The sequence below is a fragment of the Pelobates fuscus genome, chromosome 5 (assembly GCF_036172605.1).
Source record: "Pelobates fuscus isolate aPelFus1 chromosome 5, aPelFus1.pri, whole genome shotgun sequence".
NCBI lineage: Eukaryota > Metazoa > Chordata > Amphibia > Anura > Pelobatidae > Pelobates > Pelobates fuscus.
In genome coordinates, this window is record NC_086321.1 from 175,582,109 (window position 1) to 175,726,287 (window position 144,179).

General features: G+C 43.0%; 1 protein-coding gene across 4 annotated transcripts; it reads left to right on the forward strand.

Annotated features, from left to right (window-relative positions):
• Positions 1-64,806: 64,806 nt before the first annotated feature.
• Positions 64,807-121,342, forward strand: CABP7 (calcium binding protein 7). 4 transcript variants are annotated; one of them, XM_063454756.1, is made up of 5 exons: positions 64,807-65,940; positions 98,600-98,743; positions 105,863-105,975; positions 115,100-115,220; positions 119,250-121,342. In XM_063454756.1, exons 1-5 carry the CDS (start codon positions 65,832-65,834, stop codon positions 119,375-119,377), a joined length of 615 nt encoding a protein of 204 aa, XP_063310826.1. In that variant the 5' UTR covers positions 64,807-65,831; the 3' UTR covers positions 119,378-121,342. The 4 variants fall into 4 exon arrangements, with proteins under 4 accessions (XP_063310826.1, XP_063310828.1, XP_063310825.1 ...); XM_063454758.1 differs by having other exon boundaries at positions 64,808-65,940; positions 115,100-115,266; positions 119,250-119,303; XM_063454755.1 differs by having other exon boundaries at positions 64,810-65,940; positions 115,100-115,253.
• The last annotated feature ends 22,837 nt before the right edge of the window (positions 121,343-144,179 follow it).

Here is a 144,179-nt window from a genome sequence, read left to right on the forward strand (position 1 = left end):
GGGGTCCCTAAATACCAGTAGGGGGGGACCTATTGTCCTTCCCCCTGGCCCCCACCCCTGAGTGGCGGGTGAGGGCCCTAAAAATTTTTTAACCCTCCTCCCAGGTGACTAGGGTTCCCCAAACCCCTAGTCACCCCCTCCCCCCCCAAAAAAATTAACCCCCTACCTACCCCCCTCACCCTAAAAATAATGAGGGAGGGCCTTTAACTAAGTCCTATGACCCAGGACATACTTGAAAACGAGAGAAATCTCAATGTATCTTTCCTGGTAAAATATTTTATAAATAAATAAATAATAAATAAATAAGTACCAGTAAAAAAAATAAAACTTACCATTTGATGTTTTCTTTCTTCTAAAATCTTCTTTTTTCAGCCCCAAAAAAGGGCAAAAAAAAAACCCATCTTCACCCGTCGAGGGCTCCGCGCAGATTGAGCTCTGCAGGGCAGGGGAAGGTCTAGAAAGCCTTGCCCTGCCATGCAATTAGGCTCAGAGCACTCTGGGTTTAAGCCATCCAATCAGAGTGCTCTGACAGGTAAATGAAGAGACTGACAGGTAAGTCTCTACATTTACCTGTCACAGCACTCTGATTGGTTGGTTTGAAATCCACCAATCAGAGTGCTCTTTGTCATTTTACACAGCGTGGGAAAGCTCTTTGGAATTTTCCCATGCTGTGTAATTTGACTCATAACTCTCTGATTGGTGGATTAAGTAAGGGGGGGACTATGGGTTTGGGGACCCCTAGTCACCTGGGGAGGGGGGGGCAGTTTTTTTAGGGCCCCCACCTGCCGCTCAGGGGTGGGGGCCAAGTGGGAGGACCTTAGGTCCCCCCTGTTATTAGTATTTAGGGCCCCCACCCGCTGCTGAGGGGTGGGGGCCAGGGGGGAGGACACTAGGTCCCCCCCCTTATTCCAATTTAGGGCCCCCAACCGCCGCTCAGCGGTGGGGGCCAGGGGGGAGGACATTAGGCCCCCCTTATTAGTATTTAGGGCCCCCACCTGCCGCTCAGGGGTGGGGGCCGGGGGGAGGACATTAGGTCCCCCCCATTATTCTTGTTTAGGGCCCCCACCCACCGCTCAGGGGTGGGGGCCAGGGGGGAGGACATTAGGTCCCCCCCTTATTCTAATTTAGGGCCCTCACCCGCTGCTCAGGGGGAGGACATTAGGTCCCCCCCCCTTTATTCCAATTTAGGGCCCCTACCCGCAGCTCAGGGGTGGGGGCCAGAGGGGAGGACAATAGGTCCCCCCCATCATTTTACTTTAGGCCCCCCACCCACCGCTCAGGGGTGGGGGCCAGGGGGGGCAATAGTTTTTTTTAAAACAGTGAGCAGCCACAGGCTGCTCACTGTTTAATAGACATGCCCCTACTTGCGGTATAGCGAGTAGGGGCAAAATTTACTAATACTAAGTAATTTTGACTTAGTATTAGTAAATTTGGCTGAAAGACCAATTTAGGTCTTCCGTTCCGAAAGTGCCGAAGTTGCCGAATTTCCGAAGTGCCGAAGTTGCTGAATTTCCGAAGTGTCGAAGTTGCCGAAGTTCCGAAGTCTTGAAGTGCCGAATTGCGAAAATTCTGAATTTCGGAATGCTGAACCGAACCGAACATTTTCCCCATGCACATGCCTAAAACATAGCAGTTTCTCTGAAACTGCTATGTTTACATCAGGCAAGGTTAACCCTAGAGGGACCGTGCACCCAGACCACTTCATTGAGCTGAAGTGGTCTGGGTGACTATAGTGTACCTTTAATTGGCATGCTACGGACTACAAATCTGTATTAATTCAGCATGCCTTCAACTATATTTTTCCCTCAATTTGGCTTTTTGACCTTAAATTTGAATCTCAATTTAGTGCATAAACCTGATAAGTGTTCCCAAGGAGTATATGTCCCAATTCTGTGTGAACATCTGATTTGTGATTATCTGCCAGCAATGCCAATCGCTGGTTCCTGTTTTTTTTTTTTTTAAAGTGACACTCTAAGCACAAAAATAACATTAGCTTTCAAGGAAGCAGTTTTGATGTATAGATCATGCCTCTTAAGTTCCACTGCTCAATCCACTTCAATTTAAGAGTTAACTCAGTTTATTCATGCAGCCTTAGTCACACCTCCCCTGGCTGTGACTCAAACATCATACCTGCACACTTCCTGAAAAAGAAGTCTATTTTTAAGCTTCCTTTATTGAACAAAATGTTTAATTTATAGGTTCTTATCTCCTGCTCTGTTAATTGCCTGCTAGAGCCTGCAACAATATCCTGTCTGTGATTAAAGCTCAACTAACAGAGCAGGAGATAAACAGATAAACGGATATACACATTCCGCTATAAAATCTTTTCAAATACTTTTATTAATAGATGTTTTCAATAATAATAATACAGAAAATAAAATAAAGAACTATAACAAAAACGGGGGAATACAATGAATAAACATCATCCATTAATACATTGTAAATGTCTATTAAATCAGTGCTGTAATACTAGAATATGATAGTAGTGACAGTTAAAATGCCATATGTGTCTTAAAGGACCACTATAGTGCCAGGAAAACAAACTTGTGTTCCTGGCACTATAGTATTAATAGGTCCCCCCACCCTCATGGCCTCCCTCCCGCCAGGCTGGAGGGGGAGGAAGGGGTTAATATCTCACCTTTCTCCAGCGCCGGGCTCCCTCAGCGCTGGGGACTCTCCTCCCTCTTCCGCTGAATGTGCATGCGCGGCAAGAGCCGTGCGCACATTTAGTCAGTCCATAGGAAAACATTCTCAATGCTTTGCTATGGATGCTGGCGTCTTCTCACTTTGAAAATCACAGTGAGAAGCGCGGAAGCGCCTCTAGTGGCTGTCAATGAGACAGCCACTAGAGGCTGTATTAACCCCTTAAGGACCGCTGACGGTTCAGGACCGTCAGCGGTAAAACGTGCGTTTGGACCGCTGACGGTCCTGAACCGTCATAACGGTTTTGGGCAACTTACCGTGGGACCGACGGCGATCAGCTCTCCTCCCGGTCCAGGGGGACTGCCTGTCTGCCCGGGCAGTCCCCCCTCGGCAGATCAGGACCCCACGGCCATGTGATCACTCGATCACATGACCGCAATAGGGGTCTTTGTATCTGCCTGCAGGGGGACTGTCTGTGCTGACAGGCAGTCTCCCTGCAAGTAAAAAATCATAAAATAAAGTGTAAAAAAAAAGAAATCAGTGTAAAAAAAAATAAATATGTGTATATATATATATGATATATATACATGTATTATATCTATATATACCTATATATAATATATGTATATATATAATATATATAATGTCACACTAAGTGTATTTTTATATTTATATATACGTATATTAATATAAAAATACACTTATATTTAAATTACACACTAATATATACAATATATATAATAACTATATATATGGTATATATATATTATTATAAAATACAAATAATATGTTAATAAAAATAAATAACAAAAAAATAAAAATAATTTTTAATAATTAAAAAAAATTATATATATATTCAATTTTATTCTAACAGTATTTTGATATTGATATATATATATTTATATCAAAATACACTTAGAATGTAATGATATATATATCTATGTATAAATAAATAAATAAAAATAATACGAAATATACATATGTCCACATACAAAATTACATTAATAATTTCATAAATATACATGTAGACGTCAAATATATAAATATGTATATATATTAAAATTCTACGTGCATATTTATGTAATATTTTTACCTAATTAAGTAATTTTAATGATTGCAATTTGAGGGACCTGCCTGCCAACCCAGGCCAAAAGTCCAGATAATTTAATTTGCTAGCACTGTGCTTAACCCTGTAACTTTCTATGACACCCTAAATCCTGTACATGGGGGTACTGTTTTACTCGGGAGACTTCGCTGAACACAAATATTAGTGTTTCAAAACAGTAAAACATATCACAGCGATGATATTGTCAGTGAAAGTGAAGTTTTTTGCATTTTTCACACACAAACAGCTCTTTCACTGAGGATATTATTGCTGTGATATATTTTACTGTTCTGATACACTAATATTTGTGTTCAGCGAAGTCTCCTGAGTATAACAGTACCCCACATGTAGAGGTTTTATAGTGTTTGTGAAAGTTACAGGGTCAAATATAAGGCTTGATTTTACTTTTTTTTTTTTTTATTGAAATTTGTCAGATTGGTTAGGTTGCCTTTGAGAGCGTATGGTAGCCAAGGAATGAGAATTAGCCCCATGATGGCATACCATTTGCAAAAGAAGACAACCCAAGGTATTGCAAATGGGGTATGTTCAGCCTTTTTTAGTAGCCACTTAGTCACAAACACCGGCCAAAGTTAGCGTTTTTTGCATTTTTAACACACAAAGAAATATAAATGCTAACTTTGGCCAGTGTTTGTGACTAGGTGGCTACTAAAAAAGACTGGACATACCCCATTTTAAATACCCTGGGTTGTCTACTTTAAAAAATATGTACATGTTAGGTGTGTTTCGGGGATTTATGACAGATAACGGTGTAACAATGTCACTATTGATACATTTAAAATATATATATATTGAAACAGCAATTTCCTACTTGTATTTATAGGCCTATAACTTGCAAAAAAAAGCAATAAAGCATGTAAACACTGGGTGTTTTTAAACTCGGGACAAAATTTTGAATCTATTTAGCCGTTTTTTTCATTAGCTTTTGTAGATAAGTAAAAGATTTTTCAAGTAAAAGTCCAAAAACATGTTTTTTTTTTATTTTTCACCATATTTTATTATTTTTTTTAAATACAATATATGACATAATATAAATACTGGTATGTAAAGAAAGCCCTTCTTGTCGTGAAAAAAACAATATATAACTTGTATGGGAACCGTAAATGAGAGAGCGGAAAATGACAGCTAAACACAAACACCACAAAAGTGTTAAAACTGCTCTGGTCCTTAACGTACAAACATCGCAAAAACAGGCCGGTCCTGAAGGGGTTAACCCAAATGTAAACATAACAGTTTCTTTGAAACTGCTATGTTTACAGCAGGCAGGGTTAACCCTAGATGGACCTGACATCCAGACCACTTCATTGAGCTGAAGTGGTCTGGGTGCCTATAGTGGTCCTTTAAGAAGTTGGGGTGTTTATAAAAGAATAAAATCAAAATAATGATTTCTTACCGTCCGGTCTGGTGCGGATCAAATGAAAAACCCATAGGCCATAATGGCCCCTGACGTCGTCCTCCCAGAGTGTCCATTCATGTCTCAGTAAGTTGATAGCAGCAGAAGGCGTTCTAAATTCTTCTATAAGATCTGTTCCAAAATGTAACTTTTTTTTCTCAAGTATTCACATGCAGGGAGGTGTGACTAGGGCTACGTAAACAAAGTGAATTAACTCTTAAATGGCAGAGAAGTGAGCAGTGAGAAGGCCGGGGCATGATCCATACACCAAAACTGCTTAATTGAAAAGACACTCCACAAACCTTAAGCACTTTAGCGTGCCGAAGTGCTGTACGTGTGAAAAGTGTGTCTTCTTTTTCATTTTACTAAAAGTGAAGATTGTATTAGAAATTGACACTTTTTAAAGTAACCTTGTTACACACCCCACCGCCACCTGGCTGTTAATCAAACAACCTTCTGGTTTGCTTAGCTCAGTGGTGCTAAACTCAAGAGGCAGGCAATTGCAAAGACTTCTCGTTGAGCTGCATTGGGAAGTCTGTGATTGGACAGCCGCAGAAAGTTTTAGTTAGAAAGTTATTTAGTTTTTGGATCTGTACTATAAATAGTACTAATTACGTATCATAGATCAAGTGCCACATCAACTTCGGAATCCAGTGTATAATAAAGTTTTTTGCATCTTTGTCCATGGGTGTCCGCAGGAATTTTTCCGGGGGGAGGGGGCGGGGGGCATAATTGTAATGGCATCCATGCTTGGTCTCTTTTTGACAGTGTCATGAATGGGAAGGGGCATAGTCATTATCACATAAAGCCAGGGTGAATAGCGTTTTCACAGCTATGGTGTCAGGAATACATGTATGTATTGCTGACACTATAGTGTTCCTTTAAGCAAATTAAAGGAACATTCTGGTCCCCATAACAACTTAATCTAAATGAAAACGCTATGATGCCAGGAGGACCCTGTGCGCTCTCTTTTCTTTCAGGGGTTAAACCACCCTCAAATGGTTTAACCCAAAGGCTTCCTCCACCTCCAGATCTCCAGGTCGCTCAGTGGTATTCGGCTTCTGAAACGGAGTGTCAGGAAGTGCAGATTGACGTCAGGCATTGGTTCCGCAGATTGGCTAGAGTGGTCAGCTGACGCGCTAAGCCACCCCTACCCAGCTCTAGCACCCCTACCCAGCAGCACTCTGTGCTTCCTGACACTCAGTAAATAAAAGTGAACACATTATCACTGATCCTCTTTTTTTACCTGGGGAGATGAGTAGGTCCAAAGTTTCCCTGCCAGGCCCAGGTACCAAAGCCTTACGATGTGGTGTCCAGAACAAAGTAGAGGGTTTACTTCACTTGTCCTTCCTGCTCCAATCTCCTTTTCTTCTCCTTCATTTGATACAGTCTTCTTTTTCTTCTGACACTGTCTTCTTAGCTCCTTTAACTTTCTGCTTCTTTTGCGCCCTTCTGCTCCCTTCTCTTTCTGCTCCCTTTCTGCTCCTTGCTTCCCCTTTCTGCTCCTTGCTGTCCCTTTCTGCTCTTTGCTGTCCCTTCCTGTTCCTTTCTGCTCCTTCTCCTACTTTACCTTTGTGCTCCTTCTGCTCCTTTATAGAGAAGGATATAATAGGTGCTCACTCCAATAAACAGTAATAAAATAGGCAGCGGTAGCCAGTACAAGGGTTCCCAACCTTGTGACAAGAAGGATACAAAAAAAGGAAAGGAACCGCGCCCCAGATGGTAATTAATATATAAAATATACGTACATAAAAATTATTAATAATTCTTGTAAATCCTCAGAAATAAAAGCAGAGAGAAAACATCATAGTGTAGTATTATTAAGTAAAAAATGAAATAATGGAGTGAATTAAGGTAATTTACACTCACATTTGGTAGAGCTTTCCAGGAGCTCTACCGTAATTTGCTTGGACGGAACAATCCCCGTCTAAGGATCTATATCTCAGCGGATAACTCCAAATTTCCAATAGTGGTGGTGTTATAAAAGGGATAAAAAAGAGAACTCCAATAGTATAGTATGTACTGATAAAAGTACAGATAGAGAATGTGGTACTCACATTTACTAGAGCAGAAACTTGCTCTAATATAATCAGCTTGGGTGGTATAATCCCCACCGAAGGATATGGTGACCAGGAAGTAAAATAGAAAATAAGTGTATATAGCTTTCAAATGTAATATTTAATAACAAATATATAAAACAAAATGGCTGTATATAAAAGTGGGACTTTTTTCTTTTATATATAGCCATTTTGTTTTATATATTTGTTGTTAAATATTACATTTTAAAGCTATATACACTTATTTTCTATTTTACCTCCTGGTCACGATATCCTTCGGTGGGGATTATACCACCCAAGCTGATTATACTAGAGCAAGTTTCTGCTCTTGTAAATGTGAGTACCACATGCTCTATCTGTACTTTTATTTATTTTATCAGTACATACTATCCTATTGGAGTTCTCTTTTTTATCCCTTTTATAACACCACCACTATTGGAAATTTGGAGTTATCCGCTGAGATATAGATCCTTAGACGGGGATTGTTCCATCCAAGCAAATTACAGTAGAGCTCCTGGAAAGCACTACCAAATGTGAGTGTCAATTACCCTAATTCACTCCATTATTTAATTTTTTACTTAATAATACTACACTATGATGTTTTCTCTCTGTTTTTATTTCTGAGGATTTACAAGAATCGTTAATAATTTTTATGTACGTATATTTTATATATTAATTACCATCTGGGGCACGGTTCCTTTCCTTTTTTTGTATCCTTCTGCTCCTTGCTACCCTTTTCTGCTCCTTCTCCTACTTTACCTTTATGCTCCTTCTGATTCTTTCTGCTCCTTTACCTTCCTGCTCCTTACTGCCCCTTCCTACTCCTTGCTGCCCCTTTCTGCTTTTTGCAGACCCTTCCTTCTCCTTGCAGACCGTTCCTGCTCCTTAATGCCCCTTCCTCCTTCTTGCTGCCCATTCCTGCTTCTTGCTTACCCTTCCTGCTCATTTCTGCTCCTTATCCTACTTTACCATTGTGCTTCTTCTGCCCCTTCCAGCTCATTGCTGACCCTTTCTGCTCCTTGATGTCCCTTCCTGCTCATGTCTGTTCCTTCTCCTTTCTGCTCATTGATGTCCCTTCCTGCTCATTTCTGTTCCTTCTCCTTTCTGCTCCTTTTCCTACTTTACTTTTGTGCTCCTTCTGTCCCTTCCTGCTCCTTGCTGTCCCTTCCGTTTTCTTTCTGCTCTTTCTCCTACTTTACCTTTGTGCTCCTTCTGATTCTTTCTGCTCCTTCACCTTTGTGCTCCTTCTGTCTTTTCCTGCTCCTGCTCCCCCGTTCTGCTCATTGCAGACCCTTTTTGCTTCTTGCTGACTCTTCCTGCTCATTTTTATTCCTTTCTGCTTCTTCTCCTACATTACCTTTGCGCTCCTTGCTGCCCATTTCTACTCCTTCTCCTACTTTACCTTTGTGCTCCTTCTGATTCTTTCTGCTCCTTTACCTTTGTGCTCCTTCTGTCCCTTTCTGTTCCTTGCTGACTCTCTCTGCTTCTTGCAGACCCTTCCATCTCATTGCAGACCCTTCATGCTCCTTGCTGCCCCTTCCTGCTCATTTCTGATCCTTCTCCTACTTTATGTTTGTGCTCCTTCTGCCCCTTCCAGTTAATTTCTGACCCTTTCTGCTCCTTCATGTCCTTTCTTGCTCATTTCTGTTTCTTATCCTTTCTGCTCCTTTTCATTCTTTACCTTTGTGCTTCCTCTGTCCCTTCCTGCTCCTTGCTGCCATTTCCAGCTCCTTGCTGCCCCTTCCTGCTCCTCGCTGCCCCTTCCTGCTCCTCGCTGCCCCTTCCTGCTTCTTGCTGACCCTTTCTGCTCCTTACTGACCTTTCCTTCTCCTTGAGGACCTTTCCTTCTCCTTGCTGACCCTTCCTGCTCCTTGCAGACCCTTCCTGCTTCTTGCTGCCCCTTCCTGTTCATTTCTGTTCCTTTGTGCTCCTTCTCCTACTTTACCTTTGCGCTCCTTGCTGCCCCTTCCAGCTTCTTGCTGCCCCTTTCTGTTCCTTCTCTTTTCTGCTCCTTCTCTTACTTTACCTTCCTGCCCCTTGCTGACCCTTCCTGTAGGCTGTCTCCCCCATCCCTCACTTACCTGATCTGTAGGCTGCCACCCCATCCCTCACTTACCTGATCTATAGGTGGATCCCCCTATCTCTAACTTACCTGATCTGTAGGCTGCCGCCCATCCCTCACTTACCCGATCTGTAGGCTGCCCCCCATCTCTCACTTACCTGATCTGTAGGCTGCCCCCCATCTCTCACTTACCTGATGTGTAGGCTGCCCCCCCATCTCTCACTTACCTAATGTGTAGGATGCCCCCCCAATCTCTCACTTACCTGATCTGTAGGCTGTACCTACCCCCTCCCCCTGGCACAAGCTGAAAAATCCAGGGGGGACAAGCGCCCCCTTCCCCCCTCCCCCCCCCCCCGCAGACGCCCATGTCTTCGTCCCTTCTCCACTCTCACTGACTGAGCTGCATAGATGTACTGAGATACTGCCCAATTAGGAACATATTGCATGAGGAAGGGTTGTGGTTAGAGGGGAAGTGTTATGTTATATAAATTATCTTAATTTTAATAAAACAAAATAAATTTGAACAGTGTGAAATATATAAGATCTATGAATTGATTAATTGTGTTGGTGCTCAGAGTGTCCCTGTAACATTCTTACAATCTGTCCAAAAAAACTGGCATGCTTCAAAAAAAGAAAAAGAAAATCTGGAAAGAAAAACCCTGTAAAAAGCAATTTACAATGGAAAAAAAACCAAAACACATTAATGGTGTTGTACACAGACACAAAATACATTCTTAAAGCAGTAAGTATTTATACCTATACCTTGATTTGCTGTGAAGGTCATTGGGGTTGGATTTTTCGTTCTCACCAATTAAATTCTCTGTGTTAAGCACTAAAACCACTGCACCTTTTGAGAAGCATTTACTTGGTGGAGCTTGGCGATTGTGGAACATGCACCATTGGTCCACACTAAAGATGATGATGTCGCCAGAGGATTAGTCTGCCAGGAGTAGTATTCCCCGACGCTTTTTGCTACTTTTTTTTTTTTTTTAACAAAGTGGTCCTGTATTTTAATTTGAATAAAATAGAGGTTTGTGTTATTCCACAAATCACATCAGCTCATTATCACAATGAGCAACTGTGATTGGCAGATTTACACAAGCTCCTGTTTTCATATAATTTAAATATCCGTGTTTTTATGTTGTAAGAATATTCTGAAGTCAGTCATTGGATTACTGGATGTTCTTTTGTACATTCATGTCAGGTATTGTAAGGGTTTTTTTTTTTTCTGTACACTCATTAGGCCAAAGGGACATTAGGTATTTTGTAATGAAAGTATTTATTAGACTTCATAAAGTAAAGACAACTCAACAACAAATGCAGCAGCAAAAAATACATGTTAGACATTTTAAATTCTAATTACGGTACTCTAAGAGGATGCCAGCACACTCCTGGCACCATAACAACTAAAATGGGCTGTAGTTTTATGGTGCTTGGAGAGTTCCTTAAATGATGCCTATATCTAAGTGATACCGGAGAAATTGACGGAAGCGAAGCACAGAGAGATGGACACAGGTTTCTTCAGGAAGGAAGAGATTCTTTATTGGATCACCGATCGGGACTCAGAGGGACTAATGTCACCAAAATACAACAAGTTCTGAGCCCCGGACAATAGTGCAGGCTCCTTATATAGGCACATAACTCCTCCCATATTAAGCTCCACCCGCACATTCTCTTGACCAATCAATACAAATAAGAATTAACTTCCTGCTTGACCGCATGGCTTGTCCAGCACAATGGAGGAGGGGAATACTATATCCTGTATTCTTGCACATGCTCCGTACACTACTGATCGTATCTTGCCTCGTGCAACCAACTGATCGATACGTCAGCATATGCACGTACACATGCCATGTGGTAATCTCGGCCTACTAAATTTATTTTTACCGAGATTCCACCACATTCCCCCCTTTGATGCCTCTTGATATTTCACAATTACTTGAGGCATCACTTAACCTTAGTTTACATACACCGCAAGTTACCTTGAACCAAACCAGACTTATCTTATGATGTGAATCTTCAACACTCATCTTCATGCATTGGTTCTCCCTGATCTAGAGCCTCATATTTATAAATTGCCATTATCTGTGCAGCAGCCTTCCTCTCTGCTATATTTTCTATCAGGCTTTGCACAGACCTAACTACTAAGGGTATAAGACACGGCAGGAGTAGACACAACATTAAAATCAGCAGGACTCCACCTACCACTGCCTTAAGCCCTCCAAACCACTCATACCAGCTACCAAACCAACTACTTGGATTATACCCTTTCCATACCTGAGTAGGCACATGCGCTAGTTTAACCATATGGCTAGTAAGCTCAGCTATTGCTTGCCCTTCGTCATCTATTTGAAGACAGCAATTGCTCAGGTTAAACTTCCCACATACACCTCCCTCTACTGCCAAAAGGTAGTCCAAGGCTAATCTATTTTGGTATACTGCTGTCCTCATCCTGGTATTATGCTTCGCTAGAAGATTGAGCGCTTGTGATGTCTCGTTAGTAATAATCTCAACCACCGCCTGTAATCTTATAATACGGTTGAGCATATAAATAGGGGTTCTATAACCAAAGGTACCATCTTCTGCCCACGTGGCTGGCCCATAATAATCTATAATACGCTGGGGAGGCCATTAATTATCTTCCCAGGCGCCTATCTCTATGGGTCCCCTTTTCTTCCTATGATTCACATCATACACTTTAACACCTAAAGTCTCACCTGTTTCAATAGGTAACAAGAAGAAGGATGGTTTGAGCATACCCAACACACATGCCCCTTCCCAGTCCTGTGGCAACTCCGAATAGGCTTTCTTACCACAGATCCAGTACAAATTTGCTGGGGCTCTCCAGGTAGATGTGATGGATAGATCAAACCACACATCCTTTAAATTGGCGTATCTAGCAAACGGGTTAGATGGTTCTGAGACATTTGAAGCCGACCACCAAGTTGTATTCTTTGTATCATCATCATAAGCTTTTTGCCCTAGACAAGTTAATTCTCCTACAGAAGTATTATACATTATTCCTTTCCTTGCTATGCAAACATAACCTATGATGGAGGTCTTTAATCTCCACTCAGATTTACCTCTAACACTCACATGATAATCGGCTTGTGTAGATATTAATTGGTCAACTGCCTCAGAACCGGACATTACCTCCTTTGCTTCCCAAGGCCATTGGTCTCCCATGTTAGTACCTCCACACACATAGCAGTTGGTAACATTAAGACTACCGGCAATACTTTCGGCTAAATCAATGAACAGGTTTTTAGCATTATGGGGGATCTTATTATCTATACTCATCTCTTCATAAAAGGAATGGTATACTTGATGAGTTTGGGAGGATACCGTATCAGTCTCTATCCCTATAAACAATACTGTCCCAGGATCTAAATCCGTCCCATATATTTGAAACCCAAATAAATTACCATATTTGTCTAAGAACTTGTCGGGGTTATTTATAAGTATATGGACTGGATTGCATTCCATAGACTTACAATATGGGCTGGTAGGCAACTTAGTCACTATCATGTCTTTGTCTACTGTCTGTCCCCAAGTTGCCCACCCCACACAAGACCAATATGGGCAAAAGTTATAATCTCTATTTGGGCATCTAGGACTCACATATTTATTTTTACTACTGGGACAAATATATTTATCGTTAGACCCATACGTCCTCTCCCATCTAAGATCCCCACATACATTCCACGGCTTTCTACCACCTGATATCGCCTTACACGCATCAAATAGCAAAACACCCGAAGAATATACGGATTCTAATACTGTCTTGTTAATTAGGGTCCCCTGAGGATCTCCATTCCTGAGAGTCAACCAAATTGTACGGGGTTGATACTCTGGACTGAAGCACTTAGGTTCTCCTACTCCTAAATGGCACACACTATATTCTATATTAAGGTATCTACATCTTGATACATCTCCTTTACACTCGTATTGTGAATGCCAAATTAGGGTTTGGGAAATATGGTTACCTGTTCTTGTAGTCTTAATGCATACCTCACAGCTAGGAGTGTCGGTACCTCTACCTTCCTGAATATAAAAATACACATAAATAAACATTATCAAGAACACATCTTTCGCCGTCATCCTCAGTCTTCGTCCGTGCGAAGGCACCTCAGCTTCCAGGATGTAAGGGCTGCAGGGAATGGAGTTCTGCTCGTCTTCACAGGAGTCCCTTCGAGACTTTCCCTGGCTTATACACTATACGTCGGTGGGCGGACAGGCTTTATTATGGCCTTCTCACTCACGCACCAAATCCCTGAAACAATAAAATTTTGTAATCCACACAAGTTCCTCGTTACTCCGACTGAGTCGTGCGTTTTAACCGGATCTTGCAGGGATTCTCTGGATCTGCTGTAACTTGCCAAGAATCGACTGCTGCTGGTTTAACCCTGGAGTGATGTATCCACGGAGTCACTTCGGCTACTTTTATCGCTGTAGGGGTAGACAAAAGAACAACATAAGGACCTCTCCACTTGGGCCCTAACGGTACATTATTCCACTCTTTAATCCACACTTGGTCTCCTGGATGGTAACTATGAACTGGGGGATAAATATTCACAGGTAATCTATCTTGTACCCATTTCTGTACCTCCTCCATAGTCTTACCCAACTCTACAACCTGCTGCCGGGTAATTCCTTCTCCCAACTGACTCAAGTCCCCCCTTAAGTTACCAAGTATGGGAGGTGGTCGCCCATACATGATTTCAAAAGGAGAGAGGCCCATCCTTCTGGTAGGGGTACTGCGGATTCGCAATAAAGCTATGGGTAAGAGAACGTTCCACTTAAGTTGGGTTTCCTGACACATTTTAGCCAACTGATTCTTAATAGTTCTATTCATTCTCTCTACCTTACCAGAACTCTGGGGTCTATATGCTGTATGAAGCCTCCACTTTATACCAAGCATATGAGTCAGTTGTTGTAGGCACTGATGAACAAAAGCTGGACCATTGTCCGATCCTATAGAGCAGGGTAGTCCATATCGGAGTATTATTTCTCGTAGCAGGAATCTCACAACTTCTCCTGCTTTCTCTGTACGAGTAGGACATGCTTCTACCCAGCCTGAATAGGTGCACACAATTACCAGCAGGTAACGATGTCCACCCGATTTAGGCATCACTGTAAAGTCAATTTGTAAATCGGACATGGGGAGTCCCCCCATAAACTGGACTCCTGGTGGCTTTACTGGTCCTTGTCTTGCATTATTTTTAGCACACGTTACACATCTTCGTACAATGGCCTGAGTCAAGTTGGACAATCTTGGTATGTAGAAATGTTTTCTGAGAGATTCTTCTGTGCTGTCTCTCCCAGAATGTGTCCCGTTGTGATAGTTTTGGACAATTTCTACCGCTAGTGATGCTGGAATGACTATTCTTCCATCTTCTAGCTGATACCATTTGTTCTACAAATACTTTCCAGGTTCAGTCTTTAACCACTCCTCTTCTTGAGCTGTATAAACTGGAGTCCATTGAGACAGTGGAGTTGGTATAAGAGCAGCTATATGCCCCACATATTCCTGTCTTCCCGATTCAGCGGCACGCTTAGCTGCACTATCTGCCATCCGATTTCCCTTAGTTACATCACCATCTCCTCTCAGATGCGCTCGACAATGTATGATACCGACTTCCTTCGTCTCCCACACTGCTTCCAACAGTTGTAGGATTTCAGCTGCGTATTTGATTTCTTTGCCTTCTGAATTCAATAGTCCTCTTTCTTTATACAAAGCTCCGTGGGCATGAGTGGTTAAAAACGCGTACTTGGAGTCCGTGTAGATGTTCACTCTTAAACCTTCAGCCAATTGTAACGCTCGTGTCAGTGCTATCAATTCTGCCTTTTGTGCTGATGTTCCTTTCGCCAGTGGCCGAGCTTCTATCACCTTGTCTATTGTTGTTACTGCATATCCTGCATAGCGGATCCCTTCTTTCACATAACTACTGCCGTCGGTGTAATATTGAACATCGGGGTTCTGGATGGGAAAATCACGAAGATCTGGTCTACTTGAAAATACTTCATCCATTACTTCCAAACAATCATGTTGACTTTCAGTAGGTTGTGGCAAAAGGGTAGCTGGATTTAAGGTGTTTACAGTCTCTAAATGCACTCTTGGGTTTTCACACAACATTGCTTGATACTTGGTCATACGGCTGTTACTAAACCAATGATTTCCTTTGTAATCCAACAACGTCTGTACTGCATGTGGGACTCGTACATAAAGTTCTTGACCCAGAGTGAGTTTATCGGCTTCAGCTACTAGCAGGGCGGCTGCAGCTACGGCTCTTAGACAAGGTGGAAGTCCGCTGGCCACTGCATCCAGTTGCTTAGACATATAGGCAACAGGTCTTTGCCATGATCCCAAGTACTGTGTCAATACTCCCACAGCCATTCTTCTTTGCTCATGTACATACAGGTAGAATGGTCGTGTGTGATCAGGTAGACCTAATGCTGGGGCACTCATCAAAGCCTTCTTCACATCTTCAAATGCCGTTTGCTGTTCTTGAGTCCATAAGAAGGGGTCGTGCTCTGTACCTTTGATAGCTGCATACAGAGGTTTTGCCAGTATCGCGTAGCTGGGAATCCATATCCTACAGAAGCCTGCTGCCCCCAAGAATTCTCGCACTTGTCTTCTATTCTTGGGTATCGGTATTTGGCACACAGCTTCTTTTCTCTCTGGCCCCATAATTCTTTGACCTTCAGAGATATGGAATCCCAGATATTTGACAGTTGGCAAACACAACTGAGCCTTCTTTCTAGACACCTTGTATCCTGCCTTCCAGAGAATGTGTAGTAGATCGTGCGTTGCTTGCTGACAGATTTCCTTTGTAACTGCTGCTATCAACAAGTCATCTACATACTGTAACAATACACACTCTCCTGGGATGGACTCGAAATCCAGTAGATCTTGACTTAGAGCTGAACCAAATAGGGTAGGTGAATTTTTAAACCCTTGGGGCAGTCTTGTCCAGGTCATTTGGCGTTTTGAGCCCGTTACAGCGTTCTCCCATTGGAAAGCGAAAATACATTGACTTTCTGCGGCAATTCGGAGGCAAAAGAAGGCATCTTTGAGGTCTAAGACTGTAAAGTAAGTAGCCCCGCCCGGAATTAAAGCTAGCAGGTTATATGGATTGGGTACAACTGGATGTATACTAACAACCGCATCATTGACTGCTCTCAAGTCCTGCACAGGTCGATACTCATCTGTACCGGGCTTTTGAACAGGCAGCAATGGGGTGTTCCAGGGGGAAGTACAGAATTTTAGGATACCATACCGTATGAACTTATCCAGATAAGATTGGATGTTCTTCTTAGCCTTCTGCGGGATGTGATATTGTCTTAGGCTCACTGGATAAACCCCAAGTTTTAGTTCAATTTTAATAGGTGGAATATTGCGGGCCAGTCCTGGTGGGTTGTTCTCTGCCCAAACTCCTGGTATGTTGAATAAGGACTCATCACTCCTAGGGTTTTGGCTAGTCAACGCTGTATAAAGTCGCCACTCTTCTTCCTTTGGTACGGATAATGTCATAATACCTGAAGGTCCATTAAACTTTAAGGATGTTGTTCCATTTGGTAGGAACGTAATCTGCGCTTGTAACTTAGATAGCATATCACGTCCCAGCAATTGGACTGGACATTCAGGCATATAAAGGAATTGGCGTTTTACTACGTGGCCTCCCAATGTACAGAGTCGACTTTTAAGAACCGGTTTTTCAGCACTTCTTCCAGTTGCTCCTATTACAGTAATAGTCCTTCCAGATGGAGGAGCAACTAGATTAGTCACCACTGAATGTTCAGCACCAGTGTCGATCATGAACGCACTCCTTTTTCCCCCTATTGATACATCGACCATAGGCTCCGCTCGACCAAGGGGGATGGAGCCCGGTCGGTATCAATAGTCCTCCATGACCGTGTCAGCCAATCCTACAAAGTCCCTGCCTTCTCTATCGCGGGACCTTTGCGCTGCTGGGAAATACCTATCTTCCCTAACACTTCCTCTGTTCCCATTGCTCCCTCTATTACCATTACTCCCTCCGGGGCCTCCTCTACCTCTCGCTCTGCCTCTAAAGTTTCCGTAACCTGTCCTAGGTCTGTCTCTCTCACACTGTTCTCTTCGAGGACACTCATTTCTCCAATGCCCTTCTTCCCTACAGTATGCGCACTGATTTCTACTTAGAGGTTCCTCATTCCACTTACTATCGCCTCTATCTGGGCCCCGTCTATCTACGCCTGCGATCGCTACCGCTAGCATGTCTGCCTTTCTACGCATCTTGCGCTCTTCCTCTTTCTTACTTTCTGTTTCCCTGTTCATATACACCTTATTCGCTACCTCCATTAGTTGGGTGATAGACATACCTGCAAACCCTTCTAACTTCTGTAGCTTGCGCTTAATATCTCCGTAAGCTTGGCTGACAAAGGCGGAGTTCACCATTCGGGAATTATCTGCGTCTTCCGGATTAAAGGGGGTATACAAGCGGTATGCCTCCAATAATCGGTCATAAAAGACACTGGGCGCTTCATCACTTTTCTGAATCACCTCAACTGTCTTCGACATATTAATGGCTTTCTTTCCTCCGGCTTTCATGCCAGCAATTATAGCGTCTCTATAGGCTCTGAGTTGAACCATATCAGCACCATTTACATTCCAGTCGGGATCGGTGTTAGGATAATGTGTTGCGGCCCATGCTGATGGATTGGCTTGATTCAAAGTACGGGCTTTATCCTCTAGCGCTTTAATGGCCGCTTGATTTATTCTTGTCCTTTCCTCATTGTTAAACAAAGTCATTAATAACTGCTGGCAATCAGCCCATGTCGGGTTATGTGTCTGTACTATTGAGGTGAACAGATCAGTCATAGCTTGTGGTTTCTCAGTATACGAGGAATTGTGGGTCTTCCAATTCAAGAGATCGGTTGTCGTGAACGGGACATATACGAAGACTGGGTCAGCATGTGCCATTTGACCTGCGGCATCGATATAAGCTGACCCGGGATTCAGACGAAGAGGCATCTGATAATGTTTTAATTGTTGGGTACCAGTCAGTTGTCGGGTTAGTATGGGGCTACGTGGAGGGGCGTCAGTTAGAGGTTCCGGTCGGGGGGTAATAAAACATGAGGATGTGGGAGCTTGGTTTTGGGAAAAGGTAGTAAATAAAACACTTCGAGCCGAGCTAGAAGAAGCTTGACCGGAAGTCTGAAGTGGCGCCAAATCAGGATATTCAGATCTAATGGGGGTTGGCTCTGGTTCCGGAAGGGGAGATTTAGTACGAGAGGGGGTGGATTCTGTACTGGAGTAGGAAGCGGAAGTAGATGAGGGCAATGAGGGAAGGGGTGCAGGACTTCCTGCATTTGCGTCACTTCCTCTTAACGGAAAGTAAGGGGGCGGCAAAGGGATCTCGGACTCAGGGGGCGTGTCCAAAATGGGCCTAACACCAGTCCTAGTGGACAAACAAGTCCTAGCCACCATGAGGCGACATTGCTCCTCGTGGCATGTCTGAATCCATTTTGGCGAGTCATTCACGGCCTGTCTCCAACAATCAATATAAGGAAACTGCCCGTAAAGTTCAGGCCTACCTGATACAGCCACGTGTAAGCGCTGTACCAGAGTTGGATCCAAACTGCCACGTGGCGGCCATGCCGCAACCAAAGTAGGCCACTCCCTAGTACACAAAGTGACCAAACGTACAGGAGACATTTTAACCCCAAAATCACAAGTTTTGAATCCCTTTTTAAAATTCTTCACCATACAACCTAAGGGATCCGGAATCGTTGACTGCGACGCGCCCATACTTATCAATGGAACGTCGTTGACAACGAATACTATGCACGCGTACTATTCAACAGTCACACCCGTTTCCTCTGGCAACAGCACCACGTGGTACAGTTACCAAGTGAAGCGTACACAATAACACAATAAACACTCAGGGAATTCCCGTACACACACAGCTGTTGCACCAGTCACTAGATAATCAATATTATGCCCTTTGGCGAAACTATACAGTCACCCACGCTATAATTCTCTATATACGAATTACCCGTCTATAACACACCCCAGTAACATCGTCTTTTACAAATAGCGGTTACAGTACGGTTAGCATAGGTCAAAGCACAATTTAAGGTCACAATACAATTATTAGTGGTTATGGTGTTAAACATGCAATGGACGACAATGATTAGTACTTATATACAGTGTCAGTAAATATACAGGGTTATGGTACCGTGCACTATAATACAGCAACACACTATTAACACTCTCGCTAGACGGCTGAGCTCGCGCTATCTAACAAGATATACACTTTACTAAACAATCTTTATCACATTTACAATTCCCAACTAAACTATTGGCCAGTACCTTGAATGGACTACCAAAAACTATCTACATACGTTTTGGTTAGCCACACTGCCCAAGCACCACATATAGCGAGCTAGAGGACCGAATTTACACAGACGCCTCTTAGTCGATTACTATCAAAAATCTAGTGGGTTCCAAATTTACACGCCTTCCCACTTAGCCAAGATAGGTTGAGAGCTAGCGAACCGAATTTACACAGACGCCGCTTAGTCTCCCGGTCCCTCCGACCTAGCGAACAAAATATACACCCTAGAACGCTAGTCTAGACAAGACACCGGTGTCCGGCTAGGGCTATTTACACCAGAGCCCCGCCTGACTAACAAAATCAAACGGTCTGACTAAAGAGCGTTCGATCGAGCGGTGCGCCTTCGCTCCTTCCCTCCGACAGAGGGGGCAGATTCCATACACAATTCAAACCCCTGATGGGCCTACCGCACAATCGGTATACCCCTAGTGGGTCTGCCGTCTAAAACAGCAGTTGTCTTACCTCCTCGTTCCTGAACCTGAGTTCACACTCATCGACGGGGACACCCCAGCACTTCTTACGTAGAGGCCGATGACCTCCTGGACAACAGACCAGTGGCGCCGAGACGAAGGGAGGTCCACGCAGAAGTTCAGGGGTGCAGCCGTAGAGAACGTGGGCAAAGATAGACCGTCTCACGCCTCTGCCTCTCAGCTACCGTTGAACGATGAGCTTCCCGGCCAATGCACCAAATGATACCGGAGAAACTGACGGAAGCGAAGCACAGAGAGATGGACACAGGTTTCTTCAGGAAGGAAGAGATTCTTTATTGGATCACTGATCGGGACTCAGAGGGACTAATGTCACCAAAATACAACAAGTTCTGAGCCCCGGACAATAGTGCAGGCTCCTTATATAGGCACATAACTCCTCCCATATTAAGCTCCACCCGCACATTCTCTTGACCAATCAATACAAATAAGAATTAACTTCCTGCTTGACCGCATGGCTTGTCCAGCACAATGGAGGAGGGGAATACTATATCCTGTATTCTTGCACATGCTCCGTACACTACTGATCGTATCTTGCCTCGTGCAACCAACTGATCGATACGTCAGCATATGCACGTACACATGCCACGTGGTAATCTCGGCCTACTAAATTTATTTTTACCGAGATTCCACCACATAATGACAGAAAATAAGGGCACCATGACACAAATAGTATTCGAATCAGGCAGTAAAACAAATATAATATATATATATATATATATACACACACACACATTAAAAAAAAAAAATTTAAACAGACATGGCTTATTTGGAATGCCCTTTAGTGCCAAGGATACACTAATTGGAGGGCAACACACATCACTGGGGACTGGACTCCACTAGAATTGTACCACATTAACCCCTCACACTTCGTACATGGTTAAAAGGGAAACACTGGATAGGTCCTGTTTAACTATTATTTATCCTTTATCCCACAGCCCAAGTGATGAAAGTGGATGCGAGTGGCAGAATGACCCCCCACCCTCTCCATTTTTTAAAGGGGCCTAAGTACAGCAGCTTTTTGCAGTAGTTATGGTTCCAAGAGTCTTTCTCATATGTAAGTATGCAAGTTTGAAGGACATCATGTTTTGAGCATGTTTGTATAAGGATGAGGGTGTGTATGTATGGATGCAAAATATGTCTCTGTGTGAGTGTGTGGGAGTAGCTGTCAGAATGCGTGTGTAGGTGTCACACTGTGTAAGAACAGTGAAAGACAGGAGGGAGCCCGCAATTGAAGACACAGCCAATTTAGAGGCAGGGCACACTAGCAAACTTGCAAGTTTATGAAAGCTGACATCTATATTGATACAAAGCTATCTTACAACATGTAGGGCTGCATTTAAAGGTCATTTTTTACATTTTCAATCTCAGTCTCTCCATAGAATATGCAAATAATCACCTGTATAGCAAACAAAATGAAATATAGCAGCTCGATGCTAGCAAAATGAATAGCTCTAATCTAAAGAAAATACAAAGATATAACACACTTACTACTGACATTGCTATTGATGATCATCAGTCCTTTCACCAGTCATATATAGTAATATGTAGCAAACAAAAAGTACACATACATGAATACCGCCATATCACACAATGAATTAGGTAATAAATCAACAGAGCTAACCTTCATTCTCACAGATAACCTTCTTCCAAGCTATTACCCTTTTTGTATAAGTAACAGTACGTAAAAAAACAAAAAAAAAAAAACATGATCACCTCTTGGAAAATGTTTCTGGGATTAGAGATAGGAAGGCCTAGAAAAAAATGTCCATAGTCGTTTCCCCCCCAAATATTTAAAAATCTGAGTAAGGAATATGCTCTTACAATGACAAATGATATGTAAAATGATAAATAATATGAGTATGACATAGCATTCATATATTTAAATCTCCAGTGTGTATGCCAGTGTGCATCAGTGAGTGTGTGTCAAGAAGGGCATACATTCCAAATTTGTTCCTTTGAAGTATATATATATATATATATATATATATATAAGTTAACTAGTTGCTACTTAAAAGATGTGATTTCTTGAGAAAATAGTCTTTGGAATCAAAGTGTATGTCTGGGAATCTTACATCTCTACTTGTATGTCCCTAGTCTATTTGTAATTCAAGTGTTCCATGTCCTGGTTGCACTCCACTAACAACATTCTGCTCTGTTTTCACCCTTTCCCCTTACTGCTTCATAAATAGCTACCACCGCCCTTGAAAGTAGGCACCGAAGCCCACCGAACTAGACGCATCGGTATACAAATTCAAGTCCCCATTGGACACTATGGGGCATAACCAGCACGAGTGACTATTATACATACCCAAAAAGGAACTCCATGCCTGTAGATCTGCTTGATGCAGTCGTGTGATACGAATAAAATGAAAAGGCTGCTTAACCCCCCATGTCGACAAGGACAGTCGCCGACAAAACGCTCTGCTCATGGATAAAACCCAACGTGCAAAATTTAAATATTGAACTTTCTTCGCCCCTTTAACCTAGTCCACTATACGAAGCAATTGAACCAGTTTCTCCTCCAGCAGATGAAAAACCATGACCTGAGAATCCACTTCTATCCCCAGATATGACAGAACCCTAACTGGCCCCACCGTCTTCTCCTCTGCCACCGGGACCCCAAAGTCCAACGCGACCCGCAAAAAATACTTCAAGAGCACCTCACAGTCCTCTGACTCCCGCAAACCCACAAATAAAAAATTGTCTAGATAGTGAGTCAGTGACAACAGGCCCGACACCCGAGCAACCACCCATTCAAGAAACAACGCAAACATTTCAATATATGAACATGAAATAGCGCAACCCATTGACAAACACATATCAAGTGGAAGCAGTCAGGGTGGAGCAAACGAAAAGTGGACTCAATGTCCGACTTGGCCAGCTGTGCTCCCATCCCAGCCTTCTGCACCAACTCAAGCGCAGATCAAAGGAGGCATATCGGACCTGAGACACCTCCTTATCAATAGCATCATTCACCGACCCGCCCGAAGGGTAGGACAGGTGATAAATGAGGCAAAACGCCCCCGGATCCTTCTTGGGCACCAACCCAAGGGACGAGACCCGCAAATTGGAAAAGGGCAACGAGTCGAACGGACCAGCCACTCTACCCAACAGAGCTTCTTTCTTAAGTTTATCCCCCAGAATCGATTCCTTGCCAACCACCGAACGCAAATTACCCACCAACGACAAGGAATCCGAATGAACAAACGGTATCCAAAACCCCACGGAAAACCCATCAAGCAAAATCCGCAGCTCCCTACGCTTGGGGTACTGTTCGAGCCACGGACGCATCCTTACTACGCACACCGGCATCCTCCGCTCTAGGAACGTCCTCCCTTGGAAACTTACCTCCTTGCTTGCTGTAACGGCACCCCCAGGCATGAAAAGGGGTTAACAGCCGTTTAGTAGATCTTCCCCTTCCAGATATACAGGCAGCTACTGTAGACACCAATCCACCGAACCGGAGAAGCATATGAATGCCGTAAACAGCTGAACCGGAACCATACAAATGCTGTAAACAGCCGAATAGGAAAAAACAAACGAATAGGTTTACACTCCTAGCAGTCAAACTGGAACAGCATACAATAAATCCCCCCAAGAACTAGACAAGGCTCTGTTTTGAGGGTCAAGCAGGAACAGACAGAGCTGTGGGTTTATTGTTCTTATATACACATTAGTACCACCCACAGGGTTTTGGAAAACAACCAATAAACACGTACAATACACTCAGACACTCCCACACAAAATCCTCCCCTCTGCCTGTGTTACAATTACCTTACACAATGGGTAATGTAATTATCACAGGCAGAGAAATACAGTTTTTCCACATTATTCATAACTTTAAAGTATGCATTACATTCACTTACTTTTTCAGAATTAGCATACTCCAAATACGAACATATGTCAAAATCCTCCACATTGGTCCATTGGTTCAAAAGATAGATCGAAGTCTTTTGTGACCAAAGGAAGCATGGCTTTTCTGCCCAAAACCAGTTCCACAGAGTCTTCTATCCTAGAGATAATTGGGAAGTAATCCAATTATCGACAAGGACAGAGGCAAAACTCCATTTAACACATGGCAGTAAAAAGACAGTAAAATACAATAAAATACACAAGGTTACATTTATCACATAAAATACAGACATGCAACATATCCCCAGATAGCTTAGGTCTGAGCGCACATTATTACTGAATAGCTCTCAGACCACACACATACAGTTCAATTGCCATGGAGCCAAAGTCTTTTATTACACGAATAAGCTCCATGGCATAGCTATCTGGGTTAAATGAGTTAATTCAGTAAATCCGAGAATCAACCGAACGCCAGAGCAGAAATACATGACCTTTCTGCATAGGAAAATAAAGTATTTAAATGCCGGTCCATAGTACAAAAGGCAGCAGGCAGGCAACCAGGCTCCTCCAATGCACAGTGGCGAGATTGGTCTCGTCACACTTGCCTTTTTTAAAACACCGCAATGCAGGGTTGAATCTGTAGAATCCATACCACCTGAAGTGGCTCTCGTTAAAGAGCCAGAAAACCCCTTTTCGATGCCCAGCCAGCAAACGGGACTGTGCCCCGGCTGCTCCTGGAAAGAGGGACGCCCGACTGAGAGTCATTAACAGCAACCATAGGCTCCCATCCTGGATCCCAAAATGCAGGCCTGGACTCACAGCCAGTTTTTGGTGAAATTGCTGGTCGTACTTAAACCAGCATTGACCCCCATATACCTTATACACCCCAAATCAGGTCTAAGTACCTGAACAACGCTGGCGCCTTCTCAGGAAAACTCTGCGTTAAAATGCTTGCAAAAATGAAGAACCCCTGCAGCCAGTTGCCAAAGGTAGGAGCTGCTTACCTTTTTCCCCATACGACAAGTCACCACTTGCGGTCTATCCACTGATTACCTATCCGGGGGAACCAGGGACAGCAAATCCACATACTCACCTTTTAAAATTTTGTCCCTGACGTCCAGCGACACATGCATACCTAAAGGGAACAATTCGCAGCCCGGCAAGCACTGACGCACACCCCCTGGGAGCACACCCTCCATATTCCTATCCTGGCTCAGGAACTGGGCAGACAGAGGGGAAGGAGCAGAAGCAGGGAGAGGACCAAACCCAGGAAGCCTATCTAGTATTGCCCTCAGAAAACTCAGAACCTCCTGACTCTGAAACCCCTCACTACCCAGGGAACTTTCTCCCCCTCCCCTGGCCCCTGCCAGCGCGTCCCAGGCGCTGGCGCAATACTCACGGTTGGCTGCCTAAGGATCCTGACCAGGAACCACCGTGGACTCCTCATCCGAACCTGAGATGGAGCTGTAAGACACAGGAGTGGTGAGTGCGATCCGCAGTCGGCTGCCATGCCCAACCACAATTCGTTCCTGGAGTCCCTCCTTCCGACCTTCCGACCGCCATCAAATCCACCGCTCTTCTGCATGATGCCGCGTGGCTTGCGCGATGACCTCACTTCCTGCTGGACCGGAAGAGAAGCGCACGAGCTGCGTGATCTTCCGGCTGGATCTCCGCCATTGCTCCCCAACGCCATCTTGGGCCTGCTTCTCACCGACCTCTCCAACTCAACTCCGCCGACTCCAGGGCACTGATCGCCACTGCCATCCCGACTCAGCCGCCTCCTCCGATCTCCTTGCCTCACCAGCCTGGGGAATAAGCGCGATGGAGGCCTCGATCTTCTGGTCCTCCGTCCGTCGAGTCCGTTGCTCCGACCGGTCTCTGCATCCACCGCTGGGCTAGCCACAGCCCTCACACCCGAAACCAGGGCATCCAAGGCACTCTGGCCATGCGATTTCAGGTAGGACAGCAGGAGTCTCTGCAGAACAGTCTCTGGGGCTATCCATGCAGTCAGGGAAAGGGAATAAGTCAGTTGGAAAACAGTCAGGGGCCCTCAACTGATCCTGCCAACTGGTAAGTCTCCTCTCTCTCCCTCTCCACAAAACCCTTCACTTTGCCACATTTGATATACTTTTAAGCCAGCCCACCACCCTAGGTAGCAGTCATGCTCCCCATTCCCGAGTTGTCCGGGGGGAAACTCAGTTTCGAAGAGGTTTCCTGACTGCATTTGACCATCTATTTTGTCTATTTTGGGAATGATTGAAGCTCCATCTGGATGTTGAGTCATTGCAAGAACCCAGACATGTATACAGTGTAGGAGGTCTCTACTACTTGTTGTGTAACAGATGGGCCTTTTCTGTTGTTATCCAGGCAGAGGCCACAACCCCTATTATGCCCCAAGAGACGGGCAGCCAGGTAAAGTGGAAATCAACGCAGCTGGGTACATTGTCACTGTTTCCTAAGTCACCATTCACCAGTCATATATCAGGACATATCTGGGCATATGAATTGTCTGTAATGGACGGCATGGTGTTGCTCCTTCCTTTAACACCTGGTTGCTGGTTGATGCTTTATTCTACTTGTACAGTATGGTATCCCAGAGTATGCCCCAGATTCAGGGTACCTGACTAATAATTGGTTAAGGGGCATTGAAACCTAAGCAAGCCGGTTACTAACTCTCATAGCAAGTTTTCTTCCTTATCTTATAAGCATATGCCCATTGGTCAGTACTATTGTGTTATATATTCTTTTTTTCTTTTATAGGCATGCTCTAATTGCTTTATGTCCAGATCAGCATAGTCTTTTCCCTAGGCACTAAATTCTTTCTCTTCCTGACTATAAAAACCCTCATTGTGCATGTTGTGTTTATAAGTGTTGTTATTCGTGTGTTGATTTTTGCATTCTGTGCGCATATATATTCTTCACATATGGATTGAGAAATAAATTAGGAAGAAAAAAAAGATTCCTTGATCCTTCCCCGCTTACCATAGTCAGGGCCGGATTAACATAGGGGCTGATGGAGCTGCAGCTCCAGGCCTAGGCCCATGGAATAGGCCCATTTTAAAAAAAAAAAAATATATTTTTTTTTTTTTACACACTACTCTTAGGTTTGTCACCTGACTGGTATTTTACTGGCACAGCCCGTATTTGAGGCTGCCTGGCCGTGCCGGTATTGCAGTAATACCGGCAATACAAATGCAAGTATTTTTCTCAGAATAAATGGAGATTACTCTGCAATACCAGCACCGGCCAGTAGGGGTCACTGTGTGTGGAGAGAGGCAGGGATAGGAAGTTACAGCATATCCCTCCCTGCCTCTCTCTACTCACTGATCCGCGGGGGAGCAGCTACACAGCACAGAGTCCAGACAGCAGCACCCAGCCTGCAGAGACAGACTACAGCTCAGGTAAGTGAGGGATGGGGGTAAAGGCAGCAGGGACACATGGGGACACTAAGATACTAGGGGACACATGTGGACACTGAGACACTAGGGGATACTGAGACACTAGGGGACATATAGGGACACTGAGACACTTGGGGACACAGACACTAGGGGACACATGGGGACACAGAGACACTAGGACACATGGGGACACAGACACTGGGAGATCTGGAAACACTGAGACACTTGGGGACACTGGAAAACATGGGGACACTGAGACACTAGGGGACACTGAGACACATGGGGATGCTGAGACACATGGGGACGCTGTGAGACATAGGGACATAGGGACATTGGGAGACACCGAGACATTGGGACACGGAGACACTATGTCCCCATTTCTTTCAGTATCCCCATGTCCCCCATCCAGTGTCGCTAGTGTCTCAGTGTCCCCAAGTAAGTGTCTGTGTCCAATGTCTCTCAGTGTGCCTAGTGTCCCTATATGTCCCAATGTCCCCATGTCTATGTCCACAACTGTCCCCATGTCTCCCAGCCAGTGTCCCCTAGTCTCCCAGTGTCCACTAGTCTACCAGTGTCTGTGTTCCCATGTCGTGTCCCTAGTGTCTTAGTGTCCCCAAATGTTTCAGTGTCCCCATTGTAACAGATCCCCCTGTTTTGCATTGGATCTGCAATCTATGTTGTCTCAGCCACCTACCATGTTACCTGGGAACATCTACCCTTTGTTTTATTGCCATCATCCACCTTGCCTTGCACTTAAAGACAAAAACTGTTTCTGTTCCTTTAATTGTGTTGAGCAAAGAATGGGTACGTTTGATATGGCACTTCGGATACAGCCTAAGTGCCGAAGTGGCCGCCATTAGACAATCGAACACGTGGCGGAGGCCATTTGAATGCAGTCGAATGCGGTCAGCTGACCTGTACCTTCCCCTACCCTTCGACACCGCGGCTGGAGACTAAGTCCCGTTCGAAGATTCGAACACCAGTTCGAATGGGACTTTGTCATCTTTTCATGGGAAATATACTGCCACTCGACTAACGACCACCGCAGAAGTTTAACCCCGTTCTACTTCGACACTTTGACACATGTTGAAGTGCGTTCGACTATTCGAACGCCGCCTTCGGATGGGACTTTGTCAATTTTCAAGGCAGAAATAGACCGACCACACAGCCTGAATCTGTGGAACTGTTTTGGGCATGCAAACAGGCGTGCGGTCGATCCAAAGAGACTTTTTCAATATCTCTGGAACCACTGAACCGATTTGTACAAATGTTTTATATGTTTGTCCCCAAGTTGTGTGGTTCATAAAAATATAAGTTGTATTCCTGTGTGATACAAAATCAAAAAGTTGTAAAAATTTATAAGTTTTAGCTTGGAGATAATTTAGGAGATACAGTAAGAAACTCAATTATCTCCCAAGCAGAGGGGAGGGAATATGTGTGATGTAACCGTTATCTGGTTGGTGAATGCCTAATTGCCTGTGGGCGTCTCCCTTGCAGGGGAGCACTGCATAAAAGCAGAGTACCTGCCATTAAACATCAGTTCTACTTCACCCTCAATCTAGAGTCCTGTCTCTTATTGGGGGAAACCGCTATACAGCTATTCACACTAGCTCTTGTAAGAGCTTCTTCACTTGGAATACAACTGGATGCTGAGAATCCTCCTCACTGATCGAGAAAAGAACACCCTCCAGCGGTGGAAACCCCTCTGCTACACGGGGTAACCGCTACACCCATGTCTCCCAGTGTCTATGTTCCTAGTGTCAGAGTGTGCCTAGTGTCCCCATGTGTCCCTATATGTCCCAGTGTCCCTATGTCTATGTCCACAACTGTTCCCATGTCTCCCAGTGTCCCTAAGTGTCTGTATCCCAGCCAGTGTCCCCAGTGTCCCCTAGTCTCCCAGTATCTGTGTTCCCATGTCTCTGTGTCCCTAGTGTCTTAGTGTCCCCAAATGTTTCAGTGTCCCCATGTCTCCCAGTGTCTGTGTCCCTAGTGTCTCAGTGTCCCCATGTCTACCAGTGTCCTCATGTCTCTGTGTCCCCGGGTCTCTCAGTGTCCCCGGTTCTCTCAGTGTCCCCGGGTCTCTCAGTGTCCCCATGTCTCACTGTGTCCCCAGTATCCTAGTGACATGGGGACACACTGAGACATTGGGACACTGGGAGAAATGGGGACACTGGGAGACTAGGGGACTGGGCGACATGGGAACACTGACACTGTGATACATAGGGACACTGAGACACTGGGTGACTTGCGAGACTGAGACACTGGGAGCAATCCATACAGAAAAATCAAACTGTGAGCAGTTTGTTGGTGATTTTACAGAATTTTATCTGATGTCACTCCTTGTAATTATACAAATGATTAAGGCTGGTATTTTTTTCCAAGAAAGGTGGCAACCCTAACTACTCTTCACATACTCTTGCTTAAAGGAGCACTATAGGGTCAGGAACACAATCATGTATTTCTGACCCTATTATGTTAAAACCACCACCCCTTCTTGCCTCCCTAAGTATAGTAAATATAACTTGTATTCAAGCCTGCAGCTGTTGGCTCTGCCTCTGAACTGACTGTCTGCTGACATCATCAGAAGTGGTGGTCTGAGCAAATTACAATACTTCCCCATAGGATTGGCTGAGACTGTCAACTAGGCAGATCAGGGGCAGAGCCAGCACAAGTCCAACATAGCCCTGGTCAATCAGCATCTCCTCATAAAGATAAATTGAATCAATGCATCTCTATGAGGAAAGTTCAGTGTCTGCATGCAGAGGGAGGAGACACTGAATGGCAGTGCTGCTGCACACTAGGCAGTTCTGCCCCAGGAAGCAGCCATCTAAGGAGTGGCCAGTGGAGTTATTTTCTCTGAAAAGACAGTGTTTACTGCAAAAGGCCTGAATGGAATGATTCTACTTACCAGAACAAATACAATAAGCTGTAGCTGTTCTGGTGACTATAGTGTCCCTTTAAGTTTGGAAGCTTAAGCGGGATGTATGGGAACAAAACTTGTGTGGACTGGCTGACAATAAAATTAGTTTAGGTAATGCAGACTTTGGTCTCTCTAACACTGTGGCATGTCCCCTTTCTTTTGCACTTACTACATACACCTTTTCTCTTTCTCAGACTATATACCAGGAACTTCTGCCTGCTAGTAAGAAGGTAAGGAGACTAGTGGACCAGTGAGTGCTAGGGGACAGTCCTTAGAAAGCATGGAGTGAGCACATCCTTAGACGCATTTATGTCAAGCTCAGGGTGCTGCCTGCATAGTATGCCCTTAGTTGGACAGCCTGCAGGATTGGCGGGCAGCCTGACATGAATTCATGCCAGGCTGGCCTTCCAATTCTTTGGACAGACATGCCCCCTTTTTGGGCATGTTCTCCCCTTTTGGCAGGTCTGGTCACGTGTTCTCCCCTTTTGGCAGGCCTGGTCATGTTCTCCCCTTTTGGCAGGTCTGGTCATGTTCTCCCCTTTTGGCAGGTCTGGTCGCACCAGTGGCCCACCCTTTTACCCCGCCCATTGACTTCCTGCTTCACTGGACACTGCTGTTAGGGGGTATGGATTTACTTGAAAGATAAAAGCATAAATTAGGGAGAGATCAGCACAGAGTATGTGTTTTCTCATAGCTGCATCCTATGAGTTTCCCTCCAGCACCATCTCCATCAGATACATGACGCTTGGGAGGTATGACTGTTTTAGTGTTTTTGGTCGATAAGATTCCGTAATTAGGCCCATCATAATTGTCAGCACCAGGCCCAGTGTGCCCTTAATCCGGCCCTGACCATAGTTACATAGTTACATAACTGAAAAGAGACTTGCGTCCATCAAGTTCAGCCTTCCTCACATTTGTTTTTTTGCTGTTGATCCAAAAGAAGGCAAAAAAAACCCCAGTTTAAAGCACTTCCAATTTTGCAACAAGCTAGGAAAAAAATTCCTTCTTGACCCCAGAATGGCAGCCAGATTTATCCTTGGATCAAACAGTTATTACCCTACATTGAAAGATTATATCCTTGAATATGCAGTTTTTGCAAGTATGCATCTAGTCGTTGTTTGAACATCTGTATGGACTCTGATAAAACCACTTCTTCAGGCAGAGAATTCCACATTCTTATTGTTCTTACAGTAAAAAAACCTTTCCTTTGCCTTAGACGAAATCTTTTTTCTTCCAGTCTAAACGCATGACCTCGTGTCCTATGTAAAGCCCGGTTTGTGAATAGATTTCCCCACAATGGTTTGTATTGGCCCTGAATATATATGTAAAATGTTATCATATCCCCTCTCAGGCGACGTTTTTCTAAACTAAATAGGTGTATATTTGTTAACCTTTCTTCATAGCTGATATGTTCCATTCCTTTTATTAATTTTGTAGCCCACCTCTGCACTTTTTCTAGTGCCATAATATCCTTCTTTAAAACAGGTGCCCAAAATTGCACAGCATATTCAATATGTGGTCTTACCAGTGATTTATAAAGAGGCAAAATGATATTCTCATCCCGAGAATGAATGCCCTCTTTCATGCATGACAATACCTTACTGGCCTTAGCCACTGCTGATTTACATTGCACATTGTTGCATAGTTTGTTGTCTATAACAATTCCCAAGTCCTTTTCGTGTGTTGTTATCTCTAATTCGCTTATATTAAGGGTATACGTTGCTTGTGTTTTCTTTACGCCGAAGTGCATAACTTTGCATTTTTCAACATTCAATTTCATCTGCCATTTGAGTGCCCAGTCCCCCAGTCTATCTAAATCCCTATGCGGCAAAGTAATATCTTGCTCACATTGTATTATTTTACAGAGTTTTGTGTCATCTGCAAACACTGAAACATGACTTTCAATGCTTTTTTTAAGATAATTTATAAACATGTTAAATAGAAGGGGTCCCAGAACAATACCCTGAGGGACACCACTTGCCACCTCTGTCCAGCTTAAACATTTACCATCAATGACAACTCTTTGTACTCTATTTTTAAGCCAAGACCAAGCATTTTCATCTAGACCGATTTCCTTGAGTTTGAACACTAATCTATTGTGTGGAACTGTATCAAATGCCTTGGCAAAATCCAAATAGATCACACCCACTGCAACACCCTGATCTATACTTCTTTGTAGAACACAATCAAGTTAGTTTGACATGACCTGTGCTTCATAAAACCATGCTGATTTTTGTTGATAACCATGTTCCTCTCAAGGAATTCTTGAATATTATCCCTTAATAACCTTTCAAATATTTTCCCAGCCACAGAAGTTAAGCTCACAGGTCTATAATTTCCAGGCAAGGATTTTGAACCCTTTTTGAATATAGGAACCACATCTGCCTTCCTCCAATCCTCCGGAGTACTTCCTGAAAGAAAAGAATCTTGAAAGATTAAAAACAGAGGTTCACTTATTTCTACACTTAGTTCCTTAAGTACTCGTGAATGGATACCGTCAGGTCCTGGAGCTTTGTTTATATTAACTTTCGTTAGTTTCTGCAGCACCTTGTCTTGAGTTAACCAATTACAATTATTCTGCAAGTTTTTAGTAGAAATTATTTGCACATCTATTGCCATGGGTTCTTCCTTAATATATATGGAGGAGAAATAGTTATTTAAAATTCCTGCCTTTTCCTGGTCTTCATTAACTAACACCCCCATTTCAGCTTTCACTTTTTGTTTTCTTAGAATTTATGTACTTAAAAAAATGCTTTGGGGTTGGTTTTGCTCTCTTTGGCTATCATTTTGTCATTTTAAAGATTAGCAAATCTAATCACCTTTTTGCACGCATTATTGGCTTTCTTATATCTTTTATAGGATGCATCTGATTTGTCCAATTTAAATGCTTTAAATGCCCTTTTCTTATTTTTAGTCTCTTGTTTTACTTCTCTACTAAGCCACATTGGTTTTAATTTGTTTCTTTTATATTTATTACCCAATGGAACATACCAGTTTTCCAAATTATATTTTTCCTCTCCTATTTACAAGCATTTGGAATGTGTTACACACACACAGCTATATATTTTAACATGCATCCACATCAACCTGTCCTCTCTCACACCTTTCCAAAATTCCTTCTCTGACACTTCATTACTCAATTCCGGTACTATTACCTCTTAGTCCACCAAGTTGGACCATTTGATGTTTCCCACTTGTATAAACATAACCATTACCAATACCCCTAGCTGCAACTTTACCCATTCAGTGCTTCCATTTGAGGAAATTGTTCTATTCTGTTGCTCCGTGTATCCTCAATGATTTACAATACACTCTGTGACTGTCTGGTATGTTAAATTTTATGTCAGTATCAATCTATGGTTGTTAAACCTTTGTTAACCACGTCACAATCTAAACCAAGAAACATTTTGATGTTCATGTATTTTGCAGAATGAAATCTAGTCCATAAAGCCTTATTTACCCTCAATAATACTCTAGTTATGATTGCCAGCCTGTAAAGCATTACATTTATCTGCCAGAAGTCATTAGTCACTGATATAAAGCTTGTAAATTTGCTCAAAATGCAAGCTCACCCCCTCCTACTCCGCTTTCAAACAGCACAGCAGGAAGTTTCAAAGAGTCATATAATTCCTACAGTAAGAGGGGGAGGAGTTAATTGACTATTTAGCATTACTTTAGCATTCTAGAGATTGATTAAGATTGCAACAGCTGTTTTAAATATCTTTATTTTATTTATTTTAAATATATGATTTAACAGTTTTTCTGGAATTGGGTGTTATGCTTAAATGCAGACATTCTTTTTACATTCTGCTGCAATTCTTTAGCAAGCTGTACTGTTAGCAATGTTCTTCAGAGTCCTCACAAATACTTATAAGCAAGGTATTTACAATTTTTTTCTATTTTTGGCACATCTATTGCATGTGAGAAAAGTTGCATTTTTACCATTATACTAACATTTTAGACCTGAGTGAAATGTTGCAAGATAAAGGACACTGTATACTTTCTAAAGCTTTCATTCCCCAAATATTTTTTTAATGGCCGAACGAATAAGTGAAACATTAAGATTGTGAAAATTTTTATTTTGACATTAATCAAGGTATAATATGTAAACACAAATCAGAATGTTGAGATAAATTGGAACACTCACAAATTAAAGAGCCAGTTAGAAGTTGGCTCTAGACTGTCCAGGTATTCCCTCATTGATGAAATGTATGTACAACTTCTAACTGGCTGTTTAATTCTCACCATTCTGATTTGTGTTTACATACTATACCATGATATTTTTATCTTTCGTATTATATAGGTTTTAATTGTGAGCGCAATCACCTTGTTTCCTGTTTGATCTATGTATGCATTAAGGGTGAAAGTGACATTGCACTTGGGTGATTTATTGACTGAACTGGGTTTTAATTACAGGGCCATTGATCCTTAAAAGTTTTTATTTATTGTATATACACAACATTGCTGTGTTATGATATGTTTGTATGCCAACTATGCTTCCATTCCTTTAAATACATGTTCTGCTAATATTTTTGTCAATCAAAAAGTGAATGGGTTAAATGACTGTTAAATATGAGTTTATGAATAAGGTCACCACTCACCCCCTATTTCCTGCGAATGGAGCACTGCTGAAAATGGGATCTATATACAACTAGAGAAGAAATGTTTGGCAAGTAGTCTACTTCTTCCCTCAATCTGTGTAGGGAATAAACAGTTAATATTGCCAGGCAGGGGTTGTGTCGCCTCTTTCCACCATCTTCGAGTGTGGCAGGATGGGGTAATCATGGGCCAAAAGCTCAAGCCCCACTGGCCTCTACAAGGTCTGTGATGGGGTGGAAGGTGAGTAGGCATAGCTATGATAAAATTAGCATTACAAGTCATGGGACAGGAGATCTATGCCACGGGAGAATGGTGACCTAAAGGATATGGCAGCAGACAACAGAGACTGGGTCAGGAGCACTGGACAATACCCGGCAGGGTGTTCATAGATCATACCCAACCTTGACGGCATGCATAGCTCGGGGAAGGGGAAGAAGAATGCATACCCAATTAGACTGCTACTTCCATGCATGCAACCAAATACCAGAACTCCACATAACATGATAGAACCCGTACACTATACGGACTGACTGGCTACTTGGTTTCAGACGATGTTCCGCATATTGGCCGCTGCCCTTCATAATGCACTGGGCATGTTGACCCCTGCATTGACAATGCGACTGAACATTCCGGTGTCACCAGTTCACATCCCTAGATAGCAGCTCCTGTACCCTCTTCCCGAGCTACTAGCTAGAGAATAAAGTCGATGTATTGTGTTACAAGAGCATCAACATAATGTCACACTCTAGATGGATATGTAGTTTCTGTTACAATGCTATCTAATGTGTCAACGTGGTGAAGCTGCGGAGACCTGCAAGTTTACCTGCATCACTTCTTTCTGTACCTTATTCAGAACACAAAATAAAAAACTTTATTTCCTTAAAATTAGCATTATAGTGCACATGGGCACCATGGTCAAAGGACGCCATGCAAAGCAGCCAATCAGGGCAGCCTGTCTGCCGAGGGCAGGGCTGAGCTGAATAACTTTTAAAAATCAGCTTTTTTCTAAATTTTTTAATTTGAATTTCAACTGACTACAATTTAGTTTTAATGAATAAACATCTGTATACATACATTGGAAAAATAAAGACCAAAAACCTAACAGGCAGAAAACAGTACGTAGTAAATGGAAGGTAAAGAAGAAATACTAAAATCGATTAAAGGACCACTATAGTGCCAGGAAAACAAACTCGTTTTCCTGGCACTATAGTGCCCTGAGGTTGTCCCCACCCTCAGGGTCCCATTCCCGCCGGGCTGAAGGGGGAGGAATGCTCAATGCTTTCCTATGGACGCTGGCGTCTTCTCACTGTGAAAATCACAGTGAGAAGCGCGGAAGTGCCTCTAGTGGCTGTCAATGAGACAGCCACTAGAGGCTGGATTAACCCATAAGTTAAGAGAAACGGCTATGTTTACAGCAGGCAGGGATAACCCTAGATGGACCTGGCACCCAGACCACTTCATTGAGCTGAAGTGGTCTGGGTGCCTAAGTTGGTCCTTTAAGGTAATGTGAAAACTATGTATAATATGTGTTTGAGATTTAGATCATGTAGGGGAGTGCAGGTCAAGTAGAGTGGGGGAGGTAAATAAAGATTTTTTTATGATATCTGTAAAACAAGAGGGCTCAATAGTAGATATTTAAATGTGTGTGAGTGGTGGTATGTGTTATCTACCAAAATAGAGTTTGGAGTAGAAGGGGTACCCAGGAGACTGAAGGGAGGCTACTGTATAAGGGGGGGGGGGGGGGGGGAATGTAGAGTTAATAGGACAGGTTGGGGTTGAAGTGTGGGAAGAAAGATGGAGAGAGAGAAAATAAAGAGAAAAAGGGAAGGGGATGGATCTGGTACTCACAGGTGGCACACTGTGAAGGAGCCACACTAGGCTTCTTATGAGTGAGGAACTCAAGTGGTTATTGATGTTGTACATATGGAGTTGGCGGAGTTGTATTTGCCATATAAGGAGGCTGTGATCTCCTCCACATTTCACTGTTTAATGAATAAACCCTTCTTCCTTTGATGTATATTAATTAAAGTGGAAATTAGGGAAATTAGCATATTAGGCTAAAACAGACAAATTAGAAAAGGTTCTCCAACATTTTTCCAGCTTAGTTATTTTGATCTAAACTGGGGTGACATAAGTACCGTTTTTAATTTTCTACAGTGCATTGCAAGCTGAACTCAAGACATAGTAACCAGGGCCGGTGCTAGGATTTTTAGTTACACAGGCGAAGATGCATTTTGGCGCCCCCAACCCTCATTAAAAAAAAAAAAATGCATCTTCACCTGTGTGTCTTTCCTCCCAAGCCACAGGCACACAGGCATCATTTTTCAGTCACACAGTCAAAGTCATACAGGTACACTGTCATACAAAGACAGAAATAATCATACAGAGACATACAGACACATACAGTCAGAGACATACAAGCAGAGATAGACATGCAGGCATATAAAGACATACATGCATACAGAGGCATACCGTCATACAGACACATACATACAGACAGGCATACAGAAACATACATACAAAGACATTCAGGAACATACATACAGACATACAGGCATAAAGAAACATACATACAGAGGCATACCGTCATACAGACACATACAGAGGCATACCGTCATACAGACACATACATACATACAGAAACATGCATACAAAGACATACAGGCATACAGAGACACACACATACGTACATACAGAGACATAAAGGCATACAGTTACATACATGCATACAGAGACATATATACAGACATTCAGAGACAAACATACATCCAGTTACATACATACATGCATACAGAGACATACAGAAACATACGTACAAGACATACAGACACATACATACATACAGAGGCATACCGTCATACAGATACATACATACATACAGACAGGCTTACAGAAAAATACATACTCACACACACACACAAACTCACAGACACATACTCGAACACACACACACACTGACAGACAGACACACACACACACTGACAGACACACACACACACACACACTGACAGACACACACACTCACTGACAGACACACACACTCACTGACAGACACACACACACACACTCACTGACAGACACACACACACACACTGACAGACACACTCACACACACACACAGTAATTAATTATCTAAATTAAAATAAAAAATTCCCACCCAGCCTCCCTACCTGGAGTGCTGGCGTGGGTCTTTCATTGGTGGTCCAGTGGGGCTGCTGGGAGGCGTGCGGCTGCAGTTGATTAGGAGGAGGCGGCGAGGGAGCTCTCTGATCTCTCTGACCGGCTCCCTCGCAGGCTGTTTTCTGATGCCGCGGGAGCCGGAATATGACGTCATATTCCGGCTCCCGCGGCATCAGCAAAAGGCGCGCGAGGGAGCCGGTCAGAGAGATCAGAGAGCTCCCTCGCCGCCTCCTCCTAATCAACTGCAGCCGCACGCCTCCCAGCAGCTCCAGGGATCCAGGAGGTGACCAGGCAGGAGGGAGCACTTCCCTCCTGCCGGTCACTGGAATTTTGCGCCCCCAGAGCCGGTGCGCCCTAAGGCGGCCGCCTGTGCCGCCTTATGGACGCGCCGGCCCTGATAGTAACAATACATCAAGTTTTAAATTGACATTCCACATAAATGTATAATATTAAAAACAGCCCAGCTATCTTCATTGCTGCAAGTTGTCAGATGGATGTTTGCAGCAGTGACCTAGCTATGTCGCTACCTACTAAGAAATCCCCGAGATTAGATATTTTGGGACAGACAAGGGATTTTCTCCACTGCTCTCATTCCTCATTAGCCAGGGTACAAAGTGACGGCTAGATTGGATCAAGGGAACTTTGTCTATTCCTTATTCCTTCAAAGGGATTCAAAAAAGGTGACTAGTGTCAGCCATCTCTTCTACATCTGACACTTTGACAGCTGTGCCGGGAATTCATTGCTATGCTGTTATAAAAAAATAAACACAATGTAAAACTGCTGCAAGCTTTTTGTTTTTTTTCTTAATCTCTTTATTTATTGGTGGGGACCACGGAATTTCCACCGATCTTTTTCCTTATTGGAGAGATAAGGTTAATAGGGTGGAAGAAGGTAAAGAAGTATGAGAATCTGAAAAAGATAGCAAATTAATAAGAGAGAATATAGGCTGTTAAAGTGAAAGTGAGGGACAGAACTGGGGCAAAAGCAACCAGGGAGAGACGCTCTAAAGGTTTCTATGTGAGAAAAGGTACATTACACAACAGTGGGTGTAGGCATGACTGTGTGGGTGTATCACATAAATATGATATTGTGGGAATAGCAGTATGATTGATGATAGGACTTTCTCGTTGGAAGGGCAACTGCATTTAAAACTAAAACAAGGCATTTGTGTCATATAAATCAGTAGTTTAAGCACAGCATGAGTGTGCATAGAAAAGCTATTACAAGGACAGTAAAGTCATAAATAAATAAATAAAATATTGCTTTGTATTTAATGCCCCTACCAATAACATCTGCTCTTTAAATCTGCATTGACGGTAAATATTGAACGTTCAGGCCACAGAGATAAATTTTCCTGCCACTGCTGGATGCCTACATCATTCACAGCACTCAGAGGTTAAATGGCAGACTGGCTAAGTTTGTCTCACTTTAAAAAATGTCTTGACTTTAGAATGTGAAGCATCATAATAGTTATGCAAGAAACGTACAACATTCCCTTGTGAGCAATGGAGATAACTTGGACTTTGAGTCCTATCACCCAGCTCATAATGATGAGCATTAAAGGGACACTATAGGCACCCCTGTAGACCACCATTCTGCAGGAACGGCAATGTTTACATATTTCTAGTGGCTGCTACTCTGACAACCACTAGAGGCACTTCTGGTGAAATAGCCCAGTTAAACTCATAGAGACCATCTGATTGGCACAGCAGAGTGTTTTGCCAAGCATGCATATTAGCTTCCAAGTGCTCTCCTATGGGAACGCATTGGATTGGATAAGTTAAATCGATCTCGATGTCAGCTAAGGAGGCATGCCAACAGCATGGAGACAAGTGCAGCGAGTGAGGAAAGATAAGTAAAACTCACCCTTTGAGCACTCACACAGTGGATGGCATATTGGTACACTTAGATAAAAACTATAGCGTTAGGAATATGTTAGTATTCCTAACGCTATAGTTTTTATCTGTTAGTATTCCTAATGCTATAGTGTTTCTTTCATGTAAATGTGATTTTTATTGTTTTCAAAATAGCAGTTTCACATAACAATTGAGCAATCCAAACAGTGAGGCGCGCAGGCCTCCAAGAACGTTAGGTATTAGTGGTACATATAAATAGCTTGCGTTGGACTCGCAGGTCCGCTTGAGTTAGGCATGACAATTTTGGTTCATATTTCGTGGACCTTTATTAATGATATGTTGTGTCCGTCTGTGTGTGTGTAGCGGTTTTATATGGGATGGAGTGCCCTCATTGAACTATGTGACTCTGATTTGTATCTGCATGTGCAGTTGTCCAACAAATTTTCATGTAGATATGTAGTTTTCCTTGCTTTTTGCTGGTTTTGTGCATGCCAGTATTAGTGTGTAACAATTGAACTTGTAAAACCGCGAGGCTTGCAAGCCTCCAAAAACTACGGAAACATTTAGTCTTTATAAATAGCATGCGTTGGACTCGCTGGTCCCTTTGAGTTAAACCTGCCTTTTCTGATTTTCATTTCGGTATTCTCTGATGATGGTCAGGTTTTGATTTCTGGGTGTGTGGGTAGGTCCAGTTAGGGGGTATGGTGTCTCTAGTAGTATATGTGGATGTGGTTGGTTTCTGTTCGTGTGGTTATCTGTGTTGTTATTAGGGTGTGTGTTCTAGAGTAGGCTCGGTTTTTATATCTGGTTTGTTACGTATGTCGGTTAAGTATTAATATGAATTCAATAATCATTTCAGGTCTCTGTTCGGGTTGGTGTGGTCGGTGTCCTGAGGGTGTTTTGTTAGAATTTGAGGGTCCTCCCAGGTTTGGTTTGTCGTGCTTGGGTTATTTGTATCCCCTTGTGTTGGGACGTTTTGAGGTGGTGAGCGGTGGTAGGCGTGTTTGCGTGGTGTTCTCTTTATGTTGTATGTTCGTGTCAGTTGCTCGGGTGTGTGTTATCTTTCTCAGTTGTCTTTTTCTATGGGTTGTGGTCTTTTGCTTCACGTACTGCGTTGGCCTCTTGAATGAATATGTCTAGTCGTGTTGTAGATTTTGTTGTTGTTTGAGGTATGTGTGTTGGTTCGGTCTCCGAGTTTGGTGAGGTTTTGTCTGTCATGCTGGGTATCTAGTTCGTTGGCTTGGTGAGGTCCTATAGGGTGTGTGGTCATTTCCTGGGGGGGTGATCGTTCCAGTGTTATGTGGGGTGCATTATTAGGCGTGTCAGGCTGATCATGTTTGTGTGGTGATATTCATATGTCTGTATGGGTGTGTGTTTGTGTGTGTGTTGGGTAGGGTGTGTGTTAAGGTATGTTGGTTCTGTGTCATTTGGGTGCTGTGTGATGTTGGTGCTTGTGAGAGTTGGTGTGTGGTGTTGTGTAGCAGGTTGGGTGGGGTGGGGTGGGGAAGGAGTGGATGCACTAGGTGTGGTGCGGGGAGGGTGAGTTGCCATGGTTGCCATTTGTCTACGTGTTTTGAGAGAGTGTCTGTCAGGGTTGCGTGCCTTTCTTCTGCGGCTCTGATATCTTCCACTCTGGTTAGCCATTGTTCCATCGAGGGGACTTGAGTTCGTTTCCAGTGAGTAGGGATGAGTGCCTTGGCTGCGTCTAGGAGGTGGCGTAGGATGGATCTTTTGTATTTCGAGATCGAGTCTTGTGTATGGTGGAGGAGTATATTTTCCATGGTCAGTTGTGTCGCATCTCCTAAGATATCCCTGATGCAGGCTATAATCTGGTCCCAAAATGGTTTGATTTTGGTGCATTCCCACCAGATGTGTTTTACTGTACCGAAATCCATCTCGCATCTCCAGCACGTCGCAGGGGTGTCGGGAAATATTCTGTGTAGGGGGTCCGGGGTTCTGTACCAGAACGTTAGTAATTCATTTCTTGGTATGATGTGCTAATTGAGGATTTGTGATGGAGAATTAGAATTTGGTCCCATTGTGCGTCTGTGAATGTCCTGTCTGTGAGGTGGTCCCATTGTCTCTTATATGGCAGAGCTGTCTTTTGGTTGTTCGTGATCAGGTACTAGTAGAGGGTTGATGTCGGTTATAGTGTTTCTTTTAAACCCACAGTATCTTAATTGTAGGTACCCCTTAAAGGACCACCAAAGTCACCCGGACCACTTCATCTCCATGAAGTGGTCTGGGTGCAGTGGCCCTTACAAAAATTGCTTTGCAAGAGCAAACACACTCTAGTGGCTGTCTCTCAGACAGTCACTAGGTGTGCTTCCTCTACAACGAAAAAGGAAAACTCGGTCACATGAGGTTGCAACAGACAGGAAAGCATTGAATTTCTTAGATCCCGACACCATAAGATCCATGTACCACAAAACATTTCATTAGCTTGTATTCCAAAACATATTGTTTGAATTGTTATAACATTGTTTTTAAATAGTTTTATGGTTTTTTTAAAATGAATAATTTGTTAATAAAAAGTTATTTAAAAAAAAAAAAAAACAACACAAATAGATAATAAAATCTCCTTTAATGAATTTTGGAAGTTAAAAGTTCCTAAAAGTCTCCTATTTCCCCAATCTTGGAAAATACAGCCTAATTTTTTTTACCAATTACCTTTTCAATGCATCGGCAGAGTATATAAACCATATAGTAAACAACCAGATAATGTTCTGTATTTTTATGGTACAAAACCATTAGCTTAAAAATTAAGCACAACTGTATAGCATTGGAATTTTTGCTGTACCTCAGCACTTTAATAAACATGAAAGAAACACATAGCTCCACATTGACAGAACTGTAATTTTCCCAGCTCGTCCTTTTGTATTCCATTTGAATGCTATAAGGCTGGTGCATGCTATACAAACAAATGACAATGATGGATAGTAATAGAATAGAAGGAGCACCACAAGGTCAGACTGTTAAAATAGGTGACAACCTCAGAAGAAGGGAAAAAAAATACTGCGTTTAATAAAGAGTAGTGGATGCCTGGAGTCATGTGACATTCTGTGATAATCTGACAAAGGTGTAAGACACTGATATATTAGGAACATTACCGTGAATATTAAGACTATCTTAGCAAATAAGGGCCCAGGTCAAAGGAGGTATTAGGCATTACAACAGGGAAGAAATTGTGTGAGTAGAGTTTCATACATACAATACATCTCTCTGGGGTTTATTACTTAACTGGGAGTTGTGGGGAATTGATAAATGAAAACCACATTGTAGCACACAATATCCAAGATCGAAAATTCGTGAAGTAGGAGAATTTTTCCACTTTGATTTTTTTGGCCTTGAAGTTACAATTCTCTTGTCAAGCATCCTAAATTCAGTAAATAAACTCTGTTTTCTTTAAGCAAATACACAGTGATACCTACAGGTCTCTCTGATAGTATGCAAACATTGCAATGCTCTGCAGGCCTCTGGCATGTTCTTAAATGGAGGGTCTGTCTGTATCCGTATGGAGTGGGAGTAACTTGGTTCAGACTACAGAACCAGACGATGTCTCCAGCTGGGGACGGAGCTTCTTAATCATATCCCAGCTCCTCCTGCAATATTCCTTCTCGTTTATATATATATATATATATATATATATATATATATATATATATATATATATATATATATATATATATATTTTTTTTTTTTTTCCTACTTCTGTCTTCCAAGTCTATTTTTCATCACTTACTCAATATGAGCATATTTACTATAAACTATCTTGCATTAAAAAAAAAACAACACAAAAAAAACCAGCTATGCTTCCCTTCCTTAAAGGCACAATCCAGACCCCTAAAACACTTTAGCTTGCCGACAATCTATGTGTGAAGAGTGTGTCCCATTTTTTCATTTAGCAAAATAGAAATTGACTCATTTATATATTAACCTGGTCACTTGGAGTACACAGCACAGTACTGTGCTCCTGCCAGTCACTTTATGTAGCAATGTAGCAAGGTCCAGTGGACTGCAATATAATATCACTGAGGACAACAAACATCTTACTTTCAGACCTGGTAGAGGATACAAAAGATCCTCTATTGCAGTCTGCACTGCCACGCTACAAAGAAGTAAGGAGGCACACCAGGAGGGGAAAGGGACCACAAAGAGACTGAGGCGAGTAGAAGAGATATACACAAAAGGGGCTGGGGGGGAAAAAGAGAAGCACAGAGGGGCGGTAGAGAAAGAGACACACAGAGGGGCTGGGTAAGGGAAGCCAGAGAAACAGAGGGACTGGGAAAGGAGACACACAGAGGAAAAGACACACAGATGGGCTGTAGGAAAAGAAACACAAAGAGGGGCTGGGGAGAAGGAGACACACACAGAGGCTAGGGGCAGCGAGAGAAAGAGATACACATGGTGGGGTCTGGGGAAGGTGAACAAGAAGCAGAAGGGCTTGGAAAGAGGACAAAGAGATACATAGATGGGCTGTGGGGAAAGATATATACAGTGGGGTTGGCAGGAACAAGAAGACACAGAGGCTGGAGGGAGACAGAGGCACACACAAAGGTGCAGGGGGGAGAAAGACACACACAAAGGCCTTTTTGAAGAAAGAGAAACACAGATGGGCTGGAGAAGGGGAACAAGAGACATAAGGGGGGCCTGGGAGAAGAAAAGAAACAAAGAGGAGCGTGGGGGTTGAAAGAGACAGGGGGAATAAGACACAAAAAAGGGCTTGAGGTAAAAAATAGAAACACATAGGGGCTGGGAAGTGGAAGATTTCTCAGAGCACCTGCCTTGCAAAAGGGAGTACACAGCACAGCTCCCCTGCCAGTAACATTATGCAGCATGGTCCAGTGGACTGTGATATAGGATCACTGGGAGCATCAAACAACTTCCTATCAGACCGGGTAGAGGAAACTGTCAAGATTACTGTTTGATCCAGCACGTAGAACTGTATGGCATGGATGACAAATAAGTAACGTATTACCGGTCCTTAGAATGGCCGGATTTAACATACATAGAATAGTCAAAATACTAGCCGAGGTCAGGGAACACAGAAAGGGACGCAGCGATGAGGAAAGCCAGGAGTCAGGATACCAGAATATAGAGAAGTCAATAAACAAAGCCAAAGTCAAAGTCAAAAACCAGGTAGAAAACTAATAACAGGAAGGCGCTCTCGGACAACCACAAGGGAAACCACAACAGGGCACTGAGCAGGATGAGAACTGGGCCTAAATACCCCTCCTTTAGTTCTGATAGGCTGTAACCGGCCTTTGACCCCAAAGTTAGTTACCAGGCTTCATTTGCATAATTGCTACTCAGCATTAACCCTTCTGTGGATTAGGTTGCTGCTCGGCACAACTTTTCCTGTGTGGACAGTAAATGTCATTAACCACATTTCTATAAGCGGATGAATACATGACACCAGGTTTCATTTGCACAATTGCTGCTCAGCATTAACCCTTCTGTGGATTAGATTGCTGATCGGCACAACTTTTCCTGTGTGGACAGTAAATGTCATTAACCACATTTCTATAAGCTGATGAATACGTGACAGAAACAAAACATCCTCTATTACGGCACGCGTAGCCATGCTACATGGAGGTAAGGAGGCACACCAGTTGGGAAAAGGGGAAAGAGAGCACAAAGGGACAAAGGGGAGTGAAAGAGACATACACAAAAGGGGCTGCTGGGAAGTGACACACAGAGGGCTGAAGGGCAAGAGAAACACACATAGAGTCTGGAGAGGAAAAGACACACACAGTGGGGCTGAGGAGGAGAAAGAGACACACAGAGGGGCTGGGTAATTGGGAACAAGAGAAACAGGGGGGCTGGGAAGCAGACACACATAAAAGAAAGACACACACACAAAGGCTAGGGGGAGAAAGAGGCACACAGAGGGGCAGCAGGAAAACAAGACACAGAGGAACTGGGGAAGGTGAACAAGAGACAAAGAGATGGGTTAGGAAAGGGGAGAATGATACACGCAGAGGGGCTTCAGGGAAGAAAGGGACACAGAGGGGCTGGGGAGAAAAAGACATACAAAAAGGGCCTTGGGAAGAAAGACACTCAGAGGGGCTTGGGAAGGGGAGAAAAAGACACAGAGGGCTGGGGAGAAGAAAAAACACACAGAGCAGCTAGGGGAAGACAGAGACAAACAGAGAGGTGGGGAATGAGACACAAAAGGGGGCTGAGGGGGAAATAGACACACCGAGGGGCTGGGAAGGGGAAGATTTCTCAGAGCAACTGTCTTGCAAACAGTGCTCATGGGTTGCATTGGAATGTCTGTGACTAGGCAGCCACAGAAAGTCTGGGCAGGGTTACAAGGGAAGATCTTGTAAAGGCTTTAGACAAGAGATCTGCAGTCTTTGCAAGTGGTTTTTAGATAAAGTCCTACTTTTAAAAAAAATACATAATTAAATGCATGCATGTTTTCATTTGGGGTAAACTGATTTCACTGCTGCTACATGTGAATGCTACACAACACTGGAAGCACTTTTCATAAAAAGCACTACATCCTCAAGCAGTAGGTGTGTATAAAACCATAGCACCCTGGAACCGTATCTCCAGGGAAAGATTGACATCTGCTGGCAATCCAGCTGCTTTGTTCTCTAACTGCTATTGTGCCTAGATATAAATAACTATCATCTCTTTTTACTGCGATGAACCCAAGGGCACGTAGCATTTGTACCTTGGTGGTATTCGTGGGCAGCTGGAAAGATGCAGAATTTAATGCCATAGCCAAATATGCATCTCACTGTAACTAATGGAAGAAAATGTGTTACAGAAATGTAACACAAAGTGATCTTCATTATGGCTATTAAATAAATGGGGTCTTCTCTTGACTTAAAGGATCACTATAGTGTCAGGAAAACAAACCTGTTTTCCTGACACTATGTCATCCTTGGGGGACCCTCACCCTCAGGGTCCCCCTCCCGTGACGCTGAAGGGGTTAAAAACCCTTCAGCAGCTTACCTTAATCCAGCACTGGTGACCTCTCCTCCCCCGCCGACGTTAGCTTCCGAGTAGAACAGAATGCGCAGTCCATAGGAACGTTCTGCACGCTGGATGCAAATTTCTCATCCAGCGTCCCAGAAGCGCCTCTAGCAGCTGTCTCTGAAACTGCTATGTTTACAAGTGAAGGGTTAAAACCTGAGGGACCTGGCACCCAGACCACTTCATTGAGCTGAAGTGGTCTGGGTGACTATAGTGTCCCTTTAATTCATCAATGATATTAACACATTCAGTATATGCTTCCATTGGCAGGACTGAATTATTCTATGTTTTTGATCGCTTTCTTAGTAACTAATACATGCAGTTTTGCTAAATTTTATCAGACCAGTTGTTTTTTAAAAAATCCCTGACAACTCCTCTGTCATAACAAATAGAGATGGTCTCTATGCATGATTAATTACAGGGTCCATGACATGGTTGCCTGTACGTTCCAGTAAAATAACTATAAAGAATATTGGGACGTCAAAAGATCTGTATTTTCTGACTAGATTTGGGAAGAAAGGAGAGAAATTGAGCCAGAATACTTTTATTATACATGGCAGGTACACACATTGCAATATACACACAATGACATACACACGACACACAAACTCAGACACAGTATGCATACATTGCTATACACCCTTAGACAAAGTATACACCTGATGATACACTGCTACACACACACAAAGTCAGACACAGTATACACACATTGCTATACACAGCATATCCACGATAACACAATACTACACACAGTTAGGCACAGTATACCCATACTGACACACTGCCATAAACACACACAGTATACACTTTGACACACACTCAAAAAAACAGAATATACACACCGCTACACATACAATGCTACAAATACAATCGAACATCATACACATATTGTAAGTAGTTTTTTTGTTTGAGACAATTTTCTTGATGTCTCTCATGTCATAACAAAATCACTACTGATTAGATCACTACAGCCCATATTTAAGACGAAAACCATATTTTGCCAATTTGCTATGCAGTTGGAGAGAATTTTTTTTAAAAATCAGCTGCGGGTACTAAATTGATTTTCCCAGGAGCTTCACAAGCAGTCTCGGGCAGCTGAAGTGGATACAGTGCTGCTTTGTTAAAAAGCTGTTGCCTTGGCAAATTTGCAATTTTGGTAGCTTGAGGTGCACAGTGTAGCAGGTTCACATTGCCATGGAAACATGCACTTATATTACAGGGGCATACTCCAGTCAAAAATTCACCAGCATGGAAAGAGAAGCCTGTTTTAGTTATAAATATTGTAGATGATGTTTCAGATCTGTTAACCTCACTTCTAGAACGGTTTGCTTTGTTGTGCATATATAACTCGACACTGCAGTGTATGATTCCCTAGTGAAAGTCATAGAATTTTGTAAACACACACGTGAACATGCACCAGGCTCTTCTCATGTGTATATTTGAGAGGAAGAGAATTTGCTGTAAATGTCTGAGTGCATGTCTGAGTGCATGTCTGTGTGTATCTGTACTTCTTTGTATGTGTGTCACTGTGTGTTTGTGTAGAGTGTGTGTAGCTGTACGTCAGTGTGGGTATCAGTGTATGTGATAGTAGCTGCATGTATTAATATAACTAACGATTTAGAAATTAAAGGAGCTGCCCAACTACTTTCTAATCCCAATGGGATTTTCTTAGTTATTTGCTCAATTCCTATTTTTATACACTGTTTAAATATATCAGTACAAGATAATAAATAAGAAAACTTTATTCGGATTGTTTAATTTTTGGCTGATAAGTAGCAGTGTGTGCAGCACTCTAGATAGCAATATGAGTAACAGTGTATGTGTGTGTGCACCTGTCATTTCTGAGTTGTCCATTCTGGCCCCAGTCCTTTCCCAAAGAGGCGGGGCCATGCACAGATCACTGTGTTCAGTCTGAGGGGCGGGGCCATGCACAGATCACTTTGTTCAGTCTGAGGGGGCGGGGCCATGCACAGATCACTGTGTCCAGATCACTGTGTCCAGTTTGAGGGGGCGGGGCTATGCACAGTTCACTGTGTTCAGTCTGAGGGGGCGGGGCCATGCACAGATCATTGTGTTCAGTCTGAGGGGGCGGGGCCATGCACAGATCACTGCGTTCAATCTCGGGGGGCAGGGCCATGCACAGATCACTGTGTTCAGTCTGAGGGGGTGGGGCCATGCACAGATCACTGTGTTCAGTCTGAGGGGTTGGGGCCATGCACAGATCACTGTGTTCAGTCTTAGGGGGCAGGGCCATGCACAGATCAGGTTCCTCGCTGAATAGCAATCACAAAGTCCTGGAGAAGCATACACCGGCAAAAGATAGGTAGGGGGCTTTTATCAGTTTCATTTTCCCAGAATACTCACCTCCATGTTGCCTCCTTTGTCTATAATAACCATCCTCTGTCCTTCTCCAAGTGCAGCACATACAGTTGCCTTTGCCTCTGGGTTCTTGGCATGCACAGTGAGCGTTGGTTCTGTAGAACGGGAGTAAGGGCAAATGAAGGCAAAGACTATGCATCTCTACCAGGATACCAAATATAGTGCCTACTAGTATACAGGTATAGATCACCAGGATCAAGTTATTAAAAATAATACATGCATGCATAAAAACTTTTTTTTAAAAAAAGCCACGGACGGGGGACATTTAGAAGTAAGAGAGTCAAGGGGGGACAGTGAAAAAAAAAAAGTATGAATAGCCCATGACAGAGCCGCTTTAACAGCTGATTGTGTTACAAAGGAGATTCATAGAGGTGACGATTTCTTTTGAGATCACCTTTATAAAATAAGCCAGAATGACATGCATTTAACCCCTCAAACACTTCAGCAAGCTGACATGATGAAGTGTCCCTTGAATATTGATTTATCAAACGTGAATATTCCAAATCATTATCAATTAAAACTTGAATGGCAAAAATTGCTGATTTGGAGAAACATTCTATTTCATCTATAGTCACAAACTGGCTATTTTAGTTTCAGTTTTTTCATTTTCATTATAGTTCCCTAAAATTCAGAGTTTAGTGAACAAACTCCTTGTGTCATGAAAAGTGTCATGATCTGAAAACCGGTGCAAAGTTGCAAAAAATAATCACTAATGGGCTGTGCCTGCTGAATCCACAGGTTTCTATAGTGCTTTGCCTAACTTTTGTAAATTTGCACCACTTTTTAGATCAGAACGTGGGTTAAAGGACCACTATAGGCACCCAGACCACTTCATCTCAATGAAGTGGTCTGGGTGCCAGGTCCATCTAGGATTAACCCTGCCTGCTGTAAACATAGCAGTTTCAGAGAAACTGCTATGTTTACATTAGGGTTAATCCAGCCTCTAGTGGCTGTCTCATTGACAGCCGCTAGAGGTGCTTCCGCGCTTCTCACTGTGATTTTCACAGTGAGAAGACGCAAGCGTCCATAGGAAAGCATTGAGAAATGCTTTCCTATGGACTGATTGAATGCGCGCGTGGCTCTAGCCGCACATGCGCATTCAGCCGATGACGTCGGAAGAGGGAGGAGAGTCCCTAGCGCCAAGGGAGCCCGGCGCTGTAGAAAAGTAAGCGTTTAACCCCTTAAGGACCAAACTTCTGGAATAAAAGGGAATCATGACGTGTCAGACATGTCATGTGTCCTTAAGGGGTTAAACCCTTCCTCCCCCTAGAGCCCGGCGGGAGGGGGGCCATGAGGTGGTCCTGGCACTATAGTGGTCCTTTAAGTATGAAAAGTGTCCTGTTTGTTTTTTTGGACTGTTTTCTGTTGATTTTAATATTTGTGTCTTTATATGCATCACAATATTCATTACTGCTCCTCTTTCATCACTTTATTCGGTTTATGTCGGTTCACAAATGTGTTACTCCAACAAGATTAGAATTCAAAGAGGATTTCAAATTTAAGGCCAAAGTAGCTAAACTTAAATTTAAAATTAATTTTGAATTCCCACTTTAGTGAATAACCATGCTAATGTATGAAAAAGAGGTGAAAGAGTATGCCTTATTTCCCTGAAAGATTTCTGCTACTGTCAGAGTGGTACATTTTCTAAAACAGCTTAATAATATTCTTTTTTGTTTAAGAAGTAATACATTAAAACAATGAAATCGCCTTTTATGTGTTTGCATATGTATTTTAAATGAATGCAGTATACAGATGGAGCAATTTGGTAACTGGGAACGAGCACAGCACCCTGTGTGCAGACCAGTGAAAGGAATTCACAAAAAAATGTGGGCGAGCGCATAAGCTGCAGGCATGTATACACATAATCTACACAACGTGTTGGCGAAACCGTCATCAGGTTTATAGAATAAAAGATATGTTTAGTTGAAATTTGAACGTGCCTCCGGTAAGCAAGATCCTGGATATGGATGTGGCTGGTTGTATGCATAGCTGTCCAACCCTTCTATTAACACACAAAGCTTCCACAAAAGCACACTCATTATTTGGGGGTGACCTGATCCACTGGTTTATGCTTCAAGCAGTTACAATTGTAGTTTGTATGTTTTATATTTTTCTGTTTCTGCAGAGCATGACACTACTGCTACTGGCTACCAAACATAGTTATCTTGTGCATTCACTACAGATTTATTTGCATTTAAAAATGAGTAAAACCTTTTTTTTTTTTATTATTATTTTTGAAGTAGCGTAAAATAGCCAGCATGTAAACTCCGGAATAACCAGCATTTTTGTGCATAGATTGCAGTGCGTGGCGAAAAAAATATTGCAGTGCATACCTAAAAAATAAAATGATATACGTTGTAATTTTCCATTTCTCTTTATTCTATAAATATTGATGAGATAAAAATGATTACAGATTACATTATAAGCATTCTTGCAGTATTTCAGAACCTGTCTGAAATATTAGCATGTAAGTAGAAATACTATTTTGTAACAAAATTTATACAAATAGTAAATTACCCTGCTTAGGTCTTTAGTAAGGTAACTGTTGGCATTTCTTATGGAAAGGCAGGTTTTTAAAATGCCAGTAGAATATAGAATTATGCCAGTATGTAAGCATAATATTCACAATACCTCCAGCACTTGGTATCGTATCAGCAGAGTTTTCAATGTATTAAGTGCCACAAAATATGTGCTATATAGATATGTGATGTAACATTTGTTGCGTACAAATATGTTATACGTAAGTGCCTGTATACAGTAAGTACAGTCACATGGCTAAAATCAGGCTTCTGTCCTATACAGGGCACAGCAGGCTGCTAATATGAATGTATAGATGCACTGTTGTGTGAGTACAACCTTCATTATTATAGAAGCACAGAGGGTGGCACCATTTACAATTTTTATATCGCAGAAGAAAAACAAGAATTTCAGGGGGAAAAAAATATTTATCTGAAAACCAGGGCTAGAGTAAAAGGGAAGGGACGTTTTGCAAAACAGGCTATAGTTTGTTTTACATTTCTATTCAATGTAGAAATAATGTAACCTCATGTATACAGGTGCATGGGAGGTAAGGGGTTAATTAAATGCATATCTACTTTTAAATACATTTATTGAATGCATTAAAATGTTATCAGCTTGCGGGTGAATTAGCCACATTGACATCCAAATATGCCTCATTCAGCTATTTCTTTTTGATGTCATATATTGACATCACATAGAAATATCTGGGCAAAGCTTGTAGCTAGGTGAAGTTTATACTAGAAGGAACAAACACTGTTATCAAGAAAACAAAAAGAGAAAAAGTGCACATGTAAATCCATGAGATAATGGAATTTATACATACAAAAAAATCCAGACAGAAATAGAAAAAACGAATGGTGTATTTGGAAGGATTCTGGTGGCTGTTTGCTAAACACAAGCATGGCATCAGATTCTGGCCAGTTAAGCTGGAATCCTGTAATGTTACTCTGTTATTTGAGAGAGTGCCACTTGGTTTACGTAATAAAACTGCAAAGATTTGTTTGTACCCGTAAATTTCCTAATCGCGGATTTCCTCACCTGAATGCCAACTATATAGAAACAAACTACTCCAGAAGCACAAATGGATATTGCTGGGCCAACTAGTTGAACTGAACTTGAACTTGAACTGAAGCCGTTTGAGTTGAGCAGTTCAAGTTGAACTTGAACTGAAGCCGTTTCAGAAGGTTGTTTGAGAACCGATTTGTTTGAAAACTGAAGCAAAATATTTCATAAGAATTAATGTTGTAGCAGAGCCCTAGTCCTAACAGGGACTTCACTGGGTACTCCAAATTATACTCAGGAACAAGTAAAACACTCCAATGGAACAGCCAGACACAGTAAATTAATCCATGAAATAGACGACACTCAGCTCGGGGGGGCATCACTGATATTTATTCACAGATACACAGCTTCTATGCCATCTCCCATGCAAGGGCTTTCACAGGCAGAAAATGCAAGGGTTTCAATCCTAGGATCCCTTGTGACTGAGAGATAATTGCCTGAGTAAACTCCTCCCTATGTATTTTTAAACAAATGGAGGTTTTTAGTTACCTCCAATAGCCATTAGAGGGTATGCCCACCTGCCACGTCAAGGCAGACCTCTTAGGTGGGTCCTAACTCTAACCATTCACCTTGCTTCCTTGAGCTTCTGGCAAAGATATCTCTAATGAGACAGAAAGGGGTATTTTTTTATATACATCCCTACATGCTTATTAACCCTTAATAGGGAACACATGGGATGGGTACTGTACCTCGGTCATGCCTATATTACATTTGCTAGGCTTAAGGGTTACGCCCACTTCTCAGAACCGATCTAGGACCGCTCCTATATAGGCCAAACGCTCCTGTCAGGTATCGCTAAAGATGGCAATATCATCGAGATATGCGCAGGCATAGTCTTGGAACCGATCCAGGGGTCGGTCCACCATCCTCTGGAATGTAGCCGGGGCGTTTTTCATCCCAAACGGAATTAGCTTAAATTGGTACAGGCCAAATGGGATAACAAACGCTGACTTAGGGATGACTTCGGGAGCTGGGGGGATCTGCCAATAACCCTTACAAAGATCAATTGTAGTGAGGAATTGGCCGCTAGCCATCTGGTCTAAGAGCTCATCTTTCCTAGGCATCAGATAGGCATCTGACACAGTCTTATCGTTCAACCTCCAGTAATCTACACAGAAACAGGTCTACCATCCTGTTTCGGTACAAGGACTACTGGGGAGGCCCAGGGGCTGTCAGAGGGCTCAATCCCCCCCAGTCGGAGCATCTCTTGGATCTCCTTTCGCATACTTTCCCACACCGATTCTGGAATTCGGTACAGGGGTTGGCGCAATGGGAGTTGCCCTGGTGTCTCTACCCAGTGAGTAGCCAAAAGAGTGTACCCAGGTACGTTGGAGAAGGTGGCTTTCTTTTCCTCTAATAGCTGCAGTACCTCGATCCGCTCCTTAGGGTTCAACCGGTCTTCCAATTTGACCTCCTCTATCTCATCTGACTGACTTCCATCCCCTAGAAGGCTGGGCAGGGGAAGGTTGTCGAAGTCATCAGAGGCAGAGGCACAGATTGCTGCCACCTCCTCTCCTCGCTCATAGTAGGGCTTCAGCATGTTCACGTGGAGCATGCGTCGCCCTCCCACTTCAGAGTAAGGGCCGATCACATAAGTGCTGTCGCACTTTTGCTCCACCACTTTGTATGGGCCCTGGCAGACAGCCTGCAGCTTGTCATTCCAGACAGATTTTTAAATTAAAACTTTCTGCCCTACCTGAAAGCTACAGTCCCTGGCACCTCGATCGTACCAGGTGCGCTGGTGGTTCTGCGCCGCCTAGAGGTTCTCTCGGACAGACCTAGTCAACTCCTCCAGACGGTCACGGAACTCCAGCACATATGGAACGATGGAGGTCCCATCCTGGCTAATTTTCCCCTCCCAGTGCCTCTGCTACCGTTTCCGCATGTATGTTGATCTGTGCCACCGCCTCTGGGTACCTGGTTGCGTAGTCCACCACCGTCAAGATATATTTCTTGCCGGAGGGGCTAGGCTTAGCAAAGGGTCCCATCAGGTTTACCGCTATTCGGCTAAACGGTTCCTCAATTATGGGGAGAGAGTGGAAGATGGCCTTGTGGCGGTCTCCCCTCTTACCTGCTCTCTGGCAAGTATTGCACATCTGGCAATTCCGGATGATATCCTGAGAAATCCCAGGCCAAAACAAAACTTTGGGTAAGGCGATATCTGGTTCAGCTCACCCCTTAATACCCGGATAGCGGGATGTCGTGTGCTATCCAGAGCAGCTCCTGCCAGTACCTCTGAGGTACCACTAACTGCATAGTGGGGATCAGCTCCAACCTGGCCACTACCCTCTCAGACTCCCTGTGTCACGGCTTACCTAAGGTGGGAGTCCGGTAGACACGGGGCTGTGCAGGATATTGCTCCAAGTCGCAGTACAGGTAAGGACACAAGCAGGAGAATCGTCGCGGGTAATCCAAAAGTCAGAGGGTGCCAGAAGTCAGGATAAATGAGGACAAACTTGTATAGGTGGTCAGGAACAGGAACAAGAAGCGGTCGACAGTTTACCGGTGTTCGCGCAAGTGCCAAGCCGAAAATAGCTCCAGGCACTCGACGACCAAGTACCGCTGCCCTTGTTCGGGAGACAAGATGGTCACCATTCTCCCAGTCACGTGTTCAGTTATACGAAATGGCGGCCATTCAGGAGAAGCACTCATTAATTGTTTCCCTTGCTGGTGTTAACGTTCTAATGGGGTACATGGGTGGTCCTTGTTCGGGAGACGAATGGATTCCGTTCATATGAAGTCTACTGAACGGGTAAAGAAGAACCACACAAAATAACCAGGCAAAACACACAAAATAACAGGGGGGATATATGAACAGCCAATATAGGGGATAAAAAGTAGCTTGCAAATGTCCATTCCATAATTACAGAATTTTATCACAGATTTTACAGTTTTATAACCCCTTACATGCATAAAACCATACAGGAAACCAATAAACACAATGTAGATCAAATGAATACCGAATTGTTCGGGTAAAGGAACTTTCCAGTTACGAGGTTACACTGTGCATGGGAACCAGTCTATTCTGGCAGCAGTATTACTTATAAAAAAAAATAAAAAAATACAGTTACAATATGTAGCGTGTGGTTCCCTTCACCAGTTAAGGACCAATGATGGAATAATTCCATTTTAACAAATTATCATTTAAAGATTTATGTCTTATTCATTGAAAAGTAGCAATTCAGGATAGCTGTTCATGTAAAATAAGCAGGACTTTCCATACATTCGATAATGGCCTAGGTTCTTCAGGGACCAGACAGTGATAAAAGCATTGAATATTAATAATCTTTAGGGGTTCAATTGGTATTATTGCTAAGTCCTGTAAGAGTGTGTGGAGCCACTAAAAAGGACGTAAATTACCTTCATGGAAAATAGAAATCTGAAGAAAATATCGTTTCTAACCTCTGCACAGTCTCAATCTTCCTCCACTGCAAATGTAAATTCTTAGCATGCACCTATGTTTTTTCTCTCTCTCCAAACAGGGTTATTTTGAATATCTCATAGCTACTCTGTCTTACAAAACCAAACACAATGTATCTACTTTAACATCCCTATTCTATCCTCTACATCAAGAATGTCAAACTCGCAGGCCGCGGACATCTTTGAAGCCTGGCGAGCCGCGAGTTTGCCATGCTTACTAAGGCAGATTAGGCACCTGCTCGTCCCACATTGCAGGTGCCTACTCTGCTTAAATTTACCCGGTACCGGCTGGAGGAGAGGTCCCTGGCGGCAGCGTGCTCCTCACTGCTCCCTGTAACGGCTTACCTCAGTTGAGAGTCCAGTAGGCAGAGATATATGCTCACCCTTGCAATTAAACACAGACCAAGGTGGTCAGGTAAGAATTAACCTGGCCTGTGAGTCTGTGCACGGGGCTGTGCAGGATATTGCTCCAAGTACAGGTAAGGACAAAAGCAGGAGAATCGTCGAGGGTAAGCCAGAAGTCAGAGGGTGCCAGAAGTCAGGATATATGATAGTAAGCCAAAGTCAGAGGATTATAAAGGAGGGTACTCCCTAGAAGAAAAATCCAAAAGGAAGTACAAAAATGGGGTTAAAGGGGTGGCAAAAAGGGCCTAACCCTGCAATGAGCACAAATAGAAAAAAAAAGTGAGGCGGGATCACCCCGTATCCAAACGAGATAACGATACCCCAATAGAAATGTCTAATAACTTAACAAAAAATAATAAATCAACTTTAATGAAAAAATACTAATTGCAATAAAAAGACTAGGAACTCATAATTACATAGGCTCCTGATTTGTTGCAAGAATAGAACTATGGTAGCATGTGTCAATGGCATATAAATGTAAAGTCAGAGGATGCCAGAAGTCAGGATACACGATAAGAATGCCAAGGTCAGAAGCCAACTGGAGAACATTGGATCACGAATACAAACACAGGAACCAGAGTCTGAGGCAGTGTTTTATACCTGGCTGATTAGGCATACTATACAGGTGGACCAGCCCCCAGTGCTGGAGACATGGCAGAGCTAAGTTTCAGGCTCAGTGGCTCAGAGGCAGGAACACAGGCTTAGAACCATAAAGTACCCAGGTTCAAATTCCTTAGAACACTGGCTTAGAACCATAAAGTACCCAGGTTCAAATTCCTTGTTGGGCACTTCTGGGGCGACCTTGTCTGGTCGTCTGGATGTCACGGTGAGAACCGCGACATGCGTGCGCTGTCTGTAGTGATGCCGGGTGCCGGAATATGACGTTATTCTGGCACCCGGCATCACTAAACTACGCGTGTGAGGAAGCAGTGAGGAGCAGGTAGACTGAGCTCCTGAGAGAAGAGGCCCCACACAAGCTCCCAAAGGTAGGGAGCAATAAATCAAATGATGTTGCTGTGTGCAAGAATGTGGAAATGTGTGTGTCTCTGTCAGTTTGTGCCTGTCTGTCAGAGAGTGTGTGTGTGTGTGTGTGTGAGTGTGTGTCTGTCAGAGAGTGTGTGTGTGTTGGTCATTGTTGTGATGGCTGAGGCTGGACAGTGGAGGACCTGGAGGTGCACGGAGGCATGCAATGCCACGTCACATTCCGACGTGACATCAGCGTTCTTTACCTTCACAGGTTTTCAAGGAGTAGTGTGAGGATCTGCTTTGGCACAGGGTGCGGATGGCACCATTGGGGGCTGGACTCCAGAGTCGCATACTGGCAGTGGCAATGTGAGTGGAGTCTGCTTGTTGGCTAATATTGTTTTTTGTTTTTGTTTTTTTAAAACAAGGGCCGGGGTTTAGTAGAGAGGGGTGGTGGGATTAAGTACGAGGGGAAGGGGGAGGGGTGGGGGGGAACTGGGATTTAGTACAGAGGGGGGGACTGGGGTTTAGGGAATGCTGATTTTTTTTTTATACTGTACTTTTCAAAACAAACCTACGTTTCTATGAAAATGTAAAGTTTGTTTGTTTTTTTTTGGCCCACATAAATGTAAACTTTGTTTATGTGGCCTGTTCTAACCTTTGAGTATGACATGCTTGCTCTACATACAACATTGCCCCTCTAAAAGATTAACAGGCCAAGGTCTAGCCTGTTAACCATGCCTCTAAGAATGACATAATAGCAGGGGTCAAGTCCTGGGGAAAAAAGTGTGGGAACTCACCCAAGATTCCGCCTCCCCCCCCCCCTAAAAAAAAAAAATTACACTCCTATGCATATAGTGCAGTGCAGGATGTGTATTATTAATGTAGTGTGTTTGTAGTGAATGCAGAGTATGGATAATGAATGTAGTGTGTTTGTAGTCAGTGCAGTGTGTATAATGAATGTAGTGTGTTTGTAGTGAATGCAGAGTATGGATAATGAATGTAGTGTGTTTGTATTCAGTGCAGTGTGTATAATGAATGTAGTGTGTTTGTAGTGAGTGCAGTGTGTATAATAAATTTAGTGTGTTTGTAGTGAGTGCAGAGTGTGTATAATGAATGTAATGTGTTTGTTGTGAGTGCAGTGTGTGTATAATGAATGTAGTGTGTTTGTAGTAAGTGTAGAGTGTGTATAATGAATGTAGTGTGTTTGTAGTAAGTGTAGAGTGTGTATAATGAATGTAGTGTGTTTGTAGTACGTGTAGAGTGTGTATAATGAATGTAGTGTGTTTGTAGTAAGTGTAGAGTGTGTATAATGAATGTAGTGTGTTTGTAGTGAGTGTAGAGTGTTTTTTTAGTGATTGCAGTGTGAATAATAAATCTAGTGTGTTTGTAGTGAGTGCAGAGTGTGTATAATGAATGTAGTGTGTGTAGTGAATGCAGTGTGTATAATGAATGTAGTGTGTAGTGAGTGCAAAGTGTGTATAGTGAATGTAGTGTGTTTGTAGTGAGTGCAAAGTGTGTATAGTGAATGTAGTGTGTTTGTAGTGAGTGCAGAGTGTGTATAATGAATGTAGTGTGTTTGTAGTGAGTGCAGAGTGTGTATAATGAATGTAGTGTGTTTGTAGTGAGTGCAGTGTGTATAATGAATGTAGTGTGTTTGTAGTGAGTGCAGAGTGTGTATAATGAATGCAGTGTGTTTGTAGTGAGTGCAGAGTGTGTTTAATGAATGCAGTGTGTTTCTAGTGAGTACAGAGTGTGTATAATGAATGCAGTGTGTTTGTAGTGAGTGTAGAGTGTTTTTTTAGTGATTGCAGTGTGAATAATAAATGTAGTGTGTTTGTAGTGAGTGCAGAGTGTGTATAATGAATGCAGTGTATTTGTAGTGAGTGCAAAGTGTGTATAATGAATGCAGTGTGTTTGTAGTGAGTGCAGAGTGCGTATAATGAATGCAGTGTATGTAGTGTGTTTGTAGTGAATGCAGAGTGTGTATAGTGAATGCAGAGTGTGTATAGTGAATGCAGAGTGTGTATAGTGAATGTAGTGTGTAGTGAATGCAGAGTGTGTATAGTGAATGCAGTGTATGTAGTTTGTTTGTAGCGAATGCAGAGTGTGTATAGTGAATGTAGTGTGCAGTGAGTGCAGAGTGTGTATAATGAATGCAGAGTCTATATAATGAATGCAGAGTGTGTATAGTGAATGTAGTGTGTTTGTAGTGAGTGCAGAGTGTGTATAATGAATGCAGTGTGTATAATGAATGCAGTGTATGTAGTGTGTGTGTGGTGAATGCAGAGTGTGTATAATGAATGCAGAGTGTGTATAGTGAATGTAGTGTGTGTAGTGAGTGCAGTGTGTACAGTGAATTTAGTGTGTTTGTAATGAGTGTAGAGTGTGTATAATGAATGTAGTGTGTTTGTAGTAAGTGCAGTGTGTGTGTGTGCTGGATTATGTGTGTGTGTGTGCTGGATTATGTGTGTGTGTGTGTGTGTGCTGGATTATGTGTGTGCTGGATTATGTGTGTGTGTGCTGGATTATGTGTGTGCTGGATTATGTGTGTGTGTGTGCTGGATTATGTGTGTGTGTGTGCTGGATTATGTGTGTGTGTGTGCGTGCTGGATGATGTGTGTGTGTGCTGGATGATGTGTGTGTGTGCTGGATGATGCGTGTGTGTGCTGGATGATGCGTGTGTGTGCTGGATGATGTGTGTGTGTGCTGGATTATGTGTGTGTGTGTGCTGGATTATGTGTGTGTGTGTGTGCTGGATTATGTGTGTGTGTGCTGGATTATGTGTGTGTGTGCTGGATTATGTGTGTGTGTGCTGGATTATGTGTGTGTGTGTGCTGGATTATGTGTGTGTGTGTGTGTGCTGGATTGTGTGTGTGTGTGTGTGCTGGATTGTGTGTGTGTGTGTGTGTGCTGGATTATGTGTGTGTGTGTGTGTGCTGGATTATGTGTGTGTGTGTGCTGGATTGTGTGTGTGTGCTGGATTGTGTGTGTGTGTGTGTGTGCTGGATTATGTGTGTGTGTGTGCTGGATTGTGTGTGTGTGTGTGTGCTGGATTATGTGTGTGTGTGCTGGATTATGTGTGTGTGCTGGATTATGTGTGTGTGTGTGTGTACTGGATTATGTGTGTGTACTGGATTATGTGTGTGTGTGTGTACTGCATTATGTGTGTGTGTGTGTGTGTACTGGATTATGTGTGTGTGTGCTGGATTATGTGTGTGTGTGTGTACTGGATTATGTGTGTGTGTGTGTACTGGATTATGTGTGTGTGTGCTGGATTATGTGTGTGTGTGTGCTGGATTATGTGTGTGTGTGTGTGTGCTGGATTGTGTGTGTGTGTGTGTGTGCTGGATTATGTGTGTGTGTGTGTGTGTGTGTGCTGGATTGTGTGTGTGTGTGCTGGATTGTGTGTGTGTGTGTGTGTGCTGGATTATGTGTGTGTGTGTGCTGGATTGTGTGTGTGTGTGTGTGTGCTGGATTATGTGTGTGTGTGCTGGATTATGTGTGTGTGCTGGATTATGTGTGTGTGTGTGTGTACTGGATTATGTGTGTGTGTACTGGATTATGTGTGTGTGTACTGCATTATGTGTGTGTGTGTGTACTGGATTATGTGTGTGTGTGTGCTGGATTATGTGTGTGTGTGTGTGTACTGGATTATGTGTGTGTGTACTGGATTATGTGTGTGTGTACTGGATTATGTGTGTGTGTGTGTACTGGATTATGTGTGTGTGTGTGCTGGATTATGTGTGTGTGTGTGTGTACTGGATTATGTGTGTGTGTGTGTGTACTGGATTATGTGTGTGTGTGTGTGTGCTGGATTATGTGTGTGTGTGTGCTGGATGATGGGGAGGGGATGCATTTGCTTTTTAACCTTTGTTTTTATGTTTTTTTTACTTTACTCTCCCCCCTCCCTGCTTCTTACCTTGTCAGGGAGGGGGGAGATCGCCTGGTGGTCCGGTGGAGGGTAGCAGCCGCTGCATACAGGGGCCATCACACGCGGCGTTCTTCTCCAGCTCTCTCAGCTTCAACTCTCGCGAGACTCGCCTGTGCGGAGCGTTGCCATGGTAACCCTTGGCAACGCTCTCACAGCCGCGGGTCTCGCGAGAGTTAGAGCTGGAGAAGAACGCCGCGTGTGATGGTCCCTGTGTTCAGTTAGCAGGGCAGCGGGCAGGTCCTGCAGGACTGGGAACGGCGTTCCTGCTTTGGAAAAAGTGCAGGAACGCCGTTCCCATGCGTTCCTGCAGGACTCGAGCCCTGCATAATAGTATACTACTTTATTTAAAAGAAAGGTGATCCATCCCATATTGCTTTAGGGAAATTACAGAACGTGCCATAATACAACACTCCTTTCGTCCACTGATCCATTGGTCCCCAACCAAATTCTAAAGACACTCCAACAGTCCTAATCTAGACACTGCACAGTTCTGTTCCTATGGGTATGGGTATGGGTATACTGGCAATGCCACTACCTCTGTGTGTTTTGAGAACAGGACTGGAGAATATTGCTCTAATCTCTCATCCAGTCCATGATCCTATTAGTATTTACCTTTTCACAACACTTTATTATCTAACCTCTTTCCATTCTAACATGAATGAATCAGCTTGACTCACTTGTTTAACTTGTTATTCATCATCAGGTTCCCTGCTGTAACATTCCCTCCAAATAGTCTCCCAACCACCATATTTGTTCTACCCATGAACAACCTCACGCTTCTACTTATCTTCCCCCCTCATCCTTGTTTTAGTCCAGAATGTTTCCACTGGTGCAAATATCCTCTGTAAACCATTCTTTCAGGATGGCCTTTATACAGTTGGTATGTTTCCTTGAATAGGCTTCTCAAAGATGTGGAGTGTGACTCACACTTCACAGCTTTGCTTTGAGAGGCCTATTCAGAGAAACCTACCACCCAATAATCTACTACGCAAATTCATGTTAAATGCAAGAGTGTGACAGCAAAGAAATGACGTCACAGAGTGGGACACAAAGTTTTCCACCCTATCGAACCTGACCAAGTGACATTTCTTCTCCTAGGAATTCCCTAACTTCCTGTCCATACCACCACTTACCTTCCACTAACCTGCTGAGCTCAGTCATTTTGTACACATATCTGCTCCTCTTTTGTTTGATCTGTTTCCCATACATAAATGTGCTTGTAATCATATTATATTAACCTATTATGGACAGCCCTAACTAATTTTCTAGTGTTCATAAAAAAATTATTTTGTTTTTGTAAATTAAAAAAAAAATTTATATGAAGATTGGAATAGGCGTTTTTACACGGCGTTCAAACGGACACTAACATCTAAAAATTAAACATGATCTATTATATCATGCATAAAATTGCCGCTGTATTTAACATAGCATATGCAAGCTTGTAATAACTGCTAACAAAAGTCATTCAATCTAAAGTGGGTCATCACAAAATAGAACCTTTACCCGTCTCATTTCACTGATCCTCTATTCAACACATTACACTTCATCTCATATTAACACAATAACACAAGGACTGGATTTACAAAGTGATAATATTTGATCTAACAACCACTGAAGTGAATCTCACATATTGCCCGGATGGGTTTTTCTAGAGCTGCCAGTGTCAGGCTAATACCCATCATCTGCTCGGGTGACTATGAAGTCATTTCAGCCAATGGGCATATTCAAGAAACCCAAATAACAGCATAGAAGACTAAATGAATTGTGTGGGTTCACAGATGGGGAGGCCTGTAGTTTTATAACCCTGCAGCAGCTTTCAGTCTGAATAGAAATATTACTCAAAATGGTTAATATACACTTTATTATACACTGTTTTTCTATGCAGCCATTTGAATACAAGTCCTTTTTTCATTTATATTTGTTTATATATTGATGACTGCAGAGTTATTCACTAAACTACAAACTGTGCAGAAATCAAATGCAAAAGCTGTCACTCTGTAGCAGGGTTGGAGAATATAAAAAAAATAAAAATAAAAAACAAATTTGAACCTCAATTTTGCCAATCATATTTTAATTTGCTGCTATTTGGATAGAGTCAAATTAAATGAATCCCCTGGAATTGATTCTAGAATGTTAGATTTATGTATATATTTGTACATAAGGTGTAAATACTATATGTGAATAATTAGGGTTATTCACTAAACAGGGGATTGAGGAGAATTGACCAAGGAATTGCAAATTTTAGGCCAAACTGCCAAAGCGTGGCTATTTTGAAATACATTTTTTATTTTCCTTATCAATTCTCCACAATTTCCTGTTAAGTGTAACACTCCATGTATTTCTCTCTTAGAGATTTTGGTGTATATTTGTGTCATTTTTTTTTTTTTTTTTCCCAGCCTGTTGCTAAATGTCATTCATGCCTGTGTATGATGCAAATAAGAATGAGTTGTTTTGCTAGTATTTTTTTTATTTTTATTTAGAAACAAGTATGTCGATTTTAAATGTGGGTTTTATGGAAAACTAAAATGGTTACTGTCATCTATTTTATTCATCAATATCTGACTCTAGAAAAGAAGCCCTGGTTAAAAAAAAAGGTGCCATATGAATATATTATGTTGAAATGAAACGAATGCACACAATTTGTGGTACTTCCATCACTTGATGCATTTAGATAACAACTAGGGGATTAATTCAGCAACATTTACCCAGATCATCATACATGTTGATTGTGTAGTAAATGATGAGAGAGGGGGTGTGTGTTCACATATTGTAATAGTGCTGTTGTGATAAATGGAATAAATATGTGATGTTAATCTATGATAGGTTGCTATGCCAATTTATCGCCTGCCCTCCCTGTTTTGTAGGATTCCCTCCTTTAACTCGTGTGTGAATGAAGAGTTAGTGAGCCTCAGACAAAGAATAATCAGGCTAGCACGGCTCACGGTGTCTGCAATGAAAAAAATATCAGCAATGTACTAAACTGCAGTCTCCCCTGTGAGCAAGGTGTAACAATGCACAGCCCTTCTCCCAGCCAGCTGGCTATAGGAGGGAGACGGCCAGTGATGGGCTCCATGCAGTGATGCAGGCTGTGACCCGGGGTTATGTGTAGTGTGCATGGAGCACGTTTTGTGTACACCCATGGGTAACAATCCCATACACTTACTGTACTTCATTATTTGTGCGTGTCTCATTCCCTCTGCACTTTTCTCCCCACCTCCTGTTCTTCATCATTTTCTGTCTTTCCCTCCCTCTCTCTGTCTTTCTTCCATTCTTCCCTCTCTCCTGTTGCCTTTCTGTTCTCTTCTTTTCAAAATCTCTCTCCTCCCCTCTCTGCTCCTGTACAAGCGTCTCTTTTTTCCCTCTTTTTTTTTACTGCCAACATTTCTCTTTTCCTTCTGCCAGTTACACTTATCCATCCTTCTTTCCATGCAGCCATCAACTAACACAATCACCTCAATCACCCCGTGTGGATCGATTCACCTCTGTCTCGTTTTACCTGATGCTTCACACCTGCAATCTCTGCTTGTGACAGTTCACAGCAGTCTCTGCTTGTGACAGCCCCCAACACTCTCTATTTGCAGTCTCTGCTTGTGACAGCCCCCAACACTCTCTACTTGCAGTCTCTACTGGTGACTGTCCCCCACACTATCTGCAGTCTCTGCTTGCATTCTATTTTTTGACAGTCTCCAATGCTTTCTACCTGCAGTCTCTTCTTGTCAATGTCCTCATCCCTCTCTACACGCAATTTCTGCTCGTGGCAGTCCCTAACATTCTGTCTGCAGTCTCTAATTGTGGTGGTCTATAATATTATGCTTGCAGCCTCTCATTGCGATAGTCCCTTACACTCTCTGCCTGCAGTCTCTCATTGTGACAGTAATTAGATCTCCCTGGCTGAAATCCCTTTATTTGAGACAATCTCTAGCATTGCCTGATTGCAGTCTAGCACTCTTTTCCTGCTGTCTCTCCATGTGACAGTCCATCTCACTTAGAGCCTGGCAGCCTGCTCTCAGTGACTGACAGTCTCTGCGTGCTGCTGTCCCTATGTGACACTCTGGCCGCATGCAGCTCACCTGTGACACTCTCTCAGTGACCGTCTGGGGGCTGTCGGACGATGAGGCTCTATCGGTAACAGTATCTCGGTGACAGTTGCTCCGCATGCTGCTCCCCCGGTCCGTCTCTCCCTCCGGGTGCACTTTCGCCCGCAGAGATGCCGTTCCACCCGGTAACGGCGGCGTTGATGTACCGGGGGGTTTACACCATCCCCGAACTACTGAGAGATCATGCCCCGACTCAGCTCCCCGAAGACGAGATAGAAGGTAAGTGACCGAGTGTAGTGGGGGTTATATTACTATAGTATTCAGTAAATGTTCTAATGGAATAATGGGTAAATGGGTTTGGGGGTTCTAGAACAGGTGACCTGTAAGAGATTGGTTATAACCATAGATATTATAATCGGTGATCTACAGGAGATTAGTTATAACCCTAGATATTATAACCGGTGACCTACAGGAGACTAGTTATAACCCTACATATAATAACAGGTGACCTATAGGAGATTAGTTATAAACCTACATATTATAACAGGTGACCTGTAACAGATTAGTTGCAACCCTACAATTGTAACAGATGACCTACATGAGATTAGTTGTAACCTTACATATTATACCAGGTGACCTACATGAGATTAGTTGTAACCTTACATATTATATCAGGTGACCTATTGGAGATTAGTTATAACCCTACATATTATATAACAGGTTACCTACATGAGATTAGTTGTAACCCTACATATTATAACAGGTGACCTGGAAGAGATTAATTGTAACCCTACATATTATAACAGGTGACCTATATGAGATTAGTTATAACCCTACATATTATAACAGGTGACCTACATAAGATTAGTTGTAACCCTACATATTATATAACAGGTTACCTCCATGAAATTAGTAGTAACCTTACACATAATAACAGGTGACCTATAGGAGATTAGTTGTAACCCTACATATTATAACAGGTGACCTATAGGAGATTAGTTATAACCCTACATATTATAACAGGTGACCTATAGGAGATTAGTTATAACCCTGTATGTTATAACAGGTGACCTATAGGAGATTAGTTATAACCCTACATATTATAACAGGTGACCTATAGGAGATTAGTTGTAACCCTACATATAACAGGTGACCTATAGGAGATTAGTTATACCCCTACATATTATAACAGGTGACCTATAGGAGATTAGTTGTAACCCTGTATGTTATAACAGGTGACCTATAGGAGATTAGTAATAACCTTACATATTATCTATAGGAGATTAGTTATAACCCTACATATTAAAATAGGTGACATGTAGGAGATTAGCCCCTTTATATTATAACACATGACCTATAGCAGATTAGTTGTATCCCTTTATATTACAACAGGTGACCTATAGGAGATTAGTTAAAAGACTACATACTATAAAATGTGACCTATGTATGTTTAGTTATAACACCACATATTATAATGGGTGACATATAGATGATTAGTTATAACCCAACATATTATAATAAGCGACCTATAGATGGCCAGTAGTAACCCTTCATTTTATAACAGGTGACCTGTGGATGATTAATTATAGCCCTACATATTACAATAGTTTAACATTTGGTGGAAACTCAGTATGTCACTGCATAGGGTAATCTATATGCATGTACAACATGAACGACCATGGTATGGGTGTTATCTAAGTACCATGAATACCAACATGTGAATTGAGTGATGTGCATTGGGACTTCCATACACATTATTTCAGATCGATTTGGATATCTAATAAGGTATGCACTGTGGGTATATGCAGCAGGTGTTCAGTCCAGTTGGTGTGTGCAAAAGTGGCCCAAGGTTCTGGTGGGCTGCCAGTCTCTGGAAGTGATAAGCGTGTAGACAATATTGTATTTGGCATACCATATGTTTCCAATACTTTTTAAGCACTGAAGTTCTCTGTAAAGACATTTTGTGCAGCCTGATTGTTCATATTTTGTTTGTACAGGATGTCACAAAGTGCACTACTGGTGCCAATTGGTGTCACTGTGTGAACTGAGATTGTCAGTTGTCATGCTTGCGTCAAAGGCTGATATATAAATATAGATTCCTTAGCTGCTCTAAAATCGTAGACCACTTTGATCAGTGACCATCTTTCCTTTTATTTCTGAGATAATATTCTCCCTGTCTATAGCAATGTTTCTTCCTGTCCCCAGCAATGTTTAACTCCGTTATAATAATTATAGTATTAACCGTCTCTGCTGGAATTCCTTTGCACTGATTTACAACCTTGTAGTTCATTTGACAATTCATTTGATGCTGTCTCTCTCCAGCTCTGTGTGACCTCTTGAACTGATACCTTTAGAATATAAATATGCTTCCTTATTAATTATATATATATTTCATGTTGAAAAATCTTTGTACAATTCACTTCCATTAGAGCTTTCAGTTCAGCCATGTTTCCTGGTAGCTTTAAGTTCCATATACTGTTGGGAGACTTATGAATAGTGCTGCTGGTCAGTTTGTGTAATTCACCTACTGTCAGTGGGTATCTGTCTTGGAGGAGATGCCATTGAATCAGAATGCACTGGTTTCTTTTTTTGTAACATAGGGATTGTGTACTGTTGGGTATCTCTCATTATGTGCCTCCTGACTTACCTAGAGTTTACAGCTATTGAGAAAACATGGCTACGATTGCATCTGGCAAAATATGCATGTGCAGGGCCTCTATATAAATAATAGTACAGTTTGCATTATCCAGAACATGATACACATTTTGTAAAAGATTCACTGAACCATACATTTAAAAAAAAAACCTACAATAATAGGAGTGGAATGAATTGCTAACTTTGAGAACATTGCCCCCAAATTGGTCTTTATACATATGTGACATTGATTTTCGTCTTTCTCCCTCACACAGAAGCGCTTTTATTCAGTTATTTAACCTTGTAGTGCCTAATGCATACTATAAGAAATTGCCCTGCAAATACATGGGAAATCTCATTCACTTGAATGGGATTTTTCAAGAATTAGCAAAAGAATTTCATAACTCAGGCTAGAATAGCCAATCTGAAAAAAAAGCTGTGTCTCCGAATTTTTGCATTTAAGCTATTTTGTTCTAAAATCATCTCATCAGGTATCAGAATCAAAAAATATAAATAGAAACTACATTGTCATATACAGTTTAAAAAAAAAAAATGTTCCAAGTGTCAAACGAAAGGAATTTCAGCCATAACATTGCCATTCCCCATTGTCACATGAGTGATTGCCTGATGAGAACATGCATATCCTCATGCAACATGCATCAGATGCCTATGGCACACACAAGATCACATATGGAAGATATCCCAATTTTACAAAATTGACATGGCTTCTGGTAGGTGAAGCTGTTAGGAGCCAAACAAGGGGCTGAAGTAGATGAGAAAACAGAATGGAGAGACATAAGATATACATACCATTATGGATGTGGTCGAATGACAAGGGCAATCACGAAAATAACAGCCTGTCACTAAATAGGCCAAACTGAGAGACAGCTGTGCATTATAATCTGTATTATCAATGGAACGGTAACAATATATTCTGAAACTAGCTATAATGGGCAGTGTAGTCTTAAGTTTTTGTCTGGCAGCATGCCATGTGAAAAAAGGTAATACCATTATTGTTGTGTATGCCGCACACTTTTAACAAAGTATCCTATTTATTTGTTTACTCCGGTGCTTGGGCACAGCAAATTAATTATGAAGTACAGTATACTGTGTAGACCAAAACTGCTCAAATAGCAATATTTTCAAACTCAGCTCAATTGAAAAATTGACTATTTCCATTTAAATGTTGAAATTGTGTTCTTAACTCACCACAAGTCACTGCTTAGTGAATAAACCATTAAAAGCAATAGAGGTGTTACTATTCCTCAGGGTTTCCCATAGAGGCATTTTTCCACAGCAGATAAAGCTTCGTAATCCATACAGACTTTTCTCTTTTCTACCTGCTGTAAAACCCTAGCCTCTATTTGATCAGTGTACTTTTCTAACATCTTACACAATCTGGTTTGCAATAAACCTTCAAAGCCGAATACATTTCTAGACAAGATGGGCACATAGGTTATTACAGATACATTAATCACAGATAGAATCTGACTGCCTTTTTGGTTGGAAACTATTAAAGAAAATTATGACTACGTAGACGCAAAATTAAAAACATCTTAAAAGAACTCTCCCCGGGGACCTTTTTCTTCAGAATCTATGCAGGACTACAATGTACTGGATAATATCATTTAAGGATCACATGGTCCACTTATTTTGAAAGTTTTTAGCTATGTTCCTCATGATGACATAACCATTACAGCACACTGCAGTGCGTATTGTGCCAGGTGTGCCCTAATGCCCACCCAGGGTAAGGAGTCAAAACTGTTTACCAAATGTTTGTTTGACAACTTAATCGGGAGCCACTGGGTGCTGGTCACAGCCTTCAGAAAAACTAGAAACTCCTGCGTAGAGCTTCCATTAGATCCCCTGAGCTAGGCCCTTCAGTGCAGGTCCGGCTCATTACCTGACAATGGTTTTAAGTTAATTCTTTTTAGTTCTTTTATTTTACCTAAGTTTTTAAACTATACATAAGAAAAAGTATGGACTATTTTTTTTCTCATGGGGACCCTGATCTTTGGCATTGGACAGAGCTTAAGCAAAGTTCTATTTCATCTAATAGGCTAATTTACCCACAATCCATCAGTCAAAAGAATCCCACAGAAGGGCAAACTGCAGACATCATGGATAGAGGAGAACAAAACGGAGACATCCAGGTATTAAAACCTGGCACAAGGAAGAAAAGATAATAAATATAAATAAAGGCAATTGGCAGGGGATGGAGTATAATCGCTAAGATACAAAGGGCATAAGGAAAGTAGACTGAAAGAAAAAAAACACGACAGAACCGCAGTAGTAATTAACGTGTTATGCTACTCTGTCCCCTCAGTTTATAAGCGTAATTTACAGCATTGACGCATGGAATAGTTTTTTTGGCTGCTTAACCTCTGTATTACATTGACTATCTTAGTTTGCTTGTTTCCCCGGTCAAAAATGCTTCAGGCTTCATGAAGGGAGGAACTAATGAAAGCTTGTCACTACTAATTCCTGTTAGTTCAATAAAAAAGGTGTTAAGAGATACTGCAATACTTCACTAATTTGCACCTACGTTACTGGGCTAACACAGCAACTCAAATATCATGACTGCATAATTTTTGGTAAGGGGCAGTTATTAGAATGTGGTTGCAGGAAAATGTTTTATGGCAGAAACAGGTGTGTAATTTAGATTTGTTGCCGATTGGGTCGAGCATGCTTAAAGGAGCACTATAGGGTCAGGAACACAAACATGTATTCCTGACCCTATAGTGTTAAAACCACTATCTAGCCCCCTCTGCCTCCCTAAAGATAGTAAAATCTCACTTGTATTCAAGTCTGAAGCTGCTGCCTCTGCCTGTGAAATTCATCTGACTTCTGACATTATCGGAAGTGGTGGCCTGATCCAATCACAATGCTTCCCCATAGGATTGGCTGAGACTAACAAGGAGGCAGATCAGGGGCAGAGCCTGCACAATTCAAACACAGCCCTGGCCAATCAGCATCTCCTCATAGAGATGAATTGAATCAATTAATTTCTATGAGGAAAGTTCAGTGTCTGCATGCAGAGGGAGGAGGTAGTGAATGTTTGGATGCATTTTAGGCAGCCATGACCCAGGAAGGATCTCTAACAGTTATCTGAGGAGTGGCCAGTGAAGTTATTACTAGGCTGTAATGTAAACACTGCATTTTCTCTGAAAAGACAGTGTTTACAGCAAAAAGCCTGAAGGTAATGATTCTACTCACCAGAACAAATTCAATAAGCTGTAGTTGTTCTGGTGACTATAGTGTCCCTTCAAGGTAAGTAAAGGGCGGGAAATGGGAGTATTTGAGGAGAAACAAAGAAGAAAGTAACTCTGTCTCAGGTAACCTCGGTAACCTTTGCTGAATTGTTATGAAACTTTATTGGGGTAGAAGTCCTAAGCGGGGCAGAAGTCATCCTCCAAATGAAGTCAAGTTTTAAGTTGATAATGATTTCTAACTTAGGGGTCATTACCATTACAAAATGGCTAAATATTCTCAGATTATGATAGTATTTATTTATCTAAAATAATTGCAACATTCACCCTCTGCAGTAGTCTATAGCTCAACAGCATACACTAACTGCACGGTAAAATAGCGCAGCTCAGGTGCAGCTTCACATACAGCCACTGGTGTATGGGATACTAGCAGGCGGACCACTTCCAGTGGTGGGTGGTTTGCCTGCAGACCCTTTCTCTGACCCTTCTAAGCTACTTGGCCTGTGAGATCCTCCCTCCTTGTTCTGTCACATTCTGCAGCAGTAAGTGTAATGTTGGTGCTCCTCAATCCCACTTCCATTTTCTGCTCAAATTCCTGTTCCATCTTGTTATTATTCCTCTATGAGTGTTGCTTGCTGGTCTTGCTATATCTACCTGCTTCACACACTCCTCCTTTACAACACCCTGTCTGAATATTCCCTACAGTTCGTTATCTCTCAGAATCCCTCATTTCTTATCTGCTGTCCTCTCCAGCATACATCAATCCCATATGCTATCATAGTTACTCTGGGCCACTCAATGTCACAGACAATTCCATTGCATGCACAGACTACATGAAGCATATATAAAAAATGGTAGGTTATAAAAAATATATTTATGTGAATGTGTGTGTATGCAGTGTGTGTTATATGTAATATATTGATAGCATAACAATACAATATCCTCCTTAATGCCATCTCTAAAAGCTCCATAACAACATACGCTCTTATGGTATGGTACAAGGATGTTCCCGATCACCATTTCCCTTCTCCTAGTTGCATAAAACTGTAACTATTTGCAAAACTCATTACAGTTATAAGTCTATATAATACATCACTGGGTAAGCTATGCTGTCCGCAGCTGGTATCATCTGGGTCAGCTTTTATTCATCAATATACTGGAGTAGTTACTATTGGCTAGAACAGGGGTAGTCAACCTGGTCCCTACCGCCCACCAGTGGGCGGTTTGGTATTTCAGGTTGGCGTTGGTTGGTGTGTCTGCAGAAAACGCCCAGTGAGCCTCGATGGCTGGGGGCCAAGGCCAACAGAGGAGATCCTTTCGTCTTCCCTGCTGATCCATGCAGAGCCAGCCTTGCTGTAAGCCCTCTCGGGCTGGTGAGGAGATCAAACCACTCCCTCACCAGCCCGCTGGTACTTAATTCCAGCAGAGGGAGAGAAGGGCCTTGGAAGCTCTGTGTTCCTCCAGCGAGCAGGCTGGTCAGAGCATTGCTGCGTGTTACCATGGCAATGCTCTGATACAGTAATGTGCTCGAAAGAGGACAGGAGAGTCAACCTGCAGCCGCAGGAGCTGCAGGCTAAAGTGGACATGCCACCACTGGACCACCAGGGCTTGCAGCATTATGTCCCCCTTCCCTGGTAAAAGGTAAGAAGAAGGGAGTGGGAGACATTAAGATAGATTTTTACATCTTACCCACCTACACCCAGCATTGACCCTATGCATCCTTAAAGGACCACTCTAGGCACCCAGACGACTTCAGCTTAATGAAGTGGTCTGGGTGCCAGGTACCTCTAGGATTAACCCTTTTTTTATAAACATAGCAGTTTCAGAGAAACTGCTATGTTTATAATGAGGGTTAATCCAGCCTCCAAATCCTCTAGTGGCTGTCTCATTGACAGCCGCTAGAGGCGCTTGCGTGCTTCTCACTGTGAAAATCACAGTGAGAGCACGCAAGCGCCCGTAGGAAAGCATTGTAAATGCTTTCCTATGCGACCGGCTGAATACGAGCGCGGCTCCTGCCGCGCATGCGCATTCAGCCGATGACGTCGCGATCAAGATGGAGAGGAGGAGGAAAGCTCCCCGCCCAGCGCTGGAAAAAGAGGTAAGTTTAACCCCTTCCTCTCTCCAGAGCCCGGCGGGAGGGGGTCCCTGAGGGTGGGGGCACCCTCAGGGTACTCTAGTGCCAGGAAAACGAGTATGTTTTCCTGGCACTAGAGTGGTCCTTTAACACACAAAAACACACTCCCCTCTCACACTCACTGCCCCTTCACACACACCCACTGCCCCCTCACAAACACAGACTACCCTCCTCACACACTACACCCCTCACATTCACACAGACTGCTCCCTCACACACACTACACGCTCACACACACTGCACCCTCACACACACAGACTGTGCTCCTCACACACTACACCCCTCACACACCCACACTGCCCCCTCATACACACAAATCTCCCCCCTGAAACACACTGCCCCCTGACACACACTGCACCCCTCACAAACACTGTACCCATTACACATAGTGCACTCCTCACACACACTGACACCTCACACACTCCACCCCTAACAAACACTGCACTCTTCACACAAACAGCACCTCTCACACACAAATCACCTCTAACACACACACACTGCACCCCTCACACACACACACACACACACACACACACACACACACACACACACACACACACTGCCCTCTCACACACACTGCCACTCTCACACACTGCACCTCAGACACACACAACACTCTTCACACACACACACACATACACTGCACCCTCACACATACTGCCCCCCACACACACAGGTCAGTGACAAAATGTTACCTTCAACAAAGATACAAAAGTGGGCAGTAGGTATTAAAAGGTTGACTACCCCTGGGCTAGAAAGTAATTGTGTAGAAAAAGATCACTACATGAAGATCAAATGTATATTTTCAACATAGGAAATTCACTTTAAATTTTGTAACTTTTGTCATTTTCCATCATCTGACTGTTAAGTGAATAAACCACATAGTGTTTTAGGGACGGTTATGTTATTTCCTCTAGAGAGATGGCTGCACTCTTTGTTATTGCCTCTGACGAAAAGGGGCCTTAATGGTTTTGGTTTGTGGCTGATTAAATATGCAGACATGGCTGCTATGAACTAAATATTTGGAATGTGGAGTCTTGTTCTGTAATATGGATTTTAGAGTTTATCATTTCTAGCCAGACGTGTGGGCCAAGGACTCCCTGAAGTAATTGGTAAATGTCCATATTGGTTGTCCTTTATAGATACAGCATTCCATTTATGCATTATTTTATAAGTGTCATATTTTTTAATCACATCCACCTGTGTTAAGCATGTCCTTTAACTGTTTGGTTTTATTATACACAACACTTCATTCATTAAACTGTATGCAACATTGAAGTAAAAACACTTTGTAAGATGGGAAAATAACAGCTCTGAACATATTGGCAAATGTATTGTAACATCTGAATTGCTCAAACAATGGGCATACCTAAAAACTTTCACAGTATGTGTGACCGTGGCTTTCTGCAATGTCAGGATCTCAAGGATGCATGTCCAGATTTTCAAGGTCGTATATGATACAGTTAATCATTATTATGTATTTGCTAAAATGCTGGGTCTAATGACTTTATTTTTTTTTTAATTAACAAGTCTTAGAGAACATGCCTTCTTGACCCAATCACAAATATTTTAGGTCATTGCTGCTTGGATAAAAATCATTGACATTAAACTACTTATATTCATATATTCAGGAGTCTGAGGGTAGTTTTTTTAAACTGTTTTCATGTATGCAAATTACACTGGATAATTAGACTCCTAATTCATGAAACAATTTGAGCTGAACGACTATTGTTGTGATGGTCAGTGGTGAACAGAGAGCGAGACGATGTTTTCAAACACACCTTTAATGAAATTTTCCATAGTGATGCTTTTTGACAGACTTGGTACTGTGTCCCTGTGCTATTTTCATTGGTTGGAAGAGACACATCATATTAGTCAGGCCCCAGGGAAAGTGGCAAAAATAAACGGATTACTGGAGCAACTGTACCTCTTCCAGCGCAGTAGAGAAAATAGTTTAATGAAGTGCTTTGCAGCATTTACATTAGTATTTATTATTTCACATCTGAATCAATCACACCAAGGCAACAACATGCATAGTTTGCATCAACACCTAAAAAAAAAAAAAAAGATTAAAACATAGGCATTTATCTAACATGTGTACAGCCTTGTCCATCCCAGTGAAGCCATTGCTGTGTGCAGTATCGAGGAATGATTTTCTCTATGATGAACAAGATCTACAGTGTTGGTGATTAATAGTGATTATTTTTAACCTTGAGTTGTACTTTATTAGATTCTTTGATATATTCTGTCCTGGCTTCTGTGGATTTTTTTTTCACTGAGTATATCTTGATTTATCTTTTGAACAGGAAAGAGCATTTTCTCTTAATATTTTCTCTTAATCCATTAATCTCAAACCCATATTGGGCACATTTGAGTTCTAACGCATTTCATGAAGAATGGGGTTGACCATGTGGTGTTGACCATGCAGAACTTCAGAGCCAGAAGAACTGCACTAAATTGTCTGAAACCTACTAACGATCTGCTTGGAGCAAGGGTTTTGTTAAGGGTAGTGCAAGTTGTATTTCTTGTGTAATGCTGGGTTCTAACAGGGGGTTTGTGCATATGCCCAGGTATTATGTCACATTGTATAATAAAGATTGAGTATTTCACAGATTGAGCAAAGGAAAGAGATGTCAAGCAGCTGCCTTCTATGTCAGTAAAAATAGTGTCTGTAAACCCCCAGTCGGCCTTTTTATAAATGAGAGATTCTATAGTAACTACAGTTCAATGTGTAATGATATAGCTATTCTCTCCATATGAATGTTGCCTTCACCCACTTTTTTGCAATGATTTTTGTGTGGTAAAGTTGGAAGTGTGTCTAAGACTCCCTTTCCCTAAGTGTGTCTAAGAATGTAGATACATTAGTGTGAACTGTAAAATATTCCAAATACCCACCACATGGATCACTTTGTTTGATTTTTCAATTGTATGTCTGATTTGTTCTGTTTACATTGCACCAAGAATGCTCATAAATCATTACTATTTTACACACATACAACAAAGTTCAGGGAATACAGAAATATCGTTCCAAAGGGTTTTTTCCAAGTGATGCAAAGCATGTCTTGTGTTAACCATGGATACAAAGGCTTAAAGAAATCCATATGCTAGGTATGTCAAAGATATACTGTACCAGCGTTGTTTCTGATCTCCATCATCTCCATGGCAGTTAAGGCTGCAACAGATGTGTCACTGCACCATATATCACAAGATGTAGCATATGAGACACTGACTTGAATGCAGTTGTTGTTACTCTACGTGGTACCAATACCCCCAGATCATACGCAGCCTCTAAATTTTAGTGTAGTGTGACTAGAAATAAAACCATGGTGACTGGATTTAGAAGAGGTGTCACTGTGTGTAGAATAACTTCACACGCGTTAATTATTGTAGTACACGTCAGTGAATATAAGGCACAAATGACAGGATGTAATGCAGATATTACTGTATGCAGTAATGCATGTCACTGGATATAATGCACATATCTCTATTTAGAATGCAGACAATACAGGCTGTGTTATTAGATGCAATGCAGGTGTTGCTGGAGGCAGTTATTATAAAATGTTATGTAGATACCACTGGAATCACTTTGAATATTATTGGACCTAAATTGTATGTCACTGGATGCAGTGCACATTATTGGATATAATGCAGATATCACTGGTTGGAATACACATAACTGGAGGTAATCCAGATATCACTGGATGCAGTACTCAGGTTACTGGATGTAAAGCAGATATCATTGAATGGAGTACGTATAACTGGAGGTAATGGAAGTATCACTGGACACAGTACAAATTACTAGAGGTAACATAGTAGACATTATTACTAGATGTAATTCAGATGTCACTGAACAAAGTACTCAATATTACCACATTTAATGCCTGTACCACTGGATCTAGAATACCCATTACTGGAGGTAATGCAGGTATCACTGGACGCAGTACACATCTTATTGGAGGCAATGCAGTTATCACTGGACGCAGTACACTTGTCAGTGGAATGGACGCAGTACACATCTTATTGGAGGCAATGCAGTTATCACTGGACGCAGTACACTTGTCAGTGGAATGGACGCAGTACACATATTACTGGAGGTGATACAGGTATCACTGGATGCAGTACACTTGTCAGTGGAATGGACGCAGTACACATATTACTGGAGGTGATGCAGTTATCACTGGATGCAGTACACTTGTCAGTGGAATGGACGCAGTACACATCTTATTGGAGGTGATGCAGTTATCACTGGATTTGCAAAAGGGGGGCGGAGCTAGCGCTCAACAGCAACGGTCGCAATCTCCCGGAGCTCCGACTAACAGGAACAAAAAAACGCCTAAAACCTGCTGAAATACGGGGTGTATACCCCCCAAATAGCATCAGACAATACCGCAAACAATGGGGAGAAAGAACAAAAAAATGCAACCAGATAGACCCAGATTCTGTGCCGATATCGGCGACCTCCTGAGAGGGTTGCATGGAGCAGGTCGACATGGCGGCGGACCTGGAGGATTTCTCTGATGAATCGGAAGACTACTCCCTTCACAATCTGGGAGAGCAGGGAATACAGCTTCCAAAACCTGCCCAGTCAGCAGCCAAAGGGTCAGCACCGCTCACCACAGAAATACTTACCGGCGTCCTGGCGGACCTCCGTCAAAGCCTGTCATCTGAAATCTCACAGGTTAGAGGAGTTCAATGGGCAGTCGAAAACGCAGTCGAAAAGACCACCACAACACATACAGCCCACATCCTCGAGCTACAGACCCAGATTGGCACCCTCACCACAGCTCACAACACTCTGAGCCACCAGCTTGCAGCCATGGAGGATAGAAGGTGGAAACACCTGAAAATCTGGGGTCTCACAGACAATATCACCCAGGCAGAATTACCACACTGCCTGCGCAGGCTCTTCACGGCCCTTCTCTCTCCCAAACAAGCCAGGGGCATTACAATGGATGGGATGTTTCGGCTCCCCAGGTCTCCCTCAGCCACAGCCTCCAACACCAGCGACATATTGGTCAAATATGGCCAGGACAAGGCAGCCGTTATGAGTGCAGTAAGAGGCAAACCCCCGTTCCGGTTCGAGGAGATGGACATCACCTTCTATTCCGATCTCACCCTACAGTGACGAAAAACACTACGTCCCCTCACATCCATATTATCGTCAAAGGGACTCAAATACCGCTGGGGCCTAACACGAGCACTACTCATCCAGCATTAGAACACAGAGATCAGGGTGACTGAGGCATCGGAGATCGAGACAACTCTGACAACTCTGACCACACTGGGTCTGAACGTCGGCACCGACAGCTAACGCTGTCCCGTTCATCCCGGCGAATAGGAGTTTACCCAGCCGGGCAAATACTTGACTCTGGAGACTATTTTCTCTGTTTATTTTCGTTTAAACCTTGCTTTCTCACCTATTACAACATAAGTGCCTCACGGGACCAGCATCTTACAGATGCACAGTTAGTACAGCATAAGTTATCAGTTATTATTGTATTTTCCTTTACTAAGACACCACTTAAATGCCACGCATTATATACAACCAGGGCCGGATTAAGGGCACACTGGGCCTGGTGCTGACAATTATGATGGGCCTAATTACGAAATCTTATCGACCAAAAACACTAAAACAGTCATACCTCCCAAGCGTCATGTATCTGATGGAGATGGTGCTGGAGGGAAACTCATAGGATGCAGCTATGAGAAAACACATACTCTATGCTGATCTGCCAAAAGGGGAGAACACGTGACCAGACCTGCCAAAAGGGGAGAACATGCCCAAAAAGGGGGCATGTCTGTCCAAAGAATTGGAAGGCCAGCCTGGCATGAATTCATGTCAGTCTGCCCGCCAATCCTGCAGGCTGTCCAACTAAGGGCATACTATGCAGGCAGCACCCTGAGCTTGACATAAATGCGTCTAAGGATGTGCTCACTCCATGCTTTCTAAGGACTGTCCCCTAGCACTCACTGGTCCACTAGTCTCCTTACCTTCTTACTAGCAGGCAGAAGTTCCTGGTATATAGTCTGAGAAAGAGAAAAGGTGTATGTAGTAAGTGCAAAAGAAAGGGGACATGCCATAGTGTTAGAGAGACCAAAGTCTGCATTACCTAAACTAATTTTATTGTCAGCCAGTCCACACAAGTTTTGTTCCCATACATCCCGCTTAAGCTTCCAAACTTAAAGGGACACTATAGTCACCAGAACAGCTACAGCTTATTGTATTTGTTCTGGTAAGTAGAATCATTCCATTCAGGCCTTTTGCAGTAAACACTGTCTTTTCAGAGAAAATAACTCCACTGGCCACTCCTTAGATGGCTGCTTCCTGGGGCAGAACTGCCTAGCGTGCAGCAGCACTGCCATTCAGTGTCTCCTCCCTCTGCATGCAGACACTGAACTTTCCTCATAGAGATGCATTGATTCAATTTATCTTTATGAGGAGATGCTGATTGACCAGGGCTATGTTGGACTTGTGCTGGCTCTGCCCCTGATCTGCCTAGTTGACAGTCTCAGCCAATCCTATGGGGAAGTATTGTAATTTGCTCAGACCACCACTTCTGATGATGTCAGCAGACAGTCAGTTCAGAGGCAGAGCCAACAGCTGCAGGCTTGAATACAAGTTATATTTACTATACTTAGGGAGGCAAGAAGGGGTGGTGGTTTTAACATAATAGGGTCAGAAACACATGATTGTGTTCCTGACCCTATAGTGCTCCTTTAAGCAAGAGTATGTGAAGAGTAGTTAGGGTTGCCACCTTTCTTGGAAAAAAATACCAGCCTTAATCATTTGTATAATTACAAGGAGTGACATCAGATAAAATTCTGTAAAATCACCAACAAACTGCTCACAGTTTGATTTTTCTGTATGGATTGCTCCCAGTGTCTCAGTCTCGCAAGTCACCCAGTGTCTCAGTGTCCCTATGTATCACAGTGTCAGTGTTCCCATGTTGCCCAGTCCCCTAGTCTCCCAGTGTCCCCATTTTTCCCAGTGTCCCAATGTCTCAGTGTGTCCCCATGTCACTAGGATACTGGGGACACAGTGAGACATGGGGACACTGAGAGACCCGGGGACACTGAGAGACCCGGGGACACTGAGAGACCCGGGGACACAGAGACATGAGGACACTGGTAGACATGGGGACACTGAGACACTAGGGACACAGACACTGGGAGACATGGGGACACTGAAACATTTGGGGACACTAAGACACTAGGGACACAGAGACATGGGAACACAGATACTGGGAGACTAGGGGACACTGGGGACACTGGCTGGGATACAGACACTTAGGGACACTGGGAGACATGGGAACAGTTGTGGACATAGACATAGGGACACTGGGACATATAGGGACACATGGGGACACTAGGCACACTCTGACACTAGGAACATAGACACTGGGAGACATGGGTGTAGCGGTTACCCCGTGTAGCAGAGGGGTTTCCACCGCTGGAGGGTGTTCTTTTCCCGATCAGTGAGGAGGATTCTCAGCATCCAGTTGTATTCCAAGTGAAGAAGCTCTTACAAGAGCTAGTGTGAATAGCTGTATAGCGGTTTCCCCCAATAAGAGACAGGACTCTAGATTGAGGGTGAAGTAGAACTGATGTTTAATGGCAGGTACTCTGCTTTTATGCAGTGCTCCCCTGCAAGGGAGACGCCCACAGGCAATTAGGCATTCACCAACCAGATAACGGTTACATCACACATATTCCCTCCCCTCTGCTTGGGAGATAATTAAGTTTCTTACTGTATCTCCTAAATTATCTCCAAGCTAAAACTTATACATTTTTACAACTTTTTGATTTTGTATCACACAGGAATACAACTTATATTTTTATGAACCACACAACTTGGGGACAAACATATAAAAAATTTGTACAAATCGGTTCAGTGGTTCCAGAGATATTGAAAAAGTCTCTTTGGATCGACCGCACGCCTGTTTGCATGCCCAACACAGTTCCACAGATTCAGGCTGTGTGGTCGGTCTATTTCTGCCTTGAAAATTGACAAAGTCCCATCCGAAGGCGGCGTTCGAATAGTCGAACGCACTTCAACATGTGTCAAAGTGTCGAAGTAGAACGGGGTTAAACTTCTGCGGTGGTCGTTAGTCGAGTGGCAGTCTATTTCCCATGAAAAGATGACAAAGTCCCATTCGAACTGGTGTTCGAATCTTCGAACGGGACTTAGTCTCCAGCCGCGGTGTCGAAGGGTAGGGGAAGGTACAGGTCAGCTGACCGCATTCGACTGCATTCAAATGGCCTCCGCCACGTGTTCGATTGTCTAATGGCGGCCACTTCGGCACTTAGGCTGTATCCGAAGTGCCATATCAAACGTACCCATTCTTTGCTCAACACAATTAAAGGAACAGAAACAGTTTTTGTCTTTAAGTGCAAGGCAAGGTGGATGATGGCAATAAAACAAAGGGTAGATGTTCCCAGGTAACATGGTAGGTGGCTGATACAACATAGATTGCAGATCCAATGCAAAACAGGGGGATCTGTTACAATGGGGACACTGAAACATTTGGGGACACTAAGACACTAGGGACACGACATGGGAACACAGACACTGGTAGACTAGGGAACACTGGGAGACTAGGGGACACTGGCTGGGAGACATGGGGACAGTTGTGGACATAGACATGGGGACATTGGGACATATAGGGACACTAGGCACACTGAGAGACATTGGACACAGACACTGACTTGGGGACACTGAGACACTTGCGACACTGGATGGGGGACATGGGGATACTGAAAGAAATGGGGACATAGTGTCTCCGTGTCCCAATGTCTCTGTGTCTCCCAATGTCCCTATGTCCCTATGTCTCACAGCGTCCCCATGTGTCTCAGCATCCCCATGTGTCTCAGTGTCCCCTAGTGTCTCAGTGTCCCCATGTTTTCCAGTGTCCCCAAGTGTCTCAGTGTTTCCAGATCTCCCAGTGTCTGTGTCCCCATGTGTCCTAGTGTCTCTGTGTCCCCATGTGTCCCCTAGTGTCTGTGTCCCCTAGTGTCTCAGTGTCCCTATATGTCCCCTAGTGTCTCAGTATCCCCTAGTGTCTCAGTGTCCACATGTGTCCCCTAGTATCTTAGTGTCCCCATGTGTCCCTGCTGCCTTTCCCCCCATCCCTCACTTACCTGAGCTGTAGTCTGTCTCTGCAGGCTGGGTGCTGCTGTCTGGACTCTGTGCTGTGTAGCTGCTCCCCCGCGGATCAGTGAGTAGAGAGAGGCAGGGAGGGATATGCTGTAACTTCCTATCCCTGCCTCTCTCCACACACAGTGACCCCTACTGGCCGGTGCTGGTATTGCAGAGTAATCTCCATTTATTCTGAGAAAAATACTTGCATTTGTATTGCCGGTATTACTGCAATACCGGCACGGCCAGGCAGCCTCAAATACGGGCTGTGCCAGTAAAATACCAGTCAGGTGACAAACCTAAGAGTAGTGTGTAAAAAAAAAAAATGGGCCTATTCCATGGGCCTAGGCCTGGAGCTGCAGCTCCATCAGCCCCTATTTTAATCCGGCCCTGTATACAACGCAAGCAGGGAAGGACCGTAACCATCTTTCCTACCAGCCAAACCTAAGTGAGCCGTGACCGGGATTAACCCGGGAACACAGGCTCCCTAAAGACCGCCTACCCCCCCCAGCTCCACGCTAGTATCCACTATCACCCACTCAATCATGTGGAGCTGCATTCCTATAGCGTCCAGCCCGCTCTAGAGACACACTACTTCTCTCTCATTTTTGCTAATGTACGGCCATACATGCCTTGGACATCTAACCCCACTACCACGACCACTGGAGGCAGGTATACGGCAGTAACACACTACATTACTATAAATAATAAAAACCGCAGGCTACATTGATATCCTACCAACTGCATGTAATGTTATGCTTTATTGAATATGTCATACACAATGTCTATCACAAGCTGACGGCGAAAAAATAAAGAATTTTAAAAAATTAAACAATTAAAATACTTGCAATAGTATAAAAAATTATCTGTTTTCTGCTTTGTTGAGTGTAGAGCGAAGTTAAATATTTTAAACAATTGTAGCATAAGGCTGAAACATATAAAATGTGAAAAACATGAAGGGGTCTGGATACTTTCTGCATGCACTGAATATAGGATATTATATAGGGGTGTCACTGGATGTAGTATAGATATCACTGTGTACCAGGGGCGGACTGACCGGTCGGGCACTTCGGACATGGTCCGAGGGCCCGGCCGGGAGGGGGGCCCGCCATCAGGGGGCCCGGCCGCCCCTTTAAATGCTGCAGCCGCCTGAGCGCTCTCTTAAGAGCGCTCATGCGGCTGCAGCTTCTCACCTCCCCTCCCCGTAGCGTGGCCGAGCTGCTCTGCGTCCGCGGTGCCGGCCGGAGTGATAGGAAGGTGCACACACACACTGAGTGTGCACCTTCCTGTCAGTCCGGCCGGGTACAGGAAACAGAAACTCCTGTTCCGCGCAGAACAGGAGTTTCTGTTTCCTGTACCCGGCCGGACTGACAGGAAGGTGCACACTCAGTGTGTGTGCACCTTCCTATCAATCCGGCCGGCACCGCGGACGCAGAGCAGCTCAGCCACGCTACGGGGAGGGGGTAAAAAGAGAGAGGGAGGGAGGGAGGGAGGGAGGGGAGTTAAAAGAGAGGGGGGGGTTAAAAGAGAGAGGGAGGGGGGGGTTAAAAGAGAGAGGGGGGTTAAAAGAGAGAGGGGGGGGTTAAAAGGGAGGGGGGGTTGTTAAAAGAGATGGGTTAAAAGAGAGAGGGAGGGGGGTTTAAAAGAGGGAGGGGGGTTAAAAGAGAGAGGGAGGGGGGTTAAAAGAGGGAGGGGGGTTAACAGAGAGGGGGGGTTAAAAGAGAGAGGGGGTTGTTAAAAGAGAGAGGGAGGGGAGGTTAAAAGAGAGAGGGAGGGGGGGTAAAAAGAGAGAGGGAGGGGGGTAAAAAGAGAGAGGGAGGGGGGTAAGAGGAGGGAGGGGGGTAAGAGGAGGGGGGGGGTAAGAAGAGAGGGGGGGTAAGAAGAGGGAGGGGGTAAGAAGAGAGAGAGGGGGTAAGAAGAGAGGAGGGGGAGTAAGAAGGGAGGGGGGAGTAAGAAGGGGGTAAGAAGAGGGGGAGGGGGAGTAAAAGCGGAAGGGGGGAGTAAGAAGAGGGGGAGGGGAGAGTAAGAAGAGGGGGGAGGGGGTAAGAAGAGGGGAGAGTAAGAAGAGAGGGGGGGAGTAAAGGGGGTAAGAAGAGGGGAGGGGGGAGTAAAAAGAGGAAGGGGGAGTAAGAAGAGGGGGGAGGGGGGTAAGAAGAGCGGGGAGGGGGTAAGAAGAGGGGGGAGTAAGAAGAGGGAGGAGTAAGAAGAGGTGGGAGTAAGAAGAGGGGGAGGGGGGAGTAAGAAGAGGGGGAGAGTAAGAAGGGGGAGTAAGGTGAGGGGGAGGGGGGAGTAAGAAGGGGGTAAGAAGAGGGGGAGGGGGGGTAAGAAGAGGGGGAGGGGGGAGTAAGAGGAGGGCAATTGCCCCCTCCCCTGTCCGCAGGCACCGTGCGGGCAGCCGGCAGGGGAGGGAGGAAGAGAGGACCCGGGAGCTCAGCCTGCAGCTCCTCTGGGTCCTTCTTGCGCGAGCACAGATCGTTGCCGCGGTTACCACGGCAACGTTACGGCTCTTGCGAGAGTAAACTCTAGCCCTGGAGCTATGGGCTAGAGTTCACTCTCAACACTGTGACCACCAGGTATTCCTGGTGGTCGCAGTGGGGAGAGTGAACTTTAGCCCCATAAACACACTGCCCCCACACACCATACACATTCACACACTGCCCCCCATACACACACACTGCCCCCACACACACCATACACATTTACACACATTGCCTCACACACACACACACACATACACTGCCCACCCATACACACACAGCCCCCCATACTAACATTGCCACACACATACACAGCCCCCTCGTACACACATTGCCCCACACACCCTACACATTCACACACTACACCCCCTCACACACACTGAACCTTTCACACACACTGCACCCCTTACACATTGCACCACTGCTCCTATACCCTACTACAGCCTCATATCCCAGCAGACCCCAGGTAAGTTGTCAAACTGTTCTTAAACGGTTTGACTACTTACTCTGGGAGGGGGGCCCGGCCCTCCTGGCACCATAACGACTACACAGAGTAGTAGTGGTTATTGTGCATGGATTATTTCTTTAAATAATCTTAAATAAGCCAGCCATCCCACAGGCCAGCCAGCCCACAGGCTGGCCAGTAGACAGCCAGCCAGCCTACAGGCCACCAGTTAGGCTTAAAGCCAGCAAACCCACAGCCTGCCAACCGCAGCCAGCAAGCCACAGCCTGCCAGCCAGCAAGCCACAGCCAGCAAGCCACAGCCTGCCAGCCACAGCCAGCAAGCCCACAGCCTGCCAGCAGCAGCCAGCAAGCCCACAGCCTGCCGGCAGTAGCCAGCAAGCCCACAGCCTGCCAGCCGCAGCCAGTAAGCCCACAGCCTTCCAGCAAGCCCACAGCCTGCCAGCCGCAGCCAGCAAGCCCACAGCCTGCCGGCAGTAGCCAGCAAGCCCACAGCCTGCCAGCAAGCCCACAGCCTGCCAGCCGCAGCCAGTAAGCCCACAGCCTTCCAGCAAGCCCACAGCCTGCCAGCCACAGCCAGCAAGCCCACAGCCTGCCGGCAGTAGCCAGCAAGCCCACAGCCTGCCAGCAAGCCCACAGCCTGCCAGCCGCAGCCAGTAAGCCCACAGCCTTCCAGCAAGCCCACAGCCTGCCAGCCACAGCCAGCAAGCCCACAGCCTGCCGGCAGTAGCCAGCAAGCCCACAGCCTGCCAGCAAGCCCACAGCCTGCCAGCCGCAGCCAGTAAGCCCACAGCCTTCCAGCAAGCCCACAGACTGCCAGCCAGCAACAGTAATTAAGGTAAGAGGAGCCAACTTGGCCTAGGTATCAGCTATGTTGTGTTGCTATATTGTGAATAGGAACCAGAGTGTTGGAGAGACCCCCCCTCCAGGCCCCATTAGACTCCATTGTAGTCTCTAATGGGACCTGGAGGAAATTCTTTCTAACACACTCTCTAAAGGACACTGAGATAGCCTCTGCTAGAATGCTCCCCCCTCCATGGCCCATTAGCCCTCAATTGTAGTCTCTACTGGGGCCTGGAGGCGACTGTTTCCAGCAGGGACACTGAGATGGCCTCTGTTAGAAAGACCCCCTTCCAAGCCTATTAGACTCCATTGTAGTCTCTAATAGGGCCTGGAGGGGATTCTTTCTAACACACTCTCTAAAGGACACTGTGATAGCCTCTGCTAGAAAGACCCCCCTCCATGGCCCATTAGCCCTCAATTGTAGTCTCTACTGGGGCCTTGAAGGGATTATTGCACTTTTGTTCCTTGTGTCTAAAGATTGTGTAGGGTGTGGCTGGAGGCGGTGCATGGAGGCGGGACATGGGTGGCGCTTGCTGCGGAGTATGGGTGGGGCCTGTAAGGGGGCCCTTGATTTATTTTGCCCGGGGGCCCTGAGGGTTCTCAGTCCGCCCCTGCTGTGTACATAACATGTGGAGATCAGAGGGTTTACTTGCTAAATGGAGTATTGAAAGTAGAATTATTAAAATGTGCTCAAAAGAGCTGAGTTAAACATTCTCCAATTTATCTGTTTGCAACTTGGCTATTTTTGGCCAGCATTTTACAATTTGGTATACAGATCGGCACAGTTTATCATTTGTTAAACAAACCACTGTGCATATCGCAGCAGCCTCTGTATCGTTTTAGACAGTTTATCAGACTGAGTAGTGTCTTTGAGTGTATACTGTACAGTGCCACAGGCATCCGTAAATATCCTTTAAGTGCTATGATATGAATTGCATTGTTTATCCTTTATTCAAGTGCCAGGGATTATAATTCAGGTTTCTTGGTGGAATTTACCATTTCACTCTGACATGGTGTTACACTATTGTTTTCATTTATAAAGCTGTTTATATATTGCAAGCTTTTTTGTATTTGTTGGGAATTTTCAATATACATGTATCACCTGTGACCGTGTATCAATGCATGTGCAGAAGGTGTCAACATGTGTATTGCAGGTGACCATGCCTCTTACACACATTAAAATTCCTGTCAGGTTTCAATGAAAAATTCAATTTGTTCAAACACGAGGCACAAAGGAGTGAGATGGGGAGACCTGGGGACTGCGGTGTGCGTGTGAATGTATTTGTGTGAACGTTTGTTGCGTGCGTTTGTGGCTGTTTATAGGCAGTGGGTATGCCCTGTGAAGCTTTTAGCTGATAATGTCAGGTACAGAGAAATCCTCTTTAGATGGGCATACAAATAATTTTTGTGTAACTGCAGTTGTGCTGTATGTGTGTGCATGAGAAAGCAGTATGCACATCTGCACTGTGTGATACAAGTGTGCGCAAATATTTTGTATTAAATTTAAGTGCATGCATCTGTATTGCATTTATAACTGCAATGTGTGCATATATATTTTGTAAGATAGCAGTGTATGTGAATCTGCCATAAGACTCTGTGTGACTACAATGTGCGAATCTTAATGTAATTAATTTATTTGTATGAATGTATGGTGTCCACGACTGCAGTGTGTTTATCCATTGTTTTATACATTGTGTGTTTGTGTTATATTTAAGACTGCAGAGTGTGTATGTGTGCTGTGTTTGACTGCAGCAAGTGATTGTGTATGTGCAATGTGACCACAACATGTGTGTCTTTTCTGTAAATGAATGCAGTATGTGCAAATATACTGTTTGTGATTGTTTTGTATCTATGTGTTAACGATGTGACTGCAGTGTGTATATGTAATCAATGTGACTGCGGTATGGTAAATGAAAGTACGGAGTGCACGTGAACTGTGTGTGACTGCAGTGTATGCTTGCTGAATCTGTTTGTCTACAGTGTGTGGATTTATTTTGTAAGTAACTGCAGTGTTTGCTTGGGTACTGTATGTGACTGCAGTATACGAATCTGTTGTGCAAGTGACTGCATAGTGTGACTGTGTAATGTGTGTGACTTTCATAAACTGTTTTGTGGTTGATCGTGCTTGTGAGTTTGTGTATATAAAACAGTGCAGTACCTCTCTGTATATTTTTTTTTATAAATTCTAGACCGCACTGCAAATAATGAAGGGTTATAATCTCAACCCCTTAGTTTATCACATCCCCCATTTTCTCCTCCTCTCTTTGTTCCTCCCTCCTTCACAATCCTTCATACTTTGCTCATTTTTAACAGCTATATTACATAAGCCAGGCAGTTTCAGTTGCCTTTCTCTGCAGAGCCAGATTCAAAGTATGTATCTTCCTCCTTAAATCCACCTTGAAACATACTCTATGGATTACAGATTAAATATTGACCTTTGCATTAACCCATTTTGTTTTGATTTTAACAGCAGTACTGCAGTTCAACAAGTGACTACCATGCAGCACATCCATTCCACATCAGTCCGCATTTGTCTTTTTTCCTTAGATAAGTTACTGTTCCCATGAGTGTCTATAGCATTATAATGTCCTAGTCTTTAGGGGCTTTTGTGACATAGGATGACCTGCTCAATGGATTCAATGACAGCAGATTTCTCTAGAGTTTGCTGATTAAAAAGTAGAATGTTCTTTGTCAGAATATGGTCTTTAAGGACAAGGCTGTTATATAATGTCATAGGTTCTTAAGTAGTTAATATGAATCCCACCTTGTTGGTGAGCGTAAACAATGTATGTTGGGCTCAGTCACTGTTCATATGCTTAACTAATATCTAGAGTATGAAAATGGTCTCATCTGCATTTGAGCTTTCTTTTTTCTGTGCACAGATATAGTAAAGAAACACTGTAGTGTTAGGAATATAACAATGTATTCCTAATACTATAGTGTTCTACTCTTGATTTAGATTGATGGCCCCACCTGAATAATCCCAGAAACGTACTTTTTTCATGTACCGAGACTCGCTCCGTGCAGCCTCCACTCCACTCATCTTCACATTCATTTTCATTGCCTCGCTCATCCAATCAAATGCTTCTCACGTGGAAGCATTCAATCCAATGCTTCCCTATGATCAACATTAAAGGAGGTTCAACATCCCTATGCAATGTGGGAAGATGTTGAACGTCACGTAACCAAGCCTGACTCAGTTATAGCATGAGAATTACCTTCAAGTGGCTGTACTAGAGGTGTGTATGGCCCTGCAATGTAAACATTACCATATCTGCGGCAATATGTCATTTGCTGTGACACAATGTAGATAATACACTAACTTGCTATCAAAATTACTGAGCCAACTAAATTCTCAGTTGCACCAATATTACGCCACCCCAAAATGTTCCCAAGTAGCATTCTTTAGGAAGAGAATATATATTTTGAGTCCAACATCCACCTGTCCTCCTTTTCTATCCTAAAGTTCAATTTTTTGATAAATTCTTTTCGATGTATATGCTACTGTCTACCATTTTTTACTGTAAAAAAGTGTGCCTTTTATGTTCCGTGGGGTTAACCTGTTCAGGCCTCTTTATATATATTGTCATGCCCATAGCCATAACACTCATGTTTAGTGTTAGAAAGATTATATTTATGTATACATATAGCAGAGAGTGCGAGCACAGAGAGTGTTCATATACAACGTATATACATTCCAATAACATGCGAATTCAGAGTGTGCATCCAGGCATTGTGTGTATCCCACTAGCTTGTGCCTCCAAACAATGCGTGTACATTCAGGCAGTGTGTATCTGTGTGTGCATCAGGAACAAGTGTATGCTTGTATGCAGTGTATGTATTCTGAGTATGTGTGCAGAACAGACAGTACCTGTTTGGTATTGTTACCTGGGACATGTTAAAACAGATAATGTTTAAGAGCCACTTGCTTCAGCAGTACACAGTCCCTTTCTATGAGTTTGTATGACCTCTTTCTTTTTCTTTGAATTATTATATTAATGTTTTTACATTTTATAGTTGAGTTGGGCAATTCTTGCAGGGTAGAAAATATAAAAATATGACAAACTGACTTGCAAGGTGCTATTCAAAGACTGTTCTATGTGGAAAGACATTGAGAACTTCAGTACAGGTCATTCTATGGCCATTGTCTACTGATGGAGATCACATGGTGATGTGATTGATTTTATACACCCATTGGCAAAAGGTGACCATCCTTAACTAACCTACTCTATTCATTAAAACAAGGCTCACAATTTCCACTAGCCATTTGCAAGTGAAGATATAGCTGTGTCTGGTGAGTGTGACATAGACCATCCAGGCAGTTACTTTTAAATCCTGGCTTGTAGCAATTCACATTAAAGGGACACTATAGGCATCCAAACCACTTCAGCGAGGGAGGGAGGGCTATAGTACCACGAAAACAACTTAGTTTTCCTAGCACTATAGTTTTCCTTTAAATGTGAAGCCCTCTAGCACAGAAAGTGTTTATCTAGTCAGTAAACTATCTTTAAAAGTGCAAAGAAATAACGAGGTATCATATAGACATAGACAAATAAAATCCAAGCTGTTACTTCCAGATAAGAGGACATTAAGCAAAATAAAATGAAACACTAGCCATACATTCTGAATAATAGGCGAGATGACAAATACAGATTGCTATAATGAAAAGGAGTTATCAAATAGTAGTATATTACAGTCTCTCTGGATCAGTGTTAATTTTGTCGACTAACAATTATTGCAGTTTATAAAAACTGCAATAATTCCATGCTCAGGGTTAAGGGTCATGGCAGTTTGCACCCAGACCACTTCAATGAGCTGAAGTGGTCTGGGAGCCTACAGTGTCCCGTTAACACTGCTCTGTATTCATACATCTGGCTAGTGCTTCTATATATCTGTCTTTCTGACAGTCTGTCTGTCTCTCTGCAAAGTCTCCTCAATGTATCCCCTTACGGAATATTCAGATCTATCTATTTTGCTATGTTCTGTCCTCTGCTATTCCTAAGTCCTCTAGGATTGACACTGTGGACTTTAGAAAAAAATGTTTAACCACTTGTCTTTTGTCCTTCTTGTGTTTATTTTTCTATGCTTCTGGAAGCTGTAAGTGTTCTAGGCATTTGCTCTATAGTGAAACCCACAGGGGCCCTCTAGAAAGTATACAATAAAATATGAATTACTAGCGAAGAGTTGTGCAACCCTAAAGGTCTTTCCATTAGATTTACAAGAAAAGCTGCTATATCAGTGCATGATATGATTCCCAGATTTTACTATTAACATGACGTAAAGTCATGATTTTATTAAAGACACGGAGGCGAGTATTATGCATAACTCTTTCTTTATTTCCTCAGCAGCAAAGATAGAGGAATATGAATATTGTAAAAAATGAAGAAAAAACAGTATAGATACACAGGCAACCAATCACATAACAGAGGAAGTGAGTATATAAGGCCTGTGTTTCCCACAATCCCCCTCTTTCTTGCGAAAACCGAAGATCAGGTAAGAAGAACGAAATCCAACTTGTCCAGAACAGTAAATGGCAACCAACCGATAACATCAAGCTAAAAGAGAGAGAGAGAAATATGGTAATATCCAAACTCCAAACTGTAGACTTACCAAAACAAACTGTAGGCAAATCAATGAGAGAAACTTGAATCAAAACACAATGTCGATATCTCCAATCATAGAAAACTGGGATCTGAAAAACATAATGAAAATCATTAATATAACATATAAGTGACATGCGTAAATCACAACAAAGGCAGACCGAATTGAACTTACCCAAAGAAATCCAATAGCATCTCATCCCAAAAACTCACCTCGGGAGGGTGGGAGGGAATAATACTCGCCTCCGTGTCTTTAATAAAATCATGACTTTACGTCATGTTAATAGTAAAATCTGGGAATTTTATTAAAGACACGGAGGCTCCTATTATGCAAGTTTAAAGCTGTGCTATCACTTGAGATGCGATATGTTCAATAGGTCTGAAATAGAAGTTGCGGAAGGTCGATTCCCTAGACCAGTCCGCTGCACGCATGATGTCCTCCAGTCGACAGCCGACCGCGGACGCCTTTGAGGCCATGGCACCTCGAACGGAGTGAGGCGTAAAAACCGAAGTGTCAATACCCGCTGAAGACAAAAGCCAGCGCACCCAACGCGCCAGGGTCGGAGTTGACACAGGTCGATGAGGCGCTTTAAAAGACACGAATAAAGGATGTAGGTCCAAGGAGCGGATAGATTGGGTAGCATCCAGATATGCCTTCAGGCAATCAACCGGGCAAAGAGCCGGACACTCTGGGAACCTAGGGTACACGAACGATTTGGATGCCGATTTTGTCCTTCTGGATATGTTGAAAGCGACACCTTCTGGGGTAAAAGCAATAGCGTCCCAATCTAGGGCTCTAACATCAGACACTCTTTTACACGATACTAAACAGAGAAGCATCACTAGTTTTGAGGACAATTGTTTGAGGCTCAGCTCATGATTAGGGTACCACGAAGAGAGGAACTGTAACATGATGTTGACGTCCCAGAAGACCGAGAAACGGGCTCTAGGAGGGCGAGCGAGGCGGATACCCTTGAGGAGACGACATACAAAGGGATGCCTGCCGACAGGCGAACCATCTAGGCCACTATGGCCGGCCGAAATCGCCAAGCGGAAAAGGTTGATCGTGCGGTATGCCTTGCCCGCATCAAATAACAACGTGAGGAACTCCAGGATCAGATGGAGAGGGGCAGATACGGGATCCATTGCCCGTTCCATGCACCAATTAGACCATGATTTCCATGAAGCCCGGTAGGCTGATCTTGTACCGGGAGCCCAGGCGTTATCGAGGAGCAGGAGAGTTGACCTCGGAACGTCCGGGACAGTCCAGGTTCCCCTGAAAGGAGCCACGCTACCAGAGGTAGTTGCTGCAGGAGCACCAGACCGTGCGAGTTCCCGTCCGGGTCCAGAAGTAGATCCGGGAAGCTCGGAATCAAGCGGGGGTAGTCTATCGACAACTCCAACAGGCGTGGGAACCAAGGCCGTGACCTCCACAGAGGAGTGACCAGTGCCAGGCAACAATCGTGGCGAGCCAACTTCGATATCGTTCGGGCAATCATGTTGAACGGTGGAAACGCATACAGGCATCCCGATGGCCAGTCTTGGAGAAATGCGTCTGTCGCCACAGCCGCCGGGTCCGCCCTCCAGCTGTAAAACTCCGGCAGTTGAGTGTTCAGACGGGACGCGAACAAGTCCATCCTGAACCGTCCCCACAGCTTGTCTAAGCTTTGGAATACCGAAACGTGCAAGTGCCAGTCTCCCGAGTCTCTCAAATGTCTGGAGTTCCAATCCGCGTCCGAATTGTCTAGACCCGGAATGTCTTCCGCTGTCACTGAGACATTGTTGGAAAGGCAAAAATGCCAAAAATCCTTTGCCAACAGGGCTAACATCCTGGATTTGGTGCCCCCGAGATGGTTTATATAGCGTACCGCCGAAACGTTGTCCATCTTGAGGAGAACGCAGCAGTTCGCTCGTCTTGGGGTAAGACTGCGAATCGCGAATGCCCCTGCCAAGAGTTCCAGGCAATTGATGTGCAGGGATCTCTCTATCTCGGACCATCTGCCTCCGGTGGAAACGCTGCCACAGCGAGCACCCCAGCCGTGTAAGCTGGCATCCGATTCGATCACCACGTCCGGGACAGAACCGAAGATGGCCCTTCCGTTCCATGCCTCCATGTGTGCTAGCCACCACGCCAGCTCGTCCCTGGACTCCTCGTCCAGCCGTACCCGAGATTCGTAGGAATGACCCGACCGGAGGTGTGAACCTTTGAGCCTCTGGAGGGCACGATAATGTAGCGGGCCCGGGAATATTGCTTGTATGGAGGCCGCAAGGAGGCCAATAATCCGTGCCAAATGCCTGATGGACAGGTCTGATACACGAAGAGCCCGTCGCAACTCCTTCCGAATTGCCTTCACTTTCGAGTCCGGTAGGTATAGAAACTGGCGGACGGAGTCCACCTTGAAACCCAAAAATTCCATCGATTGAGCGGGTTCCAGGACTGATTTGTCCCAGTTGACCATGAAACCCAGGTTCTGAAGCAGATCGATCGTCCACCTCAGATGTACCAGGAGATGGTCTCTGGACTGGGACATGATTAGAATGTCGTCCAGGTAAATGATCAACCGCACTCCACGGGTGCGGAGGAACTCCATTACAGGCTTCATGATCTTGGTGAAACACCAAGGAGCCGAGGAGAGGCCAAACGGTAGGCAGGTAAAGCGCCACCGCCTTCCGTGCCAGGTGAAGTGTAAGTAGTCTCTGAAGTCCACCGCTATCGGGACCGTGAAATATGCGTCCTTCAGGTCCAACTTGGCCAGCCAGTCTGACTGTCGAAGGAGGTCCCTGAGGCAGTGGATACCTTCCATCTGAAAATGTTGGTAGCGGAGGAACGCGTTGAGAGGGCGGAGGTTTATCACTGGACGAACTCCGCCCCCTTTTTTCGGTACCAGGAAGAGATTGCTCGTAAAGCCTGGGGCGGCGAACGGCAATTCTTCTATGGCGCCTTTGGACAACATCTCCTCGACCTCCGCGGAGATCATCCTGTCCTGATCTGGGGGAAGAGACAGTTCCCTGGGGACATAAGATTGGACAGGTAGAGAGACAAAATCCAGGTGATAACCTGTCACACATTGTAGGACCCAAGCGTCCGAAGTAATACATGTCCACTCTTGGTGGAACAGAGCCAGCCTCCCCGCTACCCGCCCGTGAGCGATAGGGGAAGAAAGGGTACTCACCATAGGGGCGTCTGCCCGAAGCGGCACCGCGGGGGTATCTGGAGCCCCAAGATCTCCCTCTGGCCGGGAAGAAAGGAGGCGTTTTCGAGTCCTGAAATCCCCGGGACGGGAAAAAGGAACCTCTGGAGGTACGGAATGAGCCTCGGTAACCACGGCCGGGTGGACGGTTCCTGCTACGCCCGGCCCCTCCAAAAACCTTGGGCGCGAACATGCGCTTCATGTTCGCCTGAGCCTTGTCTATGGCCGTAAAGGTTTTAACGTAGGACCCCAGGTCCTTAACGAAAGAATTACCGAACAGGGCCCCTTCTTCGGAAGGGCCCGGCTCCGCTACCGTCATGGCAGCCAATTTCGGGTCAATTTTGAGGAGAATTGCCTTGCGCCTCTCAGAGGACATGGCGGTACTAGCGTTCCCCACCAGGCATATAGCCCTTTGTACCCAATCGATGGCTACATCCATGTCTAAAACCGAATCGCCAGTTCTAGTGGCGTCCAGCAGTTCGTAGAGCTTTGTAAGTGGGCCCAGGGTATCCAATATCTTGTCCTGACAGCCCTTTAGGGAGTAGTCTAGGCCCTTTTTGGATTTCCAGCCTGATTTATTCAGGAACTGGGCAATTTGGGGGTCAATATCGGGAGTCTTGCAGGCCGAGCCCGGGAGGGAAGGCCTGGGGCATTCCGCCCGCAGCTTATTGCGACCTTCCTTAGACAGGGGGGTACGCATGCGTCTGGCCACATACTGGGCTATGTGTTCTGGGGGAACCCATTCAGCCGACCGGGGATGGCGGAGGTCGTCGGGGTCGAACAGGGGGTTACCCTGAGGGTCAAATAGCGTTTTACTATCCCCAGCGGGGTCCTGAACGAGGCCCTTAGTAACGGTAGAGGAACCCGAGGGGGTTACGCCCGTAGGGGGCAAATCCTCTTCCGAGCCATCCTCATCATAGGAGTCATACTCCATAGCGTCAGACTCATTCTCCACACTCCTGTCGGAATCCGACATATCATTGAGGGCTCTAGCCCGTTTCCATAATCTAGCCTTTTTAGCCCGGCCAGGGGCTCTTTTGCGCGTGGTAAGCGCGCTGTCTGTGACCGCGTCAAGCGGGTCCATCATGGCAGGCATAGCCTGCATCGGGGAGTGGGAGCTGACGTGTTTAGCCTTAGCCCTTGCCTTACGGGCCCCAGGCATGGCGGGGGCAGGCGGGGGGGTCCCATCACCCAGGGGGGAGGGAGCCGCCAACGAGGGCAAAAGCATACTCTGCAGAGATTGGGAAAACGATGTGGACACCGCTCCCATGGCAGAGGCAAAGGTCTTTTGCAAGGATGAAGCCATAGTGGCGTCCAAGAGGGCATGGAATTCTTGGGAAGCTATATTACCCTCTGGAGCATCCTGAGAAAAGGTGCCAGTAGGGCCTACTTGCCCTTCATCCTTGTCTTCCATAATGGTAACAATTACTCACAGGTGACGTTGAAAAGGTATGTAGAGCAAACAGGGTTGAGTAACCCAACGAGAACAGAGAAAGATGCTGTTAGGTGTGCCAGGGGACCCAGGGAACGGCAGAGGCGGACAGCAGGCAGACCTCGAGCCGCAGAAAGCAGTGGTGTCGGCCGCGAGTGAGCTCCGCCTCCAAAATGGCCGCCGCACGAGGAGGCCGGCGGATAGCTCTCGCGGTCCGGACCTACTGGGGGAAGGGGCGCGTGCACCCTATCCCCGCGGCACGTGTGCAGAGAGGGCGAGAGACATGCAGCCGCGGTCGGAACAAACAGACCGCGGCAAGCAGCCGCCCGTGGAAAGATAGCGAGCGAGCACCCAGCAGGGAAAAAACAACCGCAGGGGAAGTAAGGCGGAAAATCCCCTCCGCGGAGAAAATTAGTAATAGAGGGATGGGAAACCCACTAGGCACACCAGGAGAGAAAATGTTAAATACACAAACAAACGAGCAAAGTGCAAACAGCAATAAAATTCAATAAAATCAATAATTGCTGAGAACATGTAGAGCAAGGTAAAATACTTAGCTGATCTGAGGAAGCAGCAAAGAAAGAGGGGGATTGTGGGAAACACAGGCCTTATATACTCACTTCCTCTGTTATGTGATTGGTTGCCTGTGTATCTATACTGTTTTTTCTTCATTTTTTACAATATTCATATTCCTCTATCTTTGCTGCTGAGGAAATAAAGAAAGAGTTATGCATAATAGGAGCCTCCGTGTCTTTAATAAAATTGCATGTCAAGTCTCTACGTTATTTATTACGATTTGGTACAACTTTACCAGATGTTCTAAGTTGAAAAATAACAAACCTATGTTTTAAAAGGTTAAAAGTATGGCATTCTTTTTTTTTCTTGTGTTGGATTTAATATGTCTTCATCTAATGTACCTCTGACTGATATATTCCTTCTTTAAATTCTTTTTAACAAGTATGGTTCTCGACCTCTAGGCTTTGGCACAGGACTCTTGTGAGTTTGGATAGGGAACTAGGAAACCGGGAGACTGTCATTTCATTGGAAATTACCCACCATTAAATAAAACATTGAGAAGTCACTTTAATAAATACAATCAAAATAATGATGGAATTTAACCACCACCATATTGCTCAATATCCCCATATGTTTCTGTTTGTTCATATATTCCTATGCACCCTTTGTGCTCTATTTGAGGTGCAAATAGAAGAGCTTATATCAATAACTGACAGGTAGCTAAGAAGGAGCCGCTCATTTCCGGGATAAAAGTAAATTCAGCAATGTCTATTTATACATTTAATTTTATTTTTCAGGCATCAAAACCACATGTTTGATAAATACAGAGAAAAGATAAAATTAAATAAAAAAAATACTAAAGTCAAATTAATAAAACCCTGATATCTAACAGACTCTCTTTAATTATGGTATAAATGGTTTACTTTTATAGAAAATAGACATTCAGAGTATGTGTGTGTGCATTCATAGATTATGTGCACTTAGAGAGCGCTTGGATTTAAGGAGAGAAAGTATGTAATCATTTGCACATCCAAAAGGTGTCCAATGTCCAGTTTATGATAGCATGTGCCACACTGTATACACCCAAGCAGTGTGTGTATCCAGAGAGTGTGTATATATGAGAAATGTGTTGGGTAGCAGAACATGGAGTGTTGTACTTACATAATACATATTAGATACATATTCATATGTGAATCTATGACATGGGTATGCAAAGTCTTTAGTCCTTATGTTAATGGGAAGCACAGACACGCTAGGATCTTACAACAGGGAATTGGTTAATCTAACTTATGTCTCCGCACAGAGATTCGAGAGGCCTTCAAGGTGTTTGACCGTGATGGAAATGGATTCATTTCCAAGCAGGAACTTGGCACTGCAATGAGATCCCTGGGGTACATGCCCAACGAAGTGGAACTTGAGGTCATAATACAAAGACTCGATATGGATGGTAAGGCCCGAGTACACCCCATGATGAACCCCCTGGATGTTGCTGGTAGAGTGTGCATTCCATTTGGACAATTTATGCAGACTCTCTATGTTTCTGGATACTGTAACAGCACTGTATGAGCAATCAGCTTCCCCTACTAGATACTGGCTATATATGCATTTTCTGGACACCTCTAAAAGCACTTGATGCTTTTTGTACACATGTGTTTGATATTAAAAATAGTTATATGTATTATGTGTGCACATTTTCTTCTGCATACAGATTCTAACATGTATCTTTTCAGTTTTTTGGGATTTTTTTTTACCATGTACACTCTATCTATATCCATGTCCAGTGGGTCTATGCCCAAGAACAAGCAAAGATAAGAAAGTATGCATCATTTTGTGACTGCTATAATATATACAGTATCTCACAAAAGTGAGTAAATCCCTCACATTTTTGTAAATATTTTATTATATCTTTTCATGTGACAACACTGAATAAATGACACTCCGCTACAATGTAAAGTAGTAAGTGTACTGCCTGTATAACAGTGTAAATTTGCTGTCCCCTCAAAATAACTGAACACACAGCCATTAATGTCTAAACCAGTGGTAGTCAACCTTTTTCTACCTACCGCCCACTAATGCATCTTTTTGGTTGAAAAAATTTCCTTACCGCCCACCAGTTTTCAAATGCAGAATATTTTTAAGAAAGGGGGGTGTTTTTAAAAAAAATAAATGTACGTACATTTATCTTTTTATTTCTACTTAATGCAGGTTTATAAGGTTTTTAACTTTATAACGTTTAATGAGAAAACAATAAAGTAAATTGAAATTACCTTTACTAGTGATTAATGAGATCCTTGAGGTTGATGCTGCGAGACTAAATATTTGATATCTTTGATATCAAATATTTAGCCCACTTTATATTTGATATCCCACTTACTATAGTCCACTATAACATACAGACACACACACAGGACACACACACAAAGACACAGACAGGCACACATACAAAGACACAGACAGGCACACATACACACACACACGTATGTGTGCCTGTCTATGTCTTTGTATGTGTGTCCTGTGTGTGTGTGTCCTGTGTGTGTGTCTGTCTTGTGTGTGTGTGTGTCTGTGTGTGTCTGTATGTGTGTGTCTGTATGTTATAGTGGACTATAGTAAGTGGGCTACCTAGCTCAGCCTTCCTACTGGGCATTGCTATAAGGATGGTTAAAAAATAGAAAAAAGGGGAAAAAAAGGTGGGGAGGGGAATTGAGGAGGGAGAGGAGATGAGCTGACGCACAAATGAGAAATCATATTATGCGCAAACAGAGAAGTCGTCTGAATATCACTGAAAGAGACCTTCGTTTGTTCCTTACGAAAATCGAACCAGATATCAAATATTTAGTCTCGCAGCATATACATACAAACTAACAGGCACACATACAAACAGACATGCACACACACATAAGACATACATAGACACACACACACATGCAGACACACAAACAATGACACATACATACAAAGACAAGACACACATACATACAGACAGACACATACACACACACACAAGACACATACAGACACACATACGACACACACAAGACATACATACAGACACAGACAGGCACATATACAGACACACAAGACACACATACATACACACACAAAGACACAGACAGGCACACATACACACAAGACACATACATACAAACAGACACACAGACATGCACACACACATGCAGACATACATAGACACACACACATGCAGACACAAGACACACATACAATGACACATACATACAAAGACAAGACACACATACATACAGACACACACAAATATATACACAGACAGACACATACACACACACAAGACATACATACAAAGACACATACAGACACACACACACAAGACATACATACAAAGACAAGACACACATACATACAGAGACACACACACACACACACATATATACACAGACAGACACATACACACACACAAGACATACATACAAAGACACATACAGACACACACACACATATACACAGACAGACACATACACACACAAGACATACATACAAAGACACATACAGACAGACACACACAAGACATACCTACAAAGACACACACACACATTATATTTAAGTCACCCTCCTGTTTCCTACCTTTAAGGTGCAGGAGGGTGACTTTCCCTGGGGTCCAGTGGTGGCTCAGGTGGATGGGAGTCAGAGTTCCCACTCTGACTCCCTGGTGATCCTCCCGCGCGGCTCTCAGTTTTAGCTGGGAGGAGTGACCGGGGAATCACTTCCTCCCAGCTCTGTGATGTCATCACAGGGGGCCCGGTCGCGCTGTTAAAGCGCCCAGCGCTGACCGGGCCCCCTTACAATCCGCATCCATCGGGTGGCCCTGACAGCATGGGCCACCCGATGGACACTTTGGAAGGCGGCCCTGGCGGTTTACCGGGCGGGCCGGAGCCGCAAATGGTCACGGCGGTACCCAGTCGCACGGGTACCGCCGGCTCGCACCCGCCCGCCCGATCAACCTGGAAATCCCTACCGCCCACCTGGAATCCTGAAACGCCCACTAGTGGGCGGTAGGGACCAGGTTGACGAACCATGGTCTAAACCATTGGCAACAAAAGTGAGTACACCCCTAAGTGGAAATGTCCAAATTGGGCCCAAAGTGTCAATATTTTGTGTGGCCACCATTATTTTCCAGCAGTGCCTTGTCCCTCATGGGTATGGAGTTCACCAGAGCTTCACAGGTTGCCACTGGAGTCCTCCTCCACTCCTCCATGACGACATCACGGAGCTGGTGCATTTTAAAGACCTTGCACTCCCCCACCTTCCATTTGAGAATGCCCCACCGATGCCAAATAGGGTTTAGGTCTGGAGACATGCTTGGCCAGTCCATCACCTTTACCTTCACCTTCTTTATCAAGGCAGTGGCCGTCTTGGAGTTGTGTTTGGGGTCGTTATCATGTTGTCACAGCACATGTTGGCATTCATGGTTCCTTCAATGAACTGTAGCTCCCCAGTGCCGGCAGCACTCATGCAGGCCCAGACCATGACACTCCCACCACCATGCTTGACTGTAGGCAAGACACACTTGTGTTTGTACTCCTCACCTGGTTGCCGCCACACACGCTTGACACTATCTAAACCAAATGAGTTTATTTTGGTCTCATCGGACCACAGGACATGGTTCCAGTAATTCATGTCCTTAGTCTACTTGTCTTCAGCAAACTGTTTGCTGGCTTTCTTGTGCAAATTCTTTAGAAGAGGCTTCCTTCTGGGACGACAGCTATGCAGACCAATTTGATGCAGTGTGCGGCATATGGTCTGAACACTGACAGGCTGACCCCCCACCCCTTCAACCTCTGGAGCAATGCTGGCAGCACTCATACGTCTACTTCCCGAAGACAACCTTGGGATATGACGCTGAGCACTGCACTTAACTTCTTTGGTCGACCATGTGACCATGTAAAACCACTGTATGGTCATGCCCACCGTGCTGCAGCTCAGTTTCAGGGCCTTGGCAATCTTCTTATAGTATAGGCCATCTTTATGTAGAGCAACAATTCTTTTTTTCAGATCCTCAGAGTGTTCTTTGCCATGAGGTGCCATGTTGAACTTCTAGTGACCAGTATGAGAGAGTGTGAGAGCGATAACACCAAATTTAACACACCTGCTCCCCATTCACACCTGAGACCTTGTAACACTAACGAGTCACATGACACCGGGGAGGGAAAATGGCTAATTGGGCTCAATTTGGACATTTCCACTTAGGAGTGTACTCACTTTTGTTGCCACTGGTTTAGACATTAATGGCTGTGTGTTGAGTAATTTTGAGGGGACAGCAAATTTACACTGTTATACAGGCTGTACACTTACTACTTTACATTGTAGCAGAGTGTCATTTCTTCAGTGTTGCCACATGAAAATATATAATAAGATATTTACAAAAATTCAACTGCATACTTATTCTATATTTTATGTACAGTATTTTCTTTTTGTTGGCACTGTTCTTGTTGTTTAGGGCACGATTAGAAGCTGTTACTGCATGCATAGAAATAGGACATCCTTCTGCTCTAGATACAGTCTCCGTCTGAATGTAATCAGAATTATCTCAGCATTATTCACTGCACAGGGAGTATATTTACCCCAGACCTTTTGTGCAGCCTGTTATATATGAGCTCAATGTATGTGTCCTCTGCATTTTGTGTGCAGGGTCTGTGCGTGCTCTTGGACTTGTCTCAAGGGAGGTGACTTGTAAGTGCACTCTCAGTGTACACAATTACATTGTGTCTGTATGTGCTAGCAGGGGGGCGGGGGGGGGGGGGGGCGAGGGGAGGGAGGGTGGCCAAAAGGTAGATCCACAGATAATATCATCTCACTGTGAGTGTAATAGGTACAGTGAGTTTAGGTTGGACCCTACAAAAAGCACTATAAATCTGCTGTGTGATCAATGTGATCTAAAAGAACTATATAGTGCATATGAACTAGATTATTATTCATCAACATGCTTTTTTAAAATAGTGTAAATTATTATTATTTTTATAATTTTATTGTATGATTCTGTGATAATTTATATTGATTTTAGCATTGCGTGGCCCATCCCAGTTATTTTACATATATACTGGAATTATAGGGACACATCACAACAGCTGCTTTCTGATCAAAACTCTGAGAAGAAACTCAGGAGTAATATTTTGATTTAAACCATTAATTTATAACTTTGCATCCTCACAAGCATACTTTAAGGCTCATCACATCCCAATTAAGTCACACAGAACATCATCACATTCAGGAATAACAATGCAGTTGATCATTGCTTACAGTGTTACTTTGGATCCTTGTCTGTTTGTTTTTTGGTTATAAATTTTAAGTCTATTGGAATGCCTGAATAAAGCTGATCAGGACCCAAATTAAACATTTTGTTTGGTTGAAAGCACATGCTTTAAGTGCTCTACATGCTCAATGGATCTGATATGCAAGTTAAAGTGAAAATTACATTTAGGCAGCCTTTGAAATTCAGAGGAAATGTATACACTTTAAAACATGCACATTGGTTTCTCTCCCGGCCTGTTTCCCAGTTTCTTAACTAGACTTGCAAACTGGTAACATTTAATTCAGCTGAGATGCAGAAATGAGTTTGGCCTTCTTTCACTACATTTCTTTCCAGATTATAAAAGGGGACCAGGGACTACATGTAATTGAAACAAAAATGTTATAAAATAAACAGTATAATTATTTATAATTTTTCTTGCAATGCAATAGGTAAACGTGCAATAGGTAAACATCACCATCCAAGTCTATGGAGTACTTGCATGCATAATACAACTTTTGCTAGGCTGAAAGTCGTGAGCTGGAAAAGAAAATTAGAAAGAGAAATTGTCCAAACAAAGATGAACAACATGGAGAAGGAGAGATGACATAAATAATATAATAATAATAATGACATGGGGAGTGACAGTTATAGATGACTTGGAAAGAGATGGACTCTAAAGTGATAACAGACAGAGGAAAAAGCACAGTTTACACACAAACTGGATTCACATATATTGCACAAATACAGTCCTTCATTAATATAAACAGTGACTCTCCCACAAATGCACCCAAACATTCACATGCTGTACATAATGGTTCTCCAAATAAATTCACAAGTGCATTCACATTCCACATGCACATAAATACAAAGAGGGCCAATGACGGTGGAAGGTCAGTGCATGCATACAATGGCACTAACACAAATACACACCTACTTTGACACATAATGCTATTTTGCACAAATACAGTCTTGCAGTCACACACAAATGTAAAATGCGCTCAGTAAAAATACATAATTTCACTTACATGCTGCATTCATTCAAAACACATATGTATTCATTCTAACCGACAATGCATTTACCTTAATAACACACATAAAAATGCATTAACAGACTAGTACCGACTCTATACACAAAGCATCCACACACTATATGCACACTTAAATCTGCAGATAATCACAAAAAAGTTATGTAATGTATGTATAGCGGTCTGAAAGGGGTCCAGTACCAAATTTCAACTGCTTTTAGTCTAACATTGTGTAAATATATTTGTCTGTTGGTGCAGACAGTATCCATACATAACACACAGTATTGCTAAATGGTGTGACCCTACACCATAGTTTTACATTGAAAATTATCCATAAAGGATTTCAAACTGTACCTGTTGTATATGCACTCTTTCCATTTTGTGTATTAGTGTCTTATGATCAGTTTGAACAAGTTCTATACAAAACTGGTACGTATACACAGTTTGAGTTTATTTTTTTACATACATTATAGTCAGTGTGTTTATTCCCTTTGCATATTGTGGATACAGTAAAGACTCTATACCTATTATCAATAGGTTGTTCTGGCTCTATACATATAGTTTTCACAGTCTCTTTAAATATTATGGTCCATTTGTGCAGGCTGTGTACATATCAGGTATGGCTAGTTTGTACAGGTATCATACTTTTTAGTAGTCATTTGTGCCTGCTCCATATATATCATGGTCAGTTTGTGCTGAATCAATACATATTATGCTCAGTTTGTTCCAACTATGTACATATTAAGGTCAGTTTTTTTCCAAAGCAGTCTGTTAGTGCAGGCAGTGTACATATTATGGACGGTCCATTTGTTGAGACTTTGTGCATATTATGGATGGCCTGTTTATGCAATCTGTGTATATATTGTTGTTTGTTCAAGCTCTGTACATATTATGTAGGGTTGGTTTGTTCAGGCGGTGTACATATTCTGTATAGCCAGTATGTATGCAGACTATATTTGTCTCTGCCAGTTTGTATATTTTTCTTAGTACATGCTCTATACAAAAACTCTTTTTATCATAGGTTGATAAAATACAATTAATTGATCAGCATTTTTTCCTAATCCATTTTTCCAGTTCTATTTGCCAGTATTTGAGCTCTAGTCCTTTCTCAGTAATGTAAATTCTATCACTAACCTTTTGGTATTTCTTACACTCTGATGCCAATTTATCTATCATTATTGGTTTTATCACTCCCCGATCAAATGTTGTTTTCCCATATCACATCTCTCTTTTTACATGTGTTTCCAATGCATATCTTCTCTTTCTCTCTTTCTCCTAGGAGACGGCCAAGTGGATTTTGAAGAGTTTGTGACACTATTAGGACCAAAGATCACAACTACGGGGATCCCAGATAAATTGCGTGGTGCAGACTTTGACACTGTATTTTGGAAGGTACCATGATTATTCTTAGAAACAAAATGATTTGGTGTCTGTATTGTAGTGTTATTATATTCTTTTGTATAGTTATACACACTTACAAACCTATACTATTCACACAATACAGATGTGACAGTAGTCACCATCACTGGGGGCAGAAGGACACTTTACAATGGTTCCTAAATGACTCCTATGTCTCAGGCACCCTGTGCCCATTTAGAAAAGAAAAAGGGCACAGGGTGCCTGAGACATGGGAGCCATTTAGGAACCATTGTAAAGTGTCCTTCTGCTCCCAGTGATGGTGACTACCATCACAACAGCAATACCACATGGACTTTTAATAACATTTGAGATATTTGTAAAGTCACACATTTTGGAATAAGGAACCCACAAGTCACTTATACATTAAACGGGTTATAGTTAGGGATAACTTTAAATGAAAAAGGACTTGGAAACTATTATAGATCACATACTAAGCGACAGTATGCAATGCCGGTTTGCCATTGGGAAAGCTACTAAGTTGCTTTCGTGCATAAAAAGGGGTATTGATTCAGTTTATCAAAACATATTTTTTTGCCTCTTTATAAATCAATGGATATGCAGTGCAATTGTGGGCACCAGTGTTAAAGAAGGGTATTGCAGAACTATATGCTAACCTGTTCCTTAGCAGGAATATACAACAGACAATATGTCATTAATTGAAACCAGAAAAAAAAGTGTTTTTGCTTACAGCAGAGAAAAGGGTTCGTTAAAGTAGGAACAATAAAGATGTGGCATTTTCTACCTAAAGAGATTGTCTTATCAGAGTCTGTAGAATTATTATTTTTTTGCATTGGAGTAGCTTGCCCCAGTAGCTCGTGCAAGTACAAGATAAACATAGCATAATAGTTGGTCAGCATTTCAAGGGTACTGCACAATTTGTTATTAAATTTAAAAAAAAAAAAATCATGAGGAACACAATTCTATGTAGGTGAAGCAGATAGAGAAATAAATAAACATGTTGAAGCATAGAACTGTAGATAAATTGCAAGACATGTGTAAACCGTGGGGTCTGAGGGGTCATCTATGGTAAATACTCAATTAGAATATAATAACAGAAAATAATAGCTAAAACATTACAGGTTAGTTGCTAAATGTGGCCACGAGTTATTGTCAGGATCGGGACAGGGATCCAACACGCAGAGTACAAAGAGTGGAAAGGTACGTATACCGGGCCTTAGAATGGCCGGACTAACGTACCGAGAGTAAAGAATAGTCAGAGACAAGCCGAGGTCGAGGGAACGAGAAGACAGATAAGCGAGAGACAAGCCGGGTCAAGGGATAACAGAGAAACAGGGTAGTACAACGAGCCGAGTCAAAACCAAAAGAGCAAACTAGAATACCAGAGCACTGAGTGACTAGACAAGCTAGAACCACGACAGGGCAATGAGCTGAAGTGAGAAGTAAGCTTAAATACCCTGGCTCTGGATAGTAATCACGCCTCTGACAAGTACCGATTGGATATCGGACACTTGAGTGACAGGTCGCTCGTGATAGCGTCATGACGTCACGTATTGAGCGTCTTGCTAGAAAAGGACGTGGATTCCTCGCGGCCGGTGTTTAAGTGACTGGATGAACCGCGAGGAACGGAGGAAACAGCTCGCCTGGACGGATAAACCACCAAGTCTCTACCTCCCTTAGAGGTAGAGGCCTCAGGTACCCTGACAGTACCCCCCCTCTCAGATACGCCCACCGGGCGGAATGAACCGGGGCGAGATGGGAAGCGGAGGTGAAATGCTCTGCGAAGGCGAGAAGCATGAACGTCCTCCTGAGGTACCCAACTCCTCTCCTCAGGACCATAACCCCTCCAGTTGACCAGATATTGCAATTTTCCCCTTGAAATTCTGGAGTCAATGATGGAGCTGACCTCGTACTCCTCCCGACCCTCCACCTGAACAGGACGAGGTGAGGAGACCTTAGAGGAGAATTTGTTGCAAATAAGAGGTTTCAACAAGGAGACATGAAAGGAGTTAGGAATGCGTAAGGCAGGTGGCAGAGCAAGGCGATACGCAACCGGATTGATACGAGTGAGAACCCTGTAAGGGCCTATGTAGCGAGGAGCAAATTTCATAGATGGAACTTTTAGGCGAATATTCTTGGTACTCAACCATACCCTATCCCCCGGAACAAAAACAGGAGCCGCTCTTCTATGCTTGTCAGCGTGTTTCTTGAACAGCGAGGAACTATGTAATAGAATTTGCCGAGTCTGATCCCATAATTTCTTCAGGTTGGCGACATGATCATCAACCGACGGTATCCCCTGAGAAGAGGAAACCGAAGGAAAAATCGAAGGATGAAAGCCATAGTTCATGAAGAAAGGGCTAGAGCGAGTTGAATCGCAAACAAGGTTATTGTGTGCGAACTCCGCCCAAGGAATCAGACCGACCCAATCGTCCTGGTGTTCGGAAACAAAGCAACGCAGATACTGTTCGATCTTTTGATTAGTACGTTCAGCAGCTCCGTTAGACTGAGGGTGATAGGCAGAGGAGAAGTTCAATTTGATGCCCATTTGAGAACAAAAGGATCTCCAGAAACGTGAGACAAATTGAGAACCTCTATCAGAAACAATCTCTGAAGGGATCCCATGTAGGCGAAAAACTTCTCTCGCAAAAATCTCCGCCAATTCAGGGGAAGTCGGAAGTTTAGGTAATGGCACGAAATGAGCCATCTTGGTAAATCTATCCACCACCGTGAGAATAACAGTCTGTCTTTTGGAAGCAGGCAAATCAACGATAAAGTCAATGGACAAACAGGACCAAGGTTTCTCAGGAATGTCCAAGGGGTGTAACAGGCCACATGGGGATGCATGAGATAGTTTAGTCTTGGCACAAGTCTCACAAGCTGCGACGAACTCCTCAATATCCTTACGAAGTGAAGGCCACCAGAAATCCTTGGATATCAGAGAGTACGTCTTGCGAATACCAGGATGACCAGCTATTTTACTTTCATGAAAACATTGTAAGAGCTCCAGTTGAAGTTCAGGAGGAACAAAGTTTCTTCCCTCAGGAGTGTTTCCGGGAGCTAGATGTTGTGACTTCAAGATCTGGTCAAGTAGCGGGGAATGAATTTTGAGACTGGTATTAGCAATAATATTGCATTTGGGTACAATGGAAGACAAAAGTGGTTCAACTGAAGCAGAGGGTTCATATTGGCGAGATAGCGCATCGGCTTTAGAATTCTTTGACCCAGGTCTGTAAGTCAGAACGTAATTGAAATGGGTAAGAAACAACGACCAACGAGCCTGCCTGGAGGACAGACGCTTGGCCTCTCCGATATAAGACAAGTTTTTGTGGTCTGTCAGGATGGTAACAGGATGTAATGTACCTTCCAATAAATGTCTCCATTCTTTCAAAGCCTTGATAACCGCTAGTAATTCTCTGTCACCAATGTCATACCTGCTTTCAGTACCGGTCAATTTTTTAGAGAAAAATCCACATGGATGTAATGGTTTATCAACACCCAACCTTTGGGATAGAACAGCACCTAAACCAGTCTCTGATGCGTCTACCTCGAGCAAAAATGGCAGAGAAGTGTCAGGGTGAACTAAAATTGGAGCGGAAGCGAAAAGCTCCTTGAGAGTTTTGAACGCAAGGAGAGCTTCAGTAGTCCAATTCTTAGTGTCAGCCCCCTGTTTGGTCATGTTAGTGATAGGTGCAATAATGGAAGAATAGCCCTTAATAAAGCGCCTATAATAATTGGAAAAACCAATAAATCTCTGTATGGCTTTAAGACCTGTGGGTAAAGGCCACTCTAGAATGGATTGGAGCTTATCCGGATCCATCTTAAACCCCTCCCCAGAGATCACATAGCCGAGAAAGGTTACCTGGGTTTGATCAAAGCTACATTTCTCCAACTTGCAGTACAAGCCATGCTGGAGAAGCTTGTGCAAAACCCTCCTGACTTGTTTGTGATGAATCTCAATGTCACTAGAATGAATGAGTATATCATCTAGGTATACAATGACGCACTCTTGCTGAAATTCCCTAAGAACCTCGTTAATCAGATCTTGGAATACTGCTGGTGCATTGCATAACCCAAAAGGCATGACGGTATATTCATAGTGGCCATATCGAGTATTGAATGCCGTCATCCACTCATGTCCCTGCTGGATTCTCACCAAGTTATATGCCCCTCTGAGGTCTAACTTGGTGAAAATTGTAGAGCCCTTCAAACGATCGAAGAGTTCGGTGATCAAGGGAATCGGGTAGGCATTTTTAATGGTTATCTTATTCAGGCCTCGATAATCAATACAAGGTCTCAAAGAACCATCTTTCTTTTTAACAAAAAAAAATCCAGCCCCGGCAGGGGAGGAGGACCTCCTGATGAATCCCTTGTCTAAATTCTCGTGAATATATTCCTCTAGGACTGAGTTCTCCTTTATAGATAATGGGTATACATGACCTCTGGGAGGCATGGTACCAGGGAGTAGGTTAATTTTGCAATCAAAGGACCTGTGTGGGGGTAAGGTATCGGCTTTCTTTTTGTCAAATACTGCCTTTAAATCTAGATACTGAGACGGAATTTGTGTCTCTGTAGGATTGTCAGAGGTATTCGATGTATTAGTTAACCCAAGAGGTAAGACCTTCCGCAAGCATTTTTCTTGACAATTCTCTCCCCACGAAACTATCTCCCCTGATTCCCAATTAATAATAGGGTTGTGTCTCCTCAGCCAGGAGTACCCCAGAACTATGGGAATAGACGGAGAAGAAATGAGCATCAAGGATATATCCTCTTTATGCAGGATGCCAACAGTCAAGTTAATCGGTATGGTCTCATGAAAAATAACAGGCTCAAGTAACGGTCTACCATCGATGGCCTCAACAGCCAGAGGTGTCTCTTTTAACTGGGATGGAATAGCATGCTTGGCAGCAAAACCCTGATCTATAAAGCTCTCAGCAGCTCCAGAATCGATTAGTGCCATAGCCTTAACTACTCCCCTCTCCCACTTTAAAGAAACGGGTAACACAAGCCTGAGCTCCTTGTAGTTGTGAATAGAGGACAAAGTAGAAACACCCAAGGCCTGTCCTCTAGAGGAACTTAGGTGCGAGCGTTTCCCGAACGATTGGGACAATTTAGGCGTAAATGACCCCTGACTCCACAATACATACATAAACCCTCCCTTCTCCTGTACTGTCTCTCCCTTTCAGTGAGATGAGTACTGCCTATCTGCATAGGTTCAGGAATACGTAAGTCTTCGAACTCAGAGATTTGAAAGGTAGGCGCTAGTTTAAAGGAGGGTCTACGGGTCCTATCTCGAGTGTTCTGCCTCTCTCTTAAGCGTTCATCAATACGAGATATAAAAGAAATTAAATCCTCCAAATTTTCAGGGAGTTCTCTAGTAGCGACCTCGTCAAGAATTACATCTGATAACCCATTCAGAAACACATCTATATAAGCCTGTTCGTTCCACTTAACTTCTGCCGCCAAGGATCTGAACTCTAGTGCATAATCCACAAGTGTTCGATTGTCCTGTTTAAGGCGCAACATTAATCTAGCTGCATTGACCTTTCTGCCAGGAGGGTCAAAAGTTCTTCTAAACGCAGCTACAAAGGCATTATAATTATAGACGAGTGGATTATCATTCTCCCATAAAGGATTGGCCCATCTCAAAGCTTTTTCAATGAGCAGAGTAATAATAAATCCAACTTTTGCTCTATCTGTAGGATAAGAGCGGGGTTGTAGTTCGAAATGGATGCTAATCTGGTTTAGAAAGCCACGACACTTCTCCGGTGACCCGCCATAACGTACTGGTGGGGTAATACGGGAAGAAGCACCTACAGTGGCTACCTCTAGACCTGAGACTGCAGGAGAGATAGAAGGAGTACGTGTCTCCTCAGGTGGATTACTAGCACGGGACAAAAGTGCCTGTAGTGCCAAAGCCATCTGATCCATCCTATGTTCCATGGCGTCAAACCTGGGATCCGAAGAACCAAGCTGACTGTTTGTACCTGCAGGATCCATTGGCCCTGTCGTAATGTCAGGATCGGGACAGGGATCCAACACGCAGAGTACAAAGAGTGGAAAGGTACGTATACCGGGCCTTAGAATGGCCGGACTAACGTACCGAGAGTAAAGAATAGTCAGAGACAAGCCGAGGTCGAGGGAACGAGAAGACAGATAAGCGAGAGACAAGCCGGGTCAAGGGATAACAGAGAAACAGGGTAGTACAACGAGCCGAGTCAAAACCAAAAGAGCAAACTAGAATACCAGAGCACTGAGTGACTAGACAAGCTAGAACCACGACAGGGCAATGAGCTGAAGTGAGAAGTAAGCTTAAATACCCTGGCTCTGGATAGTAATCACGCCTCTGACAAGTACCGATTGGATATCGGACACTTGAGTGACAGGTCGCTCGTGATAGCGTCATGACGTCACGTATTGAGCGTCTTGCTAGAAAAGGACGTGGATTCCTCGCGGCCGGTGTTTAAGTGACTGGATGAACCGCGAGGAACGGAGGAAACAGCTCGCCTGGACGGATAAACCACCAAGTCTCTACCTCCCTTAGAGGTAGAGGCCTCAGGTACCCTGACAGTTATATAGCCAATCTGCTAGGATTTTGGATTAGTCAGCTGATTCCTAATGAGGGAGAGTCTCAGCCGCCGCCACTTTCAGCCACCTTGATGGAGTCCTTCTATTGTGTTCATGTCCACTGACCGCAAATTCCATGTAGCCGGTAACAGGAGTAATGGGCCTCCAAGACAAGTAGATTGCGTTGGGGGCTTGCATGCTCACTGGCCCGGTATCGGGACGAGTTATTGCAAGTGTGTGAGCCAGAGTGATGAGGTGCTGACCACCGCAGCTGCAGCCTTTTGTGCCTACTCCTCTGTAGCACCCCTCTGGAAACATGTGGGAGAGACCCACTCAAGCCACATCGGCCAGCAGGACAGACCTTGTGGGCAGCGGCTTGTCTTGCCAGGGAGGTCTCACAAATGCAGTCAACATTCAAGAGGAGTGAATCTCCGAGCAAGGGTGACTTTGGGAAGGGCTTCTGGCTGTAGGCCCCAGCAGGGCGGCTTTCTTGAGAACCAGGCCTTAACCCTATGGTTCAGCTGTAGGCTTGATGTCTTGTCAATGGGACCCCGCCAAGTTATTATATCCAGGGATGTGCCTGCAAACCACAGGATAGCAGAACACAGACTGTGAGGATCAGCTACAGACAGAAGTTAGCAAATAATCGGTAGGGTACTCCATGGGGTTGTATGGAGTAATCTTGCCAAAATGGAGCAAGTTTAAGATCTTATAAGTTGATTCCCCCGAGGAGCTCCAGCACCATGCCACCGTCCTGGTCATCTGTCAGGCCCCACCTCCTATAGATAATTTTTTAAACAAAATATTCAAGAATACAATTGATATGTAGAGCTTGTTGATCCAATGAGAAATGTGATTGCCATTATGGAGTCAAGAAGAATTGTTTCCCTTTTGTGTGGCATAATTGGAAATGGCTACACTTGCTTTTTTTTGCCATCTTTTGGAACAGCATCTTAAAATACAGGTCTTTAGGGTTGAACTTGATGGTCTCTTTTTTCAACCTAGACAACTATACATTTTCATCATGCCATTCTCTCCCTTCTCAGCTGTAAACATTTAACATGTGAGCATTTAATATATGTGTGAAATGCAATGCAGCAGTGTAATTTGGATCCAGTTACTGTCTGCTGGCAGCATAGTGTCATACTGCATACTGCCCTTATATATTATTAATATAAATTAATAAAAATTAAAGGGACACTATAGTCACCAGAACAACTACAGCTTATTGAATTTGTTCTGGTGTGTAGAATCATTACCTTCAGGCTTTTTGCTGTAAACACTGTCTTTTCAGAGAAAATGCAGTGTTTACATTACAGCCTAGTGATAACTTCACTGGCCACTCCTTAGATGGCTGATAGTGATTCTTCCTGGGTCATGGCTGCCTAAAATGCATCCAAACATTCAGTATCTCCTCCCTCTGCATGCAGACACTGAACTTTCCTCGTAGAGATTCATTGATTCAATTCATCTCTATGAGGAGATGCTGATTGGCCAGGGCTGTGTTCGAATTGTGCTGGCTCTGCCCCTTATCTGCCTCTTTGTCAGTCTCAGCCAATCCTATGGGGAAACAGGGACAAAATATGCAGCTGCAGACATGAATACAAGTAGGTTTTACTACTTACTTTTTAGGGAGGCATGAGGGGACCAGGGGGGCTAGATAGTGAGTTTAACCCTATAGGATCAGGAATACATGTTTGTGTTCCTGACCCTATAGTGCTTCTTTAAACAGATGGTAACGTAAAATATTACTTAAAATTATCCCAATAGTCCTGCACTGTCAAATGTAACCCATAAAACTAATTCCCATATTCCGCACACAGCAATACACAAAAAATTGACTACATCAAAAATAATCCAGGATTCTTCAATCCAGTGTAGAGAAAGAAAATTAAGTCTTCTTTTAAATCCCTGCAGGGCATCTATTTATCCCTTTAGGCTCAAGGAGAGCTGATGTGGACCCTAATAGAATGTGAGAGATGTAGGTAGCGTCCTCTTTTGAGTTTAAAGACAGCCAGAAATTAATTCAGTAAACCTTGTGAAAGTACTGCAGTGTGATTCACTAGACTTACATCAGATCAATCACATTGCAGAGGAGACCACACTAAACACCTACAAGCATTTAGTTTATCTTTACTCACTCCCTCATAGATTTTACTAACCATTTTTAATAATTACATTGCCAGATAGTATTAATAGAGAATTCTCTAAATATGCAGTTAAAATCACAGACAGTCACTAATATCACATTGGAAATAGAAAAAACAATATCATCGGCACATAATATGTCAGACACATGTGCAGTGCTCCACAGTAGGAATAAAACGTAATGGCTATTCTGAAGGCAAACACTGTGTATGCAGAGTACCGAGCAAACTTAAGTACAGTGAACGAGGGGGAATAGATAAAGTTTTACTGCTTACTATTGTTTAAAATGTTTTTATTCTTTCTGCTAGTAGAATTAGTGGGTGAAATGGCACTGAGGCTGACCTTGCCTGTGACCTGCACTTATCCAGTATTTAGCTGTGTAAAGTCCTTTGGGCAGTGACCACAGTCCCTTATATCCCTGCAGTGTGACATGCAGTCACTGTCAGTTGAAGAACTGAAGAGGTTGCTGTATGACACATTCTGCGAGCACCTGTCCATGCGTGACATTGAAAATATCATCCTGACCGAGGAGTCTGGAAACCTGGGTACGAGAGGGGATTGTCCTGTCGATATGGAGAGTGAGTGTTGAGGGTAAACGTCTTATAACCCTTTCAAGCAAATTCATTTCCAATAGAAATAGAAATGTATGTTTGTATCCCTATTTAACTTTTTTTGTCAAGAAAATAACATGTGCCAGATTCACTATTAAAGGATACCAAATCTAACTGCTTATATCTGACCTTTTACATAAAAAAAACACAAATATTTAAGAGCTTATGAGAATGTTACAGTATGGCAGAAAATGAGTTGTGTCTAAACTATGAATAGGCTTCATCTGAATTTTGACATTCTAAAATGAAACTTATAGGGCAAACAATGGTAGGCAGAGTGTTCTGGTTTTCATTGGCTTTGCATGGATCATACTACCTTCTTAAACTTCTTTATAGTAGTAAACCTACATCAACCTCTTTCCTTTCTATACACACAGTCATCCCACTAACAGTGTTACACATCTCTCCATTATACGCAGTCATTTCCCTAGCACAGTGTTACACATCTCTGATTCTATGCACACTGTCATCTCCCTAGCACAGTGTTACACATCTCTCCATTATACGCAGTCATCTCCCTAGCACAGTGTTACACATCTCTGATTCTATGCACACCAGGGCCGGACTGGGAGAAAAATTCGGCCCGGGCATTTTTTTAGCACAGCGGCCCACTAAGGGGGCGGGGCAGAGAGGAAGTGTTTCGTCATCACTCAAAGTGAGCGTTGGGTCAATGCTCTTCCAGGGCAGAGCTCTGCTAAAGAGCTCTAGCATGAGAAAAAAAGCCCTGTATTTGTTCTGCACAGTGCAAGCAAATTTAATAACATGCTTGCACTGTGTTTCCTTGCAACTTGTCTCCGGTGTCTCTATTAATGGATACCAGGAGACAAAAGGGCCAGGAAAGAGTATTGTCCACGTGTTTAGAGCCTGCTTGTGGTATTGCGTGTGTGTAGAGTGAGCTGATTGTGGTGTGGTATTGTGTAATAAGGTCGGTTTTAGTCGTGTTGTGTTTTTGGTGTAATGTAATGCATATGTGGCTAGGGGCTGTAGAGAATGTGTGTATAGGGGAATGTAGCAAGTGTGTGCATACAGGCTATAGTGTGTGTGTGTGTATATAGGTGATGTAGTGTTTGTAGGGGTTGTAGAGAGTGTGTGTTTAGGGGTGTAGTATGTGTTTGTTTACAATTAATCTAGTGTATGTATAAGGGATCCAGAGTGTGTATGTTAGGAATGTAGTGTGTGTGTGTATACAGGAGTCTAGTGTGTGTTTGAAGGACCCAGAATGTGTAGGAGATCTAGTGAGTGTGTGTATATAACGGAATCAGAGTGTATATAGGGATCTAGTGTGTGTATATGATCCAGAGTTGGGTAAGGGATCTAGTGTGTGTCTGGAATGTAATGTGTTTAGGGGTGCAGTATGTGTGTGAGGGGTGCTGTAGTGTGTGTGCGTGTATATATATAAAATAAATATGGTTGGAAGTATTGTGTGTGTGTGTTGGGGTTCTGTGTGTATGTGTGAGGGGTGCAGTGGGTGTCTGTGAGGGGTGTAGTGTGTATGTGAAAGGCGCACTATGTGTGTGTGTGATGGATGCTGTGTTTGAGTGGTGCTGTGTGTGATGTGTGTGAGGGTGCTGTATGTGAGGGTGCTGTGCGTGAGGATGCTGTAGTGTGTGTGCGTGTATATATATAAAATAAATATGGTTGGAAGTATTGTGTGTGTGTGTTGGGGTTCTGTGTGTATGTGTGAGGGGTGCAGTGGGTGTCTGTGAGGGGTGTAGTGTGTATGTGAAAGGCGCACTATGTGTGTGTGTGATGGATGCTGTGTTTGAGTGGTGCTGTGTGTGATGTGTGTGAGGGTGCTGTATGTGAGGGTGCTGTGCGTGAGGATGCTGTGTATGTGTGTGAGGGTGCTGTGTGTGATGTGTTTAAGGGTGCTGGATGTGTGATTTGTGTGTGAGGCTTCTGTGTTTAAGGGTGCAGTGTGTGTGATTTGTGTGTGAGGGTGCTGTGTGTGATTTGTGAGTGTGGGTGCTGAGTGTGATGTGTGATGTGTGTGAGAGTGCTGAGTGTGAGAGTGCTGTGTGTGCTGTGTGTGAGTGCTGTGTGTGCTGTGTGTGAGTGCTGTGTGTGTGATGTGTGTGCTGTGTGTGAGAGTGCTGTGTGTGATGTGTGTGAGAGTGCTGTGTGTGCTGTGTGTGAGAGTGTTGTGTGTGCTGTGTGTGAGAGTGCTGTGTGTTCTGTGTGTGAGAGTGATGTGTGTGCTGTGTGTGAGAGTGCTGTGTGTGAGAGTGCTGTGTGTGAGAGTGCTGTGTGTGCTGTGTGTGAGAGTGCTGTGTGTGCTGTGTGTGAGAGTGATGTGTGTGAGAGTGCTGTGTGTGCTGTGTGTGAGAGTGATGTGTGTGAGAGTGCTGTGTGTGCTGTGTGTGAGAGTGATGTGTGTGAGAGTGATGTGTGTGCTGTGTGTGAGAGTGCTGTGTGTGAGAGTGCTGTGTGTGGGAGTGCTGTGTGTGAGAGTGCTGTGTGTGAGAGTGCTGTGTGTGAGAGTGATGTGTGTGCATGTTAAAAGGGATTTTGTTTTGGGGTGGTAAAAAAAACAACTGATAACTAATTATGTGCCCCCCCCTCCCTTCTTACCTTTACCCTGGGAGAGGGGGGGCCGGCATGGTGGTACCAAGGAGAGGCGGGGGGGACCGGCAGTCGCACATCATCCCTGGTGGTCCAGTGGGTGAGTGAGAACTCTTGCGAGATCCGGTCGTTGCCATGGCAACGCACCGGATCTCGCGAGAGGAACCCGGCGGAACTGCAAGATAGAGCTCCGCCGGGTCCTCTCCCTCCCCAGCCGCATGTGCCGCAGGTCTATTAAAGCGGGCCGGTGAGGGAGATCTTTGATCTCCTCACCGGCCCTTCATGGCAAACAGCGGGGCCGGCGCTCGGATAGTGCCGGCCCTGCATAGACCGGCAGGGGAGATCCTGGGACCTTCCCCTGCCGGCCTCGGCCCATGGCCACCGCGGCCCACCGGGCACTTGCCCGGTTTGCCCGATGGCCAGTCCGGGCCTGATGCACACTGTCATCTCCCTAGCACAGTGTTACACATCTCTCTTTTCTATACACAGTCATCCCACTAGCACAGTGTTACACATCTCTCCGTTCTATGCACACAGTCATTCCACTTGCATAGTGTTACACATCTCTCCATTCTATACACACAGTCATTCCACTAGCACAGTGTTACACATCTCTCCGTTCTATGCACACAGTTATCCCACTAGCACAGTGTTACACATCTCTCTTTTCTAAACACAATCATCCCGCTAGCACAGTGTTACAAATCTCTCATTTCTATACACACAGTCATCCCACTAGCACAGTGTTACACATCTCTCCGTTCTGCTCACACAATCATCCCACTATCAAAGTGTTACATAACTCTCTTTTCTATACACGCAGTCATTCCCTCAGCACAGTGTTACAGATCTCTATTTTCTTTACACAGTCATCTCACTAGCACAGTGTTACACATCTCTCTTTTCTATATACACAGTCATCCCACTAGCACAGTATTACACATCTCTCTTTTCTATACACACAGTCATCCTACTAACACAGTGTTACAAATGTCTCCTTTCTATATACACAGTAATTCCACTAGCACAGTGTTACGAATCTCTCCTTTTTATACACAGTGTCACCCCACTAGCACAGTGTTACACATCTATCCATTCTATACACACAGGCACTGCACAGCAGAAATAACACTTGATTCAGTTTAGAATTAAGCTGGCAAGCAAAGATAATACTAAATAATGTAGGTGCAATCCAGCCCAACAATAAAACTAATTAAAATACTTGTTATTTATATGTTCATGCCATTAAATATGAAAACTGTGGGCGTAATGGAATTCCCTCTGATGTCTATGCTGATTCATCCCTTCTTTCTTGTGCATGCTTCATGTATCACACTGGCAGACTGGAAGTTTGTACTGATGCAACCTTATTGTGTTCCCTCTAAATTACTCATGTTACAGGTTCTTCAAACCAACAGATTCGCCAGACATGCGTACGGAAGAGTCTGATATGCGCCTTTGCAATTGCTTTCATCATCAGCGTAATGCTAATAGCAGCTAATCAGGTCCTGCGCAGTGGCATGAAGTGATGGAGGCAGGCATCCCAATTATGTACTTTTTGGAGCATTTCCCATGTTCTCTCCCACTTCTCTTCCCTGATCTCTGGCCTACTCAAGGACTAATGGACCCAGAGGGACTAAAGCTCTCCACACCATTACACCAATGGGATTCCTTCACCCAGAATGTGCATGGGAAGAATTGCATGGAAAATGCATGGGCATTTAAATTGTCAGGTGACCATCCGTGCTTTTATAACCTATAAAACAAAGGAACTCTCTCTATATAATTTAGATGTATATATGTATACGGATATATAACTCTATATTTATGAGCAATAACACTTTTGGTTGATGAATGGTTAACACTTCGACCACTGGGCACAGGGTCAGAATGGATACTGAGCTCCTGATTTTATATGCTGCCAAGGGAAAGCATCATGAGGGTTAATTAAATGTGTTCCCCTTCCCAATGTCACCTGCCTTAACCCCGGAAATGCTGGAGGGATTCACGTTATATGTAGCTCTTTGCTCTTTTCCTTCCACATGTCTATATGTTTAGGCTTCTGTTTAAAATGTTAGCAACCTGTCCCAAGGTTGCAACATTTGGATTGCTGTGATTGCTCACTCATGTCGTTGCTACAATGCCAGTATCACCTTGCAAAGCATTATGATGCAGGCCAGTCTATCAGAAAAAAAGCTTTGTATTGGCTTTCTTCAAATCAGGTATGCTCCTCATAAATCTGGTTGGTAGAGTCTGTCTGCATACAGAACACCACTCACTTATTCCTTTTATTTCTCCTGCATTGTGACATCTGTTCTTCTAGACCTCTTTGCATCTTTATTATTCCTCAGACCTCCTCTTTTCATACATTACCTCTACAATTGTTTTCATGAATTACTTGTATTTAGTTCTAAGCAGCACTTGTCTTCTGCCCCGAATGTCTCTTTTGGTTATAACTTATGTTTTAATAACTCTGTCATTCTGCATTAACAGTCTGTGTTCTTCTCATATTATTCTCTTCTCTGCATTTACTCTGTTTCTCTCTAACTTATCTTCACGCTATCTCATCCTGCTCTCCCCATTTATTTTGAATTTAATTTCTTGCCCTCTTCATTACTTAAACCATTTGCATTTTCATTATGTTTTTCATGGCGTGATTTTTCCTTTTCTCTGCCCACATCATCCAGTAGCCCATTTCTCTCATGCTCCAGTTACTGCAACTCCGTCTCACTTTGTGATAATTCCTCCTTCTGACTGCCCTGCTCCCATCCCATGTTCCACCTTAATTCCACTGTTACAGCTTCTTGCTGTCCATTGTAAAACCTAAGACTGTAACTGCTTAGAGATTTTCATTTGGGATCTTCTCTAATTCCAACCAAATGTAGAAAAGCAACCATGCATGGAAAACTGCTTGTTAATAGAAATAAATGTTAAAAAAAAAGAAAGAAATCCTCTCCCTGCTCCAATCCGCACAGAAACAGGCAGTCAGTTAGTAACCCTTTGAAGGTGTGCCATGTGCGGAGGACCTTTTTATCCACTATAGACAACAAATCCTTGTTTTTCTCCTTTTGTCTCTTATTAATTTTTTGGCTCTTACTCTCTCCCATATCTCCCTCTCTTTATGTCTGTATATTTTTGTCTTCCATTTTTTGCCCAAGTCTTTTTATTTCTTATGTTTTTTCTTCCCAACGCTCTCCTACTTTTTCCTGTAGTTCTTATTCTTCAATTTGTCAGACTCTTCTTCCTTCCACCAATGCTCTATATTATATTGTTTTAGGTCTCTTTCTTTATTTCATAGAACACAGAAGAAATAAGGTTCTTAACCCTCTTTCTTTTTCATGCTATAGCCTTTTTGCTTCTTCTGGTTTATCAAATTTTTCATATATTTCCCAGTAGTGACTTTCACTTTCCCAATCTATTTCACTGTTTTGTTTTATAATTATTATTTTTTTTCTTTATTTTCTTCTTGCAATAAATTGTATTGTCTGGATTTCTCTCATAGTGGAAGCAAGACTTGTTTATTGACAGTGTGTGAGTCATTCAAAGTGTGCAGTTGACTATTGTTTAGAGTGCAGGTGTGTACAGCCTCTGGTGCCAATCTAGATGCAGCTAGATGTGGACTGCTGCCACCAAAGTGCCAAGACGGTGCCCTTCTCCATTAGAGATGGTGATTTAAGTGTTGTAGCAGGTGGTACTGTATCACAAGCAGTGTTATTTTGCCATGTGCTATGAGTACAATTCCTTTATTAACACCATTTTGATGAAAATACAATATGTGTTTTTATATACGGTAAGTATATATATATATATATGTATATATACACACACACAAAACTAAATTTGTAATGGGGTGATCTTAATGACACTCTAGAAGATGCACATTTTGTCTGGCAGGGATAGTAGACTCTAATTCTCAGGCATATAAAGAGTAATCGTCTCCCTTCACGCTCTCTTCCTACAGGAAGTTATTGTATCATCACAATGAGAATCGGGATAATGAGCTCTAGGAGTGACAGGCTGCAATAATCAGCTAATGCTGCACTCATCCTGCAGTCCTCCCTCACCTCTCCTCTCACCACCTGTCTCCTTCATTCCCACACCTCCTGTCCTTCCCTCTGCCTCCCCCTCTCTTTGTCCTTCTCTTACTCCTGTTCCATCTTAAATATGTTGATAGTCACGACAAATGATGATGTAAATCTCATTTTCAAGTCTGTCCAGAGAAGCGTAGGGAAGAAAGGAGATAATAAACAGATGCACATCTCTGTCTTGTTTTACGCATGCTGTCTCTCTACCTTGCGTTCTCTTTCAACCCCCCATGGCTTTTATTTACGCAAACCTCAATTCATTATTTGCCCCCCTTTTCAAACAGCTTTCCTGATGTCACTTCACCACCTCTTTTCTCCATTCTCTTCTTTCAACATCTTTTTATCTTCCCTCATCTTTTACTCATAAACCCTTACTTCTGTCCAAAGTCTCTCTTGCTTATTGATCTATGTTGCACTCTAAGAGCTAACATTAAATCATATTTTTATCCACACCACGGAAAAAAAGAACACAAAATATATTAATTTTAAAAACGTTATATCTTTATATTTATATATTTTTTTCTGGCAGGTATAACAGTTCTTAACAATATATCACTGTTTGATCCAGCTTTGAAACTCTAACAATCTAGGGAGCAGGAGAGTTGTATCTTAAAATAAGTGTATCACCTCTATATTGGGAGCTGGAGGACACAACTCTTCAGAATTGATTCCTGTGTCGATGACTTCCATCCTAACATTATCAATCTTCTACATGCCATACGAATTTGCTGTTACAGAAGGATGTGCTACTGGGTTTGAAGAGGATGAGTGATAGAGGAATCGTAGTGTGCATAATAAACAGATATACTGCAAGTGTTTGATGTGTGTGTTTATATGTATATACATATAAATATATACATACATACATATACACAAACAAACACATAAATGCTGTCACACAATGCAATATACATGTTTGGGACCGAGCATCTACACCAGTTCAATTAATTTTTAGTGACATATTAAACTACAGGATTTGGTCTTGAATGTTAAAAAGGAACAAATCAATTTTTCTCTACCAGACTTTTGTTTTGTAGATGAATTATTTATTGTTCAGTTCATTTTTATTTGCTTGTGAAAGCAATGTAACCATTAAACTAACATGCTGGGTGGGATTGCTTTTGAGATAGCTCAATAGTTAAGGTTCTGGGTGCAGTACATCAGAATCACGTTTTTTATTCTTGACAAGGTCAGCTTGACCTTTCATCCTTCTCAGGAGTCAGTAAATGAGCATATTAAATGACGGAAATATTCCGTCATGATTCCCTTTTATTTCAGAAGTTGTGTCCTTAAGGGGTTAAGTTGGGTAATAATAACATGAGATCCGGGGTATGCGTAAAAACAAGCAAAAGCTAAACATACCCTTCCTAGTTATATGCTTTGATTTCATTACAACACCCCAGAATTATACTTACAAAGGATTTTATTCACTAAACTTGGACTTGTGAAAAATTAACAAAGGAATGACAGTTTGGGTCAAGCCAGATAAATTTAAAATAATTCTTAAAATTACCTACTTTTTCAGCTTTGGATCTCAACCTACTGCAGTAAAAATTTGAGTTTGGTCATTTAAAAAGCACTGTCATCAATACAGGCATTCAATGTTTCTATGTACAAAACAGTTTTACAAAGTTATTCACCAACTCCAAAGTTTAGAGAATGAAAATCCGAAAGGCAAAATGTTGCACTCCCCACACTATTGTAACCGTAACTATTGTATTGAAGAAATTTTGCCTTTCAAAGTACGGTTCGCTCACTACAGATCATAGTTTAGTCAGTGAGTAAGCCTGTTTATATTTACAAAGTGTAGAGTAGACTGTATTAAGCCATGCAATGCATAATATCAGGATGTAAATCTGAAAAAAATACACTGAAATTTTTAATAATGCTACTGAATATTTTTTTGTTAAAACATACAATCTATGCAGTACATTTTCTTGATTTAACTTTAGGTTTTCTTTATATCTAGTGTGTGTATATTTAGGTAGCCACACAACTAAGTTGCTGAACAACCTATTTTTTTTGTCCAAAGTATTATTATATTTTATTAGGTGGCCAAGCAACAAAGTTGTTGGGCAACATATTGATTTTGTTCAGATTATTATTACTCATAGTACAGTGTCTTCAAATGGCTATAAAACCCAAACAACTGTATTAAACATTCTTGAAACTCACTGCAGTGGTAGAGACATAGTGTACTACGTCTTTTGCAACAAAAGGTAATAGGTCACAGTCTGGCAGCCATATTGATTTTGGTGACTGACCACATAATACTCAAACATCCCCTTCTAAACCACCCCATTATGTTACAAATATACACATTGCTTTGTGAGGTTAGGAGTTACCTATATCCAGATTTGTTCAAGAGAAGAGAAATAATCACAGGGTTTGGGGGACATATTGGATTAAGCAAAGTTCTTCAAATATCTTCTCAGAAATCTTGTCACACATGTCTTCAGCTAGGTACTCTACCACAGTTACACATTTTCAAAACAAATCCATGCGCTAATTACCTTCTAGGTGTCCTGGAATTGTGTAAATGTATTTATCTATTGAATTATGTTAAAAAATTGTTAACTATATGAGTACTTAATAGCAAAAGTGTTACAAATAATATAGGAATCAAAGGTCAACAGCCATTTTGAATTTGACATGATTCTAATTTACCTCTCTGCGTTCAATAATTATGCATGTGCTTTAGCTATGACCTTATGCTTGGCCACCTCTGTTGGTCAAACAGTAAAGTGGTTTGACAGTTTTGTTAAAATTGTCATCAGTAGAGCATAAGTGCCAAAGGTAATTTGGAGGTCAAACATAGCAAATGTCAGAAGCCATTTTGGATTTGACATCTATTTAGTTAACTATTTAACATGCGATATCTATGCCTGTGTTGTATGCATGATCTTATGCATGGCCACCCATATTTATTAATCACTTGTGTGGTTTGGCAGCCATTTCGAATTTGTCACAATTCCTTAAATGGATTATTCAGAGAAACACAAAATCAAAGCTGCTGGTAAAAAAAACGAAAAAAAAAAACTTCTTTGAAATTGTAGACATAATAGATTTATATAGCTCCCTTTGCCATCTTCAATATGCAGCCCATATGTCATGCAGTATGGTAGACATATTGGATTACATGACCTGTTCTGAAATATCTATAAACTAATTTATAAAATGCATATCTTTTTTATTTACTTCTCTGCCTGCAATAGCTCCTTATATGATACATATCCAGTCTCTTACGCTTGGTCACCTCCGTTACTGCTTGCAACTGTGTTCATTCTTATTCGTGTCTGGAACCACAGTTTATTGTATGTGCACATTGTACGGGCCTGTTTACAAGTCTGATACAGCTCATTGTGCAGACAGTGGAGTTGAGGTATCAGATAACACAGAAAAGATTTAGAAAGTGCAGTGAGAGATGACTAGAATGCACAAATGATAGTACATAGAATTGTGTGGTTAATATAGAAACTCCATTAGAATGCTCTGATTAAAAAGCACAAGAAGTAGAGGGTAAGGTAATGTATATGATTAGTGCTTTCAATTTCACTCAAGGGATTTAGTCTCATTAATCAGTCCCAACCCTATGAGAATCTGGATAATTATTCAATTAACAATTAATGGTGTTTCTGATCAATGCAATATAAGTTGATAAGCATGCAAATTACTATTTAGCTGCTTGTACCAGATCATTAGAATTTTATTTATAGTGAGTGACTCTGAGATCCATCGGATTAAAAATGTTTTAAATTGTAGGAAATCTCAGAAAATATAGAAATTAGTTTTTTTAGGGTCTCATAGCTTGTGTCTCTTCAAATATAATACTGTAAGCCATATAATGGCAAAAACATGAAAAATAGGAATTGCTTTAATGTGGGTGTCTTGAAATGTTGAGCTTATTTATGCTTTTGCCAAACTATGCAAATAAAACCTCCATTCAAAAATGAACAAATTAAAAGAGCATACTGGGTGTCATATTTAGGACACAATACACTAATCAAATCACTATTTCAGCAGGTTTTATTGCCTTTTAGTTATTTATAAAGGGTATATATTGGTGTTTGTACTTTCCTGCACTGCATTTTTAGCATAATTACAAAGATATTTCAAATTAATATGTTTACACTAGTGATCGCTTAGCATTGTTTATCTCTAATAAGAAGACAACAAAAAGGATCTGTCCTGATGTGAGTGTGCAGGGCTATTTAATAAGATGTCACTTCTCCAATAAAGGTGTTTCACAAGCAAAAGAAAAGAACACGTGGGAAACCAGACACTATGATAAAATGTCTAGCCTCTTAGCAAGCAGTGACTTTGTCAATGTATGTCCTAAAACCACTATAGAGAGGAGTATTTGCCTGGAAATACACTTGAATGGTCTGAAATGCCCTCCAGTTACAACATGCAGCCATAAAAATGTTTGTTAATGCAATGTCATTGTATTTTGGGGGAAATTCTCATGTTGTCCCACAAATTAGACACCAGAGAATAAACTCAAAATGATAGAACGGGGGCGGGGCCAGACCACCATGATGACTGGCCGCATGTAGGCTTGGCTCCTTAGGTTTTTACATTTATCGACATTTGCACCAACTATTACTTTCACTCTGTACTGGAAACCTAGGGCTATTTGAGGAAGTGTTTACATGTGCTGTTGGGTGCACCCTGGAACAGGTGAATTGAAGCCCTTGTGGGCAAATCAAGGTCTCTAAGATTGTGGCCTACTAGGACGTAGAGTGGATTAGACAGCTGCCGCTTAGCTCTCTTGCCCATCTGCACAGTATCCCCCGACAATCGTACACTGCTGGTCATGTTTCCTCCCACTTTTGGACCAGTGGCAGTTATCCCAGTCCCAACCGGAGGGATCAGAAGCTGCATCGCGGGTGACAATAGCAGATCCTGCTTTTGGTGTTCTGGCAATTCTACTATGGCTGCCACACAGGCCCTTTCAATACCAACAACAGTGTTAAGCCTGGAGAAGGTTTCCTTCATGAAGACATTTGATGACTTATGCTCCAAATTCTGGATCACCACTATGCTTGCATTTCCCCAGCACAAGGAAGAGGGCATCCGGCTGCTTACGTACTTATTCTCAAAATTCAGGACAGGTCTTTGTAGCCACTTACCTAGGTCTTGGGCCTTGAGGAGTAGACCTCTTTCCTACCCTAAGCCCTGGATGGTTGTCTGCCGATGCTGGAGGCACAAAGTAGTCCCAGGTACACCGATTTTGGGCGTTGGATGCATTCTCGTGTAGATCACTGGGGCTGGTGGAGTGCTGTTGGCTGGACTTGCTTATGTGCCTGGACTCTGTCTTTATTACAACCGGACATGCCAGAGCTTGGAATAGGCTGAAGGACCATCTTACTGAGCCAGATGGCATCCTAGTCTTCTAATGCCCTTAATTCATAAAATTAGTCTTCTAGCAACTTATTGATCTGCACCCTGTGGGTCTCCAGTGACCTTTCTTTTTCTATCTCTCTATTTGTTCCCTTTCTCACTTTCTTTTAGTGTTAGGCATTGTTTAAGCAGCTGTACTAGTCATAATCATATTTAATTGCTTAATACTTGCATTTTCTCCTGTCAAATTAGCATAGTACTTAGTCGTTTTACTAGTTAGGTTCAGCCTAATGTTAATATTCCATTTACCTCCCAGAGTTGTGCAGTGACCATTTAACAATTTGCCACCTCGTTTTTTTCTAGGATTCCCTAGCATTGTGAGGCAAGAAGGGTATTAGTTATTTCTAGTAAATATTACTCATGTTCTGGCATGCTGGTACTACCTGTGCTAATCTGGTGTTAATACGCAAAGTGATTTGTGATGTTTCCTCATGCTCTTCTAGCTTTAACATTGATCAGCTATCTATACCTACTGCCTCAATTTAAAATCATCAGTTCACTAACCTTTGTTTATTCCTTTTCACATACACACTAACATACTTGTTTTCTGCTGTTCATATCGTTTGCATTTATTAATATGTATTGTATGGTGTGGTATATTATGTCAGTGAACTGTGCAAAAATAAAGAGTTACAAAATGTTAGAACATGGGTTCCAAAAACAAAGTGTCCTGATGGATCCATGATTTTTGGAGAGGTCCAGTAACCTTGGAAAAGGGGTTCCTAGGATCTCTCACTCTAAAATTTCCTTTCCATGTTGTCCATTGTAACTGGACTCTGTCAGAACCATGACAATCTCTTCAGTATTCAGCATTGTAAAATAAAACCTCTGATACTTTTCTCTTCTGCCATTGGATCAGAGACTCTAAGTGCATTCCGACTTTATTATCTCCCAAATATATTCCTACAATCAAAAACTCTCTCATTTGTTCTCCCATCATTTCCTCCCCAAATGTGTCCCTGATAATTTGACTTCCTTCCCCATGTAAACTCATCTCTTCTTTTTATATTACCTCCTTACAGATTTTGAAGGATCACTATAGGGTCAGGAACACAAACATGTATTCCTGACCCTATAGTGTTTAACCCACCATTAAGGTGGCTTACCCCCCCCCCCCTTATTTCTCCTACAAAAAAGCCCGCCTCCAAACACCGTGGTAGATGTCTTGTTACCCTTGTGTCACATAGGCCCTAAAACCTCCCCTGGCTGTGATTGACAGTGTGCATGAAAACAAATTGGTTTCAATTTTAATCAGATGTAACTTACTTTAAATGTTTTTACCTTCTGGTCTGTAAAACTTTAAGCACACACAGGAAGATCCTGCACGGTCTAGCTGTATAAACAAAGTGGTTTAACTTCTAAATATCAGAGAACTGAGCAGTGAGACTGCAGGGTCATGGTCTATACACCAAAACTGCTTCATTAAGCTAAAGCTGTTTTGGTGACTATAGTGACAAACAAATAAATTTGTGAGTGTATGAGAAAATGTATGTGTGTGTCTGTCAGGGAACGTGTGTGTCTGTCAGTGTGTGTGTCTGTCAATGAATGTATGTGTTTCTGTCATTGAATATGTCTGTCAGTGAGTGTGTGTGTGTGTGTGTGACTGTCAGTGAATGTGTCTTTGTCCATTAGTGGATGTGTTTGTGTTTGTGAGTGAATATGTGTGTGATATCTGAGGATGTATGTGTCTGTGAGTGTGTATCAAATCAGTGAGTGTGTGTGTGTATGTCAGTATCTGTCTGTCTGTCAGTGAGTGTATGTCATTGTATGTACATCTGAGAGTGTGTGTCAGTGAAAGTGTGTGTTGGTTAAACAGTGTGTGTGCCAGTGACTGTGTATCTGTCAGTGAGTGTATTTCAGTGCATGTATCAGTGAGGGTGTGTGTCTGTCAGTCAAAGTTGGTCTAAAGCAGGAAGAGGTGTGACCATGACAGAAAAAGTAAAGTGCCTTGTTGGGTGCTATTGATGAGACCCCTTCCCTGCCCTCCCCCCCCCCCCTGTTCCAATTACAATAAAATCTGAAATAAAAGTTGTTGTTTTTTTACTTACCTTGTATTCAGTGCGAACAAAGCTCCCATTGCTGATTTCAGCTCTACTTCCTGTCCTCAGTGGTGCCGTGCACGGTCCAATCACAGGCTCCTCAGGCATTCGCTCCGGGTCGGAAAGGAGAGGGAGGGAATGGGGAGAGAAGGTCTTTTTCAAAAACAAAAAAAGGGGAGAGCACCCACAGGGAGGGAGGGTGGAAGAGGAAAGCTACCTTCTGTTTGCAGGTGCTCTACCTGAAAGGGGAAGATTTTATTGTCTGTTGTCAGCGTGGAGAGTTCTGGGCTGCCAATGTCACGTGTGCTGGGTGTGTACCTAGCCCCCCAGCTTACAATTACTAATATCTCTGTATGAGTAGTGTTTCAATCAGAAACACTGCACATCCATACTTCTACAACCATGACCACTTTAAATCTGTCATGGTGCTTGGGGTAATCCTTTACAGTAAGATGGTACCCAGGACCTTCGGGCATCATAACATATGATGGAGTATTCCTTTAACACGCAGACATTTAAATGGAATGCAGACTATCTCATGCATGTATAAAACCCCTAATTTAATAGTAATGAAAACATAGATTTTTTTATTTACATCAGCCTTCTGAATATTATTTTACACTAAATGGAAGATGACTACCTCACTAACAGTTTGCAATATGTTATCTAGTCTGCACTGCTTACATTACATGGGCTGTTAGATACCAAGCAACAAATTACAAAGGTAGCTGAATAATTGTCTTCAACGCCTAGTTTGATTTTAATATACCTAGCAGAGCGCAAAGCAACAATACTTCCACAGGCCAAAAATACCACCCTTTCAATTGTATATGAACATATAATGTCATAAATCAAAGAATAACATAGTGTAACACTGCCAGATAATACTAATTATAACTTAAAACAGAGATATGTGACGTGTCTGAAGGGGCACTTCAGACACCAAAACAACTTCATCTAAATAAAATTGTTATGGAGTCCCCTGGGCTCACTCTTACCTCAATGGGTTAAACTGTTTGCTAAATATGTATATATATATATATATATATATATATATATATATATTCTATAAATGCTATATAAATGATAGCATTGAATATCTGGCCTACCATTGTGAAAGTCTCTTACCGAGACGAAACGTGCACATTCGGGCTGCGAACAGGCTACCGGCAAATCTACCGAACAATCAAAAACTGTTGAACGTTCGGGCCGCGAATGTGAAACTGCCGAACGTTCGGGTCACGAACAGGGCTGCAAACGAACAACTGCCGAACGTTTGGGTCACGGACAGGACACAGATAAATGTTGGCTGCGAACAGGGAGCTCCCGAACGTTCAGGATGTGAACAGGGATGCAGGATTTCTCCCAAACGGGTTGTAGATACTTCAGACCGTTCGGCCTGCGAACCAAGGACTGCTGGTGGTGCCTCTGGTTCGCTTCCAATGGTGGGCAAGTCGGTTACCAGGTGGAAGGCGGTTTCCTTGGCAGTGGACTCTGCGGTTGGCCTGAACTACGCTGGGAGTGGTGCCAGGACCGGATCGATGGTGAACGGTGCAGTTTCAGCTACGGGTTAGTCAGCCACCAAAATGGTGGATTACCTTCTTACTGGCACTGGGGCCATGCAGGGGGTGCCCTGGGCACAAGGCTCATAGTGGGGGGGGTAAGCGGGGAGCAGTACAAAGTCCTCAAGCATTTTCCATGGACGGGCGGAGGGCTAGGAGCAGCTTCCCATGGTTCCCTCCTAGGCTGGCAGGGGGACGACCTCGTATTATGGGGAAGCACATGAGGAAAGACGTACTCTAGGGGGTCCCTACTTGGATGGGTTGACGGAGGGCAGACTGATAGGGGTTCCCCGCACGTGGGCAGTTATTATCTTACTCAGGGCTCAGACGTCAGATCCCAGAGGGATGCTAATAGTAAGGGCTCCTGCATACGCTCCAGGATTGTTCTTTGGCCACAGCAGAGGGTCACCTGTGGACATGATGCGGGGTCGACGCACAGATTCTCCTGTTAGGATAAAAGGTGACGGGCAGCTCGTTCTTCCAAAGGGAGTTCTCAGGAAGGGGACGGTAGAGGTCTCTCGTCAGGTGGGCACGACCAATGGAGTCAGGACACTGGGCAAATGGGGAGCATGCATGATCAGCCCCGGGCAGTCTGGGCACAGTTGGGCAGCCTACCCAGGATGTTTTCTCATTCTAGGTCACCGGGATGGTCACCCATGGAGAGGGTGAGACCACAGGAGGAGTAATCACGGAGGGAAGCACCACTGCGCCAATGCCAGGACGACATCACTTGGGATGCGACCTCACGGCCTTCAGCGGCAAAAGGTTCGGATGGTGAGTCTATTGAAAACCGTAACTCTGGGGATCTGTCTGAGGGTTTAAAGTCCTTTCTAGAGTCTTGGAGTGTATGTGGGGGTAAGACGGTGTATTTTAGTCGGGTGTGGGTGCCTCGGTCGGAGGGGCAAGGGACAGGAACAGTCAGGTTTCTTGTTAAAGGGGGGACTACGGCAGGTGACAAGGTTGGCAGCAAGGCAGTTGCACCGTTGGTGACTTCACCGGCCCCGGAATTGGGGAGTAAATGGGCAGAGCTGATTGGGGGGCGTTCCGGAGGTGGCACACCAAAACGTGCATGTCTCCTTTGCGGGACCGTTGGCCGGTCACCTTAAGCCCGAAGTGAAGGAGAGGATTTGGAAAGGCGAGTTTGTGTAGATCTTTTCACTCCTCCCATTGATCTCAAGGAGGAGGACATAAAGGATAGCAAAAAGGATTCTCATACAGATAAAGATTTGGGAAAAAGAATGTAATTTGAAAATAGATCTCTCAGAATGGGGCAACATGTTGACACAGGCAAAAAAAAATATCCACAACACGATTCTGTTTGCGACACACTATAAAATCTGCTATCGTTGGTATTTAGTGCCTAGCAGATTAAACAGAATCGATCAAAGTGAGTCTAACATGTGCTGGAGATGTGGAACTGAAGTTGGTAGTTTTATTCATATATGGTGGAATTGTAAAATAATTACCGTATATACTCGAGTATAAGCCGAGTTTTTCAGCCCATTTTTTGGGCTGAGAAACCCCAACTCGGCTTATACTCGAGTCAGAGTCTGTATTATGGCAATTTGCATTGCCATAATACAGACTGGGGGGAGAGGGGGGCTGGCAGAGCTGTACTTACCTTTCCTGCAGCTCCTGTCAGCTCTCTCCTCCTCCGCCGGTCCGTTCAGCACCTCGGTCAGCTCCCAGTGTAAATCTCGCTAGAGCCGCGGCTCTCGCGAGATTTACACTGGGAGCTGACAGAAGAGCAGAACGGACGGCGCAGAGGAGGAGAGAGCTGACAGGAGCTGCAGGAAAGGTAAGTACAGCTCTGCCAGCCCCCCTCTCCCCCCCACTGAACTGCCACTGGACCACCAGGGAAGGAGAGCCCCCCTCCCTGCCATATATCAAGCAGGGAGGGGGGACGAAAAAAAAAAAAAAGAAATAAAATAATAAAAAAAAATTAATAATAAAAAAAAAGGGGTATAAGGACCACTATGGGAGGGGGGGGGGTATAAGGACCACTATGGGAGGGAGGGGGTGGGTTAAGGACCACTATGGGAGGGAGGGGGGTATAAGGACCGCTATGGGAGGGAGGGGGGGTATAAGGACCACTATGGGAGGGAGGGGGGGGGTAAGGACCACTATGGGAGGGAGGGGGGGGATAAGGACCACTATGGGAGGGAGGGGGGGTATAAGGACCATTATGGGAGGGAGGGGGGGTATATGGACCACTATGGGAGGGATGGGGGGGGATAAGGAACACTATGGGAGGGAGAAGGGGGATAAGGACCACTATGAGAGGGAGGGGGTGGGATAAGGACCACTATGGGAGGGGAGGGGGAAGTAAGGACCACTAGGGGAGGGGAGGGTAAGGACCACTAGGGGAGGGGTGAGTCAGGACCACTGGGGGGGGAGTGAAGGAACACGGGGGTGGGGAGGTAAGGACCACTGAGGGAGGAGGAGGGGAAGTCAGGACATATGGGGGGGAGGGGGCGGCAAAATTTTTTTTGCCTACGGCGGCAAATATCCTTGCACCGGCCCTGCACACACTGCATTCACACACTGCATTCATGCACACACACACTGCATTCATGCACACACACACTGCATTCATGCACACACACACTGCACTCATACACACACGCTGCACTCACACACATACGCACACACTGCATTCATTATACACACACTGTAAATAAATATTCAATTAATATATTTTTTTTAGGATCTAATTTTATTTAGAAATTTACCAGTAGCTGCTGCATTTCCCACCCTAGTCTTATACTCGAGTCAATAAGTTTTCCCAGTTTTTTGGGATAAAATTAGGGGCCTCGGCTTATATTCGGGTCGGCTTATACTCGAGTATATACGGTAAGAAAATTTGGGAGGAAGTTTTTAGAAAAATATATATCTGGGACAAAATCTGGATAAAACAATCCCCAATCACGGCTTTATTACATCTACACTGGCCTGATCTCTGTTTATATCAACAATTCTTAGTAAATCATGCTCTCATAGCGGTAAAAATATTGATAGCCAGAAGATTGAAAAATCCTATGGCAATTGAGTATAAAAACTGGGAAAATCAAGTGGCTTTACAGCTCAAGAATGAGATAGCATTATTTAGAACCAAGGAGAATAGATAAAAAATGCCTACAATTGTTAGAAATGAATTAGTAGTTCCTATAGGCCACTGTTTGGGGCTTTATCATAATGAATTGTTAAATACTTGTTTTACAACAAAAGTAATATATCTATGCTGTATCCTTATCCCACTATGTTTTTGTCTTTGTCTTTGTGTGATGATTGCAAGTATGTATAACAGGAATTTGTATGTTATGTCAAATAACTAGATTTCTATTTTTATACGAGATAACTGTTTGTCATATGTTTAAAATCAAATAAAGATTTAAAGAAAAAAAAAAAAAAGGATAGCAAAAAGGAGGATGAGGAGAAAAGGAGACGGTATCGGAAGATCCCTTAGTCATTTGGAAATTGACTTCAGGTCTTCTGCATACTGGCCTGTGTGATGGGGAAATGAGAAATCCCCGGATCACTGCTCTCAATTATTCTGCTATCTGGACGATATCTGGGAGGCGTATAGGTTAACCCGGGAATGAGATGGGATCAGATGGACCTCCCGCCTTGAATGAAGCTGATGATGGCGCAGAAGGCTTCCCCGTTTCAAACAGGGGCCGGCGCGGGACCTGCCTCAGCCTCGTCGGCGTCCAGAGAAAAGGTTTTTGCTGGCTCTTCAATGAGGGCTAGTGTAAGTGGGGAGCTTCCTGCCGGTTCAAGCACGTGTGCTTGGGATGTGGGGGGGCACATAGCTATAGCAGATGTTTCAAGGGAGGTAAGCCTTCTTCAGCCAGAGGGGTGCAAGGGGCTGCAATCGTATCCTCTACCGCTGGGGTTAATGCCGGTGAGGGTAGGCGCGATTGTGCTACGGTAATCAGGTGGATGCGGCACTGCTGAGGGATGGTTTAGTTCACGGTTTTGTAATTCCGTTCAGGAGAAGGGAGGTGGTTCAATGTGTTCACAATTTGAAATCGGTGCGGGATTTTCCCGGTATCGTGCAGGAAAAGTTAATGAAGGAGGTCCAACTGGGGAGGATGGTGGGGCCGTTTCTAGCGCCACCATTGGCGGATCTTCAGGTTTCCCCTTTGGGGGTGGTGCTGAAGAAGGAACCTGGTAAGTACCAGCTGATATATCATTTATCGTATCCGAAAGAATTGCCGGTGAATGATGATATCGATAAGGATCTTTGCTTGGTTTCTTATACATCATTCGACAATGCGGTCAAGTTGGTTCAGAGGGCGGGGCGAGGGGCGTTGTTGGCTAAGGCGGACGTGGAAGCGGCATTTTGCTTATTACTGATTCACCCCGAATGTCATCATTTACTGGGCTGTGCTTTTGAAGGGCGGTATTTTGGGGATTTGTGCTTGTCTATGGGTTTTTCCATCTTGTGCATGTACTTCGAACAATTCAGTTCCTTTCTGTAGTGGGTGGTCCGGGTGGAGGTGGGCACAAAATTCATAGTCCATTATCTCAGTGACTTTCTTTGTGTTGGGCCGGCAGGGTCGGATGTTTGCCGGGTGGGATTGTGAACACTAGAATGGGTTGCGCAAGTTTTCGGTGTGCTGTTGGCGGGGGATAAGACTGTGGGTCCCTCAACCTGTTTATCCTTTTTGGGCTTGGATATTGATTCAGTGCAGGGGTTGTGTCGCTTGCTGGAGGACAAGCTGATTGCTCTTCGGCAGGCGGTATCTGAGGTCCACGGGTCTAGGAAGATTCCGTTGCATGCTTTGAAGTCCTAGATTGGCCGTTTGAATTTTGCTTGCCGGGTGATTCCGATGGGTCGGGTGTTTAATAGGTTCCTGGCTAGAGCTATGAGTGGTGTTTCGTTCCCTCACCATTTTGTGCGGGTCTCAGCTTCCATGAAAGCCAATTTGGAGGTGTGGTAGGTTTTTCTGTGGGATTTCAACAGTCGGTGTTATTTCGGGAGGCGGCAGTTGCTTCACCGGACTTGGAATTGTTTATGGATGCATCTGGGAGTGTGAGGTTTGGGGCTTACTTTGCTGGGCATTGGTGTGCGGAACCTTGGCGAGAGGCGTGGAAGGCCAGCCCGCTTATTCACAACTTGGCATTTCTGGAATTTTTTTCATTGGTGATCACTTTGGCTTTGTTGGGGCAGCAGTTGCAGAACAGGAAGGTGATATTTTTCTCTGATAACATGTCAGTAGTGGATGCTGTTATCTGTTTATCTGCTTCCTCCATCCCAGTTGTTCGGCTGCTTCACCATTTTGTCTTGTATTGCATGAAATTGAATGTATTTTTTTGGGCGCGACATGTGCCCGGATTCTTAAATGTTGTTGCTGACTCGCTCTCTCGTTTTCAGTGGGCGAGGTTTCATTCGGCGGCTCCGGGGTTCCCTGTCCGGTGGAGGTGTGGCAGTTCAGGACATCTTGCTTGACGGACTCATAAGAGGGTCATTAGCGCCATCCACATGGGCGGCCTACGTCAAGGTTTGGCAGGATTGGAACATGGCGGTGTCTTGTGCGGGGGGGTCATGGCTCTGCTGAGACTAGATTTGAGATTCTTTTATGGTTCTTGTGTAGGCTGTTTGCGTTGGTTGTGTCTCCGGTTGTGGGGCGGAACATGACAGCGCTAGCATTCTTGTTCAAGCTTAATGGTTGGGAGGACATGACTAAGCATTTCATTGTCCGGCAAACACTTAAGGGGTACCATAAGGGGCGGACGTCGTGCGATGCGCAGCAGCCAGTATCGTTTGAGGTCCTCCAAGGATTGATTGGCGTACTCCCAGAAGTTTGATTTTCTGCGTATGAAGTTCTTTTGTTTTCCGTGGCATTTAGTTGGGCCTTTTTCGCGGCATTTCGGGTGAGCGAACTAGTCACGGGCAATCATTTTGGTGGAGGGGTTTTGCAGCATTCGGAGTTCGAATTATGGGACGATCGGGTGGTATTATATTTAGGTCAGTCTAAGACTGACGTCTTTGGTACGGGTTGTTTGGTGGTGCTGTTTTCATTGCCAAGTGTCAAAGTTTGTCCAGTCTATTCAGCTTTTGCTTTTAGGGCAATACGTGCGGGGGTTTGTGGTTCGTTTTTTGCCTCACGCTGATGGGTCCTCCTTATCAAGGTTCCAATTCTTTGGGTTTTTCGGTTAGCTTTGGTACATATGGGTTTGGCTCCGTCGCAGTTTGGGACACATTCTTTCCGGGAATGGGGCTGTGACGGAGGCTCCCCAGCTGGGCTTGAAGGAGGACTTGGTTAAAAAGATTGGTAGGTGGGAATCAGTGTGTTTTAAAACATATGTGAGACCTGACCGTTTAGTTTAGGTCCAGGTGGGTTTCTTGCGGGTACAGATGTTATTTGTTTTCTTCATGGTTGGAATGCCGGGTTCAAGCTTGTTGGTAGCTCTGAACCTGGTGTGTATAGGGTGTATCTTGGTATGCCCCTACATTGCGAAAGCTGGAAAATCATGCCCTTGGTGGCAATGGTTTATGTTTTTATGTTTATTTATTTATATGTTATAGGTGGTATTAATGATTGTAGGGGACTATGCATATGTCATGTAAATAGACTGGTTGTCTGATTGACAGTCAGGGGAGTTTAACAAGGTTATTACATAAAATTGGCAATTTTTATCAAAATCTCTGCTTTTTATAAAATGAAAAAAAGCACAGATTTCAAATAAAACACTGCAGCAAACTAATTGCATAAGGGGTCTGGAATGTCCATTTAAATTGACCCTGTTGTTAAAAAATTAACTTACCTGAAATAGCTTCCATATAATAAGACATTCAATGTAAAATATAGAGATTTATTCACCTTTCCTTCCTTTCAGCTCCACTTCGTGGGTGTTACGATGTCCTCCGCTCCGCCTTCCATTTGCCTGATGTCTTCTTTGATTTGCCCTGCTTTGGGACGCTGGCCCAAGCAGGGAAAACCTTCACAGTAATGTCAGCACTCTGACTTTATTGCCAACAAGTCGACATCACTCCATTTCTATACACCCCAGATGGATCTAGAAGCACCGGCTATGGATATTATGTGCTGTGGTTGCTATGCTTACAAAAGCAGAAGTATCTCCTGTGGAGATCTTTTTTGCTCTCCCTTGTAAGTCAATCTCGGCATGCCAAGCATTGACTAACAGCTGGGGGGAAAGCCTATTTTAAAATTGTTTTGCTTCTACCGTACTTATCTATGCATTTTTTTTAGCAACGCTGCTAGAACAATATATAGATAGGAATTTATGCTTTATCTAACGAACATACGTTATTTGGGGGGTGATAGGTCTAATTTGAGCTAAAAATCCTTACAGACAGCAGAGAGTATTTTGAAGCCCTTCTGAACAAATATATTTCTATCCTCTCTCATACCTTAATCTTGAGGTTTCAAAACCATTCTTGTCCAGGAGTTCACATCTCTTTATGTCTGTTGCTAAGCCCTCAGTGACTTGTACAGATAACAATGAAAGAATGTGTAATGCATTGGTTCCCTTAGAATTTGGGAATCATATCAGTGCTGTACCATGTTACTCATTGGTAGATATATATTTCTTGAACAATTGCTGATGTCTGCTCAGAGCTTTGCTGTAAATAGCCAGCATGCTAGTTTTGCAATAGATGGGTAACTGCACATGAACAGCTTGCAAGCAAGAATCAATGATGGAATATCTGTTTATTATGGCATTACCCTGCTCTATGCTACTGCTACATATGAATAATGGCATGAGCATTTCCCTCATAAAAGTCCAATTTCTAATCAGTCAATTGTCTTTGTAGCTGAGTGGGAGTGGAGCATTGCTCTTTAAGCATAAGATGTCTAAAATAATATATCTAGTTCCTCTACTGTATGACATATCACACAGTCAGTTTTCATTGAAGCACCATTCATCATTACCATTAGTTTTCTAATGTGACTTGTTTACAGTTATCAGAGTGGATAATATACATTTATATCTATTGTCACGCATCATTGGCAGTGAAATGTCTCATTTGAGAATTCGAAAACATTCATCTAACCAAAGACTGCATTTGAGGTGTAAAACATTGCTGGAAATGTATTTTCCCAGATACGACATAATAGCAGTTTGCAGAAATCTAGACCTTTAAATTGGCCAGTCAGAGGACCTGTGGAGGACCTGTGGAGACTTTCTTGAAGGCAATACAGTATTAGCTTTGTATTGACCTGGGTTTGCTGGAGAGTCATTAGGAACAAAGTTTTTTTTTATTTTTTTATTTTTTTCAAATTTGACATATAAACAAAAGCAAATGATTTTCTGTCAGAGTATTAGTGACTTAATTTAATGTACCCTTTTGTTTCTGCATTAGCTGGTCAACCCCTAGCTGCTAAGGAGAAGGAGGGAGAACTGGAGGGTGACTGTATAATGCAAGGCCCCGTATTGTACAATGGCATGTAGGTACAGTGGGCAGTCTTTTCAAGGATTGCAAGAATAATATTTTCATCTGTGAGTTGGACTCTGAAGCAATTAGGTCTACTACCACAGGGATCCTGTGTTTTCATATGTTGATTTAAAAAAGTATCTGTATTAAGACTTCATTTTCCTGGCCATGTGTAATGCATATTAACAAAATTCACTATGCTACATAAAGTATTGTGTATCTGTACAGCCAAGGTGCATTCAATGCTGTTTTTGTTCTTTTGCATTAAAGGGAGAATTCGTTTTTGGGAGGAAAATATAATATTACCTCTTTATAAATCAATGGTAAGACTACACCTTGAATTTGCTGTGCAAATTTTGGGCACCTGATTCTAGAGAAGGTTATTATGGCACTAGAAAAAATGCAGAGGTGGGCTATAGAATTAAGGAAAGGAATGGAAGATTTTAGTTATGAAGAAAGGTTAACAAATTTTAATCTGTGTAGTATAGAAAAATGGTGCCTCAGAAGGAATATGATTGCATTACAAAAATATGGGGAGAGCAAAAAAGTGAGGTGCAAGAGAGTACTGAGAATGGACAACAGCTCAATTAGCCTGCCCTTTGGTGGATACACGCTCGGATTTCAAGCTAGTTTTGTGCCATTACAAAGAGAGACAATTTGCATATTAGACTGATCCCACCCAAAATAGCTGTCCAGATCCAAAATGCAGGCCGTCTTTCTTTGCACAAGAGATACAGTAAGCGCAGGCGATTGTTTCGGCCTTGCTAGGCCTCGTCAGTGAGGTATAGCCAATACCACCTTGCTGACGAGGCCTGAAGAAGGCAGAAACGATCATCTGGAGTTGCTGTATCTCCTGTGCAGAGAGAACTTTCGGTTCTGGACTGCCCTTATGGGTGGGATCAGTCTCATATGCTTTGGAATATGTTCTTACTATTTTGAGAGCTGAGATTTACAAAAGGGCATTCTACTAGTTTTCCCTAAGTTTTTGTCCGTTCTCAGTCATTATGATGCCCATTTCATCAGATATTCCAAGTACATGAGAACCCTTCATATAACTAGAAGTACTAGGTAATTTTAAGAGCGTACCCAATGTCAGATCTTTGGCCAGAATCATTGAAAATCCACCATTGGTGGTCCACAACTTGTGTGCCTTTGTGCACAATATCATGGAATCATTTACTTATGGGTTCACAATAAATAAAATATGTAAGCAGATGGATTCAGTTTAGACTGAAGCAGGCATTTGAAAAAAAAAAACAAGATTGGATGATAGGGTGGAAACATGTAAGTGGGAGACAATGTTTTGGAATATGTAGCTTTACGTAGTTTATAAAAATTATTTGGAGGTAACAGTTGCTCATATCTTCAAAAGACAAAATGCTACTGAAGTACTTAGTGGCACACTAAACTTAGATAATGTGGACAACTTGTCATCTACTTCCTAAGCAAATCAGAAATTAAACTCCTTCCAAGGTGTCTTAATTTAATTCCAGTTCAACTATGCAACGCATTTCATGCTTTTATTTACTTAAATGCATTTTGCATGCTTTAAATAAAAGAAATCTAGGAAAGATGGATCAATAGGGTTTTATACAATAGTAATTCAAATCAGGGATATCCCTAACATTGAATTTGACTCTTAATTGGAGGTGCTTTCTAATTCATGCCCTGATGTTAATTTTTCAAATGCCACCTCTAATATGTTCCATGTGGGGGAGGCTGTCGCTGACCCAGGAGAATCTATCCCAATTGAATTAGAGTTCAATATAGCTATGTTAGTAATACAATTCATTTGACTATTTGGGGCTTCCTGATTTATGGGAGGATCATCTTGTTCCAGCAACCTACCCCTCATTTAAGGATGGTTGTGGGATATAAATCTTAAAGGAACTGAATTCCCAACAAGGTATGCAAGAAGATCTAAAATCATTCACTTGTTTATACATTGGCCTTGGGTCTAAATCCAAATCACTCTAGATGACAACTCATTTAGAGAATACTTTTCAAAATTAGTTGAGTTTGACTTTGTCAAGATGAGAGCAGTCCTTAAGAAGTCCTTAAGAGGTTAGTCTCTAACGAGGTCATATGAATTAAATAGGCAGATAAAGAGGGCAAAATAGTGGTGATGGATAAAGTAGCCAATGTAAAAGAAGCTTTTAGACAATTATCAAACTGTGATACGTATATTAATTTGTTAATAGACCCTACTATGTATTTCTAAAAAGTGTGGGGATTTTCTCTGGGTGCACTTAATAAAAAAAAGGCTAACAGTGCCTTACCTACATTCTAGAACATCCCAAAGATTCACTAGTCCTGTCCACCTGGATGTAATAATGTTTCTGGCATTAGATATTTGGGAAAGGGTTTATCAGAATGGTTAGACATAGATTTGCAGTCTCTTGTGTTTGCTATAGACAGTACCTTTGGGGAACATGTTCATCAGGCAATGTAATGCTTGATATGGCAAGAAGGATTTACTTAGCTTACCCTTGATGTGTCTTCATTATATTTTTTCTATACAGCATAAGCTAGGAATTCAAGCATCATATTTTTGAGAAAGCCAATGTCTAATTACTGTCCAGAGGCCAAAGAGTTTTTGGTTTTGTCACATAATTGTTTTATTTTTAATGTGGATTTCTATCACCAGAGGGGTGGTGCCCCAATGGGGATTCATTTTGCACGCCAACCTTTTTAAGGGGTTGGTGGGAGTGGGGTCACGTCTCTGGAGATGGAAATCCCTACCATAAATATATTGTTTTTTTACAGTTACTAAATTGAAAACCTGATATCCTTACATGGGATTGATGTAATCAAGGGTACAAAATTAAGGAGATATCTACTAAATAACTGAAAGAGCTAAACTTCAGCATTTTGTACTTTTGATATTTCATCTGTTTAGTAGGTAGCACCCTATTTAGGTATCCTTACGTGGATTGCCCTAATTAAGCATACCAAATTAGGGAGTTATCTACTAAACAACTGACATTTCAACAGGGACCGATATTTCCATTTTTGTTTGTTACATAAGAGGATGTATAAGTGTGGTCGCATCTGTAAGTGCTATAAACATGTGGTGAAAGGCTCTTATGTTACTACCAGAACCTATAGGATTTGAATGTCATTAATCGCAGCACAAGGAATGTTGTTTATCTTTTGACTTGTCAGGGTGGACATCAATTGGTAGGCAAAATCCAACACGAGCAAAAAAAATCGTATTAGAGAACATTATTAATGGACCATTTAATTATTTAGTAACCTGTTGCCAAACATTTTTATTCATGCAATGGAGGTAATCTATGTCATTTTAACTTTCACAGCATAGAAACATGGTCAATTCCCATTAGATGTGCTGACATTCATAAAAAACGTGAAGCCTATTGGATATTCAAATTATGCACTAGATGGCCCCAGGGTTTACTAGAGAATGGGATGTCAATCCTATTATCAGACATTGAATTAGTATGTATTAGCTCGTCATGCTAGTCTTAATTTGTAACATTTATTATTGAGCTACTTTGTTTTGTTTTAATATGGTACTGTTAATATTTATACATTATATCTGACTATTTAAATACGCTATAAAGGGAAATGTATTTTTCTTCTTATTTTTCCTTACTGGTTATGTCGTTTGTACCTTATTTTATTTATTGTCTCCTCTATCAGGATTGTTTTTATTTAGTTAGTTAGTTATTCTCCACTATTGGATTGCTTGCTCTCTCTTTCTTTCTTTTCTACATCTGAGGTGACATCGGTTACAGGTTTTAATTGTGGCCATTTTTTAACTGCGTACTTGTTGTCTCTTTTTTCCTTATGGATGTCTAAGGCAACCAATCCAGACTGAGTCAACTTGCCATGATACCTTATTAATGTAGGGTGTGTAAATGTGCAATATATACATGTATGCCGCAGCTCTAAATTATGGGAAAAAATTAGAAAATATAGATAAGGGCACTTACATCCAATCCATATTGCAAATCCAGATATACAGTGCTTGCATTTTTGTTCCATAGGAATGGGAAATTAATTACAGGTGGTAGTATAATGAAACCACATACCAAGTAGATCTAAAGAACGTCCCTAAAGCAAATCCATGCAACTACAAGTTTACTAAAATATTACAAAACCATGGCTACAGATCATATATAAAGGAAATCAGTCCATACACCTGTATGAAGGAGGAAAAATCGTATCTCCCACAAACGCTTTATCAACCTGTGAGAAATGTGTTTTAACTGGTTAATTGGTTTAATTTTGCTCCGTTTCCACTGAGCCAGTCGGTACGGTCTGGTACGCTACATTGAGTGTTTCCATTATGAAAGTGGCCCATATAACCGAATCAAACCACACCATTCCTGGGTCCCCTTCAGATGCTGGTCCATAGGAAATGGTACGGTTAGGGCAGAGCTACTGGAGTCACACTATACAATCCATTGATTGGCGGACAGGAAAACGTCAATTCTCACGACAAATGACACGCTAGGCATTTGGTCAAAACCCCGCATGCTCCCTGGCGGTCCAACTTGCAATGGAAATGCTCACCTGAATAGGCTGGACCATTCTAACCCTTCCAAACCGTACCGACCCGAACCATACTGCTCAGTGGAAACGAGGCATTTGTGAGCTTTATCGTTTTGGAAGTGCTTAGGGTTAATTACATGCCGTTATAACCTCTACTGGAAATAGAGTAGAAATGCTTTTAGGCACGGAATGCCTCCTTTTGTGCTCTATCTGCTGTTGTGATGTCTTCTATGTAATTTTGTTGTAGGATGATATAAAGTTTGAATTTTAGCTACCCGTTTATGTCAGGATGTATATTCCCATCAGGGAGCTGGTGT

What these genes read in the sequence shown, in the direction of transcription:
- CABP7 (XM_063454755.1), top strand. Translation starts at nt 65,832, where the DNA reads ATGCCGTTCCACCCGGTAACGGCGGCGTTGATGTACCGGGGGGTTTAC. An exon ending in CCCCGAAGACGAGATAGAAG is followed by an intron (nt 65,941 to 98,599) that starts GTAAGTGACCGA and finishes GTCTCCGCACAG; the next exon opens with AGATTCGAGAGGCCTTCAAG. An exon ending in TTGTCCTGTCGATATGGAGA is followed by an intron (nt 115,254 to 119,249) that starts GTGAGTGTTGAG and finishes CTCATGTTACAG; the next exon opens with GTTCTTCAAACCAACAGATT.